Genomic DNA, 123,049 nt, shown 5'->3' with positions numbered 1-123,049 from the left:
TGCAGAGATTTGAGCTCAAGGGATGGAAATATTGGACAGAAAAGCCACATTTTTTTGTGCTCCATTGTGCAAAAGTTTCTATCCACTGTGCACACTTGACACCCTAATTCATCTAGGTGACTCACAGATCCTGCAACTCTTAACTGGCAGCTTGAGTTAAGCCTGGAGAAGAGCCTGTGAGAATTTTTGGATTAGCAAAACAGACTAAAACACAAACTGCTTTGTGTTCTGTGCATCATTAACCCTAAATACAATCTTCTCCATTGCAGCCTTTCCTTGCACCAATGGCAAGCAGGTATAGCTGCTGTGGCAGCTGAAACACTTGTGACACATCCAGTTACAGCTGTTAAAATGAGAGTGGAAATGTTCATAAGGAAAGCTGTGGTAGGGTGATAAGTGGCCCAGATCACTTGCAGACAGCCAAGTATCTGAGCCAGGGATTTCTTTTGCTTACATAGTGTCTATAGGGGCAAAATTATTTCTGTAGTATCAAATATACCAGCATATATGTTGAACTTTTTTTTTCTTTTCTTGTCAGAGCAGAGTAGTGCTTAATTTTTGTGCTTAATTAGCTGAAATTAACTGGGGGAAGTTAAACTGGGTGTGTACTTTTCCAAGCTGCTCAAGCTAGGTAGTGCAGTTTCCTGGCATGCACCTTTTTCTAGCAATAAGATTCAACATGTTTGCAACAAAAAAGACAAAAATGATTAAATGGAGTTGGAAAGTAGTAATTGTTCTCATTGCTTTAAGAAAACATTAAAAATAATTACAATTTGGCAGTGGTATATTCAGATATAAACAGTCAGTGTCTCAAATGCTCATTGGGAGTAAAAGTTAACAAAAATTAAACACCTGTTCATACATCAGTGCTGCTGCAGTTTAGCAGCATGCAGCATTCCTGAAGCTGTTAAATACATGCATTATGCCAACAAAAATTTGGCCACATGTTTACTTAAGGCCTGAATAAATATGGCTAATTTCTGCCAAAAAACAGATCAAGCTCTTACCTGGGGTTAATCAGACTGACAGCAAAATTATAAGAAACCTAAACATGACAAGTATTACCATGTAAATAGCTATTGTTGATGCAAAACAGAATGTCTAAATAAAAAAAATCCTATATTCTGATGAACAGAATATCTACATGGTTTTCAGCTGTGTGAATGGAGCTGCTGGGACCCATGGATGGCTGGGACATAAAAGATGAAGTGAGTGAGCTGAGCTAAAGCAAAGGCCTAAGTGAGCACTATTCTCATGGGCTGTGTGCACAAAAGCCAAATCTGCAGCCTGACTCAGGCTGGCTAATCCTGAGGGTGTGAGGGAGAGTATTTTGACTAGCAAAAACATATGTGTGTAAAAGTTCTGCAGTTCAAGTCCTTTAACTCTGTGCTTTTCTTTTTTGTGGTTAAACTTCCAGAAAACAAAAACCAGAAAATTGTATTTGTATTTCCTCTGGCCATGGAAAGTAAAGGCTGAATTATAAATTATCTCAAGACATGTTTGGGCTTTTACCTTATGAGAAGTTTAGAGGACTCATGTAAAAAAAAATCTAAGGTTTATAGGATAAAGTAAAGGACTGCTGGCTCTGTGGCACTTCGAAGGATGCTCGGCAGAGTATCTGCACAGGAGAAGCCATGCTGTGGTTTATGATGCAAATGACCTCAGATGTTGCTACTTACACTGTTCTCTGCTGCCCACTGTAGCTTCTCCTCCCTGACAACTGGGGCTACAAGGGGACCTGCACCCTGGCTGGCAAGCAGTAGCACGCTTCCCAGAGGGAATTTTGTCAAGAGTCTCCCTTCTTATGGAAGGCTGAAGTTTTCCGAACACATTTTTTTTCTTCCACAAAGTGGAAATACCAGAGTAATTCTGTTATGCTAATCTTAAGACAGGTTATCAAATGGTTCCTGCTCCAAAATGGGCAAATCTGAATATCCCATACATCCCAAATACTGAAAGATCTCAGATTCATGCTCCAAATCAGAATTATTGCATGGTTGCATCTTCAGAGACAACCAGCAGTAAATAAAGAAGCATTCCATAAACAACCAAATCCATAACCAGTTAGTTATAATTTTTTTATTTGTGTTAGAATTTCTATCAGTGTTTGAACATTAATATTTAGAGAGTTTGTACAATTTCCATTCAAAGCTTAAAATGAGAACCACTAGATCACAAATGGTAACTAAAACACAGTTCAGAATTGTATGAATATTCACACTCTCTTTCTCTCTTAACACTGTTAAACACTTTATTTTCTCCAGGGGGTTTACAAGGAAAAGTGTGCACTGTAATTGTATCTCAGCAGTGTTCTAAATCATAATGGTATCATCATTACATATAAACTCTTTAAAAATATACTTCTGTCAAAAGACTTGATGACTAATATGTACACTACAAAAATAAATTTTCATATAAATAAATTATATGGCATAATTTTATCTTTGTAACTGAAATGACACAAACCCACTCCTACCAAACAGGCAGGCAATGAGACCCAGTTTGAATATTTTTTTTTTCCTTTTTACTCCTTACACTAACAGCTAGAATGAGTCCATAATGTAAATGTTATATACTCTTTCCTATTTAACATTAGTAAGCACTCTATACAAATAAAAATCCATTAAACAGTAAAAACATAACTGTAATAGTGTTTCCAATAGAAATAAAATCCCTGCATTTTGTTTGTTATAAACTGGCATGACAAATACTGTAAGAAAAACATTCTTATGGTACAAAAATATAAATATCACCCATGATTAAAAAAGTTAAGAAACAAAACCAAAACAAAATAAATGTTGCCAGCCACTGAGTTCTCCCCTTGCCAATGTGACTATCGAAGAAGAAGGTCTACATTGTGCACAAAGCAGCAGACAGCTCACCCACACACAAGCACGCAGGAAGACTTGGGCAGGGGCAGGTGGGAGACACTGCAGCTTGCCCTGGGCCCCTTCCCTCCTGAGGAAGAGCAGGAAGCAAGGCAGCCTGCAGCACGGAGTGGTGCCAGTGGGAGCCTTGCCAACCTCTGACACGTGGGTGCACAAGCTTGGTGGTTGAAGGTAGCTTCCCATTAGTATCATACAGTTTTGTTGCAGAGATTGTATGATCTGAGGTCACTATGCTGCTAGTGCTAAATTGGGGCCCCTCATCTTTTTGTCATCAAGACTTTTCCTGTTAGACAGTGAACTGGACCAGTAGGCAGTTGCGACATTAACCCTTGGTGTGCACTGAAACAGTAGCTTATGTATCACGGGAATGACACCAGGCTCTCACCACCTGCTCTTCGAGCGTTCACATTGGAGATCTGTAAACAAGTGCCTCATATCAAAGTGTTTTCAAGTGAGCAAAAAAGGCATGGAAATCTGTGCATTCTAATTATCCCCATTCGTTTTGCTGGCAAGGTCTGTGGGCAAAGATAGACTCCCTGAAGCCACTGGAGAAAAACACTTTCCCATCAAAGAATTGGCCACTGCTGTTCAGGTATATATAAAGAAAAGCCCCACCACTGCTGTGTTTAGAAACTGAATACTGGTTGTGTTTGGCTCTGAATACAAAATTGAACATCTACCTGCTCTAAAAAACCAGCTTGGTGAAGGGCAAACAAAAGATGAAAAAAGAAGACAGAGATAATGAAAACTTGTGTTGCATTATTTTAAAGTAAGGTTCTTCGTTCCTAGGGTTTGTTTCCAACTGGAACACAGATTGTAGTGTTTTTCCAGACCCTTCACCTGCAGCAATCCCCTTTGAGTTTAAAAATAATAGTACAAAAAAGCTAAATTAGTTTCACAAAGATATCCCAGTTTAGCTGTTATAATTAAAAGTGCCAATGCAGCATGGGAAAACACAAACAATAGAGAAAAGAACTACCCAGGCCGTACGTGTCTTTACCGTCCTGGCCCACCAGAAAGCCATTTATATTTAAAAGATGAATATACTTTTTTTATTTTTTTTTAATTCCTTCCATTTGATTTTTATCACTTACTATTAACTCCTTCCTGCCATGAAAATAAGGTTACCAAAGATGCTTTCAATCCTGTAATGACTCAGCTAAGCTGTGGCTCACCATCAAACAATTCATTATTCAGCTTCTAATGCCATTCACAATTAACAGTATCAAAATAAGGCAGATGCTTGTTGTATTTCTGTAACCACCAGCACCTCTCACTATCCAGCACCTTTGGAAGTGAAAAAATAATGGTTATAGTGCTTGCACTTACCTGGCATGTTTTGCGAGGAAAAAAAAAAAATCAAAGCACTATATGAACAGTAATTAAGCCTCACAACATTCCTGGGAGGTAGGTAAGTGTAATTATAACCATTTTACAGAACGAGAAACTGAGGCATGGGGCAGTTAAGTGACTTGACCAAAGTCATGTGGACCAAGTCACAAAGGGTTTGGGAACAGAAACATAATTCCAAACCTCAACTCCCTCTCTTCTCTAGTATTTGAGTTGGGCCTTTGATGATGGCAGTCTATAGTTGTATATATTGGTAAACAACAACAGAGTTTTCACTAGTGCCTTCTAACAGGGAAAGCCAGACTCACATCAGCATCAGTGGGTTTGTAAACCCACCAAGTGTTAACCTACAGTAAAAGAGAAACTACAGTGCACCAGGAACATACACACAAAAGCATGCGTATTTCCAGGCGCACACTTGGACACATACAACAAAACCTGCACATAGCTAAGTCTATTTAAGCCTCCCAGATTAACTTGCTTTTCTTCATATTTGCTTATTTTAAAAATTACCACGCATAGCGTGTTTGAAAGTTAACAGTAACATTTCATACTACCACAGGGTTGTGATACGCAAACTTAAAATATTTTAAACAGACATGTACCTTTAAAAAATCCTATTACATAAGCAATATTTGCATAGAATTATACAAGTAAATTATAAAATATTTAAGCAGCAGCAACTTATGCTGAAATTTAGAACTAGATTAAGCTTAGTTGTGGCACAGATATCAATGTACAAAAAGTACAAAGAGCACACAATATTGTCCCCATTCTATTGCCCAAAGGCAAATTACTCCAGATTATACTACTTTACATCATTCTTTTGTATATTACATATGTGTACATCTTTTAAATACTTAAAAGAAATATTTAACAAAATAATACAATAGGTTACAGTAACAGTGAACTGTTGTCCTGATGCAGCATGTCCTTTTCTACAACTTCAAGCAGTTCTTCTCTTCAAGCAGTTCTGGAATACAGTTTTCCATCTTTGGCCTCTTCTTTGCTTCAGTTATTACCCTGTACAAATAAGGAGAGAGAAAAAAGCAAATGTTCACTAAGTTTCAAGAAACACAAACAAATCAAACTAAGCCAACTCATTTAATGATTCTTGTGGTTAGAGTTAGCAGTCAGGAAATGCTGGCTCTGCTTTCATCTCAGTCATTAATTTCCTGGTGAAGAAATAGTGATGCCAACTTAAAAAACTGTAGATGCTTTAATTTCTAGGTTAAAAGTTTTAGATACCTGTGACAAATTCAATGAACAGTTGAAGCAGAAGTATGCCACATTGAATACTGAGCTTATTTAAGAGGCTCATATTACCATTCACATAATCTTGAAAAAGCTAAGCCCAAATATTTCCTTATTCTGTGAATACTATTATTTGTCATATTTCTAGACTGCAAGACTAAAGGCATTCATATCTATTTATGCTTTGAGATGTTTGGAGAGACATTTTATAATTCAGAAGGTGGTTTCATTTTGAATTATCATAAAGATTTCCATTAAAACTGTGTGTGTGCATACACATGCGTGCATGCGTACGTGCAAAATGTTCTAGAATCAAAATAAAATTACTTGCTCTGCTCAAACTGGTGTCTGTCACTGAAAAGCTCTGACAAGCAAAGAGAAAAAAGAGGCATCCACAGATAACACCTTATTTTTCTCCTGCAAGAGAACAACATTGTAAAAATAGTGAGAAATAGTTTTTCAGGTAAGAGCCCCAAGAAGTTTTCCGTGTAAGAATTCAATGGGCAGCTCTATCCTGTGCAAACCGGCCATAGCCACTGCAGCTGCCCCTGGCAAGGTGGAGGTCAACTCAGACACCTCCATTGTATGAGGTCACTGGGTAGGTCTCTGGAGGACCCCCAAAGAGCAGCAGTGCACTAGGCATGGTAGGACTTCCCACTTCTCACTTGACTCATCTTCCAGAGGGATTCAGTCAGTCCTCATTATGGACTTTAAATTCTTTCACAGACTATATTATTCAAGAGATGATAACTCCTGAAGTAGCTGGAAATTTTAGACTCTCCTAGGCAGTGTCATTTTATATAACGTTTTAGAGCATGCCTGATTCAGGAATCAGAAGACAGGACTTATGCAATGGTAAAGGCAGTCATACAGCTCTGAAGATGTTATACAGCATCTCTGCTTTATTTTCCTCATCTGGTAAACTGGGATTGTATGATGTACTTACCCATTTTGCAAGGCTCTTTGAAGTAGTTCATATCTGAATGCACTATGACTTCCTGGTGTTGGAGAACACTGTCTTAGCCAACCTCATATCTCGTGCAAAATGTACTATATTCATAGTTAGCAGATTTAATGTGACCTGTAAGTAGTGCTTTCTATGAAAAGGTGAATGATGAGAGGAAGGAAAGTGAAAGGATTTCACAATTTTCATGGGAAATGAAACTCTGAGAAACTTTATCTTTCCTCTTTCTTTTGATCACACCATCGCCTGACACAACCCCAAGCTTGTAGTTACACAGGATGGACCTACCTTATTGTGAGCTGTTGCCAGGTATCCTTTCCTCACATTCAACATCTTGCAGTTCTATTACTTCTACTTTAGAATTTCTTCTTTCACACCTCACATTAAAAGGCACATGGGGGTCCTCAAACGGTGCATGGCCAGCTTCATGGTGTCCCTCGAAGGATGGAAAGCTCGCTCCCCGGGAGCTGTGGCTGTGCAGGGCAGGGTGGACAGCAACAGTGACCGAGGCCGAGGCAGTCACAGTAGTGATAGGCTGGCAGTAGGCTGCTCCCGCGGCGCCCGCCGCCCCGAATGCCGGGCTTCTCATGCTGTGGGAACGAGCCTTGTGGCCCAAGCGATCCCGGTTGCTGGGTCCCGAGTGCCCTTCGGTAGAAATTTCAAAAGCATCCCTGCGAGGGCGGTGAGGAGGTGGTCGCGGCCCTTCCCTCGCTTCCCTTTTGGGCTGTCTGCCCTGATGCCACGGCTGCTGCGTGCTGGGCTCTGGATTCGACTGCAGCCTAGGACTCGGCTGATGCCTTGCTTCCGGCTGAACCACCTGAGAGAGACACGCACGGTTACGCCTCTGACAAAGCAAAGCAAACAAATGCTATGCCTGCTTATATTTTATGCTGAGAATAATTGTAATAATGCTCTGATTCCACAAAGGGAATGTTGTGGAATCTGATAATTGATTTTCCCATGGTTTTTGTCTGAAGTTATTAAAACCTGGAAAGCATATCTTCAGAAAAACACAGGATGACAGCTGAAAACATTATTGTAAGCTTCCCACATGCTGCTCCATCTTTTCAAAGGGATGGGTGACAAGCACTTGATCTTAACTCAACAAGCAGAATTGCAGGCATTTGGAAAAGGCTATTCCATGCAGGGAACATACACAGGATATTAGTAGAGTAGTTTGTATAGACTGTAGGAATCTGTTTTCTGATTTCCATAAAGAGCGTGAAGCACAGCAGCTACATCAGTCAATAAACCGTGACCAACTTCAAATGTGGCTGTGCTTGTACCTATTTCTAGGCCTCTGCTGAACAAAACCAGATCCGCATTGCAGCTCAGCATGCAACATCAGCAGGGGTAGGAGACAGAGCTTTATCACTTCCCTTTGAAATCGCAATTATGCCAACCCAGTAGCAAGATGCAACAAGGCCCAAGATTTGGTGCAACACTTAAACTACTTTCTTCTGGCTCTAATCTTTCTGCCCAAAATGTGCTGTCACAGAGAGGCAAATGACAGTGATCCACAAGGAGCTGTGTGAAAGAGGTTGGGAACTGGTAATCTCTCCTCCTCCTCTCTCTGAAAACACTCATCAAACAGACTGAGAGCTCTCTCTTGTGGCTGGTGCCAATAGGATGTAATAGCCAAAGGCCCTGCTTTTGTACCGCCACTTTACTCCCAACTCAATTATAAAGAAGAGAATGAGAAAAAATTATAAAAGAAATTATAAAGAAGAGAAGTGAGGAAAACCCTCACTCCCTGCTAACATGTTTTGTCATAAAGTCACAAAGCACAATCAGTCAGAAAGAGTTTTCCACGGAAATAAATCGATTTTTTTAAAAAAAAACAAAAACCAAAACACACAAAAACTTCTTGCCCTCCTGCTAGTACATATGAAAGCCACTTACAGTGGATCTTGCAAAGAGAGGATTCTCAGTCGCTTCCACTATTACTTGGTGAACTGGTGCCCCAGGGCCTCGTGTGGCGTCATACTGATGCAGCTCTTCACTGATGCCAGACACTGTGGTTTGAGAGCTGTACTCAGAATCAGAGGAATCCGAAGCATTATTTGTGTGGCCAGGTGGCAGTGCAAACCTCACAGTACCGGGGGGTGGCTCAGGAGATGGTGTGGGCAATCTGTCCTGTCCATTGGCTGGAGACACCTGATGACAGCAACGCTTTGGTTACATTAAGCTAGCTTTACCCTTTCAATTACTAGTGCTTGCCACAAACGATGTCCTGCCAAATACACCCTGCCATGCCACAACAACTTTAGCAACAGCTTTCTGATGAACATAGATAATGAACTGAAAAAATTAATGAGTATAAAAGACATGACCTCCATCTGCAGATATGTATGTAAACAAGACTACACAGACTCCTCTGGGTCTCAGGAAGAGCACATATGTGTGTATGTGCATGCACTTGTGTATTTGCTTGTAAATATAAAAATAAAAATAATATGTGGGCTCCCCTCCCCCTTCAGCAAGCATTAGCAGTGATTTCATAAAATCACCTCAGTGGGTTGGCACAGGGTTACTCGGTGTCTGTTTGCAAAGAGAGATGGATACATGCATCACAGCAATATATATGGTAATAATACACACACACACTGCTTGAGTAAGAGACAGGTCATGCATACTGTTAGGAACTAAGGAACTATGCATTGTTGTCAAAACTGTTCTACTAATATTGAAAGAACCCAAATGCGTTTGAAATATACCAGTGCTGGTATATTTCACACATACCTTGTGCTTTATTCTTGCGGACACACACACATACGTACACACACGTAAAACACAGCACGCTGATTCTACTGACACGGGATAAAGATAATCCCATGTAAAACAGCAATTGTACCAACTACAGAGTAGGTAATAAATGATCAACAACCAAATATAAAGTTGGTATCTGTGAATCCTGGAGTCTGGACTTGGACTTTTTACTGTAAAGTCATCAACATCTAAGCAAAGCCTTCCCCACATCAAAAATGCTCATTGAGGCAGGAGAATGCTGCAGTGAGAGGTGACTGGACAGGGGGGACATTCTGGCAGACCAATCATGTTTATCAAGGTGTGGTCTGCGGACCACCACTGTGTGTGTTGGTCCACAGAGGCCTTCCTGGTGGTCTGCTCAGTTAAACACTTTGAAGAATGCAACACAGAGGTAGGAAAGTAGAAGGTATGTGTATAAAACAAACTCCCTTTTGCAAAATACTGAGGGAAATCCTTATTTTACAAACATGTTTGCATATCACATTATGGCTAGGAGTATGAATAATATTATCGGGTTTGCTTAGTTCAACCTCTAAGCAAGACTTATTTTAAAAAACTTTTAAAAATAGAGTAGTATCAACTATGTGACAAACAGCACTTTAAAAAAAAAATATAGAATAGCCTGAGAGCAAGAAACTTACTCCAAAAAAATTTTAAAAATACTTTCTAAAAACAGGAGGTGACTAGTATTATTTCTTCTGTTCACCGTTAATTTTACTGACCTCAGGGTATGGTCCAAAGAATGAGAGAAGAACAGGAAGCAGCACCAATCCATTGAGAACTCCCAGAATGGTTAGGATTGCCAAAACAGCAAAGAAATACCTAAAGTACAGTTTAAATAGGTTGGGGGAGAGAATAGCCACTGTTAGAAACAAGGGAATACAAATTACTCTTATGTTAAAATAATACAGATACTAAATTAACTCTAACATATTACTAACATCAAAGGAAACAATTACATCACTTTCCATATAAGATATAGGGGTTTTTACCTTTTGAATTAGAGAAGCTACATTCCCCAAAGTGTTAGTTGAGAAAGGAAAGAAAAAAATTACATTTGTTAATATCCCAGAATCTGGAAGCATGTAATGTTATTTATGAATGTGTTACACAAACACAAAAATATGGAATGTGCAGGGAATGGCTGAATGGACTGAAAGCACAAATACAATGAAAAGGGGCCCCCATTAGTGAAAACCCAGCAGAAGCAAACAAATGAAGTGAAGGGTGTAGAATTTAAACAATTTAGTGTAGAAGGAAAAGAAGCACTCTTCTCCTAGCAGCTAATCCACTGTGAAATGCTTCTGCAACTTACAGCAGAATGTCTAATTAAATCTACAGTATATCAGGTAAGGGTTTTCCTTGCTGTTCATTAATCAAACTTAACGCCTAGAATTCTGTGAGTTCCAGTTTTACCAAACAGCTTGAATTGCAACTCTTTTACAACACAGGAACCCGCTTTCTGCAAAGAAAATGCCCATTCTATAGTAAGCTTCAGCATTGTACTGAGTAAGAGCACTCCACAATGGCAGAGCTGCATTGCAGGCTAATCTTTTGTTGAACAATTTAGCATCTCTGAATACTCTTGTTTTGCGTCAGCCAATTCAAACATAAAGGCTGAAATACTATGAAGAAGAGAAAAGTGCACAAGTAGTTGTCCTTTCCCACCACTGAGGGCTAAGGTCTGGGATCCTTCATGAATACCAAGGTAAACCTGTCAGTAAAAGGAAAGTCTTGCTAGTTGGTATTCGGCACAGCTGGGGCTCAGACTAAACTTAAGGCTGAGTTGTAAGTAATGATTTCAAGGACTCAGTCTTGGTAAATTCCTGGAGGAGGAGGCAAAGGAGAAGAACAGAGGGCAAGTTTGCTACTAATGGGTCTGCTGATTACATTGTCTAGCTGGCAACAAACTTTACTGCCTCCCTGTTTCCATATCTGATCAAATATATCAGACTCCTGTAAAACTATAAATATCCTGCTGTTGTAAACATTTGGGAATTTCTGATCTGCATTAACAAAAATAGCAAGCCAATCTACTCTACTAACATAAACCACCAGAACTTTAAACTGGGACACAGATCAACAACAGGCATTAAAAACATTTGCATCTCATCCATCTAACGTTAGAATAAACAGGAGGATTATAGCTTTGACCAGTTGGTGTATACAGTGTCTGTTAATTTACTTAATCTTCCACATTGCGGGACTAATCTCTCGCTTTCCGGAAGTTTAGGAACTTCTTTGCCCACTCTAACAATGCTCAGGCTCCCCATAGTTTATTTTATTGTATTTTTTAAACATGGCAAACTGAAGTGAGATTGTGCTATAAAATCAGAAACTGATGGCCTAAAGAAGTAAAATAACCTAAGTTGAAAAGTTGAAAGGCTCATTTTATAAACTGAGAGCACATCCAATCCAAATTTGGTGTGAAGGGCTGCTACAATCTTCCATTTGCTATGACACAAAAATGTGTGCCAAAATCTCATCTGTTAAGAAGGAAAGTAGCACACCAAAAATGTACCCCTGAAAACTTAGGTTAAATCTATCAGTATGTATCTATCATATATAATCCGCATGTCAAAATGTTCCAACCCTTACAAAACCAGGTCCTAAAAGAATAATTCTATTTCTTCAATACCAATACAATAAAGTAAAAAATAGTAATTTGGGGGAGAAAAAAATTCTATTTCAGGACCTGGAGTACCTGTATAGTAACAATATTAATGCAGGTTTCATGAGATCTAACTGCAAACTGCCTGCTTTCTTCAAATACCTTCCATACATAAACAGAAAGCCTGATGAGATTTAGCAGTCATTCTCTCAGTTCCTGCCCCTGACATTTTGTTGCTCTTGTTGTCAAATGGATGTCCGTTAAGTCTAGTCATCTATCCAGCTTATGTCTACCTAAGTAGTTAAGCTATCTTCCAGAGCATTTTTATTTGGCCCAGTTCTACCTCAGCTCCATTTTAGGGCTTGGATTATTTGTGTGTGTGTGCTGTAGTTTACCACAAAGAGCCTGTGTTACTTCTAAGATTAGCCATTTTGCAGAGCTCCCCAGGTTGTTTGGAATAGAAGAGGATCTGTTTCATTGCACTTCTCAAATTCCCCCCAAGAAAAGACTTGCTTTCCTCTATACTTGATGAACTCACATTCTTAATTATATTCACAAGAAACAGCCTGCTTGTAGTTCTAAACAGAGGGGTCTTTAGGCTTTGCTGTACAAAATTTTAGTATGAAGTTCTGTGTTCATATTTATGGTTCCCTAGCTCCCAAACAGGGCTCACTCCCCCCAAACCCCCCCCCCCCACCCCTTTTCCTCATTATGTAAAACCCACATAAGGATAAAAGGGGAAGGCCCTGAGAGAGTCACTTGCAGCACAGCCAAATGTTTGTAGGTTCACGTGTCCTTTGCATACAAATTCTTGTGCATACAAGAAGTCTGGAGGACCTCAAGGCTAAAGGTCAGATGCAGCTAATACTGGACATATGAGATGCTTTGAACTAATTCAAACCCAGCATTAGCAAACTTTCTAAAGAGCAACATTTTTGTGTTCCTTCATGCTAAGTGTCAGATTTTCCTGGAACGGATTTTAATGTCAGCAATGGAAACACTACCATGTCTAGCAAGTAACAAGGAGTTAATAAAACAGAGGGAAAGCAGGACCATGACATAAGCATACTTGACACACCATGCAGAGTAATAAAATGACAGATCAACTGAAGTGAATAAAAATTAAAAGCACACTTATTTTTATTTTTGAAAGAAAGTCAAAACACAGAAATGCTTTACCTGACAATAAAATCGAACTCTGATCCTGCAAGCATTAACACCCCAAGCAGAGTGGACACGGCCCCATCCAGCACTGGTGCAAACATGTGTTCCAATGCAAGCACAGCCCTATGGTTCCTGTCTCCTATGGCAGTTAAAAACGCCTGTAAAACAAAAAAGTCCATTTCCTTAGGCAGATGTACACAACCTTCCAAACAGCCTCTCTCCTAGCATACACAGTTTTCCATCAGTTAATTACTCCAAACTACAGTTTATCAAAGTTATCTCTGTAGCTGGCTAACCCTTGAAAAGAAGGCCTGATCCTGCAGTTATACTACATAGCAGCTGCTGAAGTCACACAACCAGAGTAAGCACTGAAGACAGAGTCAGACCATAGTAATTCTGGAAGCAATGCCTGCTTGCAACAGTAGCCTTTTGTCTCTGGATTTGCCTATTTCCACCTGAAAAGAATTGATGTCATGGTGAAAGCACTTCAGGTGTGAAAATTGCAGAGGTATGCATCTCATTCTTATGGGTTGTGTCTTCCATGACTTTTTTTAAATTTCATTAAACTCAAAAGAGTTTTTGAAACTTTCAGTATTTCAAAGCTAGCAGTTCTATACATACGATTATCCGGGGATTAGTTGCTGAACATGGTAGTGCCTGAGCAACAGTATCACTAGTGAACTGCCTTCATCCCTACAACTCCTTAGGAATAAGCTTTATCACGCCTCTTCTACACTTAGTTTCTAACATTTCCCAAACTATTCCAAGTCCTAGCAAACTCATTTACCTCCAAAAGTCTATCTGTAGTAGCAGTGGAAAAAAGATGACATCACTTGAGGGATCCAATTGCTCCTCTCAATGTATTCTTTTCATTTAGGATGACTTTATGTGCCCTAAGTCTATACATCATCTAAACTACTAGATAAAATATTTTCCTACAGACTGCATGTTTGTGCCCAGTATTATTAGCCAATGACTTCTGAAAAGGTGGTGCAGATTTTACAAATGGAACACTAATTCAAACATGTTCACATCCGAGAAGTCCAGAAACATTAAATGACACAATATCTGATTTTGAAAAACTCCTCTGAAGAATTCTCTTTTGCAAGATAGTGAAATCTACATGCAATAGGCAACAAAAAGCTGTGTAACACTGATGCAATATACAAGGATCATGAGAGTCTGGACTGAAGCAAGGTGATTTAAGATCTCTGTTTTTCTCTATATAATTGCATCAATCAGACAAACGGGCATCACAGCTAATGGATCCTCTCGTCTCCTGGGAGACTGACTCAATAGCTAAGAACTACCTCATCAAGACCAACCCTATTCCATTGAAACAAACAGAAAGGTATACAAAACTGTGACCATTTTCCTTCTGAGAATCATGTCACTGACAAGAAACTGTAAGGATTTATGATCTAAATATTGCCACCATTTTATTTTAAAATGTTCTTAAAACATTTCATGATTTTACATACCAAAGCAACGTGAACAGTGAATTCCACACCAATGCCAACAGAAGCAATCAGGATAACCACAGGCACTGCACTCAGCTTTATTCCAATCAGACCCATCATGCCAAACAGCTCCACAGTCATCAGAGCCAGCACCACCACCTAGATGATTTCAAACATCTATTAGCATCTTCTTATACTCCAGACAATGAGGAGAAAGACATTTCAAAATAACATGGTTACCATAGGAATACTATATTCCTCAAAGCCATCCTATATTCCCAAAGACAAGCTGCTTTTACTTGTTTCATTTTTCTCAATGGCAGTGAATGCTGAATAGCCAGTCTAAATTACATTCTAAGAACCAGTTAACACATGAAGCACCAGCTTTGTATTGGTTACAATCCACTAGCAAGCTGAAAAACCATTTGTTCCTCCTCATCATGGATACTCCCAACAGGTACATTTTTCTTTTTCACCCATCTTTCAGACAATCCTTCCAGAAAAAGTATCTTTCAACTACCTGTATTTGATCTCCCTTTTGCAGAACTGCAAATATAAATGAGGATGTCTAAAGCACAGAAGGAACTAAATGCCATAATCAGCTGATGAGCCTCAGATTACAGAGGGACTGAGCTTTTAAGGTATTTGGGGGGATTGACATGGACAAAGTGAACAGTTAAATAGAAGAGGAAGCTTTTATTTTTCTTTCATCTACCTCGCAAAGAAAAAAAAAAACTGAGGAAAAGGGAGGGGAAGAAATCTGGAGAATCAACTTTAAAAGTAGCTAAAACCAAGCAGGAAAAAAAAAAATAGACACGCTTATAAAAGCAATGGTGGACTTTGAAAATAAACGCCTTTTCCAAAGGAAAAAGAGTATGCACTACAATAAATGATTTTATAAGCTAATGAATCAAGCATAATAACATAAATCTCTTGATAAGGTGCTATGAAAAATATTCTAGACTAAACATTTACCTTTTAACATACCTGTCATATAAATGTACATTACAAAAACTAGTAACTGTTTTATGCTTTTCTACTTCTGGCGCTTTATAAACCATACTATAGTTTATGGAATTTAAACATAGGAACATCATTCATTCAATTTAACTTGAATGTTTACTGAGAGGCTTATGGTGCCTTGCAGAAAGCATGGAGGAGTATTCTTTGCAGTTTACAATTTTATGGTCTTTCTCTTCGATAGCTCAGTTACAGGCTTTCCACAGTGCATACCATACAACATAAGCATTTCAGTTTTTTCCAGAAATGACTGGGAAAATTTACAGACAAGCTAGTCATAAGCAACTGCCTTGAAAAATAACTATGTGTGACAAAAGAAGAGAGGGAATTGAGAATTAGAAATTGTTTTAATAAAGCTCTTAATTTTCCTCTGCATCTTCATTTCTTACGTTAGTGTGCATTTGAGCAAGGGTAAAAGTTTATGTACCTTTCTAAGAAACCTTTAAACCTTCAAAAAAGGTGGCCAGAAGATTAAGGTTATTAAGGTTTGTACCTTCAGCATGAACCCTACCCACTCAAGTTGAATAAATATATAATGAATGATGCAATATACATACTCCACCACAGGCCCAGACATAAACAAAACCTTCCCGACTACAGCAAGAGCTATGCTGAAAGGAATTTGACTTCAACAAAGACCCTTATAATAAACTTACAATGATCCCAGCTGTCCAGGGGTTTAGGAGGAAGAGGGCACACACCAGAAACGTGCAAGCTAAAACCACGCTAATGGATAAGAGGAGCCAGTGACGAAGTCCAATGTACTGCTCCCAGAACAGAAATGGGTAACCATTCGGGTAGCTGGAGATCCCCAGGCTGGTGTAGTTATTACAGATAGCTCTCACTTTCTCAATAGCCTCCACAAAGTCAGAAGTTTCACGCAATCCATTGAGGTAGAAAGGAAACTGAGCATATTCTATGGGCTCGGCTGCTGGAACTAGGAAAATGATAGCAGTGTTAAAATGCGCTTTTGAGAAGAAGATGATATAAAGAGACCAGGGTTAGCAAAACATTTTATTCTTTTTGTTCTTTTTTTTATTTTATTCTTCATAGAAAAATGCATAAAAGGTGGTGAATTTAAATTTTACTTGTTTGGAATGAATTATAGTTTTAAAACTCTCCAATAAATAGAAACTGGATACAGTACAATGAGATTACTCTGTTTTAACATGCAGTGGAATGGATGAACACAGCCTACAACAAGTTCCCTAACTGTTAATTTAACTATAATCTTTCAATCCATGTATTTAATCCTAATCAGTGTTACAGTGCTTTTTACTGAATACCTGGTCAAAAATACGTAACTGCAACATAAGAGTAGACAATCACATAATTTAAAAATTTTATCCAAATGCTCCTCTTTTATGCAGTTTCTCCAAAATCAAAGATAATTTCCCTGATATGACTTGAAATCCATTGACACAAAACTAGAGGAAAACTAGGCTTGAGCAGGTTGGGTTTTTTTGGTTTTTTTTTAATTTCCATCAAATATTTGCGAATTCAGATGCAGAAATCCACTTTCTGATGGAAATTAGTGGAGGGAAAAAAAAAACATAATATAAAAGGTAATGGCTTACTGAGGAAATATTTTTTTATCCTTTAATGATTTGACAAACCAACACTCTCCATACTTAATTTTGAGTGTAATGCAAGGTCTACTCTATGACAAGAAAAAGGCTTCTACAACAGGCTTTTGGTTACTGCCATTGTGTGCTCCAAACTCTGCAGCTTCATTCAGTTGACTAGCTTAACATGATTTGCCCTATTATAATCTCAGCTATAAATTTTCATTAAGACAAAACTTGGCTGACTGCCACAAAGCTCTAGGGTTTGGATACACTGAAGTATGGTTATCCAACCACATTTCCAAGTGCACCAGTTGTCCCCTATATGCCCTTTCCCCTTCCCAACTGGTGTCCAACTAGCAGTCCTCCCAATGAATTGAAAGCTGAAGCAAAGCCAGCTGGTACTGGTGCCAGGAAAAAAGTCAATGGTGTGAAGTGGGACTTCTCCTCTAGTCCCTCTAGCTCTTGTACCATATGAGTGCAGTAGCTTAGTGTATGGGTTGCCTTGGTAAAATTTTCATAGGTATTAAGAATTGAGAACAACCATGAGAGAATTTCAGTAATAAAATTTCAGAATAATTTAGGCAGGAATTTCATGAAATGCCCAGGTTTCTCACAAGACGAACTACCAGGTAACACTTAAAAAAGCAACGCTTACTATAAATTTTTAGAGCTTTAAAGTGTTTTATAACTCATTATTCAACACAATAAAACCCTGTAATGGTGTCACAGTTGCAGCAGTGCTTGGATCTCCTATGACTACAGCATAACATAATGTATTCTCCTGCTTCTGTGCCCCATGCAGCATCAGGGGTTACTGGGGTAACTGGTGCTTGAAGGAAGAAGTGGGGGCACTCATGTAAACTGTAGGACACCAAGATGAAATGCTACTTACTCCTTAGCCGCGTTTCTGGCATGTAGTCTGCTTTGTCGTGGACCCACTCCGGGCGGTGCGGGCGGATGTTGGCTTGTGAGGCAGCATAGGCCACAGGGTCGTTGCTAACCCAGGCTGTCAGGTAGATGTAGAAAGCATTTGGGTTAATGATTCCATCTGCATCCACCAGACGCTGTTTAGTCAACTGCAAAATGGAAAAAAATTAGAAGCCTTTCAGAATAAGTTTTGCTTTCAGGGCTCTTGCCATAATGCTTTCAACAAATGGCTTGGAGATGCAACACATGTATAAGAGGGTAAAAGCAAGAGAACATGAATCTTCACTTGAAGGGACTTATCAGTCTTAACTACTGTCTGACAACAAAAGCAAAATCTAAGAAAATGCAGTGACAGTGGTTATTTATAAGTTAGTACTCTTATAATATTTACAATAACCACTAAATCAACAGATGGTTCCAGAATACATTGCACCAATTAAATCCAAATTCTGGAAGACTGCAGCCAAGAATAAAAAACAACCAAGCTGGAGAAACATATTTAAAGACATGGAAAGAAAACCTGGCAAGAGTCCCTATACATGTCTGTGTGCAGTTAACCTCTGTTGTTAACACTGAAGGAAATGCCACCCAGTAAATGGAGGAGAGCTATAAAAATAAAACAACATCTGTATAAATTTTGCTAACACTTGCTTCCTATGACCTATGTATTCAGAAAATGCCCAGCATCAAAAAAGCAGACGACTGCCCTGTGTTATTTGGGTCACAGTGGGCAAATGCATCTGTGGGGTAAACAGCAGTGGTATACTTCCAGGGTTCTGTTAGCCAAAACCTGCACAGCTAGAGCTCTGACAGAGGACTCCATGGGTGGAAAGTATTACTGGGGCTTTTTGTTTTGTTTATTTAAAATTCTGGCTCAGCTCCAGTTCCAGGTCTTTTTAATGAAATGAAAAACAACAGTGACAGCAGTTTAAAAAAAAAAAAAAAAGAAAAAAAAGAAAAAAAAGAAAAAAACCTTGGATTCCAAGAATCTGGATTCAATTAGTCCACAGGATATGCAACAACTGTATGTCTTCAAGCTGTCTCTGGAACTGCACAGTACAGTGTTCAGCCCCTGTGGGTGCACCACACTTTTCTCCCTCCCAGGCACAGGAAATTATATCAGCAGCTGCAGTCCAATTGCATTTGTTCCACAGCGTACCTGGTACACTCTCCTAAACAAAATCTCACTGAAGGTTTTCTCTTCAACTCCCTTTCTTTGCCTAATTCATTGCTGAAGCTTCATTCAGACCTGACAGCATGTTGCATGTTGCTATACAGCAGTGTGTTTCACACACTACAGTAACTTTGAACAATGTACTCTGTAAATCTGTCACCTTTAATGCCAGGAAGAAAAAAAGAAAGACAATAAGCAGAACTGCCAAGAAGCTCATTAAAAACACTATTTTTCTGCCTGAAAGCACAGTGAGTTGATGATGACTCTCAGAGAGGAAAAGGTATGTTGCTGAAGAATTTTCTTCTTCAGCATTTGAAAACTAATTTTAGTGTAAGGAGTCATTCCTAATGTATTTCCACTTACAAATGGCTACGGTAAATGCAGTCATATGCTGTGGCAACCTCAGGCATATTTTATTTAGTCAGCTCTAACAACTGCCATTTGTAGTTCTACCACAGTTTAGATGTATTTAGTGATGGTGGTACAAGAACATGATACTGCATGTAATCATTTCAGTCTCCTTCCTCTATAATTCATCAATATATCTTTTAAAATTGTCTACAGTGCACAAATCACTAGGAACAAACCAAATAATTGCAAATGTCTGGCATAGGACTGAACTCCATACACTTATGGATGCAGAGAAGTATTTTTCACAATTTCCATGGAAACTGAGCATGTCTGGCATGGGAGCACAAAATGCACATCACCCAGTAACATTCAAGGACTATCATCTTCCATGTTGATTTGAACACTTTGCAACACAGGCCACACTGATTCTGAGGAGTGGCTTCAGCAAAGTCAGCAAGGCCATACAAGAAAGGCATCATTCAGATATTCAGCTCCTTGAACTGGAAAAAAGATACTACAACCTTTGTAGACTTTGCACTTCCCCCCACTCCTGATGACTTGTGTACTGTTGTGTAGCATGGACTCTGATACACTACCTGGCTGATGTCAATGGGCTTTGCATGGTTGCCTGTTTGTACCAAGAGTTTGTAAGCCAAAACAGCATCGTCAGAACCATTTTTATAGTTGTTGTAAGTAATCTTCCCAGTTTCCCAGTCACTGTCAAATGCATCCTGAAGTCCTGAGGAGTTAAGAGAGGCAAGGGAAAGACAGAACAAGCAGGTGAATAATCACTCTTATAAACAAATTTCAGAAGGAGAAAGAATAATGACGCTTTTTCATAGCTGAATCAGGATGTAAATTATCAACCTGGTACCTCCTACATTTAAGGCTCCACACTGTCAATGTGTGGGAAGTATTAGTTGCATGTCCAGTATTTTGCCCAAAGAAAGGCAGGGGAAGCAAGAAAATGCAAGGGAGAAGCCCCAGAGGTCCCTGAGTTGTGCAGACAAGCAAAGCTGAGCTAGCAAGCTGCAGATACACTGTGCACTGGCATAAATGGCTTCACCTCAAGGGAAATTGAAGATCTTCTTCAAGCATTCCCCTTGGAGAAGTGTATGGGAAAGAGTTAATCTTGTCCAGAACAGAAAAGGGTTGAGCTCAGCCCTCATCCTGCTTCACCACCTTACAACCAGAGGAGGCATATGTCTGTTACCTAGAAGAGAAACATTCTCCTTACTCGCCTCTGCCTCACCAAAACCCTGGCTAAGTGCACTGAGCCACAGAGGAGGACACACACCGCTCTCATTACTGTTTTGGGCTACTGCAGAGCACTGGGGCAATAGCTTCTACACCATAACCAGAAATTCCACTACAAGGGGGGAGAAAAACATATTCAAACTTTCAACTTCAAACAGCAACTCAACTGCTCCTCAAGCACAGCATGAGTGAACACGATTTTGTCAATTTGTTCCATCTGTTCAACTTGTGCAGCTAATACAAGTCATGGGATCTGCTGCCAGCACATGTAAAGATCACAGCCAACACCTATTCACTCTCAACTGTTATGTTCCTCCTTGCCACCCTTCAAGGGGGAGGGAATACCTCACAGCAGAAATTTGGATCAGATTTAGTACAGGAAGCCACAGCCCCATACAAGGAGGCTCTGTGCAAGCAGATGACAAACCGCATGTCCAGGGAAGGGAAGAAAAAGGCCGGGGGAGTGGTGGTGGAGGAAATCATCGACCCACCTCACCGCTGGGCTGAGGAGCCATAATGAAAACCATCACTGCAGACTGGATAGGTTAGCTACAGCTGTACTGAGATAAGAGCACTGGAAGAGAAAATGCACCCAGCTGACAGTGCCTCCGGGACAGAGTACCCATTCCCATTGACAAACTCGTCCTCTCTCCCTTAGAAAACTGCCTCCCATGCTGTCTCACTAAACCATGTCAAATCATGTGAAGCCAACAGGCTGAGAACCAAATGATTAAAGAAGCCTGCCAGATCTCTGCATGCAGTCCTCTAGCACTGGTCCAGGAGGAGGACAATTTGCCATCAGGTTTTCTGACATCATCAAAGGACTCTGAGCTTCCCTTTGAAGAAAGCACTGTTTTCTGGCACCACAGAGAGGGGAAACATTGGTTAGGGTATGCAAAAGTACCAATCCATCCCTTCTGTGCTAAATCCAGCTCTACGTCAGTTTTTCACAAAGTGGCCAGGTAAGAGTATTAGGGCTATCATATCAGTGACAAGAAACAATGACCTTGGAAAGTTAAGAGGATGCTATCAAAAAAGCACATGGAAAAGAAGGAGATGACCTAAGAACAGGATAACTTCCAGTAAAAGTGTCTCCCTTATGCAGGAAGGGCACACAAGCTGCTATGACAGACAGCACGTCAGGGCAGAGCTTTCACATCAACATCCCACCTCTGTCAGGGGGCTCCACAGACACAGTAACAAATAAATCCATTGGCACCTGACATTACATTAAGTTTGAGGTTGCAAAAAAGGGCATGTACTTTGAAATGTTACCACCGTGGGTGAAAACTCAGCTCTCTTACATCTCCCTCTGCTCCCCTGTTCTCACCAGCTTGGTCATCCTTCAAATCCTGCTCCCTTTTATACCTTTATTCTTCAGCCAGCTTAAACACTGTTTTGGGTCATTTCATTGCTCACCTTGCTGAAACTGAAAGTCTACAGAAAGAATATTAAGAAACCACGGGCAGTTGTGCTTAATTTCTGAAGAATTTCAAACTTTCAGTAAGTAAAATTTGCCATTACACTTTAAAATTTGTAGTAGACTTTGCTGCTTTCAAAGCAAATATGTTCATAACAATTATTTTAAAAGACATTTAATCTATTCAAATGGGATTAATTATATGCTTCTGGGCAGAAAGATGACATCTTTCTGCAGAAAAGTTATAGAAATTAAGAGAATTTTAAAAACTTTATATACGGGATTTTTTCACATCAGCAGTCACTTTTGCTTAGTGTTTCAGAAGAAAGTGACAACATCACAAATTACGCAGGAGTGGGGGTGAGGAAGGAATTCCTACTGACTAATGTGAGCAGCTGCCACCATGAAACACCAGATAAGATTTCCCTTTGCAAAAACAAGCCTAATTAGAAGTCATTAGGGAATCCAAGCTACCTCATTTACATTTGGTCACTAACAAAAACAGTGTTAACATTTACAGCTTAAATGAATGATTAGTGTTACCTTTTCTTCTGTTTCATTTTCAGTAACAGAAAATACGGTAATATAAACAATTCTAGGAAGCAAATACAAGGGATCTCTGAAAAGAGAAGTGCATGAGGCAGAAGGCACTATCCACTGCAATTAATGGGGAAGAATGTACAGCTAAACCAAAGATGCCTTCTTGGTAAAAAATGGTTTTGTTGACATGTTGTTGCATCCTTCATTCTGCTGGACAAATGTGTGTGTGTCAGAAGGCCATCTTGAGCCATTAACCTCTGGCACTGAATTCACAGTCAAGCCGGCAGGAATTAGCCATGCAGGTCAAAGCTGTTCCTGTTTCGATTATCCAGTCTTCCAGCACTCAAAACCATGCCAGTAGAACTGCTCCACCTCACAGAGGATCCAGCCTAAACCTGTACCTTGTTTATAAATTCTATCTTCATCTTCCCTTCCCCTGACTCCTTTGGCACCAACCATAGCTGGTAACAATCAGGTGTTACTCCGCCTGTTAGTCTGGACCTTTAGATAATTCCCCAACTATGACAAGCATGGCAGCTTTTAGTACAGAAGTCTAGTAACATCAGTGCCCTGTACCACTTGAAAACAACATCTTTCTATTGATACATCTCAATATCCTCCTTTGCAGACCTGTGAATGCAGTATCACGCTCTGTGAAGAGAGCCCTGCAACTTTACAAAGCAGCAGGGTTTTAAGGTATTAAAACCCTCTCAGAAAAGGTGGGGAGGAGAGGTAAGGATACAGAACTAAATGCTAATTAATGATCATAATGATTAATTCTAAAGCTGTGTGTGATCAAAAGGCCAATCAATGGCCTGTCACAGGGCTGGCAAGTCACATGGACCACAGCAAGTCACTAGTGCTTCCTGGAGCCTCCCTGACCATTCTGCTATAATATTTTAGCTCCACGCAGCCTTTTGGTATACCCCAGGCACCAGGAATACACACAGCTCCTCTAGCGGAAGAAAAGGAGAGGACAAATAAGGATAGGCTGGCTAATGTGGACTGGAGGGGAAAAGTAACAATGTGCATTGACTATGTACAGGGTAGGAACACTCCCTATGAGAAAAGCGTGTCTGTCAAGAACACACATGAGCATGGACATACAGCATGAGGGGACATGCAGGCCCTTGGCCACACAAACAGTCCTTAGCACAAGAGGCACACAAAGGGTTGCAAAGAGGACAGGGAGGCACCCAAAGTGAAAGAAGGGATGGGGAAGTATAGGGTGTGCCTGGTAGAGGGGCGCTGGAATGGGAGGACTCCTGGGAGTAACACCGAGTGGGCTAGCCTCCAGCATTTCACTTGGAGCAGCCTGCAAGGGAGCAGATCCAAGGGCACCTCCTCCTGACTTTATCGTTGGCAGACTGTGCTGAGGTTGAACACTAATAAAGCTTCCTGAACACAATCTCAGATTTCCATCTCCCTCACAGGGGAGGGAGAAAAAGTGGAAGGGGGGACACCAGATCATTTTTTCCTACTGTTTTGGAACAGCAGCAAAAAAAAAAAAACCACAAAGGAAACAAAGTAAACAGCAGAGGTTTAAGAGAATTTAGAAAAGCATGTACAAGGATGATTGCTTAGAATTCCAGCAAGCATAGTAAGGTTCCAACCCAGCAAACATCTAAGCTATGCTGAATTTTCTTCCTGCCAGTAATGCCTTCCTTACAGCTCAATATGCTTATGTGAGCAAAATATTTTAAATAAAGCTTCCAGTAAGTAGACTGCAATGAATGAATCCAATGTACTTAAAAACCATTAAAACCTCCCAAAGCTAATAAATGAAATACTGGTTTGCATTATTTAGCAATGCATTAAACACATGGGAAACCTCATTTTGTGTAGATTTGTCACTTACATGCATCTGCTTTCCTAATATTGTTCAACGTATTTTCAGAATGAATAAAATACATCAGATACTGACAGTTTCCTATATGTTCTCTAAGAATTACTGGCTTCAGGATTCATCTGTACGCAATTAAGTTTAAAATTTACAGTCTCACCAGGTGAGCACAATTTTATTTTTATTTTTTTTTGGCAAGAGCTTCCTAGAAATTCTCCCAGTAGAAAGACATAGGTAGAACCAAAATAATCCTGGGCAGGGTACGTTTGCTGTTAAATTTGCTAAGATATAACAGGACTCCTTATTTTAAATACAAAACAGTTATTTGTCTCAACATGTACAATTATAGTATCTTCAACATCTTCAATTACTTGGTTTCAATATCATTATCATCATAGTACCTGAAAGGCCATGCCTTCTCTTGTCTTTCCCCACCCTGTTCACTTCAGAACACAAAAGCAGCACCTGAGAAAGGGTGAGTGTATTTGATTGGAAACCTAGACTATGCAGTAAGTTCCTAACCCAATAAAACACATAAGCCACACTGAATTTTCTTCATGCCAGCAGTCCTAGTTGAAGCCAACAAGATCATTCAAGAACTGAAAGTTAAGTCTGTGTCAGAATACATCATGAGACAGGGATTTTTCATTTACTGCGCTGGAAACACTCTTTGAAACTGTCTTACTGGGGAGTAAACTTAAACACAAAGAATTTAAGTGACAAATAGTGAGTCCACACATGGGTTCAAAGCAGCACCCAGGCATTCTCCCTACTGCTCAGAGCCTTTAACTGTGTGACAGTATTTGAAGCAGGCAGCAATACCACTGTGAACAAGTGTTCCTTCTGACAAACTAAGAAAAATTTCTGTAATGCTCTCTTACCTTGCAGCCAGTCTCGAAAGTAGTGCAACCACATTTTGGGGAGCTGCCTATCCTCTTCCAACAAGACATACGCCACATTGCTGAAACTTCTGTGAAGTTCATAAAGTAAGTGCTGGACATTTGGGTAGTCTGCTTTCTGTGTCACAATGTACATGTTGTAGAATGAAAAGTACTTGAACTGTGCAGCAATAAAGTCATATTCCCGTGTTTCCCGTGGTACAATGTCTGTGAGATCTAGTCCATCTCTCACTCGGGTAGTTCCATAAAGGCTGAGCCCAAGTAAACCCAAAAAAAGAAAAATAACCACAATCTGCAACAGAAAACAAAAATGTGCTTGGTTTTAGGTTTCTGAAGGAGCTAACAATTCATAATGTCATACTACAAAGCCAAACTCAAAATTAACATCCATCAGTACTTTCGAGCTTTTATTTTTCTGGGTTTTTTTTCATGCATTACATACTACAAGAACAAGGTCATTTGTTATTCCTTGAAGGGGCTCTGCATCATAGATGAGAAGTTTATATTGTAGTAAAGTTTAAAAGCAACTTTAAACTCAATGTTCGTAAGCTTACATTACTAAAAGTCACCAGAACCCTCATGCAAGCATGTATTTGCAGTATGCCTCTATAGCACTTGCAAGATAAAGCTTTTAAAATAAGAAATCAGCTATAAAATTATTAAAAACTGTTGTTTCACAACAGTTGAATTTACTCCTTATATTTAATACCACTGCCAGGGCAATTTTATAGCTGGGCGAGGCAGAAGTCTAATTTTGAAAAACAGGTAAATCATTCCCCAATTACCTTAGCTTTTGGTTTCAGGAGGAATGGAGCATAATGCTTTTCTGCAAAAGATGAGAGTGTCCACTTCGTACAGGGTTGCTCAAGGCAATGTATACTGGAGTCTGAAAACTGGGAAAGTAAATCCCTTGTCGAGCTTGTGCTTTCTGGGCTCTGGCAGCTCAGATTATCTTGTGTCACTGTCACTGGCTGCACAGATATTTCTGAGCGAGGCTCTGCTGTGGTGTAGTACACCTGCGTGTGAGGATCATATTCTGTGCGCAACTGCACTGTGGACTGCATTGTAATCTGAGTTTCATGTGCAAAACTGTGGCTGCTGTACGGGGGTGGAGGACTGTAGCAAGTATTGTCATTTTCCACGTACGCTTGGGGCTCAACCTGAATCACTCTAGTGACACACGGGCTGTGAGAGAAGAGAAAAACATCAGATCACATTGAGACAGATCTTTATTTCAAGCAGGCTAGATAGGATAGCATGCTTTCATCTGAGATTTCTTCTACTTCTGTCAGACAATTTACACTAATTATGTGTAACACTTAGATGTTAATTTCATTCTGTGCATTTAGGAGACATTTCTCAGGCATGGTTCATAGTGTAGGCCCTGAGAACAGGTGCAAATTTCTTGTCCTCCAGGAAAAATGAAACAGCATCTGTCTGAAGACATTGACATGTATACACATCACTCCATTAATTACACTTGCTCATCAGGTAGTTGTACACAGATGGAATGCACACTAAGCCTGTGAGTTTGCATCTCTTTACCCATGCTGAGAATTAAGATACTTAGATGAAGAGGCAAATGCATGACAGTTGTTCTGTTTAGAACAAATGAAGTAACTGTTAAGTAAAACTCGGGCATTCTGGATAAGATCTCAGATTTTTGAGAGGCAGGTTGAAACCACTTGCCATATAGTGACTGAATATTTTATGTATCAGGAAAACATTAAAGTACTAATGAAAGGATTCATTCCTAGGAAAGGTGGGCCATGTGAAGAGACAAAAACATGGAAGTAATTGAAGAATTCCCTTTATTTTAGTCTATGCAAGACCCTAAGAGACACCTAGTTTATATTAAAAAAATTATAAATTATCAGACAAGCCTATTCCTGTACATGAGAAATGTCAAATTGATGATAGTAAACAGTATCAGATATTTTTCACAAATACACAAATCCTACAACAAGAGGAATTCAAAATGTTGCATACCTAATCAAAGCAAGCTCTCCCTAACTGCATTTCTTCACATGCAAAGGGACTGAATTCTGATGCACGTTTGGTGCTGCTTTAGATGAGGGAATAAATGGAAGGTCTAAGTGCCCTGAATTCCTGAGAATCAGGGCTCCAAGACACTAATTCAATTGGTTTTTCTCTGAAACTATGACTGAATAATCAATAGCTTGGGATTTGCTCCCTGTTTTAACCATTCTCTCAAAAACAAATTTAGTAAATGCTTTCTTCCTCTGACATATCAAACTATCAGCTCCTGGATGTGTGCAAAAGGCTAAGACATCCCGATGCATATTCTCCACATCCTGATTATGACAGTAGGAGTAGATGTGCAGAACGGTAGCTCATCCTCTTCACTGCAGTCAAAATCAAAAGCTACAGTAAGAAAGGTGTTTCGTTTCCAAGCAGCGGCTCCACTGACAACAGAAGACTCTGAACCCCCATTCTAGGCTCAGAGTTGGCTAAGTATCAGGTGAGAGTACATTTGCACACACTTTAGAATGGCAGAATTACCATTCTATATTACGATTGCAGCCACAAATGACACTTTGTCAAGCATTATCCTGTAATGGTAGTGATCATTCCTTCTAGTTCTATGAAAAACTCTCCTTAGGGGAAGTAATTTTACAGTTTATTTATTTAGGTTTAAAGGCATAAAAGCATAAAAAATAATTAACATTAATCATAATTAACATAATGATTTATGGTAAGTCAGGCTTCTCAGTATCATGAGTTATGTACAGCTTTCCAGGATTAGCCAGTACTGACACTGGACACTTTGCAGTAACTCATAACATTCTAAAAATACTTCAAGATATTCCTAAATAGTGGATCTCTCATCTGCTTTCAGAAAGTTGCTCTCCAACAGTCAAAATGAACATATGTAGGAATCAAAGGAAAAGTGTAGGGGAAAGGGTATGTGGGGGAAGAGAGGGACACAGATGGATTTCAGCTTTTCCCTTCAGGCAGGTAAAAAACAAGGTAGCAAATGTAAGCTAGTCACTAGCAATGAAATCATAACAATAACATGCTGCCCCCACCTTAATGAAGAACTCCCACTCCTGACAGGGAATGAATGCACTGACTGGTGACCACAGAAAGGACAAAGCTACTGCTCACTCTCACCTTGTAAAACAGCAAAATATGTCTAGTCTCCTGTCTTCTCGACGATAAAGGTCCATGCTCAGGATAGCAGGGAAAATCAGCAGAACCATAGCAAAATTGAACACCACCACAACTGCTGCCTAGGGACAATCATAGGATAAGTAATGCTGCTAAACTTCATGTAAGGAATCAGCTTAACAAAGCATAAAAATCCCTTTCAATCCTCATCCCCACTCACCAATCCAACCCATCTGGTGCTTTCAAGCTTTTGCCTGAGCAAACTGAGAGCTATATTTACATTCCCATTTCATTATGACATTGTGATAGTCCTTATTTTAATATTCAAAACTCATTTTAATACTCAACCTTGTATTATTATAATACATCTATGCCTGGATATGTAGTGATTATTTTTGAAGTGGAAAAACAGTCTCTTGACTCAGTAACCAAATTCTTACACAAAATTCTGACATATTTATAGTCTCAAGGCAAAATAAAATGGAAGCAGACCTGAAACTAGAACTGAAGGTCTTACATTTATGGGATCTGAAGCAATTATCACAATAATATTAAAGCATGTTATTAAATCAGAAAAGAAGATTTCAGTAAATTTTTAAAATAACAGACCAGTTTAGTGAAATACTATGCACTTGATAGTCTTATTTAAAAGTTTAGCCAAGAAAGAGCAATATTTTATCAGGGATTATTTTTAAAGGAGAATCAAAATTAAAGCAACACCACATAGCAAGTATATGTATTAATATGCCTGTGTTTAACAGTGCTTGATTTATGAGCCAGTCTACCAAAATGAGTCTTAAATTGGAACAAGAATACTTGATTTAATTTGTAAAGCAAGTATCACATAATGAAAAAAACAACCTCCCCGCCCACCCCCTTTCAAACCATACTCTGAACCCTTTCCCACACAGAGATTCCCAGAGAATTTCCATAAACATATGTGGTGCAGCATCTATCATTATTATTGATAGCATTTATTTGTAATGCAGAATTGTTAGGAGCACTAGCCATCACAAAGAGAAAGCTGGGCACAGGGAACTGGAAGACAGTTGTAAGAGTAGGAGAAACACAGGGGAGAAAATTGTTCAGCCACCAACCAATGAAAAGAAAAAACCCCTTTGAAAGCCTTGTGTTTTACCCGTTTGGTAAGCTGTAGCCATCTCAGTAATAGCTCAGTTTCATATTAAGCTATCCATATATAAACTATCAAGTGTCCCCACCTGTAACTTCTGAAATAATGACTGCTTGTGTTCATACAGCCTTAAAGAAGAACAAAAGTTGGGCTACAAAAGTGACCCAAAATAAATGTGATGCCTTTTTTTCCAAAGGGAACATATGGTTTCTTTTGATCTTGAGAGATCAGACCTCAAAACTGGCAATATAAACGATGTGATATCCAAAATCCACATTTTAAAAATTATTGAGTTGCTTTTCAGTTAAATTACATAGATTGCTTAAATTTATCTGTGAAAATCAAAGTAATAACACTCTGGATGATTTTTAGTTTTGAAATTGTCAGACTGAAATAAAGAGCTTAGATATTGTTTTTACTGTTCTAAAAATGACCAAATCAACTATTTACATAAATATTTTCTAGTTATTTCAATCATAAATATGCTGCATACAAAAGCTAGTTTTATTGCTGTTTCTCTTTTCTGGTCTCCAGCCTGCTCGAAGTAAAATTTTAGTACTTCTGCTTGTCTGTAGACAGGGCTACTAAAGCAGAATTTACCTGGTACTTGAAGCCAAATTAGTATTTAGTCATCTTTGTGAGAAAAGATCCAATGATTATTTAATGATTTATAAATATTCACACAGAAAGGTATGCAAGGTCATAGCCAAGACTTTAAAATTAAGTGATTTGCTTTTGATCTGCTCTAGAATTAATTCAATCTGTCAGGAAAACAAATGGCTGCTGTTGAAAGAAAGGTGTTTTTTGGACCTCGTTCTTACAACTGCTTTCTTTGCTGGTGCTAAACCAAAAAAAGGTTGAATCACCCATATAACATGAATAATTAGTTGTGCCTAACCAAGATCTTGTATCAAGGATCAGCTAAGATTTACTGAGATTTGGAAAAAATAGCTGAGGTCTGACTCAATAATTCTTACCCCTCTCAGTGTGGCTGAAAAACCAACAGAAGTCCTCTGTTTCTGCTCTATAAACTGCAAATACTTTGTGCCATATCAGTTCCCTCTCTAGACCCTAACATCCTTGAATCTCCAATATTACTAGATATGAAAAGTAATACTTAACTGTGTGGTAGAGATGTAATTAAAGTTAGTTATATTGATGTTTGATTTTTTTAGGAAGCATCAAAACTAATCCAACAACACACAGTAGATCTGCCTACCTACATCTCTTTGTCGAAAGAACTAGATTTTCCACTGTGACATCCTAGCATTCATGTACTAACAACCCAGCAAGTAAAATATTTCAAAGCAATCTCTGTTCTGATTTTAATTTAAATAGATTCATAGAGCTTAATATTGCACTTTCTATATATCACACACTCTCACCCACCTTAACCCAGCGTTACAAGGATTAACAGTTCTCAGTTTTCACAACTAAATAAGTTCTTAAAGGAATTCTAATTTGTTGGCCCATTAAAACACCCCACGCTGTGACTTGATAAGGAGAGGGAAGGACGAATTACTGAGGAGTGATTCAGTCCCTGACCTGTTGCATCTGCCACTGCTTCCCTCCCAGCACCATTCATACACACAGAGCTGTGGAATGGGAAAGCGTGAGAACTGAGATCGTGACAACAGCCACAATCTGTAAAAGCAGCAAGGAGCTGTGGCAGCAAAGCTTCCCAAGTACAGCTGAAAGCATGCTTAAGATTTCTGGGAACATGACATCTTCTCTCATATCTTCAGAGACCAATGGGAATGGGAGAGAAAAAGGCCTCAGACCTTTTCCTTGGGAAAACAACAAAGGTAAGATTTGGGACGTATCGAGGCTGTAAAATGAAGGCATTCAGTGAAATGAGATCAGAGAGCAGTAAAAAAATTTCATTAATCAGAAAAAATTATGTTGGTCACTTCCTGAGAAACACACTACGGTTTTTGCATCTTTCCATAGTGCACAGCCTAAAAATATTATTGCTGCTGCAACTGTTAAGGGAGACAGAAGAATGGCAGTCTGTGCTGGAGGCAGCAAGGGAGCAGGGAGCCAGGCTGGTAGGTATGTGCTGGGGCCCCGCTGAAGTATGTGCTGCTATGTGCCATTCCTGGCAGCCCACCCAAGGAGACCGGGTGTGCTGTATAGCCAGAGGTGATGAACAGATGAGGAGGTCTGTCAGGAAAACTTCCACCCTACTGCTCTCGATCTGCTACTCCCTCCTGACATGGCACAGGCTCAGATCCTTGTCCCTGGCCCCCTTTTCCCCTAGGCTTTAATTTTGCTTGTTAAATTCTCATGTCAGGGCCAGGGAAAGGTAAATTATGTGGATAAAGGTGGGGGACAAACCACTTCAGCAGAGTAAGATAATGGAATGAGCTTAAAAACATACATTCTTTTGCTCCAGAAACCCACCACTGCCACCTGGCAATGGACTTCTACATTTAGAAAAAAAATTGTCATTCTTGTGGTGAGGAAAAAAGTTATTCCTCTGCTCACTAGTAGATCCACACCACTCCTCTGCTGTTAGGGAAGGAATTTTCTGATGTAAGAAAGAAGAGGTTGATTTTTTTTTTTTCCTTATCCTTCCTGGGCAGAACTTCCTGTGTGACAGACTCTGAACAGTTTGTCTTAGGAAACAATACAGCCCAGAGTTAGTTACACTCAGCCTTGACTTCCTTCACTTATACCCAAAACAAAGGGCTGTGTTTAAGACATTCCTACTGTAAGCTTCAAAACTCTCAGTGGATTTCTCTGATAGCCTCTTCCTTCACCACCATTTTAAGAAACAAAACACATCTGAAACTTCAGGACCTACTCCTTCAGAGTCCTAGGTACTCTTAGAGATGATTCTTAAGGCTGAGTATTTGGGTCACATTCAGCAATCTCCAAGCCCTAAAACTGTTTAAGTAGGGGGCTAATAAGATCAACAAATTAAAAAGAAAAATAAAATAGAAGAATTTAAAAATATTTAGAATTTAGAAAGAACTAAAACAGTCCCTACTTGTGCATGCAAAGATCTCAGTTTCAAAAGAACTGAATTCCGCTTTTTAAATCTTGGAAAGAACTAACACTAGCAGACTCCTAAGACAGCATCAGACTTGAAGTGTTTGAGTTCCATAATGTAAATAACCAACTAAGAGGTATCAATGAACTGCTTTAGCTGACAGAATATGACAGAAGCTGAGAGAAGAGAGAAGGCACATATGTGCAAAACATGAGTTTTCTAACTAGAAGTTTGTCCTGCAGATGCAGGAAATGGTTTATTCTCCTTCAGCAGCCAGGTTATTTTACCAATACTGGGCCTCAAAATTATGGAAATGTTAACAGTTACCTTGTAGTGTCTTTAAAAAAGTGAATGAAGAACAAAACAAGGTCAAGAGCAATCCTTCTTTTTAGGAAGCCCTCTGTTACAATTCACTATCTAGATGAGAAGATGGTAGTATCTGTGAAAAGTAAATGCAGCAGTATTTTATTGCTTTTTAAATTTTGCTAGGAGACCACCAAAGACAGCAAAGACTTTTTGGTTAAACAAGTCTGAGTAAGAGGGAGAGAGAGGAAGGAAATTGTAATTTAAATTTAATTTGATTGTAAGAAAGATTTAATAAAGATTCAATTTGACTGTAAATAAAGAAATTAATAAATACAGACCACCCAGCAAAACTGCCATGGTTCTCTGATTCCAAGTACTGAGATCAAAGTAGCACCTGATTTTGGTTTTACCTGGTGAAGCTAGGCACTGCAACTAAAAGATGTTCCTTTCTAATGACAAAGGATTTCATTTTAGCAGTTGCTAACTTTTAAGTGTATTGATCATATCTGTAGCTCTGACATCAATGAATACCCAGTATAAGTCTCCCACTGCTCTTTCTTTATGTTTCACCTCTTATAAACAAATATGATGCTACTGTATTCCAGAAAAGACAAATTACCAAGTGAGAAAAGTTTGAGCAATTCAAACCTTAATTTCTGGACACTCATGTAGGTTCCTACACATAAATTCCATATTAATCACTGCCTTACAAAAGACTTTGATGTTGTTATCCTGAATAATATCAACATGTTCATACAATAATATAATATGTTGAAATCTCACTAGAATCTTTTTGTCATTTTGCTATGCAGACTTTGTTTCAAACTTCCAGTGACAGTCTGTAGCATGGCAGGAAGCAAAAATAAATTACTTTAGGACAGGCATGCACAAGTTAACGGATTACAGTATCGATTACAGCTGTTGTCTCCACATATGTTCTAAAGGCAAGCTGTCACATTATGATGTTGAAGAGTGAAAACAAGAAAAAAATTTGATCAGATAATAGAGTATTAATATTGGTGGCTCACACTCAACAGCTCAGCAGTGTGATTACAACAAATGGCCCATTTGTGTTGAATACTTCTTTATGAAATGCATTTAGGCTGATGTAACTTCTAAAAGCAGATATTACAGAATCTGATGACCTCCAGTATCCTGTTAGCTACTGAAGGCACCTGTTGAATGTTTGAAATTGGGCCACAGACTTAGGAGATATAAATAACAGCGGAAGGAGTAATATACTACAAAAATATTTCACACATCTAGCTTAGTCTTTACCAAGTGAACCTTATGAGATCCAGCAAAAGCCAAGTGCACAGACCTGCACCTGATATCCTGGTACCAGCACAGGCTGGGGATAAACAGATGGAGAACAGCCCTGTGAGAAGGCCTTGGGGGTGCTGGTGGGTGAGAGGCTGGACATGACCCAGCCATGGGCACTCCCAGCCCAGAGAGCCAAACGTGTCCTGGGCTGCATCCAAAGCAGCGTGGGCAGCAGGGGAGGGAGGGGATTCTGTCCCTCTGCTCTGCTCTGGTGAGACCCCACCTGGAACCCTGCATCCAGCTCTGGGGTCCCAGCACAGGAAGGACATGGAACTGTGAGAGTGAGTCCAGTGGAGGGTCACAAAGGTGGTTAGAGGGATTGACCACCTCTCCTGTGATAAAAGCTCAGAGAATTTGGATTCCTCAGCCTGGAGAAGAGAAATTTCTGGGGGGACCTTATAGCAGCCTCCCAGTACCTAAAGGGGGGCTACAAGGAGGGCATGTAGTGACAAAATGAGGGGAATGACTTTAAACAGAAAGCGGGTAGATTTAGATGATATATAAGGAAGTAATTTTTAAAAATTGTGTAAGAAAACACTGGAACAAGTTACCCAGAGAAATCTAGTTGAAGATGTCCCTGCTGAGGCAGTAGGGGACAGGGCAGGGCTAGATGACCTTCAGAAGGTCTGTTACAACTCAAGTTATTCTGTGTTTCTATAAAATAAAACAATTCACTATCACATGATCGGTAAGAAGAGACATCTATGTTTTGGCAAATCAGCAGAGCTAAACACTGCTAACCATTCAAGACTAAATACCTAGGTTTAGTTGCCACAAGCATCTGCTAAATGATAAATTTAGCCAATTGCCTATTACAAAGGAAATTTAAACATTATTAATGCTTATTAGTAACATAACTGGAACCGCAAACAGTTTACCATTTTGCAGTTTAATGCAGGCACACTTAAATCTCTAAGAACAGCAATAATTGCCACATGTATTAGGAAAAAATGCAGCCCTGCTTCCTCTGGGTAGCCAAGGGCTCAATGAGAATAAAAATCAATGGAGAACTAGGCTAGGGAAGAAAAAAAAATAACTACTGAAATACAGCGCTCTATAGTGCTATAAATTGCTTGTGTCAGGGGAGAAACTCCCAAAGCTTTCTTCAGTCTTCACTTTTAGAAGAAATCCTTCTCCAATATATTAAATATTTCATATTTCTGGAGGCATACTATCACAAGTACAGGAAGACAGAGAAAGTGAGAGCAAGCAATGCACAGTTCAGCAGATAAAATTCATGTTTTCTCTCTAACCATCTGGACCACAAATTCTTGAAGTTTTCTCCAAGTTTGCTAAAATTACTGGGAGTAAGGCAATAAATGTGCTGCAATAATTATTAAAATTGCAAATGCATATGGACTGGCGTCATTACACTTGCAGTTTTTAAGAGCAGCAAACTAGACAAACATTAAGACAAACATTAGACAAACTAGAAAGGATTAAGTTGCTGGTAAGGAACATTACAGTACACACCACACCAGAGCCTACTCCTGTTAACTTTAGAACACAGATCCTTCTGGAAACTTGTCTCTTCTTAGTTACATATAGCTTGGGTTTTGCATTCATCCCAGCTGTGGTGGGACAGAGTATTCTTTTACCTGCTCACAGGATGTGAGAGACTCTGTGCATGAGAAGAGGGAGCAGAAGAATTGAGGGCTGACAGCAATTGTTACTGCCCAGGTCTGTGGTGATACTGTGGTGAGCTCCGTGAACTGCAGCAGCACCAAAACCGGGCTTCAAGCACCACTAACAAGTATCAACACCGCACTTCCACAGCACACAGGAGCTAAGGAAATAGGATATAAACTTACTTGGAGAGAAAATGCTCTTAAAGCTGGAATAGGAATTAAGGCAGCCATAAAGAAAGCAGTAACATTGCTGATAGATGTAAGGGCTACACTTGCTCCTGTTCGCTTCAGACATTCACCTGTTCTGTCCTGCAAAACAAACCATGTGTCTTAAAAGTGAAACAAATAAGGTGATGTCCTGCAAATGAAGGGGTCATCCTATAAATACTACACAGTATTTATTTATTATTTATCCTATAAATACAACACAGTAGCAGTGGAAAAATATTACAATTAAATATTCTATTACATATTAAATATTCCATTACAATTAAATGTTCTGAATATAAATTTGCATTTGAGGGTATGTGACAAAACTATATCCTAAGTTTACTGTTGAGTAGGAACACAGATGAAGCACTCAAGTTTTTTGAGGGTAGAAAACATACTAGAGTTGATTCTAGCTAAACAACACAAAACTAAATGGGTACTGACAACACATCAAATACATCTGCAGTTGACAATGATTTAATTTTTACCAGTGGAATCACTTGGTGTTCTTGTTTTTCAGACAAAATAAGCATGTATTAAGAGCACAGGGGCATAATCTAGCTACACATCTTGGAAAAAATATGTAACAAAACAAACAAAAAGAAAAAATATGTAACAAAACAAACAAAAAGAACATCACCAAGTCTAGGGACTGTTGCCCTGAAAATTAAACCTTCTGATAATATTTTCATAGTTTTAGTTACTTTCCCGTGAAAGTCCTGTAAACATAAGTTATCACATTCCTTCTAAGAAATGTCTTTTAATGGAGGTTTCCCAGGAGCAGTGTGCTTCGGAAGGTGGTAACTTAATTATCCAATCCCTGGTCATTGTCGAGAATCTATAAATACTGGAGTCAGAGAATAAAGTGATGGGGTTTTGTTCTGACACTAAGAGTGATCATGTGAATCATTTTGTGTCCTTTAGTGACATAGGGACCTCACACAAAACCCACCAAGAAATCAAGATAAACCCTTTCCTAACCCAACGAGCTATTATGAAACAGACCAAGATTATACAAAACAAAATCAGCAAATATACACTAGTTTTAAAGGGATGTACTTTGGATGTGAAACTTTGGACTGAGACTAAAAAGACTAGTTAAAGTAAAGGATCATAAAAGTGATGACACCTTAGACTTCCTATCAGTTTTATATTATGCTTTGAAAAGTCATGGTCTATTATAAACTTTAGAAAATAAAAACAAGAGAAAAATACAGAAAATAACTCAATTTTAGGGACATAACAAATATGTAAAGGTAATGGTCTTCCCTCTCTTTTCCCCTTATCTTTTGTGTGCTCTTTTATTAAAATCATTTAATCGTTTCATTGTCAAGATTCCTATTTGAGTTTGTTCCTAAATTTGCATTAACTTTCACTGAAATTTTTGGCAGAATATGGATTATGGGAGTTAGTCTTTGTATAACAGTTCATCAAACCTAAGACACTACCAATAAAAAAAAAAAAAAGAATGTGATCATTCAACAATGTCCTAGGACCACATGTATTGCTATAATTTCCTATTTTGACAGAAATAGGAATTTCTAGACCCTAGGAAAAGCTATTGAGAAAAAAAGCTCCACTGATTAATTCTGGATATGATTATCTGTTCCTATATGAAACTTTTTGCTTTAGTTTCCCACAAATCTCCATGTTGTCATTACCTCAAACGGAATTCTCTTATTCTGTCCTGTTTCACTAAATGCATGTGCCAGAAGGAAAACATCATCTACACCAACTCCAAGAGCAAGAAAAGGCAAAACCTTGGGGAAGAAACAAAACAAAACCCAAATAGGTTGTGTTATGATCTGACATGCAGCTAGCCATTAAATGGCTAATTAAAACAACTTTTACATTACACTCTACACAAATCCAAGGGTAAAATGAAAATGGAAAGGATGCAATACAGGTATTAACTTTTATTCTGTAATGTAGCTGAGGAACTTAAAATATACTATTTACAGGTACAAATTCTCACCAGAAGTAATTCAAGTTTTGGATATACAAATATATGAAAATAATTCAAGTTACATTCAAAATACTTCCAGAATTTGAACATCCTGGTATACTCAGATGTAAAAATAAATCTGTAGCCCCTTAGGTACTTAGGATGCCTCCACTTTCCTTGGGACACAGAAAAACTGAACAACACAGAATTATACAGACTGTATAATACCTAGGGGTTTTTTTTCACTATCACTTGGCAGCATGATAATTTAATTTATCACAGCATAAGCTATGAAACAGAACAACGGCACAAGTAAAAATCTAGAGCCAGAATACTTTTTCAGCACTTTATTTCTCAAAGACTGACTTGTGTTCATTCATTAACAGAGTACTTGCAATTTAACAGCAGACTTGAATCTTCTAAATACCTGAGTTGTGGCAGCATTAAAGGAAATGCCAATCAATGAGCACAGGCCCAATCCTGCAGCCACAGAGAGTGCAACCAACAAGACTCCTGCCAGCCCCACAGCACCCTGAGACTTGGCACAGTCCCACCGCAGCATCGTTAAACAGGCATAGGCAAGCTAAGGAGAGGAGCAGGAAGGGGAATTTGGGGGAAAAAAAAAACCAAAATATTAGAATGGATTCTTCTCCAACAGCTGTCTCTCTCCACCCACCTACAGATCCTTACACAATTTTTAATCAGAATAGACATGTCACAGAGGTTACAAAGTGGAACAGGTGAGAAGCCTGAGGTAAAGTTTACAAACTCTAGTTTTAATTTTAAATATTTGCAAAATACTCTGGACTACTAAATGGTAACAATAAATTATATTTTTAAGCCTTGCTCTACTACCAAAGAAAATGAAATATATTTATTACCATTAGTAAGTAGCCACTAGCTACTCGGATAGCACTGACATCAGAAAATGACTTCAAGATGTCATCTAGGGTGGTCGTTGTAAAGGAAAGCACCTTCTGAGTAGAGTTTTGTGCAACACTTTGATGAACAACCTATGAAAAGGAAAAATAAGACTTTGTGTGAATAAAGAATTTTTCTTTTTATTTTAGTCATTTAGTCAAAAAAAGTCATCACCATCTTCTACAGCGCACATCTGAAGTCAAATCCTTTGACCTTAATGTTCCTGCTAAAGCCCATGCTCTACACAAACATTACACTGATGCGACACAAGCATGTTTCATGATTTTTTTTCTGGCAAGCTGCTGATTATGAGACAGAATTTGCACCCTTCAGGAAAGCCTACTGCATGCCCAGCTCATTACAAACACTTAACTTGAACCCCTTCCTGTAACTCCACAGTGCAGTAGCAGTTTTGCATTTAACCCCAAGCCAGCCATCTCTTTGCCCCTCCCATTTAAAGAGGTCAGAAACAGCACAGTGGAGGGCAGGGTTTGGGACACAGAGGGCAGGCATTGTCACAATGCCTCCCCACCTGGGCTGCTGCTGGGAGAGCAGCCCATGGCTGGCTAATGTCTTCCAGACACCTTTAGAATAACCATGCCAACCAAAAGCTTTTAAATTCCAACTAGCTCTTTGGTTTCTTCTTGGCCCAAAGTAAAATTGTCCCAGGCAGCAAAAAGTAAAACCTTCATGGCTTCTCATACAGGAATAACCAAGCAGCTTCTTACTGGGAAAATAAACAAACAAACAAACAAACAAAAACAACAAAAAAAAAACCAAACTATGAACAAACCCCAAAAAGAACCCTTAAAAATGGGGAGGCATTGACTCAGTTCTGGTTTAAGCATCTTCCTTAAGGAAATACTGTAAAAAACTGTGATGGAAGGCAGTGGATCTTAGTAGGACTTTGCAGTATAGTATCCAAGTTATTTTCAATTTTACCTCAACATACATCCTCTGCCAGGCTTCCAGAATTGCTGCTGCCTTGTCCTCGTTCCAGTTGATATGTGAAACATATTCATACCCCTTGAAATGCTCATACATTTGCTTAGGGGTCATTAACTGAAACATGGTTTGCAAAGCCTGGGCACTGTGACATGGAAAGAAGAGAGAGAAGAAAGAGGCATAAACTGAGCATTTTCAGGAAAATATTTTCATGGTATGAAGTTTCAAATGCAATTCTAACAGGAGCTTTCTTGAGTTCTTGATTTTATAGGGCATGTGCTTGTTTTAAAATTGAACTGAGTATAATTATTCTACTGTGTATCTGGTGCAGCTGTACTTGCTCCATGCAAGTATTGAGGCTAAAACTGTTTTCACTGAAGTTAGTAAGTGTTTTGACATTATTTTCAGTAGGATTAGTTTCAGGAGAAAAGAATATAACCCTACAAATCTGTTATAAAGGTCATGCTTGATAGGACAGATTGCTGTGAGGAATGCCACAGGAACAGTAATTTCTATGAGGTCCTGTAAATGCTGGCAAAATGTCATTTGAGACCTTGGTCTTTTTCATCCCGTGGAGAGAAGTGGTAGATTAAACTCCTCACGCTTAATAAGCTGTGTGGAGTACACAAAGGCCATCCATCCTGAATTTCCACAGTATGCAACTCCATCCAACAATTTCAGAAGCTCTTCTTAACTAGAAGGAACCATTTTGTTTTTCAATAGGAGTGCCTTACTCAGGTCTTTCTTGAGAGATTTATCAATGTATTGTGTGAATGCTAAAAAGGGTAAAAGTTCTCTGGAAAAATTATGCTTCATTTTGTTTAGTACGGCCTGCATTTTTCAGAACAATAATTTACGCAGTTTTATTCCCCCACTAAAGTCCAGTGTTCTATGTCTTCATCAGTAGTCTAAAACAAAGGGTTTGAGTTTGTTCTACTACTCAAAGCTGTATTAACAACACAGGGACATGAAAACAGACTATTCTCTGTATTGACCCTGAATAAAACATTTAGTAGATATTTTGGAATTTTGAGAGAAGTCAAATGAGTGCATACATTACTCGCATTATTTTTCTTCCTTTTTCCTTTGATCATATTCCAAAATGTGATCAAAGGTGTTCAGTGCTTTACACACTGTTCAATGTGTTATACATACATTCTAAACAACAAAGCAGCCAGTAAAATGTTTTCCTTCTGAGTGACATGAGCCATCATTCTGAGGTTAGAAGCAGGAAACAATGACACCACCTTAGGTTTAAACAACAACCAAAGCATTCTTTTAAATTCTGCTCTCTTGAGACATGTCACCCTAAAGCAAAATTTATAATGCATGTGAAAGGCAACAGAGTTTACATCATCCTCCTACTGTGTCCCAAAAAATGAAATTAAAACTGACATTTTCTTTAAATATTTTTTTACCTGACAAGTTTACCAGAACTGTTCTTGACTGTACCACCTATAATCAGCTCCTCCTGCCAATGCATGTATTTCCTTGATAGTCCATAGCATCCACCACTCAAAACAAGGGCTACATCAAGAGGCTAGAAAAGGTTATAAAGAAGCAGTTAATATGTTTCATAACTTTAGACAAATTTATACCTCAATTCAGCTCTCAGTTAGAATCATGGATGTTAAAAGACAATCTGGGTAGTCTACCAGGAGAAAGGCATTCAACCAATCAAGTTAAGAAATCACCCAGATGCTTGTTGACCAGACATCAATTTCTCCAAAGCCTAATGTGACTGGTAAAGGAATATATAAATTCAAGGCCCATGATTTCCAATTCATCACAAAAATCAACAAAACTGGCGCTACTTGAGGACAGGCTTTTCTGCATGGCATGGGAGCGCAGCAGCAACTGTGTTCCAGCAGCTGTATTGTGTGACAATAGCAGTGGCTGTTGTCTGTCTGAGGCACTGGTTTGCTGAAATGCCACATCACTGCAGTGCCACAGCCACAGCTGACAACTGTACTTTCACTCCAAATGCACAGGATTAAGCATTGCATCACACAACAAGGCAAAATATATGACCGTGAGCTAACAGCGGGCAACAGGAGCAGAAAAATGACATCATACAAGAATACAAACTATATATTGCTTGGAAGAAAATGGTACTTTCTTCTACTTTGTTTGACCTTCCCCCCCAACCTTCCCCACCCCCCAACCTCCCTTGAAAAGACATGCACAAGGACAAGCAAACTCACTTTGGTGGAATTTTTATTGGGAGCTGTGATTGGGCAATCAGGATCAGCAGGATTCAGGCAGGGTCGATCCATATAACCATGACCAACCTCTGCTTTATTCAGCATTTCTTCCCAGCTCTCCACTTGGTAGTTTATTTTCTTTAACTCTTCCAAGAATTCTAAGGGGTCAAAGTTGATCCATTGCAAAGGAGGCTTCCCTCTGTAAGAGCAAGCAGGAGAAAAAGACACATAGAAAAAAAGACAAAAGAAGTTGTGAAATAAAAATACTTTAAAATTTATATTTGAACAAATAACTGAGTTATTTTCTGAGTTAAAACTTTTTCTGGTAAGGCTCTTTAATAAAATGTAAGGCATGCTTTAATTAGATTTGTTTATGTACTTTTCTTGCAGCCCAGTTGTAATTTCAATAAAAAAAACTGGCTGTCACAAAGCTATCTTATAAAACTCGTTAAAAATACTTTCACTTACAAACAAAGCAAAACAAATTATCAAGAACCTAAAAAACAAAAAAGCAGCCAACTGCTGCTTCAAAGAATTAGTGGGGAGGGGAGAGGGACAGAAGAGAGGGAGCTGAGAAAAGAAAGCCTTTCTCATAGTATCAGATTACTTCTTGCTAGTCTAATAATCATCTTCCAAATGTAATCAATCAATATAACTGATCTTTGTTTATCTGTAACAATACTATGCTCCTTCAAATGCCCTGGCATCTTGACTATCAACCATCAAGCCTTCCTGCTACCATGGCTGTCACCACTATCACTGTCACATCTCCCACCCCCCACTTCTGAATTTGTGATGTTGACAGACCAGAAAGGCTTTTGACTGCCTTATTCTGTGGTTCAAACCACACTGTATCTGCTTAACCAGGCTTAAGTCATTATTCTGAATCTCCCAACCAGAAAACACAAACCCCCTTATTTCCCCATCTAAAACTGTACACTAAAGGTTAGGAGATGGCCATTGCAAATTGCTTTTGCAGAGACATGCAAACCAGGACAGAAACAATAACTCAAATGCTAACTCTTGCATAATTAACAGAAAATGCCTGCACAGATTAACAATTAACTCTTTAAAGAATTCAGGGCATCTAATATCACACTTGTAAACTGTGAGAAACCACCCATAAAAGATACTATATGATTTCTTTAATGGTCTCTGAAGCAAAGGATTTGTTCTTTATTCCTCAGGAAGACTTGGGAATTAACCCAAGACATTTTCTTAGGTCTAAAATTCCCAGCCAACCAATGTTTTTGTATTTTATGGAGGGAACAAAAAACAAAGCATAAAATTCTTAAACTCCAATTCAGAATTTACATTTTAATTTACAAGCTAGCAACTCAGGAAAAATAACAGGAATTCAATTGAGGTTTACAAATAATCTCGTAGAAACAAGTAAACCTCATGTTAAATGAAAAAAAAAAAAAACTTGTGCATTTTTTAGGTAGACACTACACTTCATATTTTATTTTTCTTGTTAAATCAGAATCTGAATAAACAATGGAAATGCAATTGAAAAGTTGTACATAGTTATACAATTAAAAACAGTCAGACCAGAAAGCTATAAAAAAGCATCCTTACAATAGATAGGCAGTTCCTGATTGTAGCTTTGCTCCCTCCCAGAAGCAGTCCAAAGGAGTGATAATTAAGCAAGGATAAAGATATTCTATGATCTGTCAAAATGAGAAAAGGAAAGAACACAGTCACACTAGAATATAATCAAAGCAGCACAAGCTGAATCATGAAAATACAGAAACCTTGTAATGAAATGCCTACTACACATACCTGGTCCATGTAACCTGCTTCTGTGATGAGTTCTCCTGATTTGTAACATAAATGTTCCAATTTCCACTGTCTGTAAGAAATATGAAGGACAAATATTTTCCTCTTGCACAATTACTGAGAAATTATTTTGAAAATGTAACAAACATTTAAAACTGTGACTCATATACACACACTGGCCTCAAGCAGCAAATCATTGAGTAAGGCAAATGTTATTAAAAATAGATATACTAGACCTCACCAAAAAAAAAAAAAGAGGAAAAAGGCACCTTTGTCATTACAAAGTTGACCTTTGTTTTAATTGTTTTCATATTCTCTGTAAAACTCATTCATAATAAGGAAGGTGCTTTTGTATGTACAGGCTAGTCAACACATGTTAATGGGACAAAAATACATCTCATATTTTTGTCAGTCTCAGTTATATGAGACTGCTTGTGACTTAAGGTATCACTTAATGACATCAGTAAGAGAAAAACCACCTCCAGCTCAGTGGACTCAAATATAGCTAGCTGACCAAGATATGCAGAAGAAAATAAACCATTAATACTCCTGCCTTGCTATTTCAGCTGTATTACAATTTCCACTACCATGGCTTATAATGACTTAGGGCAGGAGCTGCGTAAAAGATAATTGGAGCCTTAACGGTAGCTCATGGAAGAACTAGCTGGATGTGCTGAAAATATCTGCTGAAAGACAGGGAGTTTTGTGCCTCACAGGCAGGACTCCTAGGCACATCACTATGTAAGTAGTAACCCTGGAAGAACCACTTTTCAGGGAGACATCCTAGCCCCATGCTGGTACCTTCCTGAGGTGCACCGTTACTATTTTTCTATTGGATAACACACCAACCATCAGCAAGGGGCCACAGACACTCTTTAAGGCACACTCTGTTGTCTATATTATTAATTGTCTATATTCTATTCTATTCTATTATAGAACAGCTCTTATTGTCACCTACTGACATCTCCAACACATCTGCATTTCCCTTTACAGCCAAACTATTAGAAGAACGCTTGCCTGTGCCACTGTTCATAGCCATTATGTACCTCATTGTGATATTATCAAATTAATTCAACTCTAATACGGAAGGATTTTCAGTGTTAGGAATCCTATCCAAAAGATTCTATGTTTAAGACCACAGACATCATTCCTTTACCTAAAGAAATGCTGCATGCTGTAGCACGCCTCACATGGATACTCTCTCAGAATCTCTTCCAACACCACTTACCGTATCCTACATTTGTTAAATGCCAATTAATGACTGCTATCATGCCACAGTGTCAAGCTATCAGAAACGAGTGACATTCAAATCAAAACACAGCCCTAAGGGAAAGGCTCAGAAGTGCTAACCATTTAAAAACACATTGAGGAAAGCATGAGTCCATTTTTCAGCTGCTACATATGATCAAGAAAACTTTTCATTTTCCCCTCACCTGTTGTACATATAGACATGTACTCTGCTGGCCTGAAGTGCAGACTCAAGGTGCTGTCGTAGTGCTTCTGTTGTTAGTACATTAGCACCATCTTCCTGTGGAGTCTGGATCATGAGCTGGGGGTTGAACATGGCTTCTTCTCCAATCTTCTGCCGTGTGTAATTTAACTCCCGACTCACTCGTCCACCAACTGATGGATAAATATTAAGCACTTTGTATTAGCCAGTACCTGCTTGTTCTGCATTCTCTTGATGAGCACTTTTCAGTCAGAAAACCCTGAATGTCTGCAGGGCCTATGCTTTCTCAAACTGACCACAGTGTAACTCTAAAACTAAGAACATCTTTTAGTATCTCTGAAAAAAGCCTCACATTCCTCATTACAATACCCTTACTGCTACTGCACTGAAACATTGATGCATAGAATGGAGCCTCTGTTTTTTCTACATTATAACAAATATCCCATGTGTAAAAATAAAAAAGAGGAAGAAAAAGGGAAAAACTTTACCTGGCAGACCAGAAGAAATACCATATTACAATTTCTTACACTTGTATAAACAGTCTGTTCCAAAAGCACATTTCAGGATAAATGGCTTTAATTTACACTCTTCTACTAAATAATTTGGCAAAGCTAGAAGGCAAATGTTTCTCTTTGTTTAAAAAAAAAAAAAAAAAAAAAAAAAGAAAGAAAAAAGAAGGGAAAGAGCAAGTGAGCAGAAGTATTTATTTCAGCCTTATGTAAAAAAAGAAAAAATGCCAAGTTCATATAAAAGAGATGCAGTTTGAGTGTAGCAGAAAGGTCTGTCTACTGATAATTTACCCCAGCGGCCCAGTACCTGGCTTAACATGCTGTGATGCAGGAGATTGTTCATGTGCAACATCTGTTTCTAAATCCACATGAGCCAAACGGTGTGCTCCACATTAAAACATGGTGGGAAAAAAAAAGAAAGAAAAAAAAAAAGAAAGAAAGAAAGAAAAAAGGCAGAGGGAGACTGTGGAGTCGACAGGCTCTAGAGGGAGCCATACGCAATTTGCCTTGCCAGAAAACATTGCATAAGAATGGGAAACTGTCTTCCCTACTACAAAAACCCCAGTCAGCTAGAGTTCATATACTTTATGTAACCTCCCCTGTAGTCTCTCTAGCCAATGCATGTGGGAGGCAATGTCAATTAATTCAGCCTATTAGTTGAATCAAGACCACATCCAGATGAGGAGGACAAGAATGTAAATCCAAGCTACAGATCTGGTCTAATTTGTTACATTTTTCTCAGTCCTAGTAAGCTTGACACTGGTGATCTGAATTACTGCCAAAGTTAAGTTCTGCAACAGTGTGAACAGAAATTAAGCACATATATTTATTTCTTCCTAGGTCATGTAACAGAACTTAGCCAGTTGGCAGAGCGGGAGATGAGATTCCCGAGCTCGAACAGGGACATACTTTTTCAATCACTTGGGCCCTCAACCCACCCGTAACACCCCTGGGGCTAAAACGACCACCAGGCAAGAAGCTGGGCCCCTCCATGCATAAAGCTGTCAGAATGAGACCCTCAACAATTAAACCATACAGACATTCTGGCACGAAGCATTGCTTAATTTCTTGTTCAAGAATTCTTTGAAGAAATAAGTGTTTCCACAACACACACTATTTTTTTTCAGCCTGTCACATGTGAGATTACCTCCTTTATACCATGGAACAGAGACTTGCACACGTATGAAAAACAAAACAAAACAAAACAATCAAAGTACAATCTTTTTCCTAGAGTCCCTTTAGAACTTTTTAACATCATTCTTACTACAGCAACAGGACAGGACGTACTATCATTTGCATGGTAACAAAAAGCTGTTGCTAATTCTTACCTTTAAATCTTACTAAGATTTAAACTCTAAAAATTTTTTAATTCATCAGCCCCATGTTTATGCTCACTACTGCATTTCCACAATATTCCACCAACCAGTAGTCCCTTATACTTGAATTTTACTTCTTCTTACAGGAATATGGGAAATAAGGGAGCAGAGTTATCCTAATCTGTATGTCTTGTAACCAGACCTTTCTTTCACAACCCTTTACTCTGCAAGTGCTTCAAAGACGAAATGACTCTCTCCCTCTTTTGTCTCTCAATGCCAATCAAGACAATAAAGCCCCAGTGTTATGAGGACTGTGGAGTCTACCATAAACTTCTGCTCCTGGTACTACATTCTCTCCCATTCCACCCACATTTTCCTTTTGAATTTAACCAGAACTTGAACCAACAAACCATACTTCATGCAAGACAAAGGGCGTCATTCCTATCTCTGCTGAAAGTGACCAACTGTTTACTATCAACAGAGATGATCGCTTCCTAATCAAGGTCCTGTCAAACCACGTTAACTTCACTGAACAAGGCAGATCTAGCTAATCAAAATTGCATCATACAAGTCAGTCATGAGAACAGAAGCTGTTTTTCCCTTTCTAACATTTCAACCAGGAGTAGCAAAACCACCCAAGAAGCTGGACACAGATTCCAGAACCCAGCAGCAGATCTGCTTCACATTCTTCTTAAGGCATTACACCATTTAACTATTCCTTTGATGGGTCCATTATCTACTCTTCTTCAGCTAAACATAGTAAGAGTATACGCCAAATATTGCAAGTATTTTATACAACATAGCAGTCAGGCAAAAGAGAAAAACAATAACTGTATATTGACAGAATTTTCCTAGGCAAAGCCAGGTTATATTAAAACATATGAGCAGACCAGAAGCAAGTGGACACATCAGTAGTCTTTCAACATATTAAAAGTAAAAGAGTGAAAAACAGAAGGAAAAAACAAAAAAGGGGAAGTTTTTACCAGGTATGCTTAAATTTATTTCAATTAAAAGTTTTCAAAGGTCACTGGAGGCTGTCATACATATCTTCAACCTACACAATCAGCACAAATAGCTGAACACGCATTATTTTAAAAGCAAGCCTCTTGTTGCTTTACTTTTATTTTTTTTTCCCCAGATTACTAGGAGAGAAACCACTAAAATTGTCATGGAAATGTACCTGAAGCCTCAGGCCTCACTGTGCTGGATATATATATATTACTTGCAAGACTCACACATTCTGCACAAAATCATTCCTTACACTTGTAGTAAGTATTTCCACAACATAGGACGAATAATATAACGGAAAAAATGATCAGTGAACAAAATGCTGGTGTTCATGGTTTTCCTTTATGGATTCTGTTTTGTTCTGCTTGGTGACAGACAACATTTTACACTCAAAATGCTCCTAACAGGAATTGTATGTATGGCATACATACTTCCAATTCTATTTCATATCAAAGACAGACAGAACCATCTCACTTAAATATTTTGATGAAAAAAATCCACCTATCACTGTCCTTTTTTTTTGATATATCAAAAGCCACTTGATGGCATTCTAGTTGTTTATTATACGATTCCTTATGATTAAGTACTTAAATGGCTGAGTTAGTGGCAAAAGTTCCCATAATCCAAAGATGATTTAAGTAACATGCCAAGGAAGAGTCTCAGTGCTGGTGGTAACACAGTGCAGTGGCTTGTACACTACCCTACCAGCACTGTCATGGGTGTCTGCCTCCTAAAAATAAGATAACCATGCCATCTGTGTGATGTAGCTACAATTTTTTTTAAAAACAACTGCTTTTTAAAGAACAGAATAAACAGCAAAGTAGTAACACCAGTGTCCTGGCATTATTTAGCATTTAATATATCAGTTTCTAATTCTCAAGGATGTATTTGAAGGCCATTGCTCAACATGAAACAGTGTTACTGACAGCATCTCTATTGCTGAAGATTAGTTATTGCTAAAAAGCTGGTTTTTTCCAGGGAAGAAGAAAGTGTCTTCCTCCTCCCTACCCTCTCTGATATACACAGGCTTTGTATAGCTCTTTGCCAGAACACTCAAGATCTGCCTTGAGCAAATCAGCATCCCATACCATGAAATACACCGCTGCTCCTCCTGACCCTCCCCACCAACTGGAACAGAAGCTGGTCAAGGTAACTGTTTGCCCTTTTGAAAGGCCTGAAGACAGAAGAAATTGCCACTGTGGATGCTGGCTTGCTAAGAGCCATGTAATGACAGTGGTCTCCCTCCTCCAAGAGCTGTCAGGTGGCAACAAGTTTTAGTCATCCTTGAGGCACACCTGAATCCATGACCTGTAGGTGAAAGGCTCTAGATGCCAACACTGGGGTCACAGTCCTAGTGTTTCAGTCATCACACATTAAAATGCCTCAGTACACCTTAAGAGAGAAGTAACCAGATAACTATTTATCTCTGGTGTACATTTGCACTAAGACTGGCGCATAACACTGATGCATCCTTCACTGGCATAAGAATGAGACTGTTTGCTTTCATTGGCACAATTTTTGACACATTTCCTTCCACTGACTTAGTGCCTGTTTTGAAGTTCCTGTGTCATTCAGCTCAGGTGCTCGTTTCCAGTGAGAATGTCAGTCTTACCTACACCTGTCTCACAGCCAAAGTCAAAACTCACATGGCATTGTATTAACATGTTTACAAAGAAGTCTGGAATCCACCACTGCAATCCCTTCCACACTAAGTAGTCAGAGGAGTAAATTTGACCTCTGTCACATTTAAAGATCAATGCTAAATCAAGCCATGAGTGACAGCCAGAAGTCACTGCTTATTAATTTACTGTCCAGTGGCTCCAAAGGCATGAAACACCTATTTTTCAGAGCCTCTTACAATGTTTCATTTCAGGTTACTGGAATTGCATCACATAGCCAGAGGTTTCTTTATTTTTCTTGGACATGAACACTACCTCTATTAACCATTCAATAGTTACCTTGTGCACAACCATGCAACCAGCAGCTTAGTAGACAGCAAGCTCTCTAAAAAAGAACATTCCTGAGAGACAAACATTTGGGATAAAAATGTTTGCATACCAGTGTGGAGGACAGACTTTGAGAAACCAAAGCCAAGTTTTCCACAAATACCTACTGGTTTTGGAGCCTAAGTTCTCAGACAAATTATAGGTCCATGAACAGAATTTTCTGGAGAACCTGCCTTCTGAAGACTACGGGCCTCAGGGTGTTTCCATTTGAGCACCTGAGGGGCAGACACAGCTCTGCTTTGTTTGAGCAATACCACCTTTTTAATTTTTTTCAGGACTGTAAATGTGTAGCATTAGAGCAATTCAGCAACCTTTTGGCAGTGACAGCTCAAAGCAATAGAATCATACCTCAAATAGTCATGGACATCTCACAAAATGTTTTTATTTTATGTCTTTGAAATATGTTAACCTTTTTGATAAACCAGGTGTATGGGTAAGTATCCCTTGCAGTGCTTACTTTATGGTCTGAGCAATAGCCAAGGCAGGGAACCTCTACAATCTGCAATACCTGTTATCATTGCAGCAAGAGGTATAGGAGATAAAACCTCCTTAAAACTTAGTGACCACATACAAAGACTGAATAATATTCCAGCATGTTCACCTGGGTCTCAGCCTCCACCAACCAACCCAAAAAGCAGCAGTGTACAGAGAAAGAGGCCAGACTTAGATGGAGAACAGATATCCCTCCTCCACCCTGCCTACTCACCCTTCAGCACCCTCTCCCTGCCAGGATGGGAACCAGAAAGGGACTTCATACCTCCCTCCCTGACACCCTGCACAGCCCATCTCCCTCAGCTTTGACTGCCTTTATGTGCTCTCTTCTACTCCACTTCCTCATGGAGTGCTGTTCCCATGTGCATCTCTGCAACACGTGTACACAGGTGTTACTCAAACACTAAGCAACGAAGCTGGTTTCAGTCCATCACAATGATACACAGGTAAACCAGTGAGACACAGTTCTGCCTCCCCATCCTAACTGAGTACCACGATCACAAGCACTCACACCTGCCACAGAGCAGATAAGAGCACCAGTGACAATCTGTTTTTGCTGGTAGAGAACACAGACTTCATGAGAAAAAAACACAGCAGCCAAATACTACTCACACAGGATTGAAACCTCCTTATAAACCTCTTATATATAAAGAGTTGAAGTTCTACTGCAGATACGAAGACCATCCTGTCTCTTACTGGGCACAGAAGAATAATGGCCTTTTGATTTAAAGCTTCCTGTTGCTCTTTAGGGAGCTATGTCTTCGTGTTCTCTCAGATGTTTGAGCTTGTCTAGTGCTGCTCTTTGTCAGCAACAGAATATAGTTTTTTCTGTACACAGACAGTTTTAGTCAGCATCCTGACAGAAGAGCAGGAAAGACAGCACCTTCCTCAGAATTATCATTCTTTAGGCCTGACAGGCAAAACCATTTGGTGGGAGAAAGTGCAAAACACCTTCTGGAAGTCCAGTAAGTCAGTAGCAGAAATGGGACTGGTTGGAATGTCCACTTGTTTAAACTTTAAAAACACCTTCTGCTTGTAGAGTCACAATTGCTATTGGTTTACATGGTTGATCTCTGAATGCATTAACTACTGTGAGACACTATATCTATCATGCATCTAAGGATGTATCTAATGATGCTAAGGACAGCTCTCATAAATCTATCAGGATCACATTATAAAAACGTAATGCAAAATAAAGACTTCACAGAAAGTGAATGAAACCGAGCTACCAAAAAAGTCTGTTGAGAAATGGTGAGCTTACAAGAGCTAGAACACAGAGGTTAACAATCAGCGTCTTAAAGAGATTACATGGTCATTCAGTGGGCTGTGCAGCAGCTCAATAAAAAAAAATTCATATTAATCACGTAACTAGACATCATCTGTACCAGCACTGCACTATAGGCAGTCAGAAATTGCATGCTGTGTCTGTCTAGGTTTTTTTGCACAGCATTTGCTGAATACACATTTCTTCATCTATATAGCACACATGGAGCAACTCCTGTGCCTGCCCAGGTTAAAACAGCCTGCACCCTACCATCTCTCTTCCCAACACACAGGCTGATACTCTACTCTTATCCTTCTCCCCATTTATACTGTCCAACAAAAGAACATCATCTAGAGCATCATCACATCCCAATGAGAACGTATAGAAACTTTAGGATAATGTAAAAGCAGTATGACCATCTCAACCATTTCTGTCACACTGAGAATAAGTTAACAACAGGCTCTTCATTTTTACTTTAAAAAAAAGGGTGGAAGGGAATGAAAAAAAAAAAAAAGGCAAAGATAAAAACTTACAAATGCCTAAAAAATAAATTAAAGTTATCAAAAAAATACCAAACAACAAAGCACTACAAAAGGTTGCTTTTTATCTCTCAAGCCATCATATGATACAAGTTAAGTTACTCCTTACATGTGCTAGGGACAACTCCAGTGTTGCTGTTACAAATTTCATTAATGCTGACACGATTATGAATAGCAACAATAAGAACACACATGAAAGTTGCCTTTTCATTCTGTCACTGTATGATAAAATTTAGAGCTGTGACAAGGACACAAAGCTGTCTGCATACTCAGGGAGAAGCCCAACAACAGCTGGCACTGCTTGTAGTGGGAAACCTTCCCTGCAAATTTAGGAGCTAAAACCTTTTCTTTCTAAAAATCAGCTAAAAGCCAGTTTTATGTGTATACCGCTGTATGGCCTATAGGCAGAAAAATATTCTGTCTGATTGGGTAAAACAGATAGACTGCTAAAGAAAATGAGACATTTTGATTTCTTGCTTGATGTCCATCTAGGTTGAGAGAGTGAAAAAGTGCAGGGAAAAAGCCAGCGAACTAAAATGAACAAATTAAACAACACAAACTGAAGAAAAAAAGCAAAACCAACATGCAACCAGCTTTGAAACATCCAATAATGTACAAAACTGGTATATGCAATTCCAGTTTTTCAATTAAACATAAAATGCAGTGGCTGCTTACTGAGCTGCGACACATGTCCTTGGTAACAGGATACAAGCTGTTCACCTCTGGGTCACCGTTTCTAATCGAGCCAGGAACAATAGTGACCACAAGTTGTTTACCATCTGACAGCTGTTTGCTAACTTATGTGAAATGAGTTGGTGGTCTCAGTCCATTTTCTACGGGGCAGGTGTCCGCATTATAGAATACCACTGTCACAACGGGCAACCTTGTTGACCAACCCAACAAAGAAACTGAGGACTGAACGGGCATGGAGAGCAAACTAGCCTTCCTTCCAAAAACATGGTCCCTTCAAGTCACAACTAAACCACAACTTTCAGTGGAAAAGCCCAACCACTGAATTTTATGGCTCAAGTAGCAAAGGAATAGTAGCAGAAGTGTCTCAGACGCTGCTTTTTTCCTAGATATCAAGGAGACTGCCTTCAGCAGCTAATATTGATTATTGCAATTCTCCCCAACAGTTTATGGTCACATAACAGTATAATACCCCATGAGGAGTAACCTGAATTTTTATTCTTCAGTAATTTAAGATAATAGCAAAGCACGCTTCATAACAGGAAAAAATCCCCAGTTGTACGTGAAAGTGGGAAAGTTTAGAGGAGTTCTGCTGAGAAGGGTATGTAAGGAGCTTCAAGGTTTAGAGTGAAGGATTTCAAAACAGCTGAATATAATTTCTTTAAGTTACTTTAGGTTGAATAAGAGCTTCTGCTGTGTAATATGTTACAAACAAATTTCTGTGTTGTTCCAAAGCAGTCAGCTTTCCTCTAGGCCAAACTTTTCATTTAACCTCTCAGTGCCCTTTCCTCAAATATGTAATTGTTTTCCTGTGTGGTTAAAAGCAGCATTTTTAGGTCTTTTCATCTGTACTCCTGGGATAGCACAAATTTCATCTGTACGCGGAGTAGCACAAAATTTGAATGCAATTTTTTTTTAAAGGAACAGTAAACAGCAATGCAAACAAATGCAAACAGCATCCAGAACCTTTTAGAGGATATAATTTCCTAAACAGCACTTTTAGGAAATAGCAAAACTAACACAGAAAAATTAAAGGAATGAACATGTTACAACACAGGGTACAGTTCTTTTCAAGTATTCTCTACCAGCTGCTTGCTGTACCATCTGTTGTTGCCTAAGCAGCTTCCTTCTGAATGGCTTTGCACTGAAGCAGAACTGCTCTCACTGCTGAACACAATCAGGTCAGGTCAGCGCTACCCCCAGCACCGAACCTGCTGCCTGTCACAGCTTCCCCCACCTCGATATTTCTTACTGGCCACCAGCTCCCGAGGCCGCGCTGCATCTGTCAGGAGGCCCATTTTTCATCGCTCTCTCGCCATTCACACCGAGCAGGGCAGAGCGCGTCTCACTTTGTGCGGGATGCACTCGGAGATCCCCGTCAGACACTCCGAGCGTGCGACCATATGGCCAGGTTTATGCCGGAGAAGGAAAGGTCGGGGGAAAAAGCCGAACAAATGGCCAAGCACACCCCTCAGCGAGGGTTTTATTTTCTGCTTTGTGCCACGGTGGCCGTGCCGGTGGGTTTTCACTGCGGAGCCCAGGGTCCGCGCTCCCTCTGGACGGGCGGCGGCTCCGAGCTCTGGGGCGGGAGGAGGCCGAGTGGAGCCGGCAGCCCCGCGGGGGCACACGGCGGGGTCCCCCCCGGAGCCGGCAGCCCCGCGGGGGCACACGGCGGGGTCCCCCTCCGGAGCCCCGGCAGCCCCGCCCTGCCCCGCCGGCCCCGGGGGCCGCGCACAAAAGCGCGCCCCGGCCCCGAGGCGCTGGTGCGTTCCCAACACCGCCGCTTCCCGCGGCATCTGCGCAGGGAAACACACATCGCTGGGAGCCACTTTCACGATTTTGTTGCGAGCGGGATTAGCTGGATTAGGGGCCGATTCATAAGGACCCCCTGCGGCTGTGAGGAAGTTTCATCACAAGGTCAGTGTGGTGTGAACTATATTCTGTCAACACCACCACTCCTTATAGCCGGCTACAAAAAATACAAAAGGGGGGGGGGGCGGGGGCGGGGGGGAAGGAGGAAATTGCAAGTGAAATATATGAATGAACAGTTTACAGCAACAAAAAGATTTACCGATTTCCCCCTCAAATGCTTAAAAAGATGTGTGCCCTTCAACGCTGCCTTCCTTTAAAACAAGAAACCTGTATTAGTCATTTTTAATTTATAAAGAATCTAGTGGTTTAGGAGGTGGGAGGAACCTGGGGAATAAGTGTAGCAACCCACACACAAAACCACAGAGGAACTTCTGGCACTTAGTCTAAAACCAGTCATGCAGCTCCAAGATCGTTGCACTATTGAGATTTTATTACATTTAATGCTGTCACCTTCAAGACTATTTAATTCCTACCCCCCTAAGTGCAGTAAGTAACAGAGACATTTTTTAAAAAGAGCCTTGGAGAAAGGAGAAGGTGAATTAAAGGGTTTTTTTGTTTGTTTTTGCTCTTTAAAGCATAATTACCCACCTTGTACTTCCCCCACCTCCCCCCGAGCAAGATTCCCCTCATCCCATCATAATGACATCACTCAAAGTCTGCAACACTTTTATAGCTGGCGTGATGCAAAATAAAATCTATAATGAAAGAGCGGGACTTTTGTTTTGCATGTGTAGTTTGGGGGGAATTTCGGGGGGGGGGGGCGGTTGGGGAGGGGGTTTAAGAGAAGTCCCTCTTGCACAGAACCAGGCTGTTCAATCAAAGCCTTATCTGTTATATTTCTGTCTTTCTCTTCTGTTTAGCGCATTCACCGACAAGAGAAAAGGGGCTAAAGCAATGGAGGCTTTGACCTGCAGCTGTAACACAATACTTTCGCACAGCCCTGTCGACCCCTGACATAAATTTTACACCGCAGCTGGCATTTACACACTTAACATTACCATATGTATAGCCTACTCTGTGCTAATTATGCTAATCACCTGTCTAACTCTCTGCTGCGAAAAATGGTTGTATTTAGCAGTCCACTGCCTACCAATACAGCTTACTGTGTGGCTGAAGTGTACATTCAGACGGCTCTGAATGGCAAGATTTTTCCACGTTGCTGGCTTCATTCAGACCGCAGAAAAATTTATTCAAGTCAACTGGTTTCGGTCCGCAACAAAAAAGTTACGAGAAAAAAGTGAGTGTGTTCCTGCCCTAACATTCTAAGTCTGCTTGCAAGCAAAATGATAAATCAATTGGTGTGGGAAACAAAAAGGGAGAAAGATTTCTTTTGCAAGCCATGTGAAACTGTAGCCTGCTAAAAAAAAAAAAAAAAAGAAAAAAAAAAAAAAAAGAAAAAGGTCATCCTATTTCCCCAAATCTCTAGAAAGAGCAGTTTAACAGATATTTACACCTGCTAGCAGTTCATTCTTTTACCTACAGTTGGAAGTCATGCTAAACATGTTTTAGGTTTTGTTTCTTGATCTTAATAATTTCTACTAGAATATTGCATTCTCTATTATCAACTGCTTAAACAGCATCGTCTGCTAAACAGCTAAGGCTTCTGTTTTCCTCTGACTATGGGAACCCTTTGAAAAGTCAGTGAAGACTGGTGTAAATGAAATCAGAATGAGGCCCATGTTGAGAGGCAAATAAGAAAAATGCCCAAGAAATACTCCGCAGAAGAAATGGTACAATAAAGTATCTCCTTTAAGTACTTTTTTTACCATTACAGAAAAGGTAACTTAGAAAGAAAAAAAATTAAAGTTGTAATGAATAAGGGGTCTTTTTAATGCTTAGTGTCAGCAGGAAGGGAAATGTTTAATTGAGTCCCTAAAGCTCCTCTTTCGTCTGAGTATCACACTGAGGAGAGTACACCAAGATCTGCACTGGGATTACATTCCTGAAGCTATTTAAATACAGTTTATCACACAAGTAAATTCCTATAACCCCCTTCTCCCCTGCACACACCCAAGGAAGCTATGGCAGTTCACAGATTTGTCAGATAACCAAAATGTAAATCTGATTATGGCATCACCCTTGGCAATTTCCTTTCAGATTAGATTTGTAGAACCTTTTTTCAACTACTTTTAAATGTTATGAAACGGCATGTTCATACCCAAAATAGAAGTATGTGCAAAAAAACCTTCTATACCCACTACAGCATCTGAATAAGGTAAGCACACTGGAAGGTAAATCATTGTTAATATACAGCCAAGGGATTTAATTAAAAACAAGAACAGCTCAGCAATGTTTATGTTCAGAAGGTTCAGTAACATACCCAGTCACAGCATGAGGTCAAGAAGATGCCTATGTCTGTGCCTTCCCAACTTCCCATTCTTTGTCCATTCTGTTTCCATGTGCAAGAGATTGCTGCTCACAATAAGGTAAAGTAACATGTTTTGCCTGTCACCAATGGCCTTTTAATATTTTACTTATTACATTGCCTACTTGACTACATTATAGACCCTCAGCCAAGACACATCTTGCTTTCTAGCATCTCAGTTGCAGTTTTCTGCTAGGCCAAAGCACTAATTTATCTGTGTTCTTCCAGCTCCAAAACACTGGTTGTGCAGCCAAAACCAGAAATAACACTACAACTACTGTTTATTTCAGAGCATGTGGATTTTCCCCTTTTCTGCCTTTTTTTTTTTTTTTTTTTTTTTTTTTTTTGACTAGAAGATGGACCACCCTGCTCTTATGGCACAGAACACTATTTACATTGCAATACTTGACTGTGTAATACATCTGGCATTTTTGGGCAGGATTCCTGAGCTAGGGGCCAGAAGCCCTTGAGCAATGATTTAACAGGGGAAAAAAATCATACAACTTGACTCAACAGTGCTCATTTCTAGTTTGCTGCACTTAACTTTTGATTACTGACTGAAAAGCAGAAATGCATCATAGTGGTAAACAAGAGAAGACTGTTTCTTTTAATTTATCTCACTGTTAATAAAAGAAGACTGTATTACAGTCTAAGGACTGAGTTCCAGCTTCAGGTATACAGGTGTACAATACTGCACATGTGCTTGCACATGAGCAAAACACATATGTTTCAAATACACAGTGATTACTTGTATATTTCAGGCTGGCATTAAGTTCACTACAATTCTCTAAAGAAGCAGCACCTTTGCAGAGTCAGGTCACGGTTCTCCTTCATTCCCTTACCTCTTGTATATTTTGCTCAAGCATTGAAATAGCTAAGTTTCCCAAAACCAAGCAGAAGTTAAAGCCAAGACACTCATTCTAAAAATCAAAATTAAAATTCTCCATACATCAAAACACGTATATGGTCAGCAGTTTCCATAAAGAACTTTTTACCTCATGAAACTACTACTGCTGCCAAAATCAGTGTGTTTATAGTAACAGAGATGATAGTAAATCAAAATAACAGAGCAAAACCAAGAACAAGTAAATTGTATTTACAGATATTAAACCAAGTTTACACAGTAAAAAATGAATCAAGAAAACTGTTTTCTTTTTAAATTCTGAATTAAAATCTACTCCTTTCAATTCCTTTCCATCTATTTTTACTGTACAATGAAAAACTACTCCAAAAAGTCAGTCAATTAACAGCAAGGGTGAACATAATTTATTGTATATGGTATTCATCAGTCATATTTGGCACAATCTGAGTGGATAATAAAATAGCACAGATTATGCAAAATTGTAGTAAAATATTTTCCCATTCTCCTTAATTCATGGGCACAAAAATGAAGTGGCCATTACAACATGGCACACATTCTCAGCATAGATATCACACCTTAAAGTACTGAGTTTTCTGTCATGAAGCACCATCTTGGGAATCTGCCACTCCAGCAAAGCATCAACAGTAGAAAATGGTACGGTTTCTTGAGTAATAAGGAATGTTGTGCATCTTTATTTTCCTGAACTCTGATAGGTGACTACATTCTTATTAAAGAACTGTCATGCAGACCTTAAGAAGTTTTACTGATTTCTTCAGGTATTCCCAGGAAGAGTAACTCAAACATAACTGGGGCAAAACTTCCTGCATACTACAAGACAGCAGAGATCAGAGAAATTTAAAGAACCAAAGGCTGAAATACTTCAGGAAAATAGGAAAATAAGTCAAATACTAAAGATAAATAAGGATGGCTGAGAAGATGCATAAAACTGTATAGTATATACAAGGAAGAATTAACTTCTTGATAAAATTCTGCACTCCAGATCCTGCTGAACTCCAAAATAGAGCAGCTAGAACCACATATATACACACGTTATCTGGAGACAGGAAAAGCACTGTGCCAAGGACTGGACTTTATTCCATATAGAGGAGAAAACACCTGACAAGTAACTGCCTGACAAGCTCTATAACAAAAACACTGTTTTAACCAATCAGAAAAAAAGCTAGCTGTGGGGCAAAGAACTTCACAAGCATGGTTCTACCTGAGTGCCTATAGGTTGAAGCAGGTAATTCATAGCTAAGTTTAAAAGATTGTGCATAATAGTCCAGGAGTGTGAAAATGAGAACATGTTCCATTAGACACCAAAAGGAAAGTAGTTGCAGACACATTAAAACCAGGATCCTAGTGGACAGAGCTCCAATAGGTCATAGGGAGGTCAATTTTGAAGGAAAAATCCAACTGAAATATAAACATGGCATTATGGAAACCAGACAAATCTTCCATAGCTTTGTCCAGCCAGCACTAATCTAGGCATCAGCTGTGGTGCATAATCTAAACAAAGGGATCAGTCGGTTCATACATCTGGAAGCTGTCATATTTTGGAGCCTCCTAACAGTTATGTGCAAGTGCAACGTTCACATGGATGCAACAGTCTTCAAATTTTGAGTGGTCAAAAACTGTTACATGCATATACTATATCATATTATGACTTTCTGGGGAACCACCAAAAATATTATGTAATGACAGGGCTTGGACCTCTTGCCACAAAAAAAAACCCAAAAAAACCCCCCAAAAAAACAAAAAACAAAAAAAACAAAAAAAAACCACACAAAAAACCCAAAACAAACTAGATTCAGGGTGAGCAGCTTGGGTTTACCTTAATGCATTCTATACTGAAAGCAAGCTTGAGCATCCACAGCTTTTAGAGTTCGTTCTTTCCTGAACCCACTAACTGCTGATGAATAATGAGAAAGGAAGGCCAGTTCTCTAGGAAAACAAGCAAGTAAACATAAAACCAGGCCACTTAGCAGGTGGCAATAGCTAGTAGTAAGTTGGCCCCAAACCACTCACCACCATATCCATATAGCACCACAATTTCAGCAGCAGCCAGCCCTACCAGCTGAGTTAGCTAGCGCCTTTGCTTACCTATGCTTCCCCTCTTCCTGCTCAGCAACAGCAGCATGGGGAATAACAATAAAGCAATGTTGCTCTCAACTATTCTATTTCACTCCAGGACTTCTGTACCAAAATCTGCAAGCTCCCCAGAACTACAGAAATGCCTTCAAACCCTGTTCATAAGAAGCAAAATCCCCAGAGCACAAGATGACACTCATAACTCAGAAGAGGAGGACAATGGCATAGCCAACGCGCTGCCCGGTTTAAATACACATTCCAGCAGAGAAAGAAATAGACCCTTCCAAACAATGATCTGTAGGGCACATTCTGGCAGGGCATTGGCAACACTGTTAAGTTTGGAAATAACAATGATGATTAATTTTCTCCAGCCTTGACTAAATTAAATGACTCTGAAGCCTGAAAGGCAGAAAGAACCATGCAACAATGCACTTAAAGCTTAGAGGGGTGCTAATTCTAGAGAAGGAGCTTCTCTTTACCATCTCTGAAAAGGTTAACACATGGGCAAAGTTAGTCTACTCTGGCTTTGTACATGGATAAGGCCTGGTCACACTAAACTCATCCCGAGTTTTGCCACCATTCAGTGAATTCAGGATTTCACCCTCTATCTTTTTAATGGCCAAAGAATGGTCACAGGCAATACCTTCATTAAAACTCTTACAGATAAGAGGAATTTTATGTACTGAAGCTGATGGGATTTTTTTACGTACAAACTTTTCATCAAGGAGCACCAAGTCCAAGCAATTATGTGGATGCCTCTCAAGATGGAACTTAACAGAGGCCTCCAGTGATTTTGAACTTAATAGCAGGCTCTTGAAAGATGACAATCAAATAAACATCCCTATATGTAAACCTTTAAACAGCTTTTCCTAATAACTTTCAATACACAGAAAAAGAGGGAGTTCAAATTCAAAGGAATGTAACACCCACTGCCCTGATATTTTTACCCACAAATACAATGGAAATATTACAATTTGATGTTATTTTTCAAAACAGTAGCATGAAATACTTTTGTGCTTTATCAGTAAATACTAAAATAAGCATGTTGCTCAGATGACCATCCTTCAGCTCTCGTGTGGGCAAAAAAAGAAATGTAATAAATAATCTTGCTGAAGTCAGACAGAAGAGTGGCTTGGAAATTTTCGGGGGGGGGGGGAGATAAACACCTTCCAATGAACTTTCAATATGTGCTGAGGAATGCATAACAGTGTAAGACAGCATTCAAGGATAAGTAAACTCTTATGCCACCTCATTCACAGGAAACTAAATGAATTTGGTGATGTGATCAGAAACAATGTCTTGACTGCCACGGAGTCTGCCAACATCCATTGTGACAGTCTGAAGAGCAGAGTAACTTCTGTCATCTATACCATGACATGTGGTGATGCAGGAGCAAGCACATCTGAAACAGTACTCCCCTGCTTCTGTCCACAAATGATTATGTTTGTGGGAGAAAGGAATTGTACTTGACTGGGTCAAGTCCCACTAACTGTACTCAAAGCAAACATGTTTCTTCAGCCCACTCACATAAATTTGTCTCCTTGAAAAAACAAATTCACACAGATTTGGTCTGCAGATCTGTTCTGTTACTATACTTTCTTGCTTCTCTAAAGAATACTAGTGTGAAGTTAACTGGTGCCTTTAGGCAGAACTTAAGAACAACTTTTCTCTCCTGCACTTAATCTTGATGGGTTAAGAAAACTGAGAATCTGTGGAAATAGTGGTTCCTGCATCACTCACACACTTCCTTCATTTTCACCTCATTCTTAAGTTGCATGGGTAGATTAACATATTTTAAGAAGGGTCAGCCATAAGTACAATAGAGCAACCTGATTTTTGTCCCTTAAGAGAAAAAGGAAATAATACTACACATAGCTCAAATCTTGACTTACAAAGTATTTCTGCTGTACATACTCAGTCCTAATTCACTTACAATTAGAACACATTCACTTTGTTCCACATACCTGAACTGAACTATGCAGCTTCTGAGGCATTCCCTGCAGGATGTCCTACCTATTTGTATCATCCACCCTCTTCCTTCACACTGGCTTAAAGAAGGAGCTTTGCATGTTAGAGTTCGGTTCAAGCTCACAAAGCTTCGCAAAGCTTCATGAAGAGGGCTACTTAAGGAGGGAATAATTTGACTGAGCTTCATCTAGTGCAAAAAGTAAAGAAAGCAAAAAAGGAAGGAAAGAACAGCATGATCTTTGACCACATAAGGAAGAAAACTAATGAAAAAAGCGAGGAGAAAAAAATACCAAGAGAATGGTAACATGAAATGGATTATCACAGCACAAGACTAGACCATCTCTCCCGTTATAAGCTGCTCCAATTAACACCATTTACAGTAGCCAAATTACTACCATTGCAGTAGCCAAATTTCAAGCTTTGTTTAACAGAACCTTCTCTGAAGCCACAAAACTACCTTCTTTCAGAAGCAGAAGCTGTGAATTTACATGTGTGACTGCTGTTGACACACTGGGTCTTAGACTGCCTATTAAGAGTGGAAGCAAATAAACATAAGCAGTTATGAGCATGATTTCCACCCAGAGCACTCTCTAGCTATGAATGGACGATTCTAAAAGCACACGTGTCCAACAAAAATTCAGTCACTGAGGAAATCAATGCAAAGCCTTTTTTCTCTCTCTCTCTGTATAATGTATAAAGATTCTAAACAGTCTCCACAACTCCAGGATGCATGGACACCCACATACAGCAGCTCAATTCAAGCTGAGTAACAGAACTGCCATTAAAATGCCAGTCTAGAATTTGTCTGCCCGAGCAGACAAGCCCACACTCCAGCAGCAAGTTATGCACACAAGGATGATAGATCTGTTCATGTGCTGAGAAGATACAGGTTTATCTTTTATACAGGCAAAGATAACTGAGAGTAAGTCTACAAGACAGCAACACAGACAGAGCCACTGTGGGACACAGAGTAATAACTGAAGTATCCTGAACAGCAGCCAGAAAAGTACTATGTTTAAAAGAGCCCCCCTCCAAAAAGTTACTCTATAACACTTAGTTCCAAGAAACAAACTGAGAGGAAGGCCACTTTGATAGAAGACTCAGAGAAGGCCAAGGTTAGCATAAATTCCAAAAGAGGAAGACTACTACAGGAAATCTGAAAGAATGATGTTTTGAAGATGTCTCTCAGAAAGTTTGCCTACCAGGTGAGCTTCTAAACCTATGTAAATATTTCAGCCATAACATCTGCAGGCTCTGACTATTAATCACTCAGCTTGGAATGTGCATGATCTTAAAACTCATTCAAAGTTCACTCTTTGTTAATTAATTCTGTTATGGTTTTAAAGCAGCAATTTACTTCCAGCAAACTTTAGTGCTGTTTTATGTTCCATGGTATTCAGAAACACACCATATCAAATTTGCCTCTTTAAGTAAATGCTGCCAATTTCTTCAGCAGTAATAATTGTAAAAAGTTTCAGCAGATCAAAACTGTTACTTGAAATATATGAATCTACACAGCACATACAAGACAGTCCAGGGATCAGGCCTAGCCAGAATGGGGTTGTGAAAGACAGGTGCTGCCTGACCAACCTCATCTTCTTCTACAACTTAGTGGATGAGGGAAAGGCTATGGATATTGTCTACTGTCTAACTTTAATAATGCCTTTAACACTGTTTCCTACAGCACTGTCCTGGAGATACTGGTTGCTCATGGTTTGGACAGGTGCACTGTTTGCTGGGTTAAGAACTAGCTGGATGGCCAGGCCCAGAGTGAGTTACATCCTGTTGGTGGCCAGTCACTGGAGGGGCTCCCCAGAGATCAGTGATGGGACAAGTCCTGTTTAGTATTTCTATTGATTATTTGGATGAGGGGTTCAAGTGTCCCCTCAGTCAGTTCCCAGATATCACCAAGCTGGGTGGGAGCGTCAATCTGCAGGAGGACAGGAAAGCTCTGAAGAGGGATCTGGACAGGCTGGATCAATGGGTCAAGGCCAAGGTTATGAGGTTCATACCATTTTCACCATAAAAAGTGTCCTGGCCTTGGGTCACAACAACTCCATGCAGGACTACAGACTGGGGCGGGGGGAAGAGTTTCTGGAAAGCTACCCCAAGAAAAAAACCTGGGGGTGCTGAGCATGAGCCATCTGTGCCCAGGTGACCAAGAAGGCCAATGGCATCATGGCCTGTATCAGCAATAGTGGCCATGATGGGAGGCAGTGACTGTCCCCCTGTACTCGGCGCTGGTAAGGCCACACCTTGAATTCTGTGTTCAGGTTTGGGCCCCTCGCCACAAGAAAGACACTGAGGTGCTGGAGCGAGTCCGGAGAAGAGCAATGGAGCATGAGCCCTATGAGGAGCAGCTGAGGAGCTGGGGTAATTTAGCCTGGAGAAGAGCACCCTTGGGAGGGCCTCATCTCTCTGCACAGCTACCTGAATAAAGGATGTAGGCAACAAGTGACACGATGAGAGGTAATGGAGGTTTAGACTGGATAGTAAAAAAATTTCTTCACAGACAGGACTGTTAAGTGCTGGAACAGGCTGCCCCTGAATTACCATCCCTGGAGGTATTTGAAAGGTGTTTAGATGTGACATTTAAGGACATGGTTCAGTGGTGAACACAGAGGTGCTGGGTTAGCACTTAGATCTGATGATATTATAAGTCTTTTTCAACTTAAACAATCCTATGATTCTATATTTGGCCAGAACTGCCTAGTTCATCCAAACTCTCAGTAAACTAAAGGTAAAAGGTAAAGTGAGACAGCCTTAACAAACAGAACAATTCACCTTCTGCTCTAAGAAACTTTGAGCTGAAGAGTCCCTTAATGTGCCAACCTCCATGGAGTGTACTTTAAAGCTGTTAGGACCAGTTGCATGTAAGTGCAGAAGAACAAGTTTGGTGCTGCTTTGCACTTCTGCATAGGAAGAATGGCATTTTGTATGCTATCTCTTCCTGTATGTTCTATCTCAAACTCTCAATCTGTACTCTTGTTTGTAGTTTAGCAACAAAAATATGGCACTGCTATCTGTTAGGTTTAATTGTGTAACACCCTGGTTTATGAGCAGGACATGTACAGAGTTTCTATCAAGAAAGCACATTTTAGCAAGCTCTTTTATGTGAATGATCATATTGTGCTAGAATAGGAAAACCAGAAATTAATTTAAATTAAATCTAGAATATTTTATTTCACCTTAATCTGCTAGCCTTTGCTGGCTAGTTTTGAAATGCAAGGGTTTATTTCTAAATGCAGAATTTTAACTTCTTTGTAATGAAAAAATGAAACTAAATGGATATGAAATTACATAGGTTAACTGTCAAACTAGCTGCATTATGAATTTATCTTGGCTATAAAAACCTCAGAGATCAATTTCCACTAGATTCTGTACTAGGGACTTCTTCCCACCCCTTCCCCATAACAATAATGACATGAGAAGAGGCCAGCACAGCTATTGAACCAAGCAACTCTTTTGCAGATCCTATTTATTTTCCTTGAGAACTGCATCTTTACTGCCAGGCCAGTCACTGAGGCATGATCAGCAAGTATCATCTTGGTATTACAAGGCTACAAAAAGCAGGTGTCATTAATTGAATAAGATCACCATTCCAAGCACATGACCACCAGTAACATCAGGATAATAAATGTCAGCAGAGCATGGGGATGGAGCTGCAGCCACATATTAATTTACCTAACACAGAAAAGCAGAAACAAAATACCTAAGAGCAAAAACTGATAAAAAACTCTCCACAAAAACCTCACAGTGAGTTTGGAAAAAAACTAACAGTGAAGAAAAACAAGATTCACAGTAATTTTCATTAGTATATAAGGTACTGTAGCTAGTGACTAGTGCAAACTCTGACTGCACATCTGCCTACAGATGGGACCCAGTAGTGCCTTGTTCTGTTTCTCAAGCAGAATTGTATTTTGGGCTCCTTGGACTACACTACATGGACCAAAAAGAGGCCATTATTTTCCACAACAGAAAAAAACTATCACTTACTAAATGACCCGCGAATCCCATCGTGACACCAAATCTGCAAAGACGGACTCCTACCCTATACGCTCTAATTCACCTCGGGCAGGACAGACCACCTTCAGAACAGGCACCGACTTTGTTTCCACTCAGCACTAGCTTTTCCACACATACACGGACAGAGAGCTATTTAGTAATGATTATTTATGCAGCCTCCCATATTAACTTTTATAAGCCAAATTCTGCTGCAAGCTACTTTGACATAAACCTAGAGTAGTAATTGCTGCAGTCAAGGAACTCTGTTTCCACATCGACCCAGCAGCTAACGGGGAAATGTGATCTTTAATAAATAGTACTTTGCCCCAAGACAAAAATAAAAGGGGGGGGGGGGGGGGGGGGGGAAGCGAGAAAAAGATTTAAAAAAAAAAAAAAAAGAAAAAAGAAAAAAACACTCCAGCAGGAATTACACCTAAACCCCAAACCCGCGGCAGCCTGGAGCCATGCCTCTCAGCGCGGGTGCCCCGCCCGGCTGGCTACCCCGCTCCGGGCTCCGTCGTGGGTTTTTGCGTCTTTTGTGGGGGGTTCTTTTTGTTATTTTTTTTTTTCGGAGGGCGTCTGGTTTTGGTTGTGGGGTTGTTTTTTCGCCCTTACTCTCTCTCTCTCCTCTTTCCTATTTTCCTTTTTTTTCCAGCGCCGAGGCCCGCGCCCCCCCCCAGCTGAAAGCTGTCCAAGCCCGGGACCACACACAGGCTCCCGCCCCGCCGCCCGCCCCTCCCCCGCCGCGGCCGCGCGCACTCCCAAAATGGCGGAGGGGACGCCTGCCGGCAGCGCGGCCACTTCCCACCGCCGGCGGGGACGCGGAAACCCGTCGCCCGCAGTTCGCCCGCACTGCGACGCGGCTCAGAGGCGAGAGCACGGGCGGCTAGAGACGGGCTGTCCCGGTGGCCCTCCGCCGAATGCACGGCCGGGCCGCCGCGGCCCCCCGCGGGCGGAGGAGTAGTACGCGCCGCCCGGGGCTGCGCGCCCCAGCGCAGGGCCCGCCTTCCCCGCCGGCGGCCGCTCCTCCTGGGCATGCCGAGCTGCCCTACCCGGCCGGCAACAGAAAACAGGGGTACCCCCGGGACTTACCTTCCACCCACAGCTCCTCCACGTTGGTCTCGAGATTAGCTGCCCTTAATCCTACAGCGAAAGCCCCAAATATCAGGAGGCCGACAACCAAAAACTTCCCGCAGTTTTTCTGAATGTAACAGCCCAGTTTAAACAACAGTCTCTGAAACTTTGCTCGCAGCCACAGCGGCGCTTTCCGTCCCGTCGCCTTCCCCCCTGAAAAGCAAGAAGAGGTCAGTAGTTGGGGGCTGCGGCAGCCGGCAGAAGTGGGGAGAGCCCCTCAGCCCTCCCACGAGCGGGACAGCTCGTGTCCCTCGGGGCGCAGTCCCCGGAGGAAGGATGGAGCGCCGCGAGCAGCTCAAACAGGCATCCTTCCGGCAGGGCCCTTTACCCGGCGGCCCTGCCGAGCAGCCACCCTCGAGCACGAACACGGGGTCAAGGTGTACCTGTTGGTAGCCGTTCTTTCCCCAGACCAACACGCGGGTTTGGGGGGTGACAACACCGCGTCGGTCCCCGGGCCCTCGCCTGTGCTGCCCATCACCACACTCTTGTCTGGCCCGAGGCACCGGCACCAGCTCGGGCTGCAAAGCATTCGCGCTGGGGAAACCTATGGCCCCAGGGAAGCAGGAACCACTTCCGATGAACCTCAACAACCACAAGAATGAGAAGTCCCTTTTCCTGTTCTACTTGGAACCCCAGAATGGCTGGGAAGGAGAGGTGGGGGGATTGTGTGACAGACAGTGGGTAGCAGTGGCCGTTTCCCCCACTCCCAGATCCTAGCAGGGGCTGAGGCAAGACCCACGTGGTGAGCAGCGCTGTAAGATCTGCAGTAATTCATTTCCATAGAGTTTGGAGACGCTGTGTGATCTGAATTAGGAAGTAGAGCAGCCATCTGTAAGTTACGACAATATTTGTGAACGGAAGAGGGCAGCCACATGGATTTTTTTTTTTTTTCCTCCTCCTTTCCCTCTTCTTACAAAGCCTAGAAATCCGCTCCCTGAAGTGAAACCATCCCTGGCAGCAAGGCAGCTTTTGGGGATTGTTTACTTTGAACATTTTTTGGCCGGCGGAGATTGGCGGCCGGGGCCATCCCCCCGCCCCGCCCGCGCCGGCACCTCCAGTCGTCCGCTTGGACCGGCGCGGTAGGGTTAAGGTGCCAATTTGTTTACGGCCCTCGCTCCCCCTCCGACCGCCGGGCAAGGGAGAAAACCGCTGCCTTCTTTGCTGGGGGACCCCGTTCTCCGAGGGCAGTCGCCGTCTCGGCGCTCGGCGGAAAACTTCACAAAAGCCCAACTTCTGCCAAGAAACCGGCCGGCCGGTTTCTCCCCCGTTCCGGCCGGGAGCGGGTGTTGCCGAGGTCGCAGGGCGCTCCAAGGGGATGGAGAAACAGAAAGGAAGCAGAGAGGGGGAGCGGGAGAGCGGGCTTGGGGCTAGCCATGGGCAGGCCGGGACCGAGCTGAGGCTATTTCGGGAAGTTTAGGAGGAGAAGTGCTCTGCAGCACAGGCACGCACCAGGGCAGGCACAGGCGAGCAGGGAGGGAAGGAGGGGCACTCTCTCCCGCACTGAAGAGTCACAGACGTCCCTCTCTTTTTCCCAGCATTTTATTGGTGGCCGTTTCGTTTCCATCTCCTCCTTCCACCCCCGCGAGAAAACACACCACCTCCCCACCTCCCTCCTCCTCCCCCGCGGAAAAAGCAGTACTACCACTAGCGTGTATCTCTGGAAAAAAGAGTGAGAGATTGAATGCACCTTTGAAATCTGCTCCAAGGCGAAAGCCGCATCGCAGTAGCTTGGCCGCTGCAGATACTCCCGGTCGGGCGCCGCGGCGCTCCGATTCCCTCCAGTCCTTCGCCGCCTCCCGCCGCCGATTCTCGCCGCCCGGCCAGGGTGGCCTCCGCCGCCCCGCGCTGCTGCTGGTCTCCGGCTCCGACGCGTTACCGGCCGAGGCCATGTTGCCGCCGCCGGCGGGACGGGAGAGCTGCCGCTGGCGCTGCCGCGGCGGGGCCCGGGGCCCCGGGGGCGCGGCGGGGCCGCGGGGGGCTGGCGGCGCTGCGGGCCGCGGGCTGATGCTGCTGCTGCGGGGGGCTGCTGCCGCCGCGGCTGCCGCCGCCGCCGCCGGGGCTGCTGCTGGGGCTGCTGCGGCGCGGCCGCCTCACGCGGGGGCGCGGGGCGGCGGCTGCCGCCGCGGCCGCTCCGGCCGAGTCGCTCCCCGCGCCTCCCATTGCCACATCGCGCGTGGACCCCGAGCTGCAGGCGGCCGCTCCCCGCGCCCGGCGAGGGCGGGCGCGACCCCCGGGATCCCCCGGCCGCCGCCGCGCTATCCTCCGCTCCCGTTGAAATCGCCTACTCCGGCCGGCCGCCGCTGCCTCCGGGAAGCCGCTGTCCGCGGCGGCGCTCAGCGACGGCGGCGGGGCGGCGGCGCGGCGGGCCGCGGCTGCTCCTGCTTCTGCTGGGCTGCCTCGCCGCGCTGCACCATCCTGCTTCAGCGCCGGGGTGCTTCCCGCGGGCCGCGGGGCCGGCGGGGTTCCGCGGTTGGCCCCGCCGCGGCGGCGGGCGGGCGGCTGCCTGGCGCTCTCCCCCGGTGTGTGCGCGGCAGCACCGAGCTGCAGCCCCTCGGCTCCAGAGATGAGATGAAGAAGAAAAAAAGGACTCTCTCCATTTGGATAAAGAGGAGGAGGGGTGGGGGGGGGTGGGGGGGAGTATGAGTGGAGAGAGAGCGAGAGAGGGAGGAAAAAAAAAAGAAGGGGCTGAGAGCCCGCCCCCGGGGCTGTCAGATGGCTTGGGTTTCTGCGAGGTGATTGGCTCGGGGAGGGCAGAAATTACTCAGCAAACATGACTATTATTAGCTGCTTAGCAACAGCTCACCAAAGTAGAGAGACCACCCAGGCCGGCAACCCTTGTGTGTGCATCTCCAGCTTCAGGGGGAGCCTTAAAGAGATCCAGTCTTCTTTGCATGCAATACTTCCATTAAGGAATGCCTTCTCCCCCTTTCTTCTTCGTTTTCTTTTCAAGAGCCTTTCCCCCCCGCCCCCCCCCCCCCACCCCCCCCACCACCTCCGCACGGGATACTTGCAAATACACGCGCGGAACTTTCTCGCCAGGGACATACAGAAATAGATTTTTCCCTTTCAATAAAAATAGAGGGAAATGAAGAAAAAGCAGCATTAAACGATTTCTAAAGGCCTTAAAAGAAAATCCTTTTAGAGGCACCTTGGCCTCGAGCTGCAACAGATACTGGGAGGTCCGAGCTGAATTCCCAGGCTTGCAGGAATAATGACAGGGTGGTGGATACTGCGGTAGAAAGTGCCAGATTTTTCTCCCTCTCTCTTTTTAACTAAAGAGGAGACATAGTTCCTTGCAAGAAAACCACTCCGTCCAGTTAGAAAAACACAATGAAAATTTAACACTTAAGGGATTTAAAGCCTCGCTGAAGCTAGCTGTTTCAGCTTAGGGCTCATTCTTGAAATGAAACCTGAGGAAAGCCAGTTCTAATGTTTTTAGTGTAAAAGTCCATGAAACGCAGCCTGCCTGGCCGCGCTAAACATTTCTTGAACTACACGCGATTGTTTACTTTTTTGGCACCGCTTCTCCGCGTCTCTCTTCATTGAGAATCAGACATTAATTGCTGCCTCTAGAGCTGCGCGCGTCCCCCCAGCCCCGGGCCGGCCCCGGTCCGCAGCGCGCGGCTCCCCGCGGAGGCAGCTGCGGGCCGCGGCGGACACCCGTGCGCAGCGGCGCGGGGGGCAGCGGACAGTCCGCCCCTCCGCCCCCGGCCCAGGCCGGGGAGGCGCTCTGGGCGGCTGCCCTCCTGCAGGACGGCTTCTGCACGCCTGCGGAGGAGCACGGCTGTAGTGTTTGGGAGCTGGATGGTGCGTGGGATAAATGCAGCGAAGAAGAGAGGGGCATGGGGACCCGAGGTGAGAAGAGCACCCCGTGCAGCCCGTCCGGTGTGGTGCCCAGCTCGACAAACGTGCGAGCACTGCGCAACTCTCGCTTCAGCCCCGTCGTGCATGTACCTGGGGCAGTGGTCCTGAGCAAAAGCCCCTGAGACCCTGGTCACTACAAGCGTCCTCTTCCCCTCGGCGGGCTGGCGACCTCCCTTAGCGGGGCCGTCCTGGCGCCGGCAACGCGGGCTGGCAGCGTCCCGGGAGTCGGGGCCGCCGGCGGGAGCGAGCTGCGCACCGCACCGCACCTCACGGCACGGCACCGCTCTCTCCGTGAGACAGCCTAAAGGCACCAAGGGCCAGGGCCTTTCAAAGGCCATACCCGCCGGCTATGGGGTCTTATTATTTTTTTGATTTCGTCCCAACTCAGTTTTTTCTCACCCTGGAGACTTGTCTCCTTGAAGGCCCTGCCCTGTGCTCTGCATAGGACTGTCTCCAGGAAAGCTGCTGGGAGAAGCAAGCTGTCGTGCAGGCACACGTAGCTGCATAGGTATGGGAGAAAAGAAACCTGAAGCGGTTGCAGCTGGAGGCTGTTTTCTGTTTGAGGCTGAAACCTGCACCTGGGATGTAGTCGGCCACCTCCAATTCAAGTTTCCACTTGGGAAAGTGACCATCCATCTAGCTAGAAAGCAATGTGACACTACTTCTGCAAGTGTTCAGTCTCATTGTGTAGCAGGGCAGGGGAATGAAGAAGGGACAGGCACAGAAGCATTTTGGTTCAGCCTCTTAGTAGGCTCCAAAACCAGGGAAGAGTGTCCCTTCAAGCACGTGGAACCCCCAGCGCTGTCCTATGTGCCTCCTGCCTGCTAGCCTTCACATAGTAGCCTAAACCCCATTCTCACTGCTGGTTCCAAAACTATCTGAAGACGCAAATTTAACAAGCATTGTCTTAATCTTCCCTCTCTCCCTGTGGTCTGAAAGGGTTGTTTTTTTTTTTTCAAGCATACACAAGAGATTAATTACTGCAGAGATCTAATTGGTCTTGTTTCTGGGATGGGTGTGTGTATGTATGTTGGGGTTTTTTTCCCCCTCAAGGAAGAAATCGCAGTGTAAGTCTCCACTTGGGTGGTCAGAGCAGTGGCTACCCCCAATCTGCCTCATAGCCGATGCCTGCTTGCTACATGCCTGGCAATAATGTTGTTCCTAATCAATCTGCCCTTATTTACATTTGTAAGCACTGCTGACTGTGATATACATGCCCTGAGTGTGCAACTGCTCCTCCACGCCAAGGGCTATTGAAGGGATGTCCCAGATTTCTTATAATCTAGGACGTGTGTTATGGTGAAGGCCTGGGAAGTTGTCTCCTTATGTACACAGGCTACAGTCTACTACCATTCATACCTGTTCCTTTCAATGCCTAGACAGCCCAGGCTGGTGTACAGGAGTTTCAGCCTTGACTTTAGTTGTAGTGGCTTAATTTTGTAATGCTCTGCCTCTTAATTACATTCTCTTTGTGTTCATAACCCCCAATACTGCAGAGCTTCACACTTCCTCCAGCCAGGTAAGGGATCAATCCAATAGAGGTTAAGAATGGGTAACAGATATTTACAGTGATTTTACTTTAACACCTTTTTTTTCCAGGTTGCTCTTCACCTGCAGACACCTATCAAAAGCATTTGCACTGCTGGAGCATCTGATTACCCTAATAAAGAAAAGACAGAAATTAAAAGCAGACACTTTGGGTTCCTTTTGTATGGTTTTCAAGAGAGCTGATCATGGGAGAAGACCGACTTGTGGGAAAATAATCAGATTTTTTCTATTCCCTCAAATTTTTGTCTGTCACACGTTTGCATCGCACAAGTGCACAGGTCTGCTTCGGCCCTGTGCTTCCGCCCGCACACCTGATTCTGGCGTTGACATAAGACCACAGTCACTGGGTTTTGCAGGGCAGCCTGAGCCTCTCTCTCCTTTTCCGCTCGCAGTGCCGTGTTGGCCACCGGACCGGCGGGGGCTGCCGTCGGGGGGCGGCGGCGCGCAGCGGGAGCCGCTCCGCAGGGCAGCGCCGCCGCTCAGCGCCCGCGCCTGGGGAAGGAGGCGGGCGGCCTCTCCCCCTCGTCAGCCCTGGAAGAAAGGGAACTGCTCGAGCCAACTTGTCAAAATAATGCGGCTAATTACCCCTGATCTCCTTTAATGGAAAGCTGCTCTGCACGCCACAAAGGAGCAAATGAGGGATCTACAGCACCAACCCAGGAGCGCTGGCATTTTGTTCTGCGGAGGGCTGCGGGGAAATGTGCCTCCAGAGGAGTCTCCGAAGCTTCTGGGCTCCTCCCGCGCAGCAGCGGACGCCAGAGGAGGACAAGAGCGCACGGGAAGCTGCGGAAGACAGTGGATGGAGCAACAGCCCGCTCCGTCCAAAACCACGAGAACATTCCAGCCCTAGCAGACCTTGTCATATTCCACGAGGGTCTTTACCCCTAGAAACCCAAGTAGTCTTCAAATCAGATTCTTTTCCTGGCAAAATGCCCTGCCACTTGCAGGACGTTAATGCGCATTGAGAGAGGAAAGTTACACTGAACCTTTTTTAGCCAGCCTGGACAACACCGGGTCTGTGTAAAGATACAGCTCAAGTTTTGCATGTGCCAGAAGGCAGGGCATTCACTTCCATGATCCCTGCCATCGAGCTTTGCAGATAAAAAAGCTGAGCGACACAATCTCTTTGACCCACTGCTGGAGCAACAAATTTATTAGAAATATAGGCGTGAGAAATGAAAAGGAAGTAAAACAATTCAGGCTCATTGTATGTCTTTCTTTCATACTGCTAATCCGGTTTACACATCACGCCTACATGTCTCAATAGGGCTTTATACACTGTGGCAAAGGCAGAACAAAATAAAAGGTGTGTGTTTGTGAGTGTGTGCGTGTGTGTGCATGTGTGTGCAAAATAAGGATATAAACAGAGAAGGCTAAGACGTTTTAATTCAGAGTGGGCTGCCAATTTTATATCTACAGGCTTTTAAAATAAAATAGATTTTAAAAGATTCCTCCTCCTCCTCCTCCCCCTCCCTCCTCTGCCCTAATACTTCTAAACAACACTACCTGCTGTCCAGATACAATGTCGTAATTCACAATGTCCCTAGTAGCCGTAACCAGAAACTAGATGCACCGACGGGACTGGTGCCAAAACAAGGTGAGACTCTTTAACCACAGGTGGTAAAAGCCGTCTGGTTAAGAGCTGTGAAATACCCACCTGGGCTCCAACACTTCTTCTAAAATCATCCGACGATATCAGATGTCTCCCCACTCCCCTCCGCGCTTTTACCTCCCCCAGGTCTACCTCCCGTAATGGGGCTAAGGCAGCGCAGAGGGTGAGATCTGTCACGAACATGCCCCCAGTCTCCAGTCCCTGGAAGCAGCAAGAAGCACGCACGGGACCGATGCCAGCAGCTCTGTACCGGTCCTAATTGTTCCCGGCACCAACCACACGAGGAGTCCAATCCTGTAAACCGGAGGCTGAAGCCGATATTGACTTCAACCTAAAGCGACCCCCGTCCTGTAGAGACTAGTCCCAGAGAAGTTTCTGCTTCCCACAGGGCAGGCAGCTTTTTCGGACCAGAGCTCACACAGGTGCGAAATACAGAGACCAGGGACTCTTTTGCCATCGTCTGCAGCACTGCAGTCACTTCAGGAGCCACCTCCCATCCGCGGCGTGTACCCCCCGTGCCTCCCTACCGCAGCTCAGAGCCACCTCACCGCCAAGCCGGGCGGGGGGGAGTAGCACCTGGGCCCCAGGGAGCCCCTGCTCCACGCCGAGCCCCGCCACACCCCGCCCGCCGTGTCCCGCGCTGCCGCCCTCGCTCGGGCCGCACCCGGTGCCCGGTCGGTAGCCTCGGCCCCCGACAGCGAGAGGGAGGCTTCCCCTGCCCCCTCCATCAGCTTCGGGCCCCGGCGAAGGCCCTGTTGCCCCTCCAACAGGCCCGGGCCCTGTCCGTCAGGTCGCGCTGTCCCGGCCCGCTGCCGCCCCGCCGAAGGGGAGGCACCTACCATCACTGCCCTTGCAGGAGCCGCTCGGGGACAGCCGTGCCGGAGGCCTGGGTGCGCCCTTATTCACGGGTACTGACGGCTTAAGTGGAACATCAGTGTTGTTATTTCCTTCCTTCCTTCCTTCCTTCCTTCCTTCCTTCCTTCCTTCCTTCCTTCCTTCCTTCCTTCCTTCCTTCCTTCCTTCCTTCCTTCCTTCCTTCCTTCCTTCCTTCCTTCCTTCCTTCCTTCCTTCCTTCCTTCCTTCCTTCCTTCCTTCCTTCCTTCCTTCCTTCCTTCCTTCCTTCCTTCCTTCCTTCCTTCCTTCCTTCCTTCCTTCCTTCCTTCCTTCCTTCCTTCCTTCCTTCCTTCCTTCCTTCCTTCCTTCCTTCCTTCCTTCCTTCCTTCCTTCCTTCCTTCCTTCCTTCCTTCCTTCCTTCCTTCCTTCCTTCCTTCCTTCCTTCCTTCCTTCCTTCCTTCCTTCCTTCCTTCCTTCCTTCCTTCCTTCCTTCCTTCCTTCCTTCCTTCCTTCCTTCCTTCCTTCCTTCCTTCCTTCCTTCCTTCCTTCCTTCCTTCCTTCCTTCCTTCCTTCCTTCCTTCCTTCCTTCCTTCCTCTCTCTTTACGCCAAAGGAACTGAAAATGTAAAAAAAACAACCCTCCTAGGCTGCAGACATTCTGCCGAGTGCTGGAAAGCCTCACAATTACATGCCTGTTTCTATTAAGCAGCTCCATCGTCCTCTATGTGGGTGGTCTGGCTCTCAATAGGCAGGACCTGTCAGGGTCACGTGACGGACCCGTGAACATTGCCCTTTTACAATAAACTTTAGGGAAAAAAAGCCGAGGGAGGAAGGACGGGAGAGCCCCGCTCCGCTGCTCCCCCCAGCAGCACACCAGAGCGTGCGGGTCCCCTTCAGCCCCTGCCTCCTCTCCCTGCTCCCACCGTGTGTGTCATGGGGAGAAAGAGTGTGAAAGGTACCAGGTTGCTGGTATGCAGTTTCCTTGTCAAGAGAAATACATAGCTGGATGGGTTCAGAGAGGAAAGAGTCTCCTTCTGGCTGCTGAGCACACCACACTGCACCTAATTTAGTATGTTTGTTTCTAAAAGCTTTTTGCTTGTCCTCCTCATTTTTGGTACAATCCACTAGAAGGCATCTTTCAGGTAAAGCAGTGCCGTGCAAGAAGTCACCACCAGTGAATAATTCCTGAATGTTACTGGAGAAGACTGCAGTGGTTTTATTTTTAAAAGCAACATTTTGTTGAATAGTTACAAGCAGGATATACAAGCAAAAATTCACCACTACTTTTTTTGGAGGTTGATAATGTTATAGGATCTGAGACAAGTGTTGTCAAGTGTTGCTCCCGAAGGGCACATTGTAAGGAATAAATGACCTGTCTTGGAAGACTTATCACTCATTGTTTATGGATTATCCTTTTCCTCTAGTCAGCCACATTTGATTTACTGTTAGATTTGGAATCTCTAGAACATATTTGGAGAATTAAATATATTCCATACCACTGCAGTCCTGAGTCTAAGTTGCCCAGATAACTCCTCGTTGTGTTTTGAAAATGTGCTTCATGACTGGGTTCAGTGATTCACATGACTTTTTTGAATAGTCCTTAGCCATATTTTAAATCACTCCATTATGAGAGAACTCCACTATTAGAAAATAATGTGTATGTTACAGTTGTGTGTTCATTATGAACAATAGAAAAACATTGTATAAGCAAAACTGTTTTGAAACCTCTTACAATCCGATTGCATTAAGCAGCCCATACTCCATATACATAATCTGCATAAAACCAGGCTATGTATCAAAATAATTAGTAAAGAAGGACTTTTTTTTTCCCTACAGAACTTATTTTTACATGACAGGGGCATGTGTCAATGACAAAAACTTGGAAGAGCAAGGGAAAAGACATTTTACAGGATTTTAAAAACATACATGAAAAACATGGGAGGGAAGAGGAGGGAATGGAAACAGAGAAAACTAAGCCCAAGCTGACTTTGCTGCTGAAGACCAGACGTCCTCCCTCTAAGAAGCACTATGCTTCAGAGCTTCAGTTTTATGCTTTTTTATTCCCCTTTGCTCCTATCTGGATACAGACCATATTTTGATCCAATTCTGTATTTTCCTTCTGAAGCCACCGTTGAAGATCTTCAGCTAAAGCTGTTTTGGCTGTAACTATGGGTGGCTCTGCCAAGAAAACCGTTCTGAACATTGACAAGGCCATCTTGTCAATTACCATGTTTTGCACCTCTGTTTGAGACACAACTATGCAGACAGCTAGCTAAGATTAAGAGAACTGTCTCATAGTGTTGGCCAGGCCAGTGAGCCTCATGCCTGGACAGCTGAATCTTGTACAAAGCATCTGCAGATCTGATTCAAAGCGAAAGAAATTTCTGAGATTTGTTTGTTTGTTTGGTATAAAAGGAGTCCCTTATTACTCCAGTCCAGACCCTCACTATCAAGAAAATGAGCATCATGTCCTCATCACCCAGCGCTTTAAAAATCACATGATTTTCAGCCATAAGCACGTTCACCTCTGAAGCAGAAAGAGAAGGGAGACACTGACTACTTTGTTTTAATTTGTTATGGAGAGGAAGCACAGCCATGGACACAAGTCCGGTAGTCCTTTGCTAGTAGTATCACACGTATCTTGCTGATGGCTAATGATACAAGAAACACTCTTATAAGAGATGTTCAAATGGCAATAAGTTCTCCAGAAAACCCTACTACCAGGAGTGTTAGATAATTTGTTCCATCCTTTTTCTGAAGATAGGGTTGGTTCCTATGATATTCCTGGAGGATGGCTGCCCAGTCTGGCCTTTAAAATCTCCATAATTTTTCTGCTCAAACAGTAGGGAGTATGGTTCTGGCTGTTGGAAAGGTATTAATATTTTCTCAATGTCTAACCCAAAATTTCCATTTCTATAGTTTAGACATATTGCTTCTTTTCTATTTTAGCATTGATCATAAAATATTTTTCCTTTCCCATTACATAAAAAGGAGATAGTTAGATTATCCATGTCTTTCTTCAATTTTACTCTCCAGGCAATTCATTCTACCTTTCTCCACTGGTGTATTTTCTAAAGTCCTAATGAGTGTTACCAGTCTCTCCATGATGCTCCACAGCTGGTTCCAATGTCGTGGTGGCATTTTTTTGCTTGTGCTCAGGATAGAAATCACTATAATCCCCAGATCCCTTTCTGCATTATTCTTCCCTGAAGTCTTTCCTTTAAACATGTCTGTAAGTCACTGGAAAACACTTCTATTGCACCTTTAGGTTTGATATTCAGCCGTCATGAAATATCATTATTTTTGTATCTGCTTTTCTTTGATATCATAGTGCAATAAAATAAGTGTTCCAATTAAAATTTACTCATCATTAATAGATGCATTAATACAATAACTCCGTTGGGCCTTTTTAGAAAAAAAAAAAAGCAAGCTTCTTAATCTTGCAAGTGATCTCAAAATTCAATGATTTAATTAAAAAGTATTGCTAATAAGTTGTTGATAGAAAGCTTTTCAAAGATTAGTAAGTATCAGAGCTCAGCTGCTAGAAATTAGCCTATCTTTTGTAAGACTTCAACAGTATATGATTCACATGGCTAATTCATTGACTAAGACTGACTTTTTAGTTCAGAAAGTCACATCAAGGGTACGAGACACAATGACACACCAAGGATTCCTACCACACCAGCAGAAATGCAGAGCTGAAGAAAACTCTGCAGAAAATAGACAAGTCTTTAAGCTGCATTTTCAGTTTGTCCCCGGCTTGATATGAGGTTGATAAACGTGAGAAATCTCTTAGGTAATCCCTGGCTAATGGTCATCCCTGGTCTAAGGAGTTTCTCATTTTTATTGGTGTAATTAACCTAGCACACGGTTTCTTGTGTGTTCATACAGGAAATACAGAGACAATGCAAGTGCCAGAAGGCAAAAGAGAAGCAGGTCTTCTGTATGGTCTCTTCTCCTTTAGTCTCAAAGCTGGAGCTGTGAAATTTCATATATGTGTGCCACTGTATGTGACCTTTTGTTGATCTTACACATCATCCTAAACACTGTGCAAAACATCTCCATGGAACCAAAGATTTCATGTGGTGCAGAAAAGTTACAGAAGCAGCACCCCATGTCTGAGTGGTTGACAGGAATTTATTTGGATCTAAGAAACAGAATCACGCCTTGTATCTACTGAAACCTTTGTGTTAATGAGAGGATTCATGATTAGGAGCAGGTGTTGAAGTGTGTACTATAGTGAATTGTCTATAAATATCCTGTTCCTACTGCAGCATTTCCCAGTTCTATACCTCTTTGTGGGTGAGAGAGTGAGACTTCATCCAAGAGAGTCTTGGAATCTGGTGAAAAATCCTCTGGGAACATGAGCACCAGTGGCCATGGTAAGCCATGGAATTCTGCTACAGTTTTGCTGACATCTCATTCCTACCTGTCTGCCACATGAAGAAGTGTTATACAAGAGCTAAACAGTTTGCTTTTCTCCCTGTAGTGCTTCTTAGAATACTAGTGGTCACAAGGACTGAGGTGATTTCCTTTGCCATCGCTTGCTGCTAACTATATTTGACTCCATTTTTAAAATGGAGTGAGAGTTGTGTTGAGATGCTGGGGTCACATGTGGTAAAAAGATGCCCAAGGGTGGTTTGGTAGCTTATGTTGATTTTTTTTTTTAATAAATTGGAACAAGTGGAATAGCTGGGAATATAGGCCATGCCATTGGTACACAAGTCTTTCGTCAGCTCTGAAAGAGAAACAATGAACTTTAAAGTTATGTGTATGTTAGGAACAGTGCCTGTGAATTTCATTATGCTGAGTTTAATTAGAAATGAGAGGAAAGGTATTTGAGTCTCTGGAATAGAGAGGAGTTAAGAGGTGTTATCTTCTAATATAGCTGAGAAACAGGAATTTATTATCTAGGGGCACACAGGTTTTTGGAAGGAGATGGAGGAGAAAAGAGAAGAAGGTTTTTTAAGCATCTTATATACACACATAAGTATTCCCTAAACCTGCTAAAGAATCCAGGATTTCTAATGTCTTCCCTTTTTATGAGTTTCAGCTCCCAAGTGCATCATTTGAATGGAGTTTTTAATAACTGAAGGGCTTGTGCACCCAAAAGCTATCCTTTTTTTCTCCAGCTGTACAAGCTGGACTAATAGAATATACTATCTGTGCCTTTGCATCTTCCAATTTTAACAAGCTAGCAGTTCAGCTACCAGGAAGTCCAGTGCTTCTGAATGCCAAACTGCTTATCACAAAGCTTAACATTCTTTTCTTTAGGTTTTTAGTTGCTTGTCTATAGATGTCAGGACAGAAATCTGTCTTGTCCTTTGCTGATATGTTTAAGCCCTGAGGTGCAAGAATTGTTATATTACTCTTGACATTTTATCTTAAGTTACTATAGAGTTTTTCTCCCCAGATAAATACTAGCTAAGTGCCTCAGTGTCATGATGAAGCTGTGTTTTGTATGGTTTCTTTGCCTTTTGTTTTGTCAAGTACTTTCATGTTCCACTGGGGGAAGAGCAGCCAGTTAGCCTTCTTTACTATATTTAATTTATATATATTATATATTTATTATAATATAATATATTATATATATTATATTTAATGAGTCTGGATAAAAAAGGTTGCATTGAAAATTGCAACCCAAGACGCTCTTATGGAAAAGTGTATTTCCTCTTAAATAACCATGGAAAAAATTTTCCTGTTATTTTGCAAAGCAGGGAAGGAATGCACAGAGCTATTCTTTCCCTCTTTCTCCAAGAATCATGCATCACAATACATTTTTTTACATTTACTTTATCAGTTTTGTTTTCTTTATTAATGTTATTTACTATAAAATAAATATGTAAATGAAGTCTTTGCATTCACTATGCTATCACACTAAGTGCCTCTTTTCTTAATGTGTGAAACTTAATAAAGTATCTGTGTTACTGGTTCAGTGATGTGTTATTGAGAATTCTGTACCCATCTGTAACAAACTGTTTGAACAGACAGTCTAGCATTCATGACTCAATTCAGTAACAAACTAAGACTACATGATATTTGGATGGAAGAGCTTAGAAAAACACAGCATGTTAGAATTGTGGGCTTATTTCCAACTGTGTTGACTTCTCTGAGAATTAATTTCTCTTGAATAACATGGTGCTGTTGAGTTGTTCAAGAGAATTCTTCTATCTATATCTCTTAGTATTATGAGCTAATTAAAGAGTCCATTGTTTGTTTTCAAAATTAATAAAGCATTCTGACCAGCTCATGGATCCTGCAAGACTCACAATTCAGAGTATTGTCTTTTGTTTTTTCTCTCTTGTTTTTCTTATATTTTGTTTGGGGTTTGGGATTGTGGCGTTTTGGGGTTTTTTGCAAACCAGGTGGCTGTATGCTACCTATATATCCCATATAGAAGCTGTGTGGGATGAATGACACCAGGTGAAATTTTAAGCAACCATCCAGTGCATTGTGCTGAACTGTACTTTGAAAATGGTCTTTGTCTGCTGACCTACATAAAGTCATTAGAGCTTCTAAACCATATTTTCTTGGCATATTACTTCAAAAGAATGCTTTAGAACATGAATTGCTTTATATAATTAAAGAGAAATGTAAATGTCTTTTAGCATACTGCCACAGATTATAGCTTTGGTTACAGGAAATAAATTTCATTCTCAGAATTTACTTTTTTTTTTAAAAAATTTGCTTTTAATTGGAAATTACCATGGCCTAAAAGACTGTCAACCATCAGAGAAAGGCTGATAAATTAGACAATCTGAAGAAACACCTCTTGTAGTGTGACATCAATAGGAAAGCTTATGCTCTGAGTAAGGTATTGCTATTGGTGTGGTAAAAGCACCACAGAGCTTTGTCATAGCAGGAACAGGGGAATCTGACCCATCACGTATAATGAAGTCTGTACAGCTCTGTGGGTGCTAAGTGTCTTCTGAGTTGAGATTGCAACAACTTGATATCAAAGTCTGTGCAGTTGCTGTAGCTTAAAGAAACCAAATGCCTCTCCATTCTCCCCACTCCCACTACCCTGACTTTGTCATTAGGAAGTGCCACTGGAAAGCAAACAAAAGAATGGTGTCTCATTAGTGGTGGATGTCAGGGAACCACATTTGCTTTGGCTTTGTTGACACATTGCTTTCTTAAAAGTAATCACCTTCAGCTATAATGGATTACTCCACCAGGAGGAAAACTAATCCTTCTCTTCAGCTGCCAATCAGGGCCGAAGAACGTTCCAAGAATTCCACAAGATGACACTCTTAGCAAAATAAGAGTAGTTTGGGAAATTCTTTGCTTTGGTTGCCTTCTAAGGCAGTAATGATTTACAGGGGTTTCATATTGCTCTGGAACTGTTACCAAGACTTCAGCACCTGAGTCATAACAGCAACTCTGCTTTTTTCTTCTTTCATTAAGGAATATGCTGTTGACCCACAAACTGAGCAAAGCTGTCATGGAAGTTACATGTGTATCACTAGGGAGTAATTGTTAACTCTTGCTATGTAATAAATATCTTTTTGGAGCAGGCTTTTCTTATATGAAAAAGAAAAATAGAAAATACACCAACTAAAATGCTTTCAATCTAGAATTCCTGGGATTTCGTTCTTAGCTGCTACAGTAGGCAGCAGCCCTCCTGGCTGGTTGAATCAATCTGACAATTTGTATGAGACCAAAAGGAAGTTATTCTGAACTTGTGTTTTCTAATGTTAGCTGGTTATGAAGTAAAAAAAAAAATGCAAATGTATCATAGTCCTTATTTTTCTTCCACAATACTTAGGAAACATAAATACTACAATATTAAGCCTGAATTCACCATGGCATATAAGTCTTTAGAGGACATTCTGTAGATCTATACCATGGGGAAGGAATTTAAGACACTGAGAACTCTTGTGGTAACCTGATAGGCAAATGGTGATTAAGTAAAGAATCTCTAGTTTTCAGACACTGGTTTGAATGAACATCTTTGTGTTTAGGTCCTAAATTGAGGTGCAGGGTAGGGGCTATATATAGGTGTTTGATAACACTTGAAAGTGATTTCAGATGGAAGGATCTGAGTTTATGGCATTTCAGCTTTTTCTGGCTCATTTCAGCTGTGCACAGTCTCACTGCAGAGCAAATGGACCTTCCTCTCTTTTAGTTTACCCATTATCAGGATGAATAAAGATGCTGTAGAACACAGCTTGACAAAGAGCTGGAATCTATTGGGGGACAGCTTTCTTACTTTATCTCTAATCAAGCTTTTTTCTTTTATTTTCTTTAAGAGGGTTACAGTCCTGCCTACACTTTTAAGCTATTGCAATATAAATGAACACATTACAACTATGCTGAAGCCAATTGCTAATCTGAAGGTTGAAAGAGACTCTTTTGCAGTTTACCTAACCTTGTGGGATCTCTTCATCTTGCCACTGTATAAATAAATAAAAATAATAATATATTGATATGTGGATGTTAATCTGAAATGTTGAAAAATGCTCTTCAGTTTGTAAAACTGGGCTGAAAAACTGATGAAGGCCAGGGCTCTCATGAGATTTCTGGTGCTTCTGAGTAGGTGAATGGTTCTCTGTAAACAGGTTTTCTTATGTTCTTTCCCATTTCCAATGACAGCCTCTGCAGGAATCAGAACATACAGCACTTGGGGAAAAAAAAAAAGAGAAGATGAGGAAAACAATGGAAGAAAGCAATTCTGCCAGCAATACTTGCTTTGAGCTTGTATTTTTCATGAACTCCAGCTCTGCTTACAATTTTGGGTGTGACACAACTGAAGGGGACGGGGAGATACATCAATTGTTTTCTGTGGTAAAAAAGGCAATAGATTTCAAGGGCAAAACTCACCAAAATGAAGTAGAGGTTTCTTAGGCATCACACTGGGGATTAGGTCCTAAATTTAAGCATTAAATAGGGCTGATCAATGGCTATGTTTATCTAGCACTGGTTGAGTGGTTTTCAATGGTTTCTTCTGCTTTTTGCTTCATGAAACTAAGATGCAGCTTTGTAATTTTAAATAACAGCAAGAAAACATACAGTACTACAGAAGGAAGGGTTCATTATCATGAATTGAGGACTCATGCAACATTTTAAAAATTGTTCTAAGACTTTTCTTGAAGGAACTTATCTTTGAAAAGGATAAAGCACTTTTTCTGTGTGTTAAGAAGCTCCTGTATAGGAATATTGTCTCCTCAGCTGTAGTCAGTCGTAAGAAAAAAGTGGGTGTCATGTACAAGTGTAGCAAGTAATGAGGTTTTTTAGTCTTTAGCAACAAAGATCTGTTGTCTTAGTAAAAATTCTTTACTAAAGTCCATTTGGGAAAGGCCTATCATTGCATGGTCAAGTATTAAATGTTCTATTAAATCTGCTCTCAAGAATGCTCATAGCTTGCATGTTGTTATGTAGAGATCAAATTGGTCTATCTTTAACTTGGCACTGAAATCTATATCTACAAAGCTAGACCAAATGCTGCATTTCCAAAGATTTGAGCTTTCTGCAATTCCTTCTGCCTGATCATTGACTTTGCTGTCACCACCCAGTGCAGCCCGGTGTAGTTAGCACTTTTAAAACTATGGGAAACCACTTCCATCTAAGACTGTTAAACATAAAGGGAAACATTTAAAAAATGTCTAATCATTGAATAATCCAAGTATTTAATTTATTTTTAAATAAAAAATACCCTGCTCATCTCCAATTGCTTATAAAAAATAATCCGTTGAGTTAGAGTTTATCCAGTTAAATTGTCTGCATGCAGGCTATGTTTAATATGACAAATTTCTTCTGAATCTAAGACATATAAAAAGTTCATAATGTTGAAAGTTTTAGCTCATTCAGTTTTATCTTTCTTAATTTTTGCTAAAGATTTCCTCTTAAATAATCAAATAGGCATTTTACTTAAGTTTACAACAATGTTCTTTCCAAGAGGAGGGTTTCGTGTTTATAACATTATCAGAAGCATGTGGGTCAGATAGTGGCACCCACAAAAAGCCTCTGACTGTTCTGGTCTTTCAGATAAATTGTAATTAATATGAGAATGACTGTCAGTTGCAAGGCTGTAGATGGAGAATTCAGGGCAAAATCCCAGACTAGTCACTATTGATAGCAGCTGTAATTCAGAACTGTGTAAGATAGTATTTGTCACACTCCACCCCCTTACAGTTACAGTACAGACTGTGATATATACAAAGTGCTATTCATTATGTCATAGTACATTAATTTTACTTGGAATTACAAAATTGTTGGGAAATATTTTGCTTTATTATATGAATAATGAACCTACACTTAAATCACAGTTTATGTATTCCTAAAATCAGGAATGAAGGTTTAAAATTTACATTTAATTTCGCATTTCTTGATGTTACAGTAGAGTTTTTAAATACATTTTCAAAGTTGTGTTTCTTTCTTCATTCATACAGCAGTTTGAGCATCTTATTTCCCTGTATGATATTTGACTTCTAAAATGGAACACATACTGAGTCTCCTGCAATATGTCTACAATAAGAAGATTGTATTCTACTAGAATGGGATTTTAGAAAATATTCTTCCTCATAGAACAGAGCTAAGCAGAGGTAGTAAAACATGTATCCACATCTCTGTAATTGATTTCTTCCTCTCAAAATCATTGGTGGAAAAGTCAATTCACTAGCAGGCTGACGGAAAATTATGACTACAAGAAGTTATATTCAAAAGGAAATGTTGAACAAGAAATGTTAGGAAAATAATAAATGTTTACATGACTAACCATTGCAGCTCTTGCAGTCCCATAAAATGAAGGTCACTCCAAGGTCACTATCTGATTGCAGAGCATGGCTTGAAGCAGAGTAAGCAGGCATGTGTTCTTGGGATATAACTGCTTAGCTTGTGAACCAGGTAAGGCCTGAGAACTGATGACAGCAAGCCTGACAAAGCAAAGTTATTGAGGACTCACAACCAGTTTTTCTTCTCGTTACGATTACCCCTCAGCCAGATCAGTTTTGTAATCTGTTTCACTGTGTAGCTGCAAAGGCAGCAGAGCTGGCGCAACAAATGGTCCAGAGCAAGGCAGAAGCATTAGGATGGCCCACTGAAAACAGACCAGAAGCCTGCACAGTGATGAGTGGCTACAGGTGAGAATCTAAATATCTGGAAGGCTGATATGAAGTCAGAGAAGAAAGAAATGTGGCCCTCATCATCTGTCATAAAGAAATGAGCCAATCCTGTTGCCCTTAAAATGGTGTTGCTGGTTTTCAGTGTAGACCAGTTGATTGTGTTGATTGTGTCCATAAATGGCAAAAGAACTCCATAAAATTCTGCTCAAGACTCAATAAACCAACTATCATTTTCTACTAAGGACTCATTCTCAGGTCAATAATTATGAAGAACATCAGTACCCGCTAATATTACCTCACCTGCAGCGTTGGTTAGAATTGAATAATTTATTTCTCACTTCAAATGTCACCCAGAAGTGAGTGCATTATTCTGTTATTATATTCTACTTGCTTGTCTCATTGTATTTTTATCATGTGCTAAGAGAAATAGTGAGTGAAAATCAACAGTGTTTTACTCTAACGTAAGAAGATAGCAGACAATGTAGACAGAGCATAGTGAGGAGAATTGTCCGGTAGAAAAAGCATAGAAAATCACAATTTTTATCAAAGCTGATAGAAGAGAAAAATTATGCAAGCAGAATAATCTAGTAAATCAACAAGAAAATTTTCAGGTGCTTTTTGAGTAATTTATCAGAACAACCAGTTACATACTGTCATGGGGTTACTTTACCTTTAAGAAAGTTAAAGTTGCTGGGGACTGCCGGGAGTCGTCTCTCCTGACCAATTATCGGTCATTGCTGAGAATTGACAGCAGTTTTAGCCATTGAAAAGTGGAATCAACTTGTGAACCCCACCTTAAAGTGTACAACCAGAACTCTGTGGTTCTCTTTGTTTCCTGGCTGTGAAAGGTAGCAGAGCTTCGGCCCCTCGGTCTCTGCCCGGCCACGTGGCCGGGCGGGGGCCGGGCCGGGCCTGCCGCGTATCCCGGCCGGGAGATGGGGCCTGCGGGAGCTTGCTCCGAGCCAAGCTGGGCCAGGCCGGTTCCTGGCTTGGCTGCAGGTTTTGCCGTGATGGAATTTACCAGAAAACTGTCAAGTAAAGAAGAGGAAGAGCTCTAGGCCTGCAGCAAGCAGAGACACTGACTACACTCTCTACAGCAGCTATGAGGAACTTTCCATCGCAGACGGCTCCAGCTCCTGTTCAGCAGAGATCACCGAACCATCTACAAAAGCTTGGGCAAGATTTTAACTCTTTCTTATCCAGATGAGACTTGCGGATTAATCTTTTTATCCAGAGAGAGAAAAGGAGAGTGATTAACATGAAAAGAGACTTTATAAACTATTAGTGGCAAGAAAGAAAAGAAGCGTCAAGAAAGGTAGAAAATTAAGAAGATGCTTTAATTAAGCTGAAATATCTTTCTGTTAAAACTATGGGGATGGACAATGAAGTCCTGAAAAGAACTCCTTTAATTCATGATGGAGTATGGGGAAGAATAGAGTGTTCAAAGTGTAAATTTGGGTAAAAAGTAGAGTAATTGTGGTATAGTGAAGTGCTGAGAGATTTGAAGCCTTGAGAGGCAATGAGAAAACTGTTTCCTAGTGAAGCTCGCAGAAACAGATGAAGAATACTTCTTGCCTTTGAATAACTTATCCTTAAAAATGCTATCCCTAAACATCATGACCCATAACACATTTCAGAGTGATGTGGAATGGGAAGAGTGAGCTTTGATAACAGCAGCTCTGAGCAGCTGATATCAAGGAAACAGAAAACTATAACAAAATAGTTTTCTTGTGAGAAACTCCATAAATTAACAGAAAGGAACTTCTGTTTCTTTACAGAAACTGATGGAAAGACTGTAGAAAGAATTGAGATTATTTAAACCATCAAAATTATGAAGTTTTTGTCTCTGTTGTCATGTGAACAAAAGAATGGTGGGCAGTGAGAAATGAAAAGGTTTTTCTAAAAGTTTATTCTGGTGTTCTTATTCTTGTAGTTTGTCAATAAACTTTCTTTATTCCTTTTAAGTTTTATGCCTAGTTTGCTCTTGTTTTAATCCATATCTCACAGCAAGAAATGAATAATTAATTTTTTTCCCCTTTTTGTTAATTACTGGTTCAAAACCACGACACATTTCATTAGCCTTCTAAAAATTAAATCAGATAAAATCTATTTATTTGCCATCTATGGAAGGGGTAGCATAGCCTGTGAAAAGACCATCTTGGCTTCCCTATACTCTCCCAGAGCCTCACTCTACACCTGAGAAGCAAAACTTCTCCATTCTGACTGTATCAGTTAGGTGACAAATGCAGTGCCTTTGAAAATGGAAACAAACAAGCTGCTCTATTAAATTCAAAAGTACTAATGAATCTTGGTTTGCCAGATTTCCAAAACTCAGTGAAACTTAAATCTGATGAAAATCAGTGAACAGCTAGACTATATAACTCTGTTCTTCCCATTTCCTCAGAAAAGCAAATTAAAATCACATAGTCATCTTCCTTAAGAGATGGGATTGAAGAATGCTTTATAGATGTAGCATTAGTTTTGTGCAGTTTGGTCTCTGGCAAGACTAATTAGTAGATCCATTGTTTGCACAAAATTTTACTTACCCTCCTTGCATTCATTTCCCCTTAGCTGCAAAAATCTCTGTGTTATTCAACAAAATGTCTGAGAATGGTTGTGATCAATCCGTGCAGTCAAAAGTACTGCCACTGTACTACCAGTACAGGTAGAAGTACTAAGCAGTACACCTTCTGCAGTACCTGAGCTGCAGACTGTAGCTGAGGTGTGTGTGGTGCATTAGTCAGTAACAACCACATTAAAAAAAGGAGTTACACATGCTGAAAAGCTGAAGCATTTTACTGTGTGGCTGCTTCTGCCAATGGGGATTTCACAGGTGTTTGTAACTGCAGTGTGCCAGTGCCAAAGGCCTCTGGATATTTGTTCTTGCTCTCCTGGTTTCTGTGGGCTTACTATCCCAAATACCACTGTGGACTCAGGTAGCAAGCCACAGGTGGCAAATGGGACTGGCATGTAACATTACATTTGGTAACCACATGTCTCAGTGTGGTGTAATAGGCAGAACTAGATTTTACACAACATGCACAACTCCCAAGTGCAGTTCTTGCCACAGAAGATGGTTAATTCAGTTTCTAGATGGCTCTCTGTTCACAAGCTGCCTCATTGCAGAAGGCTCTGTATGTCTTCCTGACAGCTAGGACTGTGTTGATGACTTGTCATTCAAATAATGAAGTGGGCAAGAGTAGCCCCATCCTGCCTGAGTCATAGTGTATTATTTTTTTCCATGATCATCTTTACATAGTGTGGGCTGAAAAAATCTGGTTAGGGGATGGAAGGTTTTGTGGGCAGACCTCAGGAGCAACATGATTCATTGTTGTGAAGTAAATATGGAAGATATGGTTTTAAAAAAAAACAAAACAGAAAGCTATAATACGGTGATATTTAGATTTCTTCCAAGCTGTCTCTCTGTTAAAACTCAACAATCACTGCTGAAAACCTTTGTTGGGACTCATCTGGTTTTCAGGAAAACCCTCAGTAGTAAACCTTTCAATTAAAGCTCTTTGACCAGATTGCTCTAAAATGATTTAGCATGCTTTTATGTGAAAACTGCCTCAATGTTCCTTGCCTCCACGTATCGATTTTCAGAACTGGTATCTTGGACCTCTAAAATTACTGTTCCAGTACAGGCTAAAAAGTTAACACTGAGCTAAATTCTCAAGATCTAGACCTGGAACTTCACATCATTCCATGTGGATGTAAAAGAATCCAGATTTGAGTGCTTAGCAGGAAAATCTCTAAGCAATCTGTCTTTGAAGGAACATTGCAGAACACAGCTATAAACAATATATTTCATCCTTCTTTCCTTGTTTTCCCTTTTGCAATTGATGTAGCCTTCCAGCTTCACTACCTGAGACTATCTAAACCTTTGTTGACCCTTCTCTCTTGCTAACTTTACATCTGCCAAGTACTATTTTCTTTCTGCCTCTTGTCTCAAAGTGAGACTTTTGAAAGTTATCTGCTCTGAAAACTTCTGTGACTAGAGATCTGTAAGGATTCTGTTGAAGAACATCAGTTTTTCATTAGTCCACTAATTACTCTGGCACATTAATACACTGAATATGACCAAGGAAACAGGGAGCTCAATACCACCAGGTTTTCTGAGGTGCTTGCTGGGTTCACGAAATGATCATTGATATGTCAGCATGGAAGGTGCAGTATAAAATAGAGTACCAAATGCAAGACTGATTTTGAAGCAAAGATGTTTTTTCTATGTACCGTCTCCAGGACTAATTGTTTAAAATGGTGAGGAAAACTAACAACAAAGAGCTTACAATGATTTCTTCCTGAATTTCTACACAGAGGAGGTTAGTCAGGGAGACTTGATAAAATCTTACACATCGCCTAGGTGCAAAATACTAATTGAAAATCACTTGACATATGTATTTAGCCTACTACTAGCCACAAGATGCAAATACAGTATATTTGAAAAGTCAAAGTTTTCTTGGGAGTATGGTGTAACATAACCAAGTTTCACATACCAGGCATTTACTTAGGTTTTAGTGCAGGCAGAAGCTGCTACTTTTTTTGCTTTTCCCTTCCCTCCACCACACTGCCATCAGCAGATGGAGGGATTTGTGCCTGTGCAGTAGCGCAGGATGCTGTTACACTTGGCTACTCAAGTTGCATAATGATTACAAAAATTAGGCACAGCACTTACCAAGCTCCTGTTTGCCTGCAGACCCCTGCTTTGCTGACCACAGACCTTCACAGTAGTTGTACTACCTGTGCCAGGATTTACAACTGTGATTGAATGCTGTCTATATTCACATTCAGGATAATTTCTTCTCTATCAGCCTACAGGGGATATTGGAAGGGTTTTAAGAGTCCAAAGGAAATAGACATGCCCATGGAATTGGATTGTGAATGCAGCACTGCTTGAATAATTTCATTTCAGCACCCCTTCATAGCACTTATTTTCTTGTCAGGGAATTCAAAGGAATTTAATCAACTTGTATTTCTGGTCCTATTTATGGGGCCACTCACCAGCACATTTTCTGTGTAATGAATGGTAGAACACTAATACACTAATCAAGAAGTGAATGTGCAGAAGAGAATGCAGGAACTGACTGTGAAAATATTTTTTCTCCTAGATCAACTTAATGAAGACATTATATTTTCAGAGCTATGCAAAAAATAAACGTAATTTTTCACCTTCAAAACTCGTCTGCTTTTAATGGTCTCTAGTATGACCATGTATTACAGACTTGGTAGCATAGGCTTCAACCTTACAAGGCTGATTTGTTAACCTTGAAAGGAAGTATAAATGTGTTTGATTCTTTAGGCAACATTTAAACCAACTAGTTAGGGTTCTTTATCCCCTCTAAGTATATCACACTGGGAACTTCTTTCCAGAGGAATAAGAGAATTCACAATGTTAAAAAACCCCAAACATTAACTGACCCAAAAACAATCACAAAAAACCCCACCTGTGTATTGTCTTTTCCACACTACGAATATGGTTTACACATACCAAGTCATGTAAGCATCTTCCACTTGCTCATTTTTCTATCCTTTTAGTGGTGTCAGTTCAAGTGCTCATGAAGACATGAGATAAAATAATCAGGTAATACATCCAGGTTTAAAAAAAGCTGTTTTGTTTTTGGTTTTTTTAAGGGTAATTTTCAACTTGACACAGTCATTGACTCATTTCAGTCATACAGTCCCACAAATAGTAGTACCAGCATAACTTGTGCCAGATGAGGCCAGAGGGAGGAGGAGGAACCTCTCAGGATGCCAAGGGAAACACACATGCCGTCCATTGGCTCCCCTGCTCCCTGCCCATGGGTGCCATTGGAACAGGGCAAAGCAACTGCCTGGCATGAAGCAAACTTGGCTCCTTTTGAAGTCCCAGAACTGTGTAAGAGCCAGTGGGGTTTCTTTAAATGAAACACACCCACAGGCTCATCTGCTGTGCCGTGTATTACGTTCCAGAGCATTTACCTCTCCAAGCCTGCAAGTGACTGGAGGAGGATTTTTAAAGAAGAAGGTCAACACGGAGGCCCATACCCAGAACCAAATGCTTTCCTGAATACTAAGTGCTATACATGGCAGTTGTTCATGGCAGCTACATTTTTATGCATTTGCAGGCTTAATATAGTAAGCATAATGTAAACATGCATCACCCTTTTGGCTCAGCATTCATTCATGATTACTCTCATTGCAATTGTAGAGCTGCAAAGTGGTGCCTGGTTTTCTCTTACAGACACCTCTGGAGTAATTTCCTTAGGAAGTAAGCTCACTCTCCCCCATGGAAGGGCTTTCAGAAAATGGGGAAAATCCTTTCATTGCCAGCCACTGAAGACTGGGCTGGAGTGCATGCGCTTATTTATTTATTTATTTATTTTAAACTCCAAAGTATTTCTCTATAACAACTTGTCAGCTAATGAGTTCTTTTTAAATGCGGCTCCTAAGCAGTGTACGCAGTATTGTTTTACTAATAGTTTCCAATTAATAGGCACTATAAAAATATAAACAGCAGGAATGGAAAAATCATTAAAAGAGTGGCTTTTGGCTTCTTTCATTCAGGCAAAATAAATGGGTTATATTGCTGCTGTTATTACTGATACAAGACATAAAGCAGATTAAAACAACATATGTTTTCAATACTGAATGCTAACTTGAGATGTGCGTGGATGCAGGCTCAAAACATTGCTGTCAAATTGTGAAAAAGGCTGCTTACTCAACAGCCCTGTCCCTGTACATCACAAAAAAACAGTGGACACCATGACCCAAGGACTATGCAAACTATGATCAGTGATGTGCAGGAGAGTGCAACTTAAGTTGTAACGACTGAAATAGTCATTCCATTCCTCAAAATATTTCGGCTCCATCTATGCCATCTATTTAAATAATCTTTTTCCTCAAAGCAGAAGCAAACAGTGCTGTGCCTCCTAAGGAGCACTTATTTACGCAGTCATATATATCTGCAGTTACCAGGGAAGGTGAATGTCTCGTTCAGACCAGCACTGGTACCTTAGCTACAGAGTTACACACAAACTCCACTGCTCCATGCATTTGTCTACCACTGTAGCCTGGAAATACATTATTAGACACACTGGTGTGGCTGTTCATGACAGGGTCAGTATCTCTGGGATACACCAAGGAGGGTTGAGTCCATAGAATGGACACCAGTCCACAGTCCACAGAATGCCACCTCATTCATGCAATAATGCAAGTAGGAAGTCTTGGAGAGGTATCCCAAGTGAAGGCACATTGATATTGGATGTGATTTGGCAACCATATGGAATTCATAGGAATTGTCTCAAAGAAGCAGCTTCAGAAGAGTGAATTTAAGAGAATTCTATTTTGAGTTTTAAAACCACAGTAGAGCTAGTAGAGTCAGAACAATACAAATAACACATAACCAATTGTGTCCTGTTCCTGCCTTCCCAAGTCATATGCCTTGCAAAATTCTTACAACCTCAAGGAAAGAGAAAACAGGCTAAACCACCTGGAAATGCTGCTTCTAGAAGCTGAGGGTTGCTAACTGTTTTTCAGGTTACTATCAAGACCTGATCCAAATTCAGAGCTTAAGTCTCCAAATGAAAATATCTAAGGAGAAGATGTAATGAAATTTGCTATCAGAAGAACACATAACTAGGGAAGAGTTCTCCTGTCACTATTTCATCCCACAGATAAATAAACTCCTTGGCTACAAATAGCAAGGGAGAAGAAATGATGATTTATCATACTCCACAGCTCAGCAGGCAATACCTACATTACTGAGATTATAAACAGATTCTGGGCCCTGAAAGTCTTCTATCCCTACTCATGACAAATCTTTTCTTGTCCATGATCACTTTCCTGGTGCCTACATCTCACTAGCAGTGTGTTGTTGGCTAGCTCATGCTAATATACACTATAAAATAAAGCCCATTCAGTCTTTGCAGGCAGGTTAAAAGAGGAATAAAAAAGAGGATTTTTCAACAGGAATCAGCATCTCTTCCAGCCTGAAATTTGCTGCTTCATGAGTCCATGAGCTAGATATAACTGAATTGATCGGATTCGAATCTGTGAGCTTAGCTGATGAAGATGTGCATACATAACTGCAGCTTCAATAAGCAGAGTTTAAGGTTTCTCAAGGCAAGGCATCATTTCAATGGGCAGCCCAGCCAGTGGCTATGGCCTTAGTCTGCACACATCTATCAATCAGGTTTTGCATCACTTGCTTTTAATGGCGAAAAATGGAAAAGATGGCCTTCTTAATCCCTTTCTAAGTGCTTCTGCAAAACAGAGGATTGACATAATTTTAAGCTTGTAGCTATACAAGTCAACAAGATGTATAGATCATGACTTTGTAGCAGTGCGCTAAGCAAATATCTAATTTGCGATGAGAAAAAGTACCTTAGAAGGAAAAGCTACTAGCAATGACTGATTTTATCTCTGGAAGGATGCTTTGAGAGAAGAAACTGTTATCATTCAACATCTTGAATTTTCAAGACTGAAAACTCATGAACTGTCAAGTAGCTAAGGTTTATATTCCCAAAAGCTCATATATTAAGTTTTATTTAGCTACATTTTAACATAAGTTATTCAGGCACGGTCTAGCTTTGACATTGTGAACTGAATAAAATATAGATAATATTTATGTAACTATATAGATAAATATGTAAGTATATATAAAAGTAATAGCATTAAAGAGTAAATACTTCCCTCAGAAAAATTAATTGCTGAAATATGAAAAAATAAACACTTGACTTTATAATAAGACCCATAACTCTTTTGAAGCTCAAGCCTTGTAAACACCTATTTTTTAAATTTAATTTTAATTAATTAATTAATTAATTAATTCTTTTCATGTTGTGTTTTTAAAGATTCTGATTTATAAAAATATGTTTCCTTGCAAGCCTCTACAGTCTTAAGCAGAATGAAAAAACATGGTACAGTTTAAAAATAATAAACTACAGTGAGGAAGTAGAACAGCACTTGTAGAACAGCAGCATTTCAGTGTGAAACTGCCAACACATTTACTGCCTAATGCCTATATTTAATTAAACCAGTCTGTGAGCATAACAAAGAATGCGACTTCTATGTTTTTGAAGATGGTCCAGTGTGCATTCCACATGGACTCTGTGTGTGGTCTTTTCATGGTCAGAAAACAATATTCTTCTCATGTCCCACGTTTTCTGTGGTAATCTTAGTTGGCTGTGTACTCCATCCAAGTACTGAACAGTCATTCTCTTGCAGATTCACAGTGAAACCCTACAGGGTCCAGTGTTGCATGTAACAGATGCTCTGCTCTTGCTATTAGGCTGTAACCAACTGTGAAAGCTCTGTAGATGAGCTTGTCATATCCACCCTTTAACATTATTGGTTTTACTTTGGTTTGAGTGGAAAAGTGATGTTAGAAATGAGTTACACTTTTTCATATGTGCTCTAAATTGCATATTTATGCTAAGCTATAAGTTTCACTCATTATCTCTTTCAGTTTGATTGTGAAAACCCTGGTTATGAAAAGAGCCAAAGAGGCCTAACAGGAGGCACCACCAAAGAAGGAACTGAAGAATTTAGGAACATTGCTAAGCCAGGCAAAATTTTCCAGAGTACTTATAAACCAGGAAATCCGAAAACAGACCGAGTAAAATCTTAGAAAACGGATAACTCATAAGTAATAAAATTTTTGTTATCAGCTTCCTTACCCGTGTATTCCTTGAGATGTTAAGTTTGTATCTTAAATGTTTGTGTATTACAAGACTTAATGGTCTCTTCAGATGATCCTTAACGTTTCAGTGAAAAATCCCATGGTTGGATAAGGGCGTCTCAACTATACTCTGTCTTCAATGGGGAATTCAGATTTCTTTAAAAGGAATTCAAAAACATTACAAGCTGAAAGGGGTTTTAACAGAATATAGTACACAAACTGACAGCTATGTCGTTCTGATGCCATTTGGAGGCCTGAACCTCCATGGCACACAAGCTTGGCTAATACCCTGGTTTCAGTCACATCTCCTTTACACAGAGGAAAGAAAGAGTGGAAGAATGGAAAGATGTTTGAAGATGTAGCTCTGGCCTTTCTGGACAGCCAAGACAGGGAGTGATAGCTGGTTATTCATAACTCTGGAGAGTGGTTCATCACTGATTCATACAAGCTGTTCCCTTCAATGAAACAGGAAGAAACCAGTACAATAGAGGTTTTGCAGAGTGAAGAAACAAGGAAGGACTTAGCATCATAAGGCAATAAATTGTTATTATGAAAGATGTTATGAAACAGTTTGTGGTTCTAAGATTAATTTTAGTTCAAGCTTCAACTTCAGAGCAGTTGCCAGCTGCTGACACTCAAAATCATCCTTCTCTCTGTTACAAAATGGTGAACAAGCAGAGTAAAAAATACCTTTCTACAAACAGCTGCTCTCCTGCTTACCTACACCACTACCTCACTGAGACTCAGGGGTACACTCTGCAAAGGCTCTTGAGACTCCCTGTGCCAGGGCTGGACACTACATATTCCAGATAATACAGATTTTTCAAATTTTACCATATGTAAAGGTCCATTCCCAATCGAACATGAAGAGTTAATAGGATACAACTCCTTCTGCTACTTTTATGGCAGATAGATGTTAGTCTAGGTTTACAGTCATCTGACAAAATATCTAAAGCAACAACACAGGAATATTGTAATGTGTTTTTTTTTTACTAGGCATTTGGACTATAGTCTAAATTGTAGCTGTAGTATGGGTGAATCTGTGAAACCAATACATTAGGACACTTTCACATGACAAAAAAGATAGGTGAACTGCCTTTGAATTATGTTGAAAGCTATTTTTGACCATGTCAAACCACCAACACACTCAAATGCATTTCTATAAATGGGACATCTGTTAATTTAATTTGTCACCTACTGATATGATGAACTTCCCTCTGTCCCTAACTGCAATTTTAGTTTTGGCCCTTCTTACTTAATCTCTCCTTTTAGACAGAAGTAATTTTTGATGTAAATTGTGCCTAATAATGCTTTTCAACCATTTTGGTGTCCAAAGCAAGCTACTTTTAAGTATTGCAGCAGCTTTAAAAGACTACTGCATAATGACAACTGTGACTGTCTCATCTTGTAACTCTTCCACGTCTTTTGTCCCTCCCCCAAATTATTTTGGCTAGGGAAACAATAGAATGAGCCATTATCCATACACAGCATTTTGTTGCCAGAGGGAAGCAGTCTAAGGAGTAACATTCTTGCTAGATAAATATGCTTGTGGCTACACAGACCAAGGGATAAACAGGATGAAGTTGTGAGCCTTAATATTTTGTTTACTAACTGCCAACAAGGAAAATTCTATAGGAAGGTCATGTAGGAATTGAAATATGATTTGGTGTGAATGACTGAACCCAGACCCACAAGTTCAGAGAAACAGGCAGGTGGGGACAAATTAGGAGAAATTACTATTTTGTATCTATGTGTATTCTTGACATGAGATGAGGGAGTAGGCAGCGACGTTTCACAGACTGCTCAAAGGGAGAAAGGGGAGAAACTCAGAAAAGCCAATTCTTCCAGAGAACCAAATCCTCCTTGCTGCCCATTATATCCCAGCTGCCCTTAGAAAAACAGCCAGAAAGTAAAATGATGGCTGTAATCTGCTGAATAACCATGGCAAGTTCTGCTACTCTCTTGGAGGTCTTGGGTGTTGTGGTTTAGGAATGATATTCTCAAATTTAGCACTCAGGCTAGAGAAAAAACCGGGAGCAGCTCCCCTCCTTGCTATGGTAAGAGAGAAAAAAAAAGGCAGAGATTATGAGTTGAGATAAGAACAATTTACTGGAAACAGAAATGAGATAAGAAAATTAACAGTAACAGCCATGTCTATAATATCATAATACTAGTAACAAAGACAGGGTGATTCAAGGAGAGAGTTCAAAGAGAGGGTAATTTACATGCACAAATGCTCATCAAAGCCCAGGACAATGAAAAACAATGGCAGAGAGGCCCTCTGGCCACCACACTGGTGGTTTTTCCTGGCCACAAGCCACCTTCTTCCTGGAAGCAAGAGTCCCATACTTCTGCCACCAGCAATACCTGAGGTGATATAGAATAACAACCCAGATGCATCGACACACCTGCCTGCCTCCAGGCTCCCCTCCATCACTGCTACTATGAAAAAATAACTTTATCCTGGCTGAAAACCAGGATATTATTCACCTTTGATTTTTTACCATAGACATCCTGCCCATACCCACACCTTTCAAATACATATATATACACATACCTAAGAACAGGTATAATTTCTGTATCAAGGGCCATCCCTCCATGTCTACTGAGTTCATTTAGTCCATAACTATGGATTCTATCCATCCTAGATATCTTCCAGGGCGGGAGGGCTGGTGTACTGCTGGGGTTACAGTCTGCATCAGAAGCTCATGTCTGCTAGAGCAGTCCATACTCTTTTTTTATGGTAGCTCTGGCAGTGTCAAACACTGGCAGTGTCATTCAGCAACCAATATTACACTGTTCAACATTACAGACTCTTATCACCACAAAATCAAATCCCCCTGAGGTACACATCATGTTTCCTGGTCCCTCTGCATTACCTACCAAGTGCACTCAGGTCCTTGAGCAAAAATAATCTCAAGGATGGGTTTACCTTTGCTTCAGGCAGGACTAATCCAAACTGTATTCCCTAAAACTCTTCTTGAGTGCATTATGGGGACTTTATCCCCTTCTACAGTACATGGGGGTTTTGATTGGGCAGGGACAGCTCTACTGGTAGAGCCTGGGGTGTTCACTAAACCAGGCAGCCTTAGCTAAATGTAGAGCCCGGTGTTTGAAGGTCCCACCACCCTTTGCTTGCAATGTGTTTTTTAACAGTCCATTGTACCGTTCAATCTTCCCAGAGGCTGGCAAGTGATAGGGAATATGATATAGCCGCCTAATACTGTGTTCCTTGGCCTGGTTGTCCAGGAGGTTGTTTTGGAAATGAGTCCTGCTGTCTGAGTCAGTTCTCTCAGGGGTGCCAGGTCACCACGGGACTTGCTTTCCAAGGCCCAGGATAGTGTTCCAGGCAGCGGTGTGAGGCACAGGATACTTCTCCAGCCATCCAGTGGCTGTTTACAGGAACACATTGCACTTGCCTTGGCAGGCCTGCAGGAGTGTGAGGTAACAGATCGGCCAGGCCTCTCCCTATTTTTACTTTGACCATCATCTGCCATACCACAGAGGCTTTACTTGGCCTGCCTGATCTCAGCACATGTTTCACAGTTATGGATAACCTGGGATAGAGGGTCCATGGGCAAGCCCATCCCTCAATCACGAGCCCATCTGTCTGTTGCATCTCTTCCCTGATGACTGGAGGTGTCATGGGCCCACCAAGTCAGAAATAATTCACCCCTCTGTTGTCAGTCCAGATCCTCCTGAGACATTTTAATCTTGGCACCTCAATCTACACCTTCCTTGTTGCAATGTTCTCCAGCAGCCCAACTCTTGGGCATATGTGGATCTCATGAGGCACTTTTACACAACTTCTCGATTCAGGCAGTGACATCTTGCTACAGCTCAGCAGTTCAGGTGGGTTTGTCTCTGCATCCCCAATTAGTCTTTTTCCATAGTTCCAGGCACCTCCACAGAGCATTTGCCACCATCCACAAGGCAGAGGTAGAGCACTGGCCACTTCTCTCATTCAGTGATATCTGAAGCCAGCTGGGCAGCTTTCAGCTCTGCAACATGACTTAACCGACCTTGTCACTCAATTGCCTCTGTAGCTCTCTTCACAGGCTCCATATAGCTGCTTTCCATTTTCAGTATATTGTATCCCTACAATATGGCAGGAACCGCCAATGAAGAAAATATATCACTTTTCGTTTTCAGGTAGCTGGCTGTATGGTGGGAGCTCCTCAGCACATGTTGCCTTTTCTTTCTCCTGTGACAAAGGTTTGAAATATTCACCTTCAGGCCAAGTTAAAAGATCCCTGTTGTGATTCAGGTTTCCTATTCAACAACAACAACAGTGATCCACTTGCTCCCTATAGCATCAGTGCCATGATGTGTGGAGGGGACTTTCTCTTTGAGCACTGGCAGTCAGGCTGCCAGGAGGAGCTGTGTTTGGCTGTCAATCACTTCTGGAGGAGACAAAACCTCTTAATAAACTACATCTCTTTTTCAGCTGGGGTGCAGCAGGCCTTGGATCCTTTGTATCCCCAGCTCCAGTGTATTGAGAGTTGTACTCAGGTCTCCCCAGGTAATTTCTGCCAGTGGCTCCAGAAGGACCATGCTCCCCTGTCTGCAGTGTAGAGCATATTTTTCTCATCTTGTCCTGTCCCGACTGCCCCAGGGGCTACCATTCTTCTTCCTTTTTACATGACAGAGAGGGTTTACAATTTGACTGTAATCTGGAATACACATCCTCCAAAAACCTATAGTGCCTAAGGAAGCCTGAGGTGGGGGCATAGCTGCTGTTTTGCTGACCACCCACTGGAATCTGGCAATGTACAGCCTGACATTTTACTCCTGAAAACTGAATTTCCTGGTCAAATCCCTTGACCTTGCTTTGTGGTAAAACCAGCCTTCTGGATTTTTTTCTCTCCTTTCTCAAAAACTTCCTGTGGTGTGTTGCCCCCATACTGTGATGCCATCACTGTACTGCAAGTGTTCTGGAGCCTCCCCCGTTCCAGTGCAGTCTGGATCAGTCCATGGCAAATAGTGGGGCTATGTTTCCACCCCTGGGGCAGTCAGTTCCAAGTGCACAGCTGAAAGCAAACTGTGGCCTGACTAAACCTCTGCTGCTAAAAGGAATGGGAAAAAACACATTAGCTGTGTCAGTGGTGGCACCACTTTGCTGCCTTAGACTCCAGTCTGTACTGAAATTCCAGCACAGCAGCACTCAGAGGTGGCATGACTTCATTCAGGCCACGACAGTCCACTGTGGGTTTCCATTCTCCATTGGACTTACACACTGGCCATACAGGGCTGATAAAGGGTGAGCAAGGCTTGCTGACCACTCCCTGGGTGCTCAGCTCACAAATCCTCTCATGGGTGGGGACCACAGAGTCTCAGCTGGTGCAGTTCTGCTGACAGTGCAGTGATGTGGTAGGGATCAGTATCTGTTGTTCTTCAACCCTCAGCAGTCCCACAGCAGAAGGGTCCTCTGAGAGACCAGGCAAGGTATTCAGTTGTCTAATTTCCTCTGTCTTCACAGTGGCCATCCCAAAAGGCAAGAAATGCCAGCATCAGAGCAGACAGTCACTGGGATCTCACCCAGCTGAAAGCTGAAATCTATTCACATATCTCACAGCTTACCCAGAGATAGAAATCAGGTGATTACCTCTGGCCCTGTCTCTTACTCCTGTTTTTAGGGCCCTTTCTCTTCATCCCTCACTTAGCAAACGGGTTTGTTCTTGGATTCTTCTGCATAGGTGTGACCACTACTGGCATGAGTTGTTCCTCTGGTTCAGCTGCAGTTTGAGTGGCCACAGTGCCCATTGGTCTGCTTTCCTTCTCCTACCCCACCAGTTGTTCCAGTCTGGAGTTGCCACTGCATTATCCATGAAAATATTCTATCACTTTAGCAGAGTTATTTCATTACTCAGGAGTGAACTTCCAAACCACTAGATCAGAAAATTTCTCCAAAACCTGGCCCATTTTCTCCCACATTCCATGCCACATATGACTATCCACATGCAGGGCATATCTGTAAATGAGCTTCCTAGAAACAGCTGTTGTCACTCTGAGCATGGTGTGAAATCATACTGAGGAAACCATGCCAACCTAGCAACAAGAACATACTTTCCCTAACAGCCAAAGGGAATTCAAAAGTCTCAAAAGCTGTTGTAACAGGCCTGAAAGAGGAAAAGGGGGTCAAAGGCTGGGGAAAATTATCCTTCCCTCTCCCCACACAGAATGGGCACAATTATTAATGAATTTTCAGAGGTTTCAACCAAGGCCAGGGTGGGAGAGCAATACAGAAAACACACCCCAAATTACTAATGAATACAAATCCCAAATACCATCATTACCCTTGATATTATCATGTCATAAACTAATATCATACTAATATTGCCATATTGCAAAGCTTTGCTGCTATATTGTGTGATATTAGTTTATGACATGATACCATCAAGGGTAATGATGGTATTTGGGAGTAATCAAGGGTGATATAATAAAGATGTATTTCTTTTTCTTCTGGAAAAAGAAAATGTGAAAAAGAGCACTGTGAGGAGCACATATGGGAATGTGTACTGGGTTATGTTCCACTTGCACATGAACAGACAAGCAACAGTGTGGCCAATGGCTCTGCACATAATAAATCCTTGGATCAAAATTGTTTCTAACCTGCTCTGAGCAGATCTGTTGTTACCTTAAACATTTGTGAGCCACAGTGGGCACCAATTAAGGCTGTCCTGTTTTATGGATGGTATTCCCAAATTTGGTACTACCACTAAAAGGAAAACCATGAGTACTCTCCGCCTGGACTTTAGCAAGGGAGAAAACAGGCAGAGGTCACTGGCTAAAATAAGAACCATTTGGTGCAATCAGCAATGAGATGAGAAAGTGAACAGTAACAGCAACAATACTAGCAATAAAACTATTCATAAGGTGATTTACATGCAAAATGCTCACCAAAGCCCAGGATAATGAAAAGAAAATGGTGAATAGGCCCTCCAGCCATCATGCGTTTTTCCCTACCTCAAGCCATGTCACCTTCTTCCAGGAAGCACTTGCTCCCTGGCAGTGATGTGAAGGAGTATAGAATAACAACCCAGACATGCCCACGTGGCTCCAGTCTTCATCCCCTCAGGGCCACTGCCAAAAAACAGGGCCCTGGGGTACCTACTACTGTCTTGGGCCACATCCTTGTGTCAGGGCAGGGGTGATCCCCTAGTGCTCCTCAGTCCCTGCTCTGGCAAACCAGAGAAACCACTGAGGTGAACTAGGGCTGTTTCCCATCTAGATTTTCATTCCAAATAGAGACCGTGAGTACTGTGTGGTACCAATGCACTCAGATCCCAAGCTGATGCAGAGTTAGGAGGCAAACAGGAGATGGGCTCTGTGCAAGGTTTACCATGCTGACTGAGGGTGACATACTCTACACTGTGTACAGTCATGCTATGTTTTAAGTTCCTGTGACAATTTTTGAATAGTAAAACAAAAAATACTCTCCTTCCTCTCCCCTTCGATAGAAAAAACACTGTATAAACAAAGAGCCAAATCCTCACTTGCGGTACAGAGGACTCTGTTCGAAGTTCAGGAGACAAATTTTACTCATTCCAGAAGCAATTTGGGATACATATTGTAAGTGCAAAATAACAGCAGGTCTACACTTTCTGCCCAGAACTCTCTACACTGAAATATTTTCGGTTCAGATGTGTATTGCTTGTATGTAATTTGACAGTTGTTTGGTAACTGATACGCAGAGACAGTGAAGCATCCATTGGCATAGGATTAAGATTATGTTGTAAGGCCTCTGGGGAAAGGACCACCTTATAAAAAAGTGTTTATATGATTACCTGTACAAGGGTACATCCTCTTTGAATTCCTAGATGCCATCAATATATATGTGTATATACAGATATCATTTATACAGTGTACAAGGACAGAAAAAACTAAGTAAAAGATAGATTCCTTGTCTCTGTTTACATAGGGTGGGATTTTTGAAGGATGCTGTTTCTCTTTCTGACATTTTATTTAAAAGGAATTATTTATTGGACAATGGATATATGAGAGTAAATTTTCTGCAAGAAGAGAGCTGGTTTTGAATGGCATTGCTTATCTGCCTATAATTATGCCCTGGGCAACGGCAAAGTATCCAGAGCTGCTGTAAGGCTTGCAGAAAAGCCTTTAGTCGAGAAATTATTTATTTATTTATTTATTTATAAGTCCTTCGGACAACATCTGGGTGCTTCTCTGATGCCAGCACAATTTTGGGGAAATATGAGAGAAAGGGAGGCTGGTTCAACACAGTCTCTTGGCATTGTTTGCTGGCTGACTGAATTTCTTTGGATTCAGATTTCTGAGAACTAGATCTGTGATCTGATCCTAAGGGACTACAGATTAAGGCTAAAAGATGAATTTTCATGCAATAAAGATAATGAAGTCTTTTATCCTAGAAGTGGTGATTTGAATGGTAAGACTTGGGGCATTGATAAAGAATACAACAAACACACATTAAAATTTCTTTGACTCTACAGGCTCCTAAGAACAAAAAATATTTCTGTTTCTCTTCCTAATTGATACATTTGTGTATAAATTTGTGTATATGTGTATGTATATATCTACATGTTTATCTATGAAACATAAATGTATGTCTCTTTCAAATGTATACAGCAAACCAAAGGAATTCAACAAACCTTTAGGCAAATCAAACCTTTTTTCTTCAGTCCAGCTTCCTAGCTCCTATTGCAGCTCAGTGTCTGAGTTATAGCCGAAGGATGCTGTGATAGCTGTCAGAATGACCGGTGTTTAACAAAGACTATCTTCAACAGCGACTCCCCCCATACTAAACTGGAACACATTATGTCAGGGGCCACCCTGGTTTTATTGAACTCAAAGCCACTACAGGGACTGAAAGTGACTCTGAAGCTGTGAGCATAAACCTTCTTTGTTGTGTATGTGTGTGTTAGCATGTCATCTTTTGGGATAATCATCCAAATGTGGTGCCTATGGAGATGTGGCTGATTCAATACTTGTGCTCCCGGGTGGTCAGCCTGTAATTTAAAGATTCACTGGCCTCATGAAGATAGCCACAAATGGAACAGCAACCATAATTACAAGAGGCTGTTCCACTAATCCATGGTTAACAAATGTTAGTTAAAAAATAAGTAAGTCTTATGCAAGCATTTCCCAGAGGTGTTTGAGACTTGTGTTTTCATTTGTTCTGGCTTCCCTCTTCTTTAGAGAGGGAGTACAGAAAAATAAAAAAGATTTTGTAATCTAATTTTGTTTCAACAGTCAGAAATCACAGAACATCTTTGAAGCTGAGCTATCCTAGGAAAAAACACAAAATATTTCTTGTTATTTATTACTCTGCAAAACAGTATAATTCTTTTCCATGCTGTATTTCTCTTAACCCTCTTGATTTTTTTTTCAATTTTTCATTTTATTTCTAATCTGCTGGTTTATAGAAGAGAACAGGAGGCTTTTAGAACTTAGCACCAAAAAAAATTTCAGAAGGATTTGTTTTCCTTTGTAAAAACTGCAAGTGTTGTTATATTTTCAGTATACTTCTCACATTCATTTTTTGTCACTTTTTCTGCAGAGAATCTTACCAGTTCAGTAGTTCCAAAGTGTAACAGTTCTTCAAGATAGAATTGTATCTATTTTTTCTTTAGGCAGCAAACTGCAGTCCAGTGCAACTAAAGCAGGCCTGATTGCACAGCAATAAAGGAATATAGGAATTGCATTACTGCAACAGCAGGCTAGTCACATAACCCTGCTGTAACCTACTTACTGGTAAAAATCTTTACATGGTCCTAAGTAGGTAGTGGATGCTTTCTGAAGTAAAGAATTAAAATACATTCCTTTAATCTTTAAGGTAACTTTGGATGGACTGATTATCCATATAAGTGTACAATCCTTTCTTAAATCCCCCTAAGCTCTTAGCCTCACACCCAGTTGGTATCCTGCCACATCCCAACATTGCTCTCACCAACAAGAAACTATGTGGTTGTGCAGGACGGACAGAGAAGCAAAGATTCTTAAAAGCATCTGACAGCAAATACAGAAGTGTAATTTACTGAATTAGTTACTTAGGTCTTCTCTCTTAAACTTAAAAACATTTTAAAATGTTGATATCAGCTGTATGTACTTAAGATGAGTCTAGTCAATATACTTTGTTTATTCTTAGCACAGAGAAATATTTTCTTCATGGAAGACTACAGGAAAAGGTGTTATCTCGCTAGACAACATGGTACAGGTGGAAAATGTAGGCAAAGCCTTGGGTACCAGTACTCCTCCAGTAAGTTTGAAAGGAAGCAGGGAAGTCTATCCTAAATAAAAACTAGTGCACAATTTTTAATTACCTGTGGTAATGCTGCTTAATTATAATACCTGAGCAAGAAAGGCTGTCAACAACACTGAGCAAGAGATATTTGAGCCAAATACAGAATATAAAACGGTAGTGCAATACACTGGAATGGATGGGAAAAATGTGCTAATGCTTGTACAGTGGGGAAACAGAAACAGGAAGGTTGTAAAATGCCACAAAATCAGTACCTCTGCTGAACAGGCACCATTTTCCAGAAAAACTGGGAACCTTCTTTGAGTGACTAGAGTGGAATTACGATTATAAAAAATATTTTCTTAATTGTACGTGATTGTTACCAGTATTCACTGTTATTCATCTTAGTTGAATTGTCCACCTCCTTTCCATCAAATCACTTGTGATTTGGTGCTGGAAGAAACAGATCATATTTTCACCTTACTTGATCTGGGAACCATGCGGATTTATTGTGTGTCTGCATGTTTAATTTGGGTAGTAGGTGTCATATTGTTGGGGGTGTGACACTGGTGGTTTTCTCTAGGACTGAGATTGACGAGAGAGAGACTTGCCTTCTCATGTTTGGACTCAGTTGTTTATTTTCCCTTATTTATATTATATATTTACAGAGTACAAGCAGTTATATACACTAGGATAGCAAGGTCTAAAATGGAGGGATGAAGACTCTCTCTAAGGCTTTTTATGTGTCTATTCAACTAATAATCAAATGCTAAGTAATTTATTTTCATTAATGACCTAATGACCCAACACTTGTGTGCTGCAATGAGGATTCTTCTACCCAATAACTCGTTATTACCCAAAAACTCTTAGAAGAAGATGAAGAAGAAGAACAAGAAGGAAAAAGAGACAATGTCCTAAATTCTTCATCTTGTATCTCACATATTAGTATAACTATATCTCCAAACTCTAACTTTTTCACCCAGGGATTTAATACAATTCTATCTAACTTAAACACATTCTCAGTTTCTCTACTTAGTTCTAGAAGCTTTCTCCATGGCTTTAAGTTAAACTCAGTGTTCTTTTGGGTGTCAGAGCCTGTCAGCACAAATAAGGGAATATTTCCTGTGCCTCTGACTCCCATAATGTATTTCTCTGGAAGTTAATGCTTGCTCTGTGACAATCACCTTTAGGCTGTGCTATACCCTCCATGTTCTCAAATCAAATGCAGTGGTATTTGAGATCGTAGCTGTATGCTGTGAATTTCAGAGACACCTGGTTCGTTTCTGGAATTAAACACTGGCCTGTTAATTTTGTCTGTTCCTTTTACCTTACTTTCTGTTTTTCTTGAGCTTTATAGAAAAGAGTGGCCAAAAGCACCTTTACCTTATTGCTAAAAGGACTCTTTGAGAGGCAAAAAACTCTTAAAAACAAAAAGATTAGGGCAAACCACTCCCTCTTCTGTCCATCTATGAGACATAAAAGATGGGATCTAATATTTATGAAGGGGGGGTTCGTTCTCTGGACTGGTCAGAATGGATATTGATATTTGAATATAAAATAGCATATGTTCTGTGTGAGCAATAACAGAGCACAAGGATTTCCATCCATTTCCATCTAATGTCCATGTCAAAAGGGGAAATTATTCTTGGAAAGACGAGAATTTTAGAAGTACTTAGGAGACACTAGGGGGAAACATTCTAGAGATAATCTTGATGTCATACAACAACAAATTAAAATAAGCAATTTTTTCTATAGCATTGGAGAGAAACAATTAATCCTAAAGAGATAGGCTAAACAGTATTCTGTGATGCCCTACAGTCTCTATACTGAAGTACAAGTTGATAATTTTTTAAACTTTGTGAAGACCATGTGTAAAGTTAACTTATTAATATGGTATTTCTGCTACTGACCATTCCCAGGCAGAAGTTGCAGCAAAGCTGATTTAACCATGAGAGGAAGAATACAGTTCAAATCTTTCTTGAAGTTCTGGAAGTCAGATGATCACATATAGGTGTCAATCTGGTTGTATTTGGTAGTTGAGCTTACAGGGGTCTTACTGTTGTAATTTAAATATGTCTATAAACAATGCTTATAAAATTTATTTCTGATATGACTGAGCTGACAAAAAAGGACGAAAGTAATTTCAGTTCTTAAAATCACTTTGACAACAATTTTAAAAACAAAATTTGAGTAAGTACAATGAACAAGTCAAAAGGGAATTAACTAATTTAGTGGCAGATTTCTACAAATTTTTTTTGCTCATTTTCTCTCTGTTTGGTCATGTGGGATTTTGATGAGCTGCGTGGTTGTAGGGAAATACTTAGATATGCTTAGTGTTTTCAGGGATGAACCTGAGGCTTCCCTGAAAAACAAGCTAATTTTCAGGGTTTTCATAAACATTTGCAGTGGTACAGTCAGGTTTGAGGTGCAAATGTCAAATTGTATGTTCCTCTGAATCTTCAGTACACACACACACACCTGTCTGTGAGATCTGCACTTGAACACACAGGAGTTGTACAAGGCTTGAGCCATTCACCTCTGCAGAAAGACAGCCTAACCTGTTCTTCTTGGCGTTTTGCAGTGGGGCTGAAAGGCTGAGATATTTCCTGTTTTAGTTTGGGTTTTGAAAAGTTATGTCCACCAAAAGAATTAGCCACATGCCAGTTTCAATGAATGTCCCCAGTATGCACAGGTGCTTCTTTGTCGTGTTGCAATTTGGGTACTGTTTTACCAATGGGAAGAAAAGAGATCTTGGGGAATGGCTAGCTGGGCATGGTTTGACCTTACAGCAAGGCAGGAGGATCTGCCACTACATTATTTTCTCACCTGGTCGTAGGATCCAATGATCTCTCTTGGTGGAGGGGATAATAGCAGCAGGAAAGGTAACAACCTCCTTCAAACATCCTTCATATGAAAACAATACATTTTTGTATTTGCTCAGTTAAATGAGCAGGAATATGCAATAAAGTCCTGAATATGAAGAAATCAAGACATTCCTGATTGCAGTCTTAGTCTACCAAAATAACAAATATGCTTCTTTTTAGGAAGAACAGTAATTGGTAATTTTGAAAACTCTAAGGCCCCCTGAGTTTTTGATGTTGAGGCTCTCCACCTTACACATACGTTTCTGGATGCCTCACTTGCCATTGTTTAGATTGTATCGTCCAGGTTCTGTTCTACTCTTCTATTAATTCATGTGCAGCAGCACAGGTGAGATGGGCAGAGGTACTGACACAGGTGCTAAATTCCTAGTTATTCCAGTTGAACTAGAAGATGGTGTATAATACTAACCCAAATTTAGCACCGAGACCCCTAAATATCCATTGCCTCCCAAATACTGGGAGAATGCCTCACTTACTTAAAGGTACAGTCCTTTTGTTCTGGCCAGTCTGTAAAGGATAGCCATTTGTTGCTGTTAATAAGTATGTGATCTACAACAGCATCAATATATTTCCAGCCCCGGCTCACACAGAAACAGAAACTTGAACTTTGTCAAGTTGTGTGGTGGTTTTGTGATGTCGGGAACAGTCAATTGGTGCTAGGTGCCTTCATTATTATTCTCATCCAAACAATATGAAGGCAAGCAGAATTGTAAGTATTTGGCTACTTCCTCTACAGAACCCAACACCATTTATTATAATTTCTTACTGATTTATGAAGGTGGAACGTTCTTCACATAATGCCAGAAAAATCTTCACCCATCACAGCAGTGGTTAGAAAGGTGAAGATACTATCTAGATGGTGCATGGAACACCATCTGGAGTGCATGGGCCTCCACCCAGGGAAGGATGACAAGCTGACTGAGAGTTTATGGCTCAGGAGTGAAGAGAGGGCAGGGAGAGGTGATTTTATTGTGGGGGTCTGCTACAGGCTGCCTGATTGGGGAGACAGAGGTGCTGGGGCTCTCCATGGATGGATAGAAGCAGATTCACATTCACAAGCCCTGGTCCTCATGAGGAACCCCAACAACTGGAGGGAGAACACAGCAGAGCATAGGCAATCCAAGAGATTCCTGGAATGCACTGATGGGAAACTCTTTCTCCAAGTGATAGAGGAGCCAAGGAGGAGAGGCACTAAGCTGGACCTTATTCTCACAACAAGGAGGGCCTGGTGGGGAATGTGAAGCCCAAGGGCAGGCTGGGCTGCAGTGAGCATGAAACTGGGGAGCTTGAGATTCCTGGGGCAACGAGGAGAGAAAGAAGCAAGATGAATATGCTGGACTCCAGCAGAGCTGACTCTGGCCTCTCGAAGGATCTCCTTGGTAAAGTGCCATGGGACAGAGCCCAGAAGGGAAGAGGAACCCAAGAGAGCTGGATGATTTGTCTCTTCCAAGCTCAGGAGCAATGCATCCCTCCAAAGAGGAAATCTTCATGGAGCTCTTCATGGATGAACAAGGAGACCCTGGACGAATTTAAACAAGCAGATTACTGGCAATGAAAACAAGACAAGGTAGCCTGGGAGTAATACAAAGAAATTGAACAGCCAGGGAGATGGTTAGAAAAGCTAAAGCACTGGAAGATGTAAATCTGGGCAAGGAAATCAAGGATAAGAAAAAAAGGTTCTTTAGCTATATGGGCAATAAATCAAAGGATGGGGAAAATGCGAGTGTTCTCAGGAAAGATATGGGAATCCTGGCTACCCAGGATATGGAGAAGGCTGAGATACTCAATGACTTTTTTGCCTCAGTCTTCCCCAGCAAGTGCTCCATGCACACTGCCCAAGTCACAGAAGGGGAGAGCAGGGACTGGGAAAATGAGGAACTGCCCCTCAGGAGAAGATCAGGCTTGAGAACATCTAAGGAACTTGAAGTGCACCTGAAGTGCACAAGTCCATGGGACCAGATAAGATGCATCTGTTGGTCCTGAGGGAACTGGCTGAGGAAGTGGCTAAGCTACTGCCCATTATAGTTGAAGAGTCACGGTGGTTTGATGACTTTAAAAGGGGAAATAAATGCCCCATTTAGAAAAAGCTATAAGAACACATGAAAAATATGGAGGTGGCAACCAACATGTCCTGACAAATCTGGTGGCCTTCTATGGCAGGGTTACATCAATGATGGAAGAAAGAAGGACAACAGATGTCATCCACCTGGCCTTGAGCTAAGCATTGGGCAGTGACCCACATTTCATCCTTTACTCTAAAGGGGAAAAATGTGGAATTATTAGGCGGACCACTTGATTCAATAGGAATTTTCTGGATGGTCATATTCAAAGAGTTGCAGTCAGCTGTAAGACTGCTGTAAGGTCTCCCTGGAACCCGCCCTTATCCAGACTAAGCAACCACAACTCTCTCAGCTTGTCCTCATAGAAGAGGTGCTCCAGCCCTCTGATCAACTTAATGGCCCCTGAAATGGACACAGCACCCCAGGTGGGTGTCTCACCAGAAAACAGCAGAGAGATGGAGTCCCCTCCCTCACACTGCTGACCACATTGCTTTGAATACAGCCTGGGTTACAATTGGCTTTCTGGGCTGTAAGTTATTTGTGCAAATTATATTGGGCTTTTCTTCCACAAATGGCACCAGGACTACTCTTGATCCATTCTCTGCCCAGCCTGGGCTTAGGATTTCCCTAGTACAGGTGCAGAACCCAGCACTTGGCCCTGCTGAACCTCATGAGGTTTGCAGGGGCCCACCTCTCTGGTCTGTCAAGGTCCCTCTGGGCAGCATCCTTTCCCTTGAGTGTGTTGACTGCACAACTCATCAGCAAACTTGCTGAGAGTGCTCTCAGCCCCACTGTCTGTGTCACTGACAGAGCTGTGGAACAGTCCCAGTCCCAATACTGACTCTGGAGGACACCACTTTTTGCTGCTCTCCACTTGGACAGGGAAGACAGATTGAGACAGTTGGTGTTATTAAATCTGGGCAAGAGAGGTCTCCAGGAAGACCTTATGGTGGCCTCCCAAAACCTGAAAGAGTCCTAGAATGTGGCTGGAGAGAGATTTTTCACAAGAGCATGGAGTGATAAGGCAAAGCGGAATGGCCTAAGGCTGAAAGAGGGCAGTTTTAGATTTATGTTTATATTTAGTTAGGAAGAAATTCCTTACTGTGAGGGTAGTGAGGCATTGCAACAGGTTATCCAGGGAGGTTGTGGAACATTGGAGGTGCTCAAGGCCAGGCTGGACAGGACTCTGAGCAACATGGTCTAGTGGAAGGTTGGCAGGAGGGCTGGAACGACATGATGTTTAAGGTCTCTTTCAGTGCAAACCATTCTATAATTTTACAATTCTGTGAACATATTTTTCCATGATTCTAAGGAATTGCTGTCCCAATATTTTTCTAAATCAAATATATTTGTAAAGCAATTAGACAGTAATTTAACTGAGAATGGGAGACCACACAAACCCCACAACATTATTACTAAAATACCTAGATTCTTCGTACCAGCAGACCTAGAGAGGTACTTTGGGGAATTTCTGGTATGTCTTAGTGTCAAAATAAGTTTTTAGAGGCCAGAGAGTTGCTAAAAGACTTAACTATCATTGACAAAGACTATTGTGAATTTCACTTAACATTTCTAAAAGGGCTTTTTTGCCTAAAATAAATGTTAAATGATAGACACATAACTTTTTTTTTTTTTTCCCCCTAAAAGAAATGTACTGTTTAGTCCAATTTGAACTATGGAATGCTGTAATACAGTAACATGTATCTGAAAAGTATATTGTTTGATCTAGATGTACATATCTAAGGTTCAACACATGGATTCTTCAGTCCTTGCTTCACCATTCAGTAATCCATTTTAAAAGATACTGCTTTGAGATGATAAGGGACAGAAGAAATCCACAATTTTTTTCCACTGAGGATGTCCATAAATGACAATTTTCCTTTTTTTTTATTGCTGCCTCCATGCAAAATCCTTTAATGTATATAATTCTTAAAAGACTACAGATGTTCACACAAGGAATAGTCAGTACTTTAGAATAATTTGTATGTACTCAAAACTGTAACACTTTTGCCACTATTATTAGCTTGCAGTCATGAATTTTAACATTTGCATACTTAAAACAAAGTTGTTAAATATGTAACACAAATCATATACTTATTTCTAAAATTGATCAGCTCATCTGCACTATAAATTCAGATAAGAAAAGCATGATGTATATTTTGGGTACAAAAATTTCTTTCCTTCTTGGAAGCTTAACTTGAGCACACACTGCTCACGAAAGAAATGTTATGGTCAGATTTAAAAGAGAATAGATCTGTATGCATGTTGATTTCTTTGTATTTGGAAGTATTGCAAATTTTATCATAGTTATCTGACAATATCTAATCATATTTAAAAGTAGAATCAGTCACAAAAGTGCCTACTATAGATCACTCTTCAGACGCATAACGTGTAACAAAAAACATAGTGATCTAACTAAATGCCATTTTAGGGGAGATTGTGAGTGCACATGCCCAACTGCTATTTAAAAGACAGTCTATCCAGAAGGAGGTATTTAAGAAGAGAAAAGCCCCAGATGTTTGCTGTCTGTCACATATGGGAAACATACAAATAGAGACTAATTAGAACAAACAAGTGTAAATTAAGCTTATTTCCACTCAAAGATGCAAAATTTCGTTGTTTCTATCTTTAAAGGACCCTGTTAAAATGACTTGTTGATGAGGGTGTCCAAGTGGGTGTTAGACCTACAAACACTGAGTTAAAGAAAATGCTGCATGCACAGTTCAGATCTTTTTGCCATAGCTGCATGACCCTTCTGAACAGTCCATAAGCGTGTGTTCCATTCTGACCTGGTTCTGACCAGCCTCAATTTCTCACTGGGAACAAAGCTGAACTTTGTGTTTTAACTTCAATTTTGACTTTCTCCTAGGCAAGAATGGTGAAATCTGCTTCTCCACCCTAGTTTACCAGTCACCTTCAGCTTTATCTACCTAAAGGCTCTTCAATTCACAATAACAGTGTTAACACAATTCTTCCATGCACAGGCTGGTCTTAATGGTGACTGCAGGCTTACCTGTCAAACGTAGTTGTTTCTTCATGCAGCATAATTATGCTGAAAATGCACTTATTAAATTAGGAGAAAATTTATTTGGAATGGCTTTCAGAAAAATGCAAAATGAGAAAGTTTGGTAAGAAGAACCATATTAACTGTAATTTCAGCAAAAGCTTCTCTTTTTTTTATCTCATTGTCACTCATATATTATATCTTTAAACTTCAGCATGATTCTTTCTCTTTTTATAGCACAGCTTTAGTATTAGTTAGGTAATGGGATTTATGATTTTGTTTACATCAGTTGCCATGGATATCCACCATAAAAGATCAGTTGCTTGGCAACTGGGTATTGTGGAGCAGCAATGGAGGGAGGAATTTTTTGTCTCTCTGAAGTGAGGGCTTAAGGAATAATGAAAACTTCTGCTCATACTTCTCATGAATGCTTTATTTTCAAGGTCAACCAAATGTTTTTTTCAGTAAAGACTAATGCACTTTTCTTCAAAAGATGCACCGTAAAATGTTTCTCAAAGATTATCCTGTCTCAGAGTAAAGGACAACCAGCTTAAGAAGTTTTTATTCTCTCCATGCTCTTGCAATATAAGGGTTAGAGTAGCTGTGGGGCAGCCATAATGAAGCAGGTCTCTTATTTCCTGGCTATTCTGCATTCATTAACAAATGAGCTACTGTACATTCAAAGCTATCTCTGATCCCAGAAAATGCTGTAATTTTTCTTCACTGAATTAATATTTGGATTTTTGTAACTGTATATTTAATTTCATTTATCATCTTTTTAACTAACATTTAACTTGCAGTGTAATTTAAAACTGAGACTCTGGGATCTTGTTATTCTGACATGTAGGCAAACTTAAAGAAGAAGTATGATAGAATAGAGCTTTTCAATATTGGTTTGTGGTTCAAAATAATTAATATATGCTTGAATATATGTGGCATCTCTAGATATGAGATGTGGTATCGCTTTGTATGAGATGTGTACACCATATATTTTAAATTATTAAATCACCTTTGAATCAGAGTGAGGCAATTGTTAGATAGAAAATTAGGCTTGTGCTTAATCTGAAACTCAGGTTTTGGAGTCCTTCAAAATAATTATCTGCCTATCATCTTTTGTGATATATCTATTTTTAAACAAACTTTTTTCTTGGAAGCACTTTCAGTTTATTGTGAGATTGTAGTATTTTCTCTTTAATATTATTCTTTCAGAACTGAATCAGTACTTTGATTGTAGACTACCTTAGTGTTTCTGAGGTTTGAATTCCACTGAATTACTATGGATAAATCTATACTACCTCTGTGTCACTGTGTGTAATAGGGATTCTTCAGATGCTTGGTAAATGGTTGAAGTCTGACTCCTGCTCACATTGTTAAACATCTGAATCTTTTGGGTTGGACAGGTTTGGTCCAAACACTGTCCTTGTGGAAGCAAAGTCAGCAGAGAGATGTGGAAGTGATGTATGACAGTAATATCATCTTGGCAGCAATTTTAACTTTTCGCTAAATAATTACAATATACTGTCTCATATAAAATTATGAAAGGGGGGTGCTGCTATAGACAATTACTCAGAAGAGAGGAAATTACATATATGGCTGTGCATTTTAAGTGATTTGACAATACTCTGAGCTTTTCATTCATGGAAGTCTATATGAAGAGGTCTAAAGTGGAGGGGAAAGAAAATGACACCCTGATATGTGTTGTGTTGCTTTCAGTCTGTAAAGAATCATGCATAAATGTGCATGATTGCTAATGTCAAGGACATTAAAAAAATGTGGAGCTGAGAACAGTTACCAAAATTCTGCTAATAATCTAGTCTCATGTAAACCTTATATTAAATACCTCAGTATCTTTTACCCAGCATGGAAGTCTTATGCAATTAAAAATCTACTTTGTCCGTGACATTATTATTGAAAATAAGCAAAGCCGTGGCATTATGACAGGAGTGTGGTTAGATTTTGTTATTTTTCTGGAACAGAAAGACTGATGCAAACACCATGTACATTTATCAGACCAATACTAGTAGATTGTGCTATATAATCCAGGTAGACAGCCATTCCATGAGGGCTGTAAGCCCCTGGGTCTCCATGAGAAGAGTTTAGAAGACAGATTATGCTTTTTTAAACCTTTATTTCGAAGTAAAGGAGCAGATGGACATCATTCTGCAGTGTCATCTTCTAATGAATCAGGGCATTGTGAATGTAAGAATAAGAAAACCAGGAAACAGTCCACTGTAGCACTTTGCAAAGAGCAGTGAAAGAGCAACTTAGATTAATTCTGAGTTTTTAAAAGTTAATTAAGTACTTCTGCGGCTGCAAAAGAGGTCTGCGTCAGGGGATAACTTTCCACAGGACAGGGGCAATTTCTTAAAGACCACTCAATGAATGTCACCCTTCCCACCTTTCTCATCCCAACAGCCACCACTCAGCTTTCCATGGTCTTCCCTCAGCTCAGCTTATCCCTTCATCAGCCTTTGGCATAAGGACATCCACCTTATGTTTCACTCCTGGTCTCAACAACACATTTTGCCTGCAGGACTGCATCTCTAGCCAGGATGCACTTGCAGCATCTTTGGTTAGATGCATAGTTAGTGGCTGTGGACTGATTCCAGGTTCCAGAGCATGAATTATTCCTATGGTGTAAGACACTATGAGGTGGCTTGCTATTTGCCACTAATTAAACTGTTCCTGTTGGGTTTTTGTGATGAAACAAGGGCCAGACTTTTGCTGGAAGTTTGTGACATTTCTTCAGAGTTCAAAGTTCCTTGAAGTTTCTAGAAAGGTGCCTTCTATGTGCTGGATTTGGGCTAGTCTTCCTACCTGCTGCTCATAAATCAAGTATTTCTTTTTAAGATTGAAGAAAAAAAAAAGATTGAGCAATTTTTTCCCCTGTAGCCTCTTATTTTTTATCAGGGTCATTGCAGGTTCTCACACAATTAATTTTTTTTGCTACATTTTTAAAGAATAAGAATAGTAAGAGAGGAAAACTTGCTTCTTATCAAAGAATGTCTTGATTCCAGAATTATGGAAAATTAAAGTCCACCACTTGTTAAAGCCTTTTTCCAAAAAGAAAATAAAAACAAATGTTGAAATTACTCTACACTTTTGAAAGGCAAAACCAAAATATGTAGGCTTTGTCAAACTCCTGTTGTGATGTTTTCTTGTTGTTTACAAAATTTAGAGTAGTAAATATAAATATTTCAGTTCATCCTATCTCTTATCTCTATAAATTTAACATAATTTCTATTATTGACATTAAGTTTTCATCAAGGACCTTTTTTTTCCTTACCACTTGGTGATCTCCATCAACCTTTCACTGAAAGTGCAACCTATTAAAAGAGGTGATTAGTACACTACTGTGGTCATCCTCACAGCATCTTTCTTCTTCCAACACCTTTTTTACACCACACCAAATCCTAGTAAGCCTCATAATTTTAAACTATCCATTTTATTGCAAAGCAGCTAATTAGTCTATGATAACTAACCAAAGCACCTATAAAGCAGGTCTATTTTGAGAAAATAGCTCTCTAAAAAGAAGCCACTGACATACATTTTGGTGATACAGGATAATTGTACTCTTTCCTGGGTGTAGAAATACACATCAGCTTTTTTGTATTCAGAATTGTGGAGTCCTCTTTCCCTGTAACTTCTTAAATATCATTTGGCTTTTGTGATTACATTTCTTTAATATGAGCAAAATGTGGCTGTGGAAATTAGAGAGCTTTCTGAAATTAAGAAAGTGAAATTCTTCTTAATTTCATAGATCTGCTTATCTAGTAAGTGCTTAAGGAAATACATATTTGCTTTTTTGAGGAAACCTTTCCCTCTTTTACTGCAATTAGCACTGCAGCATCAACATACCTATTTTATTTTTTTTTCTCATGCATTAGCCAAGCCAACTATCTTGCACTGAATTTCAGTCATCACAGGAACCCAGGCTCCACAATTTTTTGTTTCAATTATTACTTTTAAAGGCAAAGAGAGAGGAGGTGAGGAATTGTTTTAAGCTAGTCTGAAGACAGAATCTACTCATATGATCCTAGCTTAAAATGTATGTTGATATAGATCCAATATAAATATTAGTCACTAATCACCTATGAAAAGATTCTCTGAGAATTAAATGCTGTCTGGCCTTTTTCATCATTATTTAAATGACATATTTTCTGCTTCCCTTAAATATATTCTTTTATATATCTATCTATCTATCTATATATATATATATATATGTGTACGCACAGACAAATACATATAGACTATGTTCCCCTATGAATTAATGAGTTAATATTGTTAGAGAGACTTCAGAGTAAAAGAAAACTTTTCCCTTCCCTTCCCTTCCCTTCCCTTCCCTTCCCTTCCCTTCCCTTCCCTTCCCTTCCCTTCCCTTCCCTTCCCTTCCCTTCCCTTCCCTTCCCTTCCCTTCCCTTCCCTTCCCTTCCCTTCCCTTCCCTTCCCTTCCCTTCCCTTCCCTTCCCTTCCCTTCCCTTCCCTTCCCTTCCCTTCCCTTCCCTTCCCTTCCCTTCCCTTCCCTTCCCTTCCCTTCCCTTCCCTTCCCTTCCCTTCCCTTCCCTTCCCTTCCCTTCCCTTCCCTTCCCTTCCCTTCCCTTCCCTTCCCTTCCCTTCCCTTCCCTTCCCTTCCCTTCCCTTCCCTTCCCTTCCCTTCCCTTCCCTCCCCTCCCCTCCCCTCCCCTCCCCTCCCCTCCCCTCCCCTCCCTTCCCCTCCCCTCCCCATCCATCTAAGAGTCTACTCATCAAATCTATCTCTCTTTGATTTACAGAGAAGGATATTGTGGGCAACCATGTCAAAGGCTTTACAGAAGTCTGGATAAATGCTATCTGTAATCCTTCCCTTGTCCCAAGTTAGTCCAATTCTGGTGGGTGCTCCTGTCTCAGGAAGGCCAGAGTTTGATTCCACCAATACATCTCCCTTTCTGATTCTCACTCCTTAACCATTCAATATCATCCCACAGCAAAGAAAAGAAAAGAAAAAAGAGAAAAGAGAAAAGAAAAAAGAGAAAAAAGGGAAAAGAGAAAAGAAAAAAGAGAAAAAAGAGAAAAAAGAGAAAAGAGAAAAAGGAGAAAAGAAAAAAGAGAAAAAAGAGAAAAGAAAAAATAAAAAAGAAAAAATAAAAAGAAAAAAGAAAAAAGAAAAAAGAAAAAAGAAAAAAGAAAAAAGAAAAAAGAAAAAAGAAAGGAAAAAAAAGAAACAAACCTCATTTTCCTGTTAGATAATAAATTCAGTTATGACTGTGGTCTTAATGTCCTGGAGATGGATTTTCTTTTGTCTCTCCTGTTCTCTAGGAAGTTTAAATTTTTCTCAATGTCAGAACTAAACACCAGTGTGTGAGTACTGTGACGGAGTAAATTCCTACCCATTCTTTGTCCCCTCCTGTGAGTTGTCTTTCCAGAGAGCTGCCTTTGATGGGGGGATGTGGCTAAGTCTCATCGGCATGGGTATGCTATCAACAAAAGAATGCTGGCTCACTTCCTTTCTTCATGCCTAATTAGCCAGAGAAGAAATTTTCAAAGATACCCAATAGGAGTTGGTTTCACATGAATTCTGAGAAAAGTTTTGTTATTTGCTTTTTTTGTGAAGAAATACACAGTTTCAATGAGATTTTTCTGCCCCTCCCCTTTTTCTTCAAAGGAGTATATGAGGAAAAGTTAACAACTTGAAAACACTTTAAAATGTGTTAGCCCCAGAAACAACCCCTTTAGCTTCTTCTACCTTAAAATTATATTAACACATTTTAAAATAATGGAAGGCTTCCTCCCAGTCTCAGTTTATTCTGCTTTTATAGTGAGATGCACTGCACTACAATTTTGAACAAATCACACGTTTTGAAAGCAGTCTGTCAAAGAGTCAGGAAGGGTTTCAAAATCCTGCATATGATGGGACTTTGACCTGTAGCTTTTTCTGGTAACGCTTTCCTCAGAGAAAACTCTCCCTGTACCACTAAGCTGGCTGTGCCTTCTCGTCTGGTTTCCAGCAGCTGGCATTCCTGGTGGTGTCTCTTGGCCAGCATGCATAAACAGCTCGGGACTGCCCACCCACGTTTGCTGTGAACACCAGTCTCAGACATTCACTGGGACTCAGCTGGGTTTTCCTAGCGCCTTTTTCTTAACCTTTGCTAAAAATGAGTGTGATCTGCATAATCACAACCGAACTCCCCACTATCAATTAATCTGCATTTAATTACAGAGTGGTGTGTGTGTGCTGTCTGCACACCGTGGGGCCAGATTTGCACCTGTGTGGTGTCGATAGTTGGGTCAGGCTATGTAAAAAAGTGTGGTCCCAAACTTGCATATTCTCTTGAAAATCTGGGTTTGTGTATCAGTGTGTGTTTGCATACATGCACCACAGTATTGGCAACAGGTACTGTACATGCTGCAATATTTTGAAGCTTTTTTTCCTGAATTCTAGCTTATGATTATGTCCTGGTCACTCCTTTTAAATCCCTCATGGGTTACTTTTTCTTACCCTTCACCTTCTAGGTAAAAGAGAATTTTAACAATAAGTATACACTTCACAAACTTTCAAAAGCACAGCTTTATCCTCTGGTCTCTGCAGCAGTAGATAACAACAGAGCCACCATAAATGACATTTATTTACTGTTTCTGGCATGCATCACAGGCACATGTGGAATACACTACTAGAAGTTCTGCAAGTAATTCTTGTCACAGGAACAAACTGGACTCTAATTATTTTCATCTCAAATCTGTAAAGTGGAAAGCATAACAATTATTATATAAAAACACTGTATCACATAAAATGTTTGGATTTTGCAGTTGTAATGCAAAGCCTCCACTAACGCTGAAAATGCACAGTAACTCCTAATGCAATTTTGCATGTTCTAAATTCCAGTAAAGCTGTGAGTTGGAAGATTTTTATGCTTTCCCTGAAGATGATTTTTTCTTTCCTTGTTAAAACTAAAATTCCCTAGGAAATACGTTTTTTTTTTTTTTAATTTAAGGTTCAGAAATGAAGGTTGTTACTATTTCAATGGCATGTTTTGACTTTTTGAAATAAAATGAGACAAAAGCAATTGAAAACAAACAGTACTAGCTTACTTTAGTAAGTACTTTAGTTCTTTAGAAAAGTCAAGCTTGCAAAGGCAAACCAGGTGTGTCCCATCACCTTTTGAGCACATTACAGAATAAGATGAATTTTGTACATAATGTACAACCAGTTTCAAATAAATACTCCAGGAACTTGCAGGATAGAATCACTTGTGCCTAAGGAAGATATAACTGAGCAGGCAGGAGCACAGATCTGATGGAACTTCCATAGGACATGGACAAGAAACTGTGGTGATATCAACCAATAATGATGAAGGGCAGTCAGCACAAATATCTCTAGAATTGTTCTTTATTTTTTTAAAGATTGTTTGACAGCGTCTTCTAGAAAGCTGATTCCTTGTAGACAGATCTCACAAAATTTTTCACTGAAGGAGAATGGCTTCCAGTCTGCACTGAAGCACGGGAATGTAATGACTAGGAAGGCAGAGCAGAATAAACCAGTTTGAAATATTTCAAAAGTCTGCAGAGAATATTGTGACTCTTTTCTTTTATTAGAGACTTGAAAGTCCATTTGAAAAAGACTTCAACAACTAAAGAAGAAAACAGAAGAAACCTATCAAAATTAAGGACTATTGTGATAGCCTTTTAAAGTAATACTATGAGACTGAAATTATTTATTTAAATCCATTTTTATAAGAAATATCTAAATATAGCACGTTGATTTGAGTTTAAATGAAAACAAATTTTGAAATAACATTATTACCAGTTCCCACACAGCTCCTCTTTGAAGTCTTTAGTTGTGAAGTCAATTAATAACAAAGATAAATGCCAGATGGGTTTTTGCCATGTGGATGTTTTGTGAGCTGAAATGTTTCTTTTTCTTTTCCTTTTCCTATTTTGCTTTATCCATATAGTAGGAGATTAAATTCAAGAGAAGCAATTGTTGGTATGTCTAAAAGTAAAAAAAATCTGTAAAGATTCAAGAGTCTACCCTAGATTTCCTCCTACAGTATAGTGTCTAAGCTTCACTGTAGTCTGAGGATGGACAGATAGACATTTTGATATGAGATGCTGAGTGACCAAATCCATCCCTGTTGAAGCTTTGAAGAGTCACAGGCCTTCCATCAACCCCAAAGTTCTACTTTCATCTTGCATCCAGTCACACCAAAGCTGGACTCCCAATCTTGCTCCTCAGCCTTTCCAGGAACTCTTCTGTCTTACTGATAACCTGTTTAGAGCCTCAAAACCTGCAGCTTTCTGCCCTCATCAGATGGAAACAAAGTAATTGCTCACCCAGAAATGTTTGGGAGATTGATCAGAGGGCTGCTGAATCTCTATCATTGTTCTATTCTTTCTGACATAACAACAATTTGGGATGCTGGGATTAACTGCTTACAACACTGTTGATTCCTCTATAGCCATGTTGTTTTTAGACAATTTGACAGTCTGATAAACAGTAATACTTTATGAGAATGGGAGTTGCTCCTACAGATACCTTTCCTCTTGAGGAAGTCTGAGTAGGGGCTTTTCATATGCCATGTTCTCCAGAACATTACATCCTACTTCAGCTCTCTGAACTAGTTTCTGTACCACTATAGGAACAGAAGCTGTGTGAATCCAGATAAGGCTGTTCCCAGACTTAACCTTATTTGTTCAAATTTTAAGGATTCACCGAGGAGTTATATCTTCTTCTGGCCTTTTTCCTGGGTACCATTCATTCTTGTCTTAAGACACTGTAAATTTAT

General features: G+C 40.7%; 1 protein-coding gene across 2 annotated transcripts; it reads right to left on the bottom strand.

Annotated features, from left to right (window-relative positions):
* Positions 1–2,066: 2,066 nt before the first annotated feature.
* PTCH1 (patched 1) lies at positions 2,067–67,949 on the bottom strand. 2 transcript variants are annotated; one of them, XM_058826558.1, is made up of 23 exons: positions 67,509–67,949; positions 45,413–45,602; positions 43,983–44,052; positions 43,779–43,870; positions 42,201–42,399; positions 41,415–41,536; positions 39,994–40,141; positions 39,012–39,143; positions 38,558–38,713; positions 37,847–37,945; positions 36,159–36,284; positions 28,595–28,713; positions 26,245–26,644; positions 25,442–25,751; positions 20,097–20,239; positions 17,941–18,124; positions 16,137–16,417; positions 14,482–14,619; positions 13,016–13,158; positions 9,948–10,047; positions 8,359–8,613; positions 6,745–7,273; positions 2,067–5,261 (listed from the first exon to the last, which is right to left on the bottom strand). In XM_058826558.1, the coding sequence occupies exons 2-22, from the start codon at positions 45,541–45,543 to the stop codon at positions 6,746–6,748; spliced, it is 3,876 nt and encodes a 1,291-aa protein (XP_058682541.1). In that variant the 5' UTR covers positions 45,544–45,602; positions 67,509–67,949; the 3' UTR covers positions 2,067–5,261; position 6,745. The 2 variants fall into 2 exon arrangements, with proteins under 2 accessions (XP_058682541.1, XP_058682539.1); XM_058826556.1 differs by lacking the exon at positions 67,509–67,949 and adding an exon at positions 54,491–54,554.
* Positions 67,950–123,049: the final 55,100 nt, after the last annotated feature.

Source organism: Poecile atricapillus, chromosome Z (assembly GCF_030490865.1).
Source record: "Poecile atricapillus isolate bPoeAtr1 chromosome Z, bPoeAtr1.hap1, whole genome shotgun sequence".
Lineage (NCBI taxonomy): Eukaryota > Metazoa > Chordata > Aves > Passeriformes > Paridae > Poecile > Poecile atricapillus.
The sequence above is the reverse complement of the archived record's forward strand: the minus strand, read 5'-3'. Positions and strand labels throughout refer to the sequence as shown.

Excerpts from the sequence above, each read along its gene's own strand:
- PTCH1 (XM_058826556.1), bottom strand. The coding sequence starts at position 54,551 with ATGGGCCTCCTGACAGATGCAGCGCGGCCTCGGGAGCTGGTGGCCAGT. Across the intron at positions 43,871-43,982 it reads AAGCAGGTTACATGGACCAG|ATCATAGAATATCTTTATCC; the intron begins GTATGTGTAGTA and ends TCATTTTGACAG. Across the intron at positions 18,125-20,096 it reads AGCCCATTGACATCAGCCAG|TTGACTAAACAGCGTCTGGT; the intron begins GTAGTGTATCAG and ends TCCATTTTGCAG.